The 138,227-nt window shown below is 58.6% G+C and overlaps 1 protein-coding gene across 2 annotated transcripts; it reads left to right on the forward strand.

Annotated features, from left to right (window-relative positions):
- Positions 1–23,715: 23,715 nt before the first annotated feature.
- Positions 23,716–100,302, forward strand: MID2 (midline 2). Of its 2 annotated transcripts, none has more exons than XM_082004011.1 (9): positions 23,716–24,573; positions 70,480–70,575; positions 79,073–79,180; positions 83,056–83,204; positions 83,706–83,833; positions 84,851–84,994; positions 89,545–89,706; positions 99,067–99,274; positions 99,865–100,302. In XM_082004011.1, exons 1-9 carry the CDS (start codon positions 23,908–23,910, stop codon positions 100,265–100,267), a joined length of 2,064 nt encoding a protein of 687 aa, XP_081860137.1. In that variant the 5' UTR covers positions 23,716–23,907; the 3' UTR covers positions 100,268–100,302. The 2 variants fall into 2 exon arrangements, with proteins under 2 accessions (XP_081860137.1, XP_081860138.1); XM_082004012.1 differs by having other exon boundaries at positions 23,716–24,459.
- Positions 100,303–138,227: the final 37,925 nt, after the last annotated feature.

Below are 138,227 nucleotides of genomic sequence, written 5' to 3' on the forward strand. Positions count from 1 at the left end.
GGGGGGGCGGGCGGCGGGACCCCGCGGCCTCACCTGCGGCGGGGGGGGGCGGGGAAAGGCGGGGAGGGCGGGCGGGAGCGAGCGCGCGCGGCACCGCCCCCCCCCGCCCCGCGCGCCACCGCCGCCGCCGCCGCCGCCGCCGCGTCTCCCCCGCGCCTCCAAGATGACCGGGCAGCGGCGGGGAGGCTGCCGCAGCCCGCTGGTAGGTAGCGGCGCCGGGCACCGGGGGAGGGGGGTGCGGAGCCCGGCGGCGGAGCGCGGGGCCCCGGTGCGGCCCTTCAGCGAGGGGCGGGGGGACACACACACGGGCGCCTGCCCTTCGCGGGGACCGGTGCCCGGCGGCGGTTCCCGCCGCCCCCGCTCGGCTCCTCCGGCTGCCCTCGCGCGCCCGCCCGGCCCCTTCCCGCTGCCCCGCCGGGAGCCGGGGCAACCCGCCTCCCCGCGCCCGCCGCCCTCCCGCGGCCTCGCTGCCGCTGCGCCCGGCGACCGCGCTTCAGTCCCTGCGGCTCCGGGCGCCCGCCGCGGCCGGCCGGGAGCGCCGCGCCGAGCCGCCGCCTTCGGCCGCGCCGGTGGAAACCTTCCCCTCCTGGCCCTCGCCGCCGGAAAGTTTGGTGAAATGGAAGTTGAAGGGTAGCGGGCTGTCCCGAGGCTGGCGGGCTCCGGCGTCACGCAGGCTTCTCCCGGGCAAGGGGCAAGCAACGGGCGCGAACGCGGACCCCTCCGCTGCGCCGAGGGGCTGGGTGGGATTGCTTGGGGTATTCCTGTGGCTTTTTATTGCCTGCGTTCTTAGCGATATTATTGCTGGTCTTGAAGCGAAGCGTGTTTTGCTCGCGCTGAGAATCTGTTGAGCTGTTAGAAAATGTGGCTGAGTGACACGCGAGAGCTGAATTTCCTCGTCCTCACGCTTTATTTATGTGTCTTGCCTCCAAAAACATATCAACCGCATATTTTATTGCTCTAGCGTGCGCAGCTAAAGATGGCTGTAACGTAGCTCGCGCGGCAAAGGGCCGTTCTGCCGAACGGGTTGTGGAGTTTCTGGAGAGGGCGAACGGCTCTTGTTGCTCCATAATTTCCTCAAGTCTTGACATGCCGGGGTGCTAATGGCTCCGGCTCTGCCTGCCCTGCCTGGCTCTCGCCCAGGCCTCCTCGCGCTCTCGAGCGAGCCCTGAAACCTCGACTGAGCCTTTGTTGTTGGAAGGCAGCTTCAAGGAGACCGGCTCTGCTTGAGGCTTGAGGAGCTGCTGCAGCCAGACTGAGGCCGGCAGCCGGTGTCCGCTGGAGCGCCGCGTGTCACGCCACAGCACTGCTGGCTCCCGGGTAGCGTCGGCTCAGTGGCCGGGTCACTGCCGGCCAGCATCCGGCAAAGCTCGGAAGTGCTGCCAGCCCATCACCCTGTGTGCGTGGGGTCGAGTGGGTGCTCGAGCTGCTCGTTGACCCTTACTGTAAGATCAGCGGTGCCCTTCCTTCCTTATCCGCTCCGGCGAGGCGGTGGTGCGCAGCGGCACTCGCGCTGGAGGGGGCCGTGGCGGAGCTGCCGGCGGAGGGCTGGGTGGCAGGCTGCGGGCAGAGCCCTCCGGCCTCTGCAGGTGCGGCGGGCTCCGTGCTGTGGTTGTCGCTGCTGTGTTTTGCCTGCTAGGAGCACACGTGAAATTCCTCGCTTGGCCCTCTTGGCCCTGGTGGAGGGGTACTAAAACTGGCCGCGGAACGGAAGGAAGGGAGGCTGCTTGTGGCGGTCTCCCTGCCCCGGGCAGCGGTGTTGGGGTAGGTATTCCAACCGATTCCATACCCCAAGGGGGTATTCCCCGAGGATGCTCCTGGGGAAAGACAGCGAGTGGGATAGAAATAGGAGGAGGAAGAACAGACGTCAGCGACAGAAGCGGTTGCATCGATTCAGGCAGGTGGTGTTACTGCTACAGAGCCCCGGCTGTGCCGGCGGCTTCGCAAGCGATTAGAGACCGGTCCGTGCCCCGCGGAGCCTTTTGCGGCATCGGGCGAGAGCAGCGCGTGCGTACAGCCAGGGTCCCGGGGCTTGCGCTGCCTGTTTTTGTAAACGTTGCTTTAGAAAAAGAAATAAGCTGCAGCGGGTGATAAATTCCCTCCCTGGAAGAGGCTGCTTGCAGGCGGGCTGCGCTCCAGTGGCCTCCTTGGCACAGGCACAGCTTGGGGGGGTGATGGGCTAACAGTTTGTATGGTGGTGCATACATATCCGTGTTTGTAAGCAGGCTGGGATCATCCTTGAGACCACGTGGGATTGATAAATGACTTAGTTTTAAAATCAGGATGGTCTTGTCTCGTGATCGTCTCCTCTAGGGGATGGGGAGACATGTTTCCAAACCTGCACCCCGGTCTTTCATCCGGCACCCCTGGATTGTGGCTCTGAGCGGGTCTCTCTGCAGGCGGGGATCGGGGCCGCCGTGCTGCCTCAAGCGTGGGGGGGTTGAGCCTCTCCGGGCAGCTCCTGGCTTCTGGGAGTCGTCGCGTCTTGGAGGCTGGTCGCTGGCGAGACGGTGGCTCTCGGCTGACCTGTCGGAGACGCTGGAACCAGAACTTTCTCTGCAGGCTGCACAGCCGGTTCTTTAAACAAAGCTAATAAGCAGTGTGATTATTTTGTTCCTCTGGAGGGAGTTACTGCTTCTGATAACACGCTCACCTTCGCTCGCTTGAAATCTCTCTTTGGCTGGTGCTCCCCTCTTCGGGGCGAGCTAGCAGAGTATTTTAGGAGGGTTTGTGGCTGCGGAGGATGCTCCCCTGAGCATCCTCTTCGGGAGGGACAAGCAGCCTCGGGGAGATTTGGGGTCAGGGTCTGGTCTCCTTGCCAGGTCTTGAACCCCTGCTGCTTCTTTTGCTTGTTCTTAATGTTCTTCCCCTGGAAAACGAGTGCGTGTTGCAGCTTAATGAGTGCCTGGCTTTACCGTCAGCTTTTGCGAATGAGCAACTCCGTCAGCCTCTGCGATTAACGAGAGGATGCGGTGGGGAAGCCGATGACTGGCCTCCCTCGGCTGCCTCTTCCAGCGTGATCACTCGCCGGTGCAGAGCCCGGCGTCCCGAAAATGCCAGGGCAGGGGGGTCACGGCGGGGAGAATGGGGCATCTGTGCGCCTCTGAAAGCTGCCTTGTGCCGTGGGAGGCCGGCGGGCTCTGGCAGCCCGAGTGGCGCTGGGGAGGGAGCGTCTTGCCCGCGGATCCTGTGCCACCTTCCTGTTTTCTCACGCGCGGCCGCTAGAAAACATCGCGTTTGCTCTTTTTGCCAGCGGCCCAGGACCTGCCTCTCGTCTGCGGGGTGCAGAGCGGGGACGGTGCTGAGCCCCCGGCCCGCGGCTTGCGACACGGGGCCGAGCCAGGGCTGCGGGGTGCAGGCGGTGGCGCCCGGCCAGCGTCAGCGAGATGCGCGGCGCTCGGCGGCTTCGGCATCTGCCCTCCCCCCTGCTCCTCGCCCCGGCCCCGAGCGGGCTGGGGAGCGCGGCCGGCGGCAGAATGGCTCCTTTTGTGCCTCTGGACACGCTGGCCTTTCTCAGGAAATAGCTTATTGTACTTGCTGGCAGCGCCGGGCTCCCTCACCGCCTCCGCTCTGTCCCTGCGCGTGGGCTGCCGCAGCCCTGCCGCCGCGGGCAGCGCCAGGCCCTGGGTCCAAGGGGGTCCTGTGGCCGGGACACAGTGGGTAGGACGGGGACATCCCTGCTCTTGCTCAGGGCTCCCGACTCGCTGCTGGGGGGAGGAGGGCAGCTCCCCACCCACCCCGGCAGCGCCCACTGGAGGAGCGGGGTGCTGCCCCTCGGGACCACCCTGCCGCGGGGACGGGGCTCGGTGGTGAAAAGCTTGGCGTGCCCAGCTGCCCCTCGCCCGCTGGCGTGAAGCTCGTCGCCCCGCGCAGCCTGGCCGCGCTGCACCCCGTTGCTCCGTGGTAGCAGCCTGCCCCGCGGGGCTGGGTTGCCCCCGGACGTGGTGGGGGGTCAGGCACGCCTGCGTGCGAGTTTGGGGCCTCATTTTGCCTTCTCTTGGTGCTCTCTTTCAGCTCCGTGGTGCCGGTCTGCCGCCGCGCAGCTGGCCTGTCCCCACGCCACCGGCTGGGCTTGGCTTCCTCCCCGGCCAGCGAGGCTGAGGTGCCCCCGGCGCCGGCAGGGCAGGGGAGACCCCTCTGCCGCCCTTTTCCCCTGCTGCTCGCCGCCAGGCTCCAGCTGCCGTCCCTCTTGTGTCCCCCTTTCCCTCCCCCCGTGATGTCCCCTTCTTCAGCCAGGCTGTTCGGAGGGGCCGTGGGCTGCCCCCGTGTCCCCCAGTGTCCCACCGGCGGCCGCTGCCAGAGCCCAGGCCCAGGGAGGGGACGCTGCGCCGTCGCGGGGGCCATCGCTTCCCCCATCGCCCCGGGACGCTCCGGCCCCGTTTTGGGCTGTGCTGAACCGGGGGAGCCTTTTACACTGAAGTGGAAATGGCGTGCGCGACTCAGAGGGTGTTTCCCCATGAAAACAGTGTTTATTATTTAAAACTGCGCCGCTGGGACGCGTCCAAGCGGAGGAGTGTGCTCGGTAGCCTGCCGCGAGCGACCTGGCCTGATACGCGGACACCCGCTCTTCCCCGGCCGGGTACTGGCAGCTGCTTTTGTTTCCTTTTGGGCATTTCCCGCGGGATTTCCGCACTTGGGAAGGAAGAGGGTGCGGGTGGGATGTGGGTCGAATGCAGCGTTCGGCCGGAGTGCCCTGTGCGTGAGCGGGGACGCTTGCTCTCGCCCGTGCGGGTTAACGATTTTTAAAAGGTGCCGGATTTTTTGCTCTCAAAATTTAAGAGCGGAGAGTCTAAACAGAAAGGGGGGTTGCTGTGCGGGGTTTTTCGTTGTTTGGGCTTTTTTGGATCCAAGAGGTGCTGTTTGCAGGCCGTGCAGGAAAACGTGGAGCAGGTCTGTGTGCCAGCCCCGCACGTGAGCAGCTTGGCGTACATCGGGGTCCGAGGCTTTGCCTGCTTTCCGTGACGTGGCTTGAGATCCTGACATGAAAGGGGCTCTGCAGAATATTATTACTATTGTTTATAACTGGAATTCATGTCTAAAAGGGAAATGAATTGCTAGGCCTGTTTGTTTATTCCTCATTTTGCAGACAGGAGCTAGACCACAGCGGGTAATGGCCTAGAAATTAAATTTCATTTTAATATGCAAACCCAATTTTGAGTTGGTTGACCGAAGGGGAAAAAAATTAACTTCAGACAGCAGGCAGAGGCCTTCCTGAAGTAGGATTCGAGCACAGCGTAATAAATATAAACTGGCTGAAGATCCGTATGGGAGTAAAGAGAAGACGCGTACGCACACACCCCTCTGAAATGCAGCCGTGCGGCATCCTTCAGCAGCAAGTCAGAGATGACGTGGAAGAAATTAGCTTTTGCTTTTTCGAAGAGGCACAGAGCAAGGTAAACGTGTTTCCTGGACAGTTGTCAGAAGAACCCCACTAAATCCGGCTGTGTAACCGGGCTGATTAAAATTAGTCAGGGTAAGGCCACCTAATTGCGCTCAAGTACGTGGAGCAGGGGGTGGGCCGGGGCGCCGGCGTTTGGGCGCGCTGGCGTGAGGCTGCGGGCAGCCGCCCCGGTTTGCTGCCCTGGCTGGGTGTCCTGGGAGGGAGGGAGGAATTTGGAGGGGCTTCTCTGAGCTGCAGAGCGACCTGGCTTAACGCTCGGTTAAGTCGCAGGCTGGGCTTTTTGCTGGATGCCGCGCTGGCTCAGGCTGCCGCCCGTGGAGCCGGCTGCCGGGTGCCGGTGCTGAGCACCCCCGCGAAGCCCCGCCACGACGCTGTGCCGGTGGCTGCTGCGCTGGCGGTCGTGCTGCCCCGGGTGCTGTGCCCCTCCCTGCCCCTGAGGCTTGGCTTTACCCCGCCGGGGTGCCTGGGCGCCGGCGTGCGTCTGGGACCTGCTGTCCGCCCGTCCTGCTCAGCAGCCTCTCTCCAGCGGTGGCTGTAGGCGGGTGCTTTGGGAGGGAGGGGATGGGGCAAGCGAGGGTGGCAGGGGTCTGCAGGCCCCGTGCCGGGAGGGGGACGACAGGCACGGGAGCTTCCCATCCTTCCTGTAAGTGCTCCAAAGGCCTGGGGCTGGACCTGCTGCCCGTCCAAGGAAGCGGACGCGGATCCAGGCTTCAAGGAGTCCTGCGCAAGGGGATTTATCCCGGTCGGACCTGTCCTCGAGCCAGTGCCTGCTGGGCGATCGCTGCCCTGCTACCGTGGCTTCGGATGAAGTGTCTGCACCTCCTCTTACTTCTTGCATTCAGCTGAAATCTCATGCAAGAAGATGCTTTTTTTGTTTGTTTGTTTGTTTTAACTGTGAGATTGCTCCAGTGCTGGCACAGGCTGCCCAGAGAGGCCGTGGAGCCTCCATCCGTGGAGGCAGACAAAACCGAGCGCGCCGTGGTCGTGGGCAGCCACGTGAGCAGGGGTTACTCCCCACCCCAGGGGTCCCTGCGGACCTCAGCGTTACTGTGACGTGCCGGGTTCCCCACCCCGGGAGCATGGTGGGCCCGGTGGCGCAGCGCGGCGCCTCGTGGTCCCCAGGGAGGCGGGACGCAGGGGGTCGGCGCGCGCCTTGCGACACGGAAGCCTGGGATTGCTGATGGCCGTGCGCCGTCGTCACGTTGGATTTGGTGGCAAGAGACCTACATCAGCCTGTTAGTCTGCGTGGTTATTACTAGAGGTGATGTCTCTCCCTGGAGTGGTTTGCTTGGACCGAGCGACGCCAAGGGAAGGACCTACAGCCAAGCTGGTACAAGGGAATTTAATATTGGGGGCCGCAGTCTGGGGGGGATGTGCGTCGGAGGGGGAGCGAGGCGCTGGCGGCTGTGCCCCCCGTGAAGGAGGGACGGTCGATTGCCCTCCATTTTAGAGACAGCATTGCCGGGAGCCCAGTCCTCCGGGGTGAGGAAGGCGAGGACGAGCTGTCCCCGCGAGCCCAGCACATGCGAGACTCGGAAGAACGACCGTTGAAATACGGAGAGGAAAGGCGAGATGGTGCCCCAGCTCCACAGGTCACCCAAACAGCCAGCTTTATGGCTAGGGAGGGAGAAGATGGAAGAAACTAAAAAAACACTTTGGGGCTGGGATGTTGCTGAGAGAAAGGGCCCTGGGGGGTGTGGGGCCCTGCGGGTGACGCGCTGGGTGTCAGCGCTGGGCGGACGTCGGACGTTCCTGCTTCGCAGCCTGCTGCTGCCAGCGGGGGGAAAACTCTTCCGGGCAGTTACAGGTGACCTGAGCAAGGAAAGCATCCTGCGTTTAGGACTTACTTTAATCTTTTAGCCCGGTGCCCGTACGGGCAGTGGTGGTGTCTAGAGGAGTCACCCTGCATGGGCTGCCTAGCTCAGCTCCCCCGGAGTTGCTGGGCAATTCGGGTGAGAAGCGAGGCATGGATTTTCAGTGGTGTGCATGAGAAATTGCTGGAAAAAGGGAGGTGGTGATGTTCCAGAAACGTGCTCTGCTGGGATCCAGAGGCGTCTGGGCAGTGGGGGAAGTGCCAAGGCAAACCTGAGCTGGGGCAAAAAGCGGTGGCCTCTGTTATGTGTGATCAGGGCGTCTGAGGGGCCTTTTGGCCTTGAAACTACTGGTCTCAGGGTCACCCAAGGGTTTCTGCCAGCTGGGCTCAAGCCTTCTTCTGCTGGCCGTGATGATGTGGCATCCCCCCGCGCGCTCCCGGGGAGGCCCCGGCTCAGCACCGCAGGGGCGGCGGGGCGGGTGTCCCCGGGGCGCGGGACCTGCCGGCATCGGGGCGCGGGACCTGCCGGCATCGGGGCGCGGTCCTGTTGGCCGTGCTCTGCCGCCGGCCGTGGAGCTGCGGCTTGTGCAGCACCCAGCACGGCTGCCCTGCCCTGCCCTGCCGAGGGTGCCCGTGCGTTACGCCCGCGGCCAGGCAGAAGGGCTGCGCCGCCGTTCCCCAGGTCCTCCTGTCTGTGTCGGGTGGTGGGATGAGCCGGACGCTGAAGAAATCCAGAAACTCTGAACTGCTGCAGAAATATATTGGCTCAGGCCACGCAAAGGCATTTTGTTTATCCTAAAGCATCTGGTGTGCTCTTCAAGCTGGCGCTCGGGGGCCGCTGGGCTCCTCCGGCGGCGCGTCCTGGGAGCAGCCCGCGCGCAGGCCGGCGGTCTCCTGGCCTCCGGAGAACGCTCTGAACGCGGCAGCTCGCTTAGGCAGCGCTCGTCTTGCCGAGGGCTCCTTGGTTGACGGCTCTGCTTCGGCGCTCGTGTTGTCTCGCTGCTGCGAGCAGCTCCCCCGGAGCCCAGCGGTTTGTACGGGGCCTGGAGCACGGAGCAAGGATCCCGACTGGCTCTGAAACTCTGCTTGCAAGATCCTGAGCTGCAGCAGAGTGCTGGAGAATAAGCCAAACACGGTTGCATTTGTTTAGCAAATTCGCCCTGATTTCTTCTGGCTCGCGCTTTGCATCACGGTATATTTGCAGCATGCTGGGACCCGGCCTCGGCTCTCCCTGCCGATGCCTCTGTCTGCCTGCGTTGCTTTTTTCCCCCTCACAGAAATGTGCTGGTTGTTTTTTTTTTTTTTTTTTTCTTTTCTTGGAGGTTTTCTCTGGCTGCAGGTGGCTCCGTGCCTGTAGGAAGGAGGAACGGGCTGGGATTTGTCTTGCAGGAGGGTGGTAGGTGCCGAGCTGCACGACTCGAGGCCTTTTCTATGGCCAGCATCGTCATGCTTGGTGCGTTCCTTCTCCTCCGTGGCTTGTGGGTGGGAGATGTCCCCTGGGATCTCCGCTAGCCCCATGACCACGCCTGAGGTTCTCCTGAGCCCCTGCTGTCCTGTGCTTCACCTCTCGCGCTTCCTTTCCTCCCGGGAAATCTCCCGTTTCCTCACCGATGAGGGCTGGCCTCTCCCAGGGACAAGCTCCTCTTCTTTATCCTCTCTGGGATTTTTCTTCTCAGCCCCCAAACCCCGATTTGATGCTTCCTGGCTTCCCTGTTCTCCCTCGAAGCCGTGGTCCTTCCCTCCGATCCCTGAAGCATCTGCCTCACTGCCCCAGTTCCGAACCGCCCCGTCCCGACTCCCTGCCCTGCGCTGCTCTCCCTCCCTCCCTGGCAGCCACAGCCGCCTCGGATAGACGCTCCGCAGCCATTTCCTGGCTGACCAGCCTCCTGGTCCTGCTAGAGATGCTCTCTCCTGTTCCTTGCTTGCACTACAGGCTTATTTCAGCTCTTCTTGTGTCTTTTCCCTGCCCTCCCGCCGCCTCCGCTCCCATTTCCCCACCACCATATCCTGGCTCTCCCTTATCTCTTTTCAAGGCCGTTGCAGTTGCTCTCCCGGTCGAGGCTCCCAGGCTGGGTTTCCCCATCCCCTCCTGACACGGAGGGCCTCGCGGTTGCTCCTGCCGCGCCAGGGCCGCATCCTGCGCCGTGCCCTATGGACACTTCCCGCTCCGCTGTCCCCCCGCTCCCGTCCCCAGCCTGGGTGTGACTCCCGAGCTCTGCTGCGCTCGCCGCTCGCCCCGACCCGCTGCGCGCTGCAGCGAGCGCCCGGGAGGCTGCGCGCATGGGCAGCGCTCGCTGGGCGCTGGGGCTGCAGGGAGGCAGCAAGTCCCTGCGTGTTCCGGCGGGGAGCAGGGGATCCAGAGCCGGGGTGCCAAGCTCTGCTGCTAAGGAGGAGGTTGCTAAATCTTCTCGCACGTCCTTGCGAGCGTACCGCTGAGCACTGATGCCTCCCGAGCAAAGCGCAGGGATGCTGCGGCTTCTGCTTTTGGTATCCCAGGCACCTGCCCGGACTCACGGTGTTTGGGCTGCCGGTGTGCCAGCCACGAGAATCCGCGTATAGCGCGAAACTTAATTTCTGAGAAGAGTATTGAACTGGTCTTTGACTTCGCTGAGCTTTGGAAGGAGGGAGCCCAGTTCTGGTTGTCATCAGAGGGTGCTTTTTTGGTTGCTGTTGCCTTCCTGGCCCCCTCTCTCCATGTGTGACATGTTTGCGTTTTTCCCGGCGTGAAATATTTCAGCCTTTTTTCATCCCTTTTATCTGATTCCTGAAGTCCTTTAGCAGGACTTCCATCTCATGAATAACCACCAAGCTGTGTTGTCGCCCTGCCTGTCGGGAGGTGATTCGGGCCGCTCTGCGCAGGTCGTTAGTGGCAGGGTGACGTGCGTCACCCATCGAGCTGCCGCGGGGCTGGCGTCTCCCCGAAGCGCGGGGTGGAGATGCCCTCTGCCGCGCCGTGGCTGCCGTGGGAGAGGGTCCAGCTCCTGCGCTGGCCCCCGTGTCCTCGCCGCATGTGGGGAGGGCAGCGGGCAGGAGAGGGGGCTCGGGCTCCTCCCCACTGCCTGGAAAGCTGCTTAGCGCTCCAGCCCTTGGCTGCGAAAGATCGTGCTCCGGGCGTGCCAGACTGAATTGATTTGTAAAATACTTTTTTTAAGTATTATCTTTCACTCCTGCCAATACTTTCTTAAGCCTCCGGCCACTGGTGCGGTCCCTGTGTGACCTGGAAAGTGCTGGAAAGTCACACAGGTCCCTGCGTGACCTGGAAAATCCCTTTAGCATCCTCGGATTTGCGTGCGTTTATTATTCTTCACCAGCCATGAGCTTTGCCGTCCATCTGCAGAGACGCAGCAGGCTTCCCACGGAGAATGAAGGCAGCCGGATGCTCTCGGAGGCAAAGGCGCCTCTGCATGTAAAACCGCGTCTCCAGCGAGCCTCTTGCAGGGTCTGTGATTATTACAAATGCAAAATACAGAGCGTTTCTTCTTCTTTCAGATCATTAAAAGAGCACTTCAGTGTTATATAGCAGATATTGTCTGTGGTGCACCTCTTCTGCTAAAAGCCATGCTCTGCCTCCCTCCGGCAGCCCGCGGGCAGGGAGGGAGCAGGGGTGGCAGGAGGAAATTACCTTTGTAGCTTCCTGCGTCGTCTCATGAGCGCATCTCAGGAGCGCTGGAAGGGCAGGCAGGGAGACCCGGCGCCCCTGCACGCCGGCAAAATTATCTCGGCTGCCCCTTGGAGGAGGGAGGAGCGCTCCGGGGAGCGTGGCAGAGCCGCGCTGGGGGCCGGGGGTGATGGAGGCAACCAGCGCGGTCGTAGTCCTCCCAGAAATAGGGTGGGATTGTGTAATTATTCGGCGCGCTCCGGGACACGACCTGCGCTGGGCTTCGGAGCGGCGGGTTCGAGGGTTGTGCCTTGGTCTGTCGCCGCAATCTGACGTAGGATGGCTTGGTGGGCTGCTTGTTTCTAACGCGGCTGCGTGCGCTCAGGACCTGCCCTGCTTGCTTGCTGTTGATCCCCATCCCGGCACGAGCCGTGGGCCGCGGCGGATGGTGTCCTGCAGCTGCGTGGCCTCACTGGTGTCCTGCTGACAGCCGGGCTTTGATCAGAAAACTTCTTGGCGGCAGGGAGTGAGCCCGGGGCTGCTCCCGGAGCATGCGGAGTGTTGCGTTGCTGGAGGAGCATCCTGCGACGTGCCGCACAAAGTGTGGGGGCCACCGCTGTGGGTGTTGGGTGGCATCCAGAGCGGAGGGTGGGGCGTGGGGGCGGGTGGTGGCTCTGCCATACCGGTCCCCTCTGCGTGCCGGAGCCTCCTCGCTCTCGCTGCAGAGCCCTGTCGCAGGGTGCGGGGCTCCCGGGGCGCCTTGCTGTGAGGCCTGCGGGTGGTGCAAATACAATTGCAAAATAACCTCAGTGTTAGGTGGCGTGCAGCTGGGGGAGAGCTGAGCCAGCTGAATTGGTGCTTTTTTTTGGTTTTTGAGATGAAGGGTAGAAGTACTTCCGTGCAGAAGTGATTGAGGGCTGGAGAGCCCTCTGCAAAGGGATGCTAATGGTTGTGAGTCGCCTCGGAGTGCAGGAGCATTTTGCCTTGAAAGGCTTCAGATGACCTGTTTAAGGCGCTGGCAAAACCTCCGGGGAGCGGCGAGGTCCCGCTGCCATTCTGCAGCGCCGGGAGGAGGACTGGGAAATCTGGCTCACGTGCAGAGCACTCCCAAGGGGCCGGTGTAGGAAAACGGTCTAAAAAATTGCCACGATTTGAAAACCAGCCTTGTCTTGTCCCTCTCCGAAGCGAAGAGGTGGTGACTGCGGCAGCAGAGGATCTCCGACATCCTCTGGCCCGGCTGCGGAGCGCCGCAGCAGCACGGGAGCTTTCCTCTCCGTTTGTGGCTGGTCTGGTATGGCGTCGCTGGCTGTGCCGTGCTGGAAGCGAAGCAGGGCCGGGCGCCCAAACCTCCTGTGCTGGGACCCTCGGCGCGTGGGCTCCCACAGCCCCCAGCGTGAGCCCGCCTGGCGCCCGGAGCTGCTTACGCTGGGAGAAAACGTGTCTCCAAAACACGCGCCTCGTGCGCCAGCCTCCTCTTGCGAGGGGAGGCCTGAAGCGGCGAAGCCGCGGGCCGGTCCCTCGGCGCCGGAGCTCTGTTGCTGCCCTCCTTTTAAATAGTTTGTGTCTTTCAGCCGAGGCCCGTGGGCCAAGTCACACCAGTCAGGGTGCCTCTTCCTGAACGTGGCGGGGGGGAGGGTGCGAAAGTCCAAAATATCTGCTACCTGCATTGTTTCCGCGTTGGGGATTAACGCTAATTATTCCCCCATTGTCTTCAGTTCCTGCAGGAAGCCTTGTTTATCTTACCCACTTCACCAGGAACGCAACCCCGAGGAGCCTGTGCAGATATATTTAAACTCGCACAGAGCACTACAATAGCCTTTGAATTTCCCGACTCCGTGGCATCCGTCGCAAGCGTGGCCTTCGCCGTCAGCGGCTCCGGGGTTTGGAGGCTGGGGCGGGCGCTTGGCCGGGGCGGCGCGGCTCTGCGGCAGCAGCTGGCCCTGGGCTGGCTTGCGCAGCCTCCAGCTTGCAGCGCGCGCGATTGGGATCTCTGCGGGGAGGTTGGAACGGCCTTTTTCCTGCCGGCAGCGCCGAGCGCCGAAATGGGACTGGAGCGACATCGTCTGCAGCTTGCTTTTTCGTGGGCTTGCGGGGCTGCCGCCGCGCCGCAGCACACGTGCTCTTCGGAGCACCGCCTGAGCCGCCGTCCGCGGACGCGCCGTAGCCCGTAGCAGGCTGAGAGGTTGATGGAATCCTCGGTTCAGCCTGCAGCTCCTGGGCCTTTTGGAGCTGTGCCTTGCTTGCGTGGCCCCGTCCCAGTTTTCTCCCTTCCCCTGCGGCGCTGCCCGGTGCTGCTCGGCACTGTGGGTCAGGGAGCGCGGCGGGGGGGTGCCAAGCGCCGGGCTGGCACGCTCGGGCTCTGCGCCTTCGCTGGCATGGGGCTGTACTGCGCAGGAGGAACCCCTCCTTTGGTTGAGGATCTGTCTTCATTCTGTCTCCCAGTAAACGCCCCTTCGGTAGCAGCCTCGACGTTTGCACAGCACGAGGCTCCCTGGGGAGCAGCAGCGGCGGGCCGGCTCCTCGCCGCGCCACGCTCGCGTTGCAGCAGCTCCGGCACTTCGCAGGTTTGGGTCTGTGTCTTCTCCCAGCTCTTTCCTGCAGTGGGCTTTGCCGTGAGCCCAGCCTCGCCTTCGTTACGGTCGTTTCTCAGCACCTCTTTAAACCCCGCTCCCCGCGGCTGAGCAGCGCTGGTGTCCTGCGTTGAGGCTTGGCGGCCCAGCAGGAAACGCTGGAGCGGGGGTAACCCCGGCGCCGCTCGCGGGGCGCAGTCCCCGAAAGATCCTCATCCCCCTGGTCCGGCGCCGCGGCTGCGAATGCTGGAGCGGGCTACTGCTTCTCCAGCCTCCGCAGAGACCGAGGGGTTCACCCTCGAAACACGCTTCTCCTCGGCCGCCCCGCCGCTCCGAGGTCAGCGGGGGGCTTACGCGCAGCCGCCCGCGCTGCCTCGCCTTGCCTCTGGTTTAGTGAAGGAGCTGGGCTTTGGCAGCGGGCGCAGGTAGCGAGTGAGGTGCTGGGGCGGGGGGGGGGCTCGCTGGCTCTGTAGCTTCGGCTGCGGGCGCTGGCGGCGCCTGCTGCGGTGCTGCCTCGGTCAGGCCTGCGCCCGCAGCAGCTCTTTGCCGGGCTGGATGCCTCCCTGTGCGATGTCCGTCCGGGGGATAAAAGCCACAACTTGCTCTTGAGCCCAAAAGGTGGTTACAAAGCACCAGATGCCGCTGCGCCGCGCTTGCAGCCGTGCCCTCCCCTCGTCCTTGCAGGGCCAGGGGCCTCTGGCTGCTTGCAGGGACGTCGCTGGGCTGGAGCTGCATTGCAGGCAGTGGCTGAGGAAGAGGGGAAGGACGCAGAGCTGCGGGCTGCGCTGGGAGGAAGGCTTGGATCTAAAAGCTGCTGCGATATGTGGTCTGGCAGGAGCCAGCCAGGCGCAGGTCTTTTTTTGGGAGCTGCCGGCGCTGACGCGAGTGCTGTGTTTCGCTCCCCGGCCGTACCGCAGCAGCTGACCGCGCTGGGCGGCGGAGAAGCTGTTAGCCCAGGGTGGCAGGAGAGCAAATAACTGCAGGAGAGGTGAGGGAGGGAGGGAGGTGGCGAGACCCCGAGCAGAGGAGGGGTTTGGCGGGCGGGGGCAGGAGGATTTGCAGGGGGGTGGCAGGCTGCTGGTGCCCCGGCCGTGGGAGCGGTGGACGCGCCAGTCTGGTGCTGTGCCAAGCCCCTGGCTGCTTTTGTCAATGGCCGGGCTGGAAGTGGCTCACTCGCATCCGCGCCGGTCTTGGGAAGGTGGGGCTGCTCCCGCCGCCGCTGCAGCCCTCGGAGCCGGGCACCTGCAGCTGTCCCTGGCTGCGGCACTGTGGCTGGGGCTGCCCCGCGTCGCCGTGACCCCCGGCTGCGGGGCTTCGGCCCCCACGCTCCGGTGGCAGCTGCTGGCGGAGGGGCGGGGGCTGCTGGGTTTTGGCAGCACCAGGCAGAAACGTGCGGCTGGGGAGGCTGGGACGGACGGATGGACACGGCCCGGCGCGTGGAGAGGAGGTCTGCGATGGACCGTTGCCTGCAGGAGGGGGAGCCTGGCTGCTGTGTCCCTGCTTTTACTAACTGCCGGAGCGCAGAGGGCCCTGGGGAGCTGCGGCGTTTGGTAGGAATCAAAAGCGACTGCGCTGCGCTCCAGGGACCCGCCGAATCAGCGGGGAGCGGAGAGATGCCCCGCGCCGTTTTGCGTCCTCTCAACCCCCAGGAGGGGGCAGGGGAAGGTTTCCACGCCACGTCTGTGGGAATTGCCCCGTAAGGCTCCTGGAGGGTGATGCGCAGCGTTGCTGCGTGGGGTTTCGTTGAACAGCTCCAGCTGCTGAGAAATCCGTACGGCACGATTCTGGCGTGCACGGCTGCAAGAGCCGGTGAGCAAACTGCAGGAAGCCTCTCCCCGATCTGCCTTGCACACCATGAACTCCAGACGCCGGATCCCCCAGGAGCCTTTGGTGGGCAGGTGCTGTGCCGAGGTCCCGCAGGAGCTGTCGCCTCGCTGAGCGGGGCAGGGCGCCGTGCCTCGCGCCGCTGCTGAGCCGGGCACCGTTTGTAGGAGAGAGGTACAATCTTCCTTTCGATCACGACGTAACCGGAGAAAAAACAGATGAGCTTTGTTTGGTGCTTGCCTCTCTGATGTCTTGGAGGTGAATGAAGTCTCTCCCTGGTCGGGACCTCAGGGGCTTTGGGAGAGCATTCTTGCCCCGTGTGGGTACCCTAAGAGAGGCTCCTTGGAGCTGCTTCTGCTCCCCGGTGAGCTCATCCGAGATGATGCTGGGCTCACACCAAAGGCTTTGCCTCTATGGCTGAAGCATTCGCCTCCGTCTGCGGAGGGCTGCCGTGGATGCTGGTGGGTTTGGGGTGCTTTCAAGCTCTCGGTGAAATCCAAGCAATGTGCGGCAAGGCTGGTACCTGGTAGCCGGTGGATGCGGAGCACGGCTTGGTGATGGCTTGTGCTCTTGAGCAGTCGTGACCAACCTGGGACAACAACGCAACCCTCGTGCTTCATCCTACGCTGCAATCCTATCCGGCCAGACAAATACGACATTAGCAGCTGATGGTTTAACATTAGGGCCCGTTGTCACGAGCCCTTCGCGCATCGTACGGTCCGGCCCGCAGGAGCGCAGCTCTTCATTTCCCACCGGGCGAATCGGAGGTGGCTGCAGGTGGGCACGGCAGGTTGATGGCATCGCCAGAGCAAACGGCGTGATCAGTTGATTTCCGCGCAGCTATAAAAGATTATTGTTATCATTATTAGCCATTTAACGCTATGGGAAGCGTTACGCTCCGCACTGGCGGGAGGGGAAGGATGGTGGGGCGTGCTGGGTGTGGAAGGTGCTGAGCTGGGGCAGCGTATTGGGGGAAGCACTGGGGAGAGCCTGCCAGGGTGAAGGCTTCTGCGTATACGGAAACTGCAGAAATCCCGGGGCGGTGACGAGTGGTGGCGGCTCGTGGAGCCATATGACAAACGGAGAGGAGTTATCGGGAAGAGGAGAGGGAGAAGGGGGCTGGAAAACGCAGCACCCCAAAACAGAGCAGCTTGAGGGGCAGCGCGGGAGCTGCAGCAGCAGGGATGGGAGCGGGGGGCGGTGGGACGTGCGGGACCGGTGCTGCTGGCGGGGGCTGGCGCGCCCCGGCTTGGGGCAGCGCTTGCGCGTTGGTTACTAAGGCTCAGGCAGAGTTACACATTGGGAATAATCCCCTTTTTAGGATGGGGCACGGGGGGAAACCCAACCAAAGACGGCTGTGCAAGCTGCAAGGGCAGAGGTGCCCAAGGGACACCCCACCAGCCATGCGGGGCACAGAGCGGGTCGCGGGAGCCCTCCCCAGCCCCGGGAGCTCCGCTCCGTCGCCGGGGCCTGGTGGGAGAAGTTCGGGAGAAAGAGGATGTGGTGGTGAAGCGAAACGGTTTCATCCCATCAGTCAAGACAATGTAGGCAGCGATGAAGACGAAATTCCCCAGGGGAATAAGGTATTGTGCAAACGGGGAAATTAAAGAGCAACAAATCACCAGCGGCCGGTGGGCTCCAGCCAGCTCTTCTGGGGAGATTTAACAATGAAGCGGCTGAACTGCCAGCAAAAAGTAATCTCTCATTAAAAGCAACTGCTGCATGGGAGCACAGCCTCTTCTGCTCTGTCCTTAATTTAGAGGTATGAGAAGAACTGTGGGAATTACAGAGCAGCCAGCTTTATTTTAACACCAGGCAAATTGGCTGAGAAAATAATTAAAGCTCGTGTGGAAATGCCAGCGCTTCAGTGTGATAGATTAAGGACAACAGCGCGTGGCTTTTATACAGGAAATCCAGTTCAATCGTAGTGTTTGTTTTTTTTTTTCTTCTTTTCTCAGTATTGCGATAAGGTGATTGGGGAGAGCAGTTGGGAGATGAATTATTTGGATTTTCCGAAAGCCTCAGACAAATTCACAGAGTTATTACGGAAGCTGTGAAGGCAGGAGCTGTGGGAGGAAAGGCCGAATTCTGTTCGATGTTTTCAGATTTATGGGGAGGAAGGAGCAGGCGAAGAGGCGCGTGCTGCAGCGGCGGCCTGGCCGAAGGATGCTCTTCACCGTCTGGGGCTCTGAGCTTGAAATTTAGTGTTGACTATGCATAGCAGCTCCGCGCGCACCGGCTTCTCAAGGTTGCAAGTCAAGCACAGAAAAATTAGGTAACGCGAGGTCTAAATTGGCTGGATGAGCCCGATTGCCTCCCCTCCCTCCCTCCCCTGCGTGTCTCGGCTGTTGCTGACTGCGTGGCCGGGGGCTGCTGTCCCTCGTAGACCCCTCCCAGGACTCTCCTGGGACGGGCCTGTCCCAAGGGCAGAGGTAGGGCGGCTCGTCGGAAAGGAGCCCCGTGTCGGCGGCGGGGCTGGGGGGAGCGGCGGGGGAGCCCCTCTCCCCTGTCAAATCGGGGAGTGGGTCCCCGCCGCGGCGGGAGGGTCCCGCTGACGGAGCGGGGGCTGCGCTGAGCTCCTCGGGAATGTGGCTGCTGGATGGGGTGTTTTATTTTTCCCTGAACAGCGATCCGGTTTTCCCGAGGACAACAAAAAGCACACAGACAACTGCTGCCCAGATTTTATATTGTCGTGGAGCCAATTAAGGAAAGGGTTGCCATAGTTCGTTTTCTTTTTTTTAACATATGGGTGGAGTAACATAGCTTTTTTTTTTAAGCCTCATTCTTGGAAGTGGCTGAGCAATTTGGGCTGAAGTTTTTCTGGGGGAAAAAACAAACCAAGGCGGGGGGGTGCAGAAGAAGAAAAAAAAAAAAATCGCACTTGGTGTGGAAAATACCAACCTGAAGAATTTGCTTTTGCGTGAGCAGGCCCAGAGAGGGGAGGTGGTTTGCAATGTGGGGCTCCGAAAGGCTGGCAAAGCCTGGCACGCTTTTGGTGCCAGGGGAGACCAGGAGGAATTTCAGGTGGACTTAGCAAATGTTGGTGAAAGTGAGGGCAGGCGGGGGTCAGGAGGGTGGGCTGGGGGGAAGGTGTGACCTGCAGACCTGCGTTGTCGGGTTTTAAGTTCTCTGTGATGGTTGAGGAAAGCGGTGCTGCTGTGTCCAGCCTGGCAAAGGCCGATGCTCGCCGTGCACCGGGCGCATTGCCCTGCTGCCGCCGAATGGTAGCGAAGCAAAGCGGTGGGTGGGATTGGGTTTTTCAGCCTGATAAACCCTCCGCAGTTATACAATAACGATACGCCGATGCCTGGAGAGCACGGAGAATTGCATCCTAAATAAATCAAACCCGTAAGCTGGAAGCGCTGCCGCGCTCCTCGCGCCGTGTGTCTGGCCATGGGCAGGGGTTGGAGGACCAGCTTCAAGATGTAGCTGTGGCCAAGCCCAAGAAATGAAAAGAAGTTGCAACTGTTAAACACAGATTCAATGCATGATAGTGATTTTTTTGGTATGCGAACTCCACCAGGAGCTTGCGTGGTGTGGGTGGGTGAGCAAGAGCTTTCTTGCGCGAGGGGCCAAGGGGAAACCACAAGCAGAAGGGGTAAGGGGGAATTTTGGGCTGCCTGACCATGGTCAGAGGGATCAAGTGGAATTCTGGGCTCGCCAACCGTGGCCTTAGGTGATGTACACCAGGATGTGCCCTCCCGGGTACACACGGGTGCTTGCTGCCTTCCTCCTTCCCTTCCAGCTCTGCCCTTCTTTCTTTGGCAGTCATTGATTTTCTTTTTTTCCCCCCCCTCTCTTTCCCTCGGGTTTTGAACAGAGCTCCAGTTAACGCAGCCGATGCTGTTCCTCAGCATCAGCAACAGCTTCTCATCGGGGTCGCTTTTATCCGGTGAGCGGGAGGCGCTCGGTCTCGACTGACGCGCCGGTGCGCACGCGTGCCGGGCAGAGCCGGTGGTGTCGGCGGATCGCAGAGGCTGGAGGTGTTAGCCCGAGCGCTGCTGCGGAGGTTCGTCCCTTTGGGAGGACGAGGGCTGGCGTGCGGTTGCCATTCCCTTCCGCTGGGCTGGCGAGGGGCTCCGGGTGGCACCCAGCGGGCTCCCACCGCCCCGAGCGGGCACAGCGGCCGGGACGCGGGTCCGCGGCCGTGCGCGCCTCTCCTGCGTTCGCCCTCCTCGCGAGCTGTGCCTGTCGCCCTGCCCGCCAGCCGGGCGGCGGGGCCGTGACACCCCGGGTCTGCGCGCACCCGCGGCGCCGGGGGCGGGTCGCGGCGGTGCCGGTGGGCGCTTTGCCCGCGTCTCGCCTGCTGCAGACCGACCTGCGGCAGCACGGGTGCCCGCCCGCCGACTGGCCCCCGCCTAAAGCCGCTCCCCGCCGCCGTCGGGCCGAGCAAAGGCACCCCGCACGTGCGCCGGAGGGACGCCGCGCGCCCTGTCCGTTACGCAACGCGAGAAATCCCACCCCGGTGTTTCCACAGCAAAAATGTTTGTTTTTATGTTACCGCGTTGTTAAACCGCCGCTGCTTGTAGTCGCAGCCCTGCCCAGCCGCTGGCGGCCAGGAGTTTCCCCGGGGGCCGGCGTGAGCGTCGCCGGGGCCGGCGGGCCCTCGGGCACAAGTGACATGGGGCTGTTTGTAAACAGCGTTAACGTTTCATAACTTTTATATTTAGGGAGTTAATGACTCCAAACAAAGCAGATTTTAATCTAATCAGCTATTCCTCGTGCCGCGTCGATCCTGGACATCAAAGCCGACATCAAAGCGAGAGGCATGAAAGGCTTCGCAGGCAGCGCCAGCTGCTTTGCCCAGGTGCATCCCGGAGCGAGCCGCCTCGGCCCTGCTCCTGCCCCGGCCTGCTTTCTGAGGCTCCTCTCGCTTATCTCGCACCTAAAGGATGGTGTCCCAGCGAGGAAAACAAGATTAACATAAGAACAGCCCTCAGGAACAAAGCAAAAGGCTGTTTAAACTCTTTGCGTCTCTTCGCCTTAGATGGCAGCCCAGCCGGGCGCTTCGGAGGCGGGCGGGAGCTCGCCGTAGCGCGCGGCGTCCGCTCCGTGGGCGGTGGGCCCCGGCGACGGGCGGCTCCCCCGCTGCCCTGCGGGGGCTGTTTGGGGGCTTCTTGCACCAGTCCTTCTTTTTAAATTCTTTTCCCGACGTCGGTCAGGCTCTGAAACAAATCCCGTTCTTGGCCTTCGCGTTTTTTGCTTTGTGTGCTGCCGGCCGGGGGCCGCGGACGGCTGGGGAGGTGGGGGGTGCTCTGCTCCCCGTGCTGGGGCTGCACCCGCGCCCGGAGCGTCGGGCTCTCACGGCGAGGCGGCCGCTCTCCCTGGCGCGTCGCAGCAACGCGAGGGAGCGGCCCCGCCTCAAAGTCAGCTTGTAAGGTTTTAAAGCCTCGAGCGCCCGGAAGGAAGCGCCGGGGAGCTGCTGGTAGCTGCGGTGGTGGTGGTGGAGGGTGTTTTGGGAGCTGCCTCGTCCCACCAGGCGTGGAGCGCGGCGGGAGCCCGCGGGTCTGGCCCGTGGCGGGGGACGGCTGCTGCGCGGTGTGCGAGAGCTCCCGGGCGGGCGGCCAGGAGCGTTTCCTCCCCGCCGCTTTCCCATGGCCCAGGCGGGCTCCGAGGCTGCAGAGCAGCACCAGGGGCCGCAGAGAGGAAGCTGTTGGGAGCCTTTGCGCTCCTCAGCTTTTGGGGATGCAGCTGCTCTTCCACTGTCTCTCTTGGCTGGGGGGGAAGGGGGTGTGTCCGTGTGTCTGTGTGTGTGTGTTGATCAGGTTGCTGCAGCATTAACGCACCTAAATATCCGAGTGCTTCATTTAATAAGCCCCTTGAGCTGGCGCAGGGAAGAGCTCCTGGTCCGCTCCGGGCACTTGCGGCCCCTGTTTCAGGCAGTTGGGAAGAGACGTGTGACCGGGCCCGGGGCAGGCAGGGCCCGGCAGGGCACCTGCGTGGTTCGCCGTCCGCCGGCGCGGGCAGGCGGAGCCCCCGCCGTGGTGCGGGACGGCTGCCAGCACCGCTTACCGCTGGCACTGGGGCCGGCCCTGGAGCCGCGGGCGCTGGCGTGGCTGCGGGCTCTGAAGCTGCTTGGAGGGAGGAGGCAGGTTGGAAACTACCTGCGAAATGCGGGACTTGTCCTGCCCCGCTGGCTGCCGGCTGCTGAGCCGCGGGCGCTGGCTGAGCCGCGGGCGCTGGCTGGCCCTGCAGCCCCTCCCCTGCCCACCCGGGGGGGCTTCCTGGGGCTTTCGGCAGCGCCAGGGCGGGCGCCGCTCGCAGCCCGACTCGCTGAGGCCGAAGGGGTCCCGGCTGCGCGGTGCGCGCTGCGTCTCGGGAGCGATCCGGAGCGCGGCGGAGGAAAGGGGGTCTGAATCTGTCTCCCGATGCTCTTACTGGTGCGCGCTGAAAAGACAGGGTTAGGGGCAGAGGCTCCGCTGCCCCGGCCGTGGCTTTGGGTGGCTTGTTAGCGTCTGCAGAGAGGAGAGCACTGCGTAGCTCTCAAACCTGGCCCCACGTCCATCGTGCAAAGCCTGAACGCATCGGTTCGTGGGAGTGGGATGCCGTAACACCCAGCACAGCACTTCTTGCAAGCCAGCAAGGTGGGAAACTCCCTGTACGTTGGCAGGGTGTTGCTGGGACTGTAGCTTGAATTTGGGGTGCCCGAGGTGTTACCAATGACGGCTGCTGGTCAGGGTGGCGCAGAGGTGGTGACATGCAACAGCCGAAGAAACCAGAGCAGTTGGGTCTGGGGGATGACAGCGTGCGGTTTCCTCTGGGCGATTGCCGCTGCTGTTTGTCTCTTCCTGACTTTGATTGAATTAGAAGGCAACGCCTCGTTCCCGGTGAAGGCTGCCGAGATGTGGGCTGGAGAGAAGAATGTACTTTGGGTCTTTGGGCTTGAAAAAAAGAACGTGATGGCTTAGGGCCAGTCATCCTTGCTCCAGGAGGGTGACTCGCAGGTGGTAACACCCAGCTCTGCCTCTCCCACCTCTGGGGTACCAGCACCAGCGTCCCAAGCCGTTTGCCTTGTAAGCGTCCCCCTCGCCAGAGCCCATCTTGCCACCGATTGGGAAAGAAATCCCCAGGCTGCCCCTTCTGCGCTTCCTCGGCTGGGAGCTCCTCCCGCCCGGCCCACGCTGTCCTCTCCAGCGCGGAGCATCCCCGGGAGGGCTCAGCTCCTGCCGGCACCTCCTGGCTCCGAGCACCGTGCGGCCAGACCCTGCCCTGTTCCCCCTTCTAGGTAATGAGACACTCCCTCCCCTGTGGAAGGTGTTCCCAGGCGGTGCCAGCCCGGAGCAGTGGCACGCTGATTTGGAGCAGAGAGCAGCTCTTCAAGCGCTTCCCTCCGCCGGGTCCCTGCGGGGAAGCAGCGGGGCTGATTAATTGGTTGCTGGTTTGCCTCCGACGCAGAGCAGAGCCGGAGGCAGTGGGGCTGCTGCGAAGCCCATCCCGTCCCCCTCCTTGCTAATTAGTCCCCATCACCACGCATGGCTGTGGTGAAGCTGGGCTGGGGGGAGTGGGAAGCGTGTGGTTTCTCTGCTTAGCACCTGCCAGGCCCTTACTCTCCTCCCCTTGCGTTTCGGAGACCTGCCAGAAGCCGGCACGCGGTCTGGAGGTGGGTTCGCAGCCTGTGCCCGCCGCGGGTTTGGCAGGGCTTTTATGAGGACGGGGCTGTCCGTGTGCTGCCAGCGCCGGCTGCGTGATGTCCCGTGGCCCGGAGGGAGAGGGAGTGCGGCGGCTGCCGGGCGCGTGGAGGGGACGGCGTTTGGGAGCGTGCTGGGACGCCGGCAGGGGCAGGCCAGCGCTCGTGGTGCGACTCGGTGCTCCGCAAAACCGGAGCTTGGAAGCGGTGCGACAGCAGCTCTGGTGGCTTGCAGAGAGCCTGTTTCCGGGCTCGTGCAGGAGAGGCAATCTAAAAATACGAGCTCGTTTGCCTCCAGCTGGAGTTGATTTGGGCACCCCGGGCTGTTGCTGGAGGGCACTGGAGGACAGCTGAGAGATGGAAATTTGCAGGCTGTAATTTTGCTGCTCTTCTTTCCCTGCCCCGCTCCTGAAAGGCGACGGTTGGGAGGAACGCAGAGCAGAGCAGGGTATGTTAGCGCTCCTGACCCACTTTGCTCAGAGTTTCTGGGACATGATTCACCTTTTCCCCTTCACCAAAAGGAGACAGGACTGTGTAGCTGCTGGAGGGGATTTATCTTTGCTGTGCAGCAGAGCCTTTGCGCATGGGAAACCAGCATGGCCCTCCACTCCTGTCTTGGGCAGCGCGCGCTCAAAGAGGCATGAAATCATGTGGTTTCTCCTGTTTTTTGTATTCAGACTTGCTGTCCAAGTCCTCGTCCGTGGCTGGGCTGGAAGGTGATGGAGAGGAGCTCGCTGCTGCCCCTTCTCCCTTCCCCTCCAAGGGGCTCTTCTGTCCCACAGCACCTCTGGGCACTGGTGCGAGCCGGTGGCTCGGCTCAGATGGACAGTATGGTGAGATGCTTCAGCCACGCCGACGTGCTTACGTGATCCTGGCTGGGCTGTAGTAACAGTGTCGGGGTGCAGAGAGTGGTGGGGTGTTGCAGAGGCGACGTGTGCGACTCTTCTGGGTGCCTGTTTCTGGTGGGGAGGAGCTGCCCGGGAGACCTGCTGTCTCATGTCTCTGCTTTCCTCTCTCCCAGGTACCAGACCACCTTCTCTGGTTTTTGATGCTGAATCAGGATCGTTTTAACTAAAGATGGAAACACTGGAGTCAGAATTGACCTGCCCAATCTGCCTGGAGTTATTCGAAGACCCTCTCTTGCTGCCGTGCGCCCACAGCCTCTGCTTCAGCTGTGCCCACCGCGTCCTGGTGTCCAGCTGCTCCTCCAGTGAGTCCATCGAGCCCATCACTGCCTTCCAGTGCCCCACGTGCCGCTATGTCATCTCCCTCAACCACCGGGGCCTGGAGGGCCTCAAGAGGAATGTGACCCTGCAGAACATCATTGACCGCTTCCAGAAGGCATCCCTGAGCGGCCCCAACTCCCCCAGCGAGAGCCGCCGCGAGAGGACGTACCGCAACAGCCCTACCATGTCCGTGGCCGGCGAGAGGATCGCCTGTCAGTTCTGCGAGCAGGATCCCCCGCGGGACGCGGTGAAGACGTGCATCACCTGCGAGGTGTCCTACTGCGACCGCTGCCTGCGGGCCACCCACCCCAACAAGAAGCCCTTCACCAGCCACCGTCTGGTGGAGCCCGTGCCCGACGCACACTTCCGAGGACTCACGTGCCTGGAGCACGAGAACGAGAAGGTGAACATGTACTGTGTTGCTGATGACCAGCTCATCTGTGCCTTATGTAAACTGGTGGGCCGCCACCGGGACCACCAAGTGGCATCCCTCAGCGATCGCTTTGAAAAGCTGAAGGTAAGCACCCAGCGCGGCCGCAGCGAGCCCGCGGGCAGGGGCGTCTGTAGGGGCTGGAGTTCGCTGAGGGACGGTGGTCGGAGCAGAAGCTGGTTCCAGGTGCCCCAAGCGGCACCTCTTATTTAAGCCAAACAACTCCTGAAAGATATGTGGGCTGCAGGACAGAGCTTGTGGGCTCCTCCAGGACCCTGGTACTGGGAGGCTGAGCTGGGTCTCGCTTGTGCAATTAGAGCAAAATCTTTGCTGTTTTATTTTTCTCCTGCTGTGTGTGTGCCAGGCCCAGGCATCGGACCTTCTCCCCACATGGCTGGACAGTGAAACCTCATCGGGCACCGAGGTGCCCTGTGGCTGTTGCCCCAGGAGTGTGGCTTCTGCCAGGGGTTGGCCTGTCCTGTGAGAGAGCTGGGGTGGCAAAGCGCGGCCTGGGGCACCTGTGAGCATCGTGCCCCAAGGCCGTTGCGGTCGGGCCGTGCCTGTTCTGCCCTCTTGAAGGATGGGAGCAGGCCGGGTCGGGCTGTGGGCATTTCCTTTTGGAAAGCTGCAGAGCAGCTTTCCAGCCCGCAGGCTGCAGTGCGTGGGAACCCTCCTGCTGTCCACAAAACCTCCCCTGCAGGCTTTACCCATGCCTGAGGACTGCTGTGCCCTGAGAAGTGCTCCAGGGTGTGCTTTCAGGTCCTCCTCAAGCCAGCTTGCTCAAAGCCTCTCCACTGTGAGAAGGCCAGGCGCTGGGAAGTGATGGATGATGAACGGGTTGTGCGCAGCTCCCTGGACAAGGACTCGGGGATGCTGGTGGGTGAAAAACAGGACATCAGCTGGCAACGTGCGCTTGCAGCCCAGAAAGCCGACCATGTCCAGGGCTGCATCAGCAGCAGTGTGGCCAGCAGGTGGAGGGAGGGGATTCTGCCCCTCTCCTCCGCCCTGGTGAGACCCCCCTGGAGCACTGCATCCAGCTCTGGGGTCTCCAGCACAGGAGAGACATGGACCTGTTGGAGCAGTTCCAGAGGAGGCCACAGAAACGGTCTGAGGGCTGGAACCCCTCTGCTAGGAAGAAAGGCTGAGAGAGTTGGGGTTGTTCAGCCTGGAGCAGAGAAGGCTCTGGGGAGACCTTATCGTGGCCTTTCAATATCTAAAGACAGAGAGAGACTTTTTACCAGGGTCTGTAGTGACAGGACAAGGGGCAACGGTTTTAAACTGAACAAGGGTAGGTTTAGGCTGGACATAAGGAAGAAATGATTTACGATGAGGGTGGTGAGACACCGGAGCAGGTTGCCCAGAGAAGCTGTGGACGCCCCGTCCCTGGAAGCGTTCAGGGTCATGTTGAACAGGGCTTTGAGCAACCTCATCTAGTGAAAGATGTCCCTGCCCATGGCAGGGGGGTTGGACTAGATGGTCTCTGAAGATCGCTCCCAACCCAAACCCTTCTGTGATTCTGTGAAGCAGCGATGGAGCTCCCCTCTGCTTCCCGAGCGCCCCAAGCCCCGCTGTCCTTTGCCCTCCCATGAAGGCTCCCACGATGGCTCTTTGCAGGTGCCATACCCGGGGGGGCTGGCCTGGGCACTCCTCTGTGTTCTCAGAGGGCCCATGGCAAGGGAGGCAGCCGTCTTGTGGAGAAGGTGGCTGGAGGCTGACCAGGCTCTGGAGGCTTCTGAAGGCCTCCTCCATGGCCCTGTTGCCTGGGGTCTCCCTTCCACCTCCTTCCTGCCAAGACCAGGGTTTCCAGCCGCGGGGAGCTCCCGTGGTGGGGAGCCTCTTCTCTATGACAGCCCGTGTTTTCCGTCCTCGTTTCCCCCAGGCTGGAGCGGCAGAAACGGGCAATCGCTCTCCAGCCCCCTTCACTTGTAGCAGGTATGGATCCGAGCTGAGTTACTGTTCTGCTGCTTTTCAGGTAGGAGAGAGCAAACTTCCCAGGGATCCCTCCGGAGTACTTTGAAGCTTAATTTCTACGCGGTGGCTGTGGTTGTACTGAATGTTATGTGAACCCGTATGGATGATGTTTGACCTATATAAAGTTAGCAATCCCTCCCTGTCCCCTGTGCATTCCGCATGAGTCTGCAAAACGGTTTTAATTCCTTTTTTCATATTTAAAAAAAAAAAAAAAAAAAGACATAGCTGGTCCCATGAGAGGTCATGCTGGTGAGGCTGTAACTGTGGCAGCAGTCATATTCCCATTATAACCATTCTCATGTGTTTCCAGCTGTTTTTTCCTTGGTCCTTTCTCCCTTAATGTTCTGGGCTTGTTTTGACCCAAAACTGCTTTTCTTGGCTCTTTATCTTGTTAGTATTTTGAACAAAATTGATTTGTCCTCTCTTGTGTGTTTTGAGGGCGGAAGAAATACTTCTATCACTCTAGCAAGCATGCAGAAGATACAGAAGACTTTTTTTTATATGCAGGCCAGACTCTTTTTTTCCTCCCCCCCCCCCCCCCTTTTTTTTTTTTTTAATTTTTAAACAAACTGATGCCTGGGAAGAACTCTTTCTATATCTCCAGTTTCCTGGGCTGGTTTCCCACCTGCCCTTCTCCAAAAGTCTCCCAAACCCGATGTGGCTTGCCCAGTGATGTGACTTAGACATCTGCGGTGGCAGGAAGAACATACTGTAGGATGTCCTGTACTTTATTTCGGTCCCCCACCGTGTTCCAGCCATGTTGTCTGTCTTTTGGTAGGTGCTGCCGGATGGTATCGGTGCCAGAGCGTGCCCGTGAAGCGTCTGGGGTCCGTGGTGGCTAATAGTTGCCTTCAGACCTCGATGTGCCTGTCTTGTCTTCGCATCACGCCTCACCTAAGCTTCCCCTGGTGTGCAGAGCAGTGCCAGCAGCCTGGTCCGTAGCCCAGGACATTCTTTTTCCATGAGGAAATGTCTCAATTAGCAAATTGGAAACCTTAGAAAGAAATGACTGTGCATGTTTGCGCGCAATAAAAGCCGGGGATAGAAATTAAAACCCTTTTCATATTTTTTCCCCAAATCTGGCCTGTGTCAGCTAGCCAGGCAAATTCATCTGAAGACAGAAACCCTTGACAACCTAAATGGCTGCTTCAACCAGCTGTATTTTGCAGGTTGCCAGAACACTCTCGGTTTGTTTTGTTATGGGTTTTTTTTTTTTTTCCTTTTAAATAATAGTCTTCAGTGATTTTGGACGAGGAGGGAAGCTCTCCTCTTCTCGAAATGTGCTTGCTGTGCTGTTCATCCTGCCCAGCTCCCCGTTAACTGCAGGAGCTGCGGCGGAATCGGGGCGCGGGGGAGAGGGCGGCCGCCGGTGGCAGATGTGGCTTTCCTCCTCGCACCCGTTGGGTGCCTCTGGCTGCGCGTCGCTCGGGCTGCTTTTGGGGGGTGCTTTCCCCGGTGCTCTACCTCCGCCGCAGGAGTTGCCCGGGATCGGCGCCGAACCGCACCAGCAGAGTCAACGTTTGCGTTCGTTAGTATTTCGTGTCGTCTTCCTTGTGCGGACTCAGTCTATAGTTGCGACCACGACGCGCTCTCTGGCAATACTTGAGATCCTCGCAAGTACCTGAAATACCCGAAATCGTGAAAAACGCGCTGGGACGGGAGCGCTGGCGGGGTGCTGCCGCCTGGGCACCTGCGGCCGGTGGAGCTGGCTGCTCCCCGCAGCCGCCTGCGCCCAGGCCGGCCCGAAGCCCGCCGGTGCCCCGCGGCGGGGCTCTGCCCTCCTTCCCGCGCGCGGGCGTTGGCCGAGGAGTTGCGCTGCCGCCGGCCCGCTCCCGCGGCTCCGCGGCACGCTTGGGCGCCGAGCAGCGAGCAGTTGCTTTGGATCTCCGGCTTTGATCCTGCAGCTAGAGTGAGCTGGAAACGCCTTTCAAGTTGTTTTTTTTTGATGGACGATTGGGTTTTGAACTGAGTAATTTCATTTTGTCGAAAGGGCTGTGCTTTCTACAGAAATCTTTGGTGGGGGATTTTTTTTTCTCCTCTTTAGAAGAGCTGAACGCCTGAAAACCATGCTGTTGTGTCTAAACCCCAAACTATCCCCCAGTGCTCCCCTTCCCCTCTGAGCTTGTTTTACATCAGAGAACTCTGGCACGGGCCTCAGCGTGGCGTCGCCGTGGAGGCTCCGCAGCGATCCGTCCAGACCGTACTGTACACCTCAAGGTGTTTTAGGAACCACCTTTAATCCCTTTAACATGTATTATGGCTTTTTATTCTGTGCATCTTCCAACTCCACTTGTTTATATTATAAAGAATCTGGTAAGTGCGAACAGTTTTCCTGAACTGTGATAAATGCAAGTCGCGAGCGTCGCCGGGCTGGGTTTTGGACCTGCTCCTTTTTGGTTGCTCCCGTAACGCCCATTGCTTTGGGATAAAGGAGTCCTTGCTCTGATTATGCTGCTGTTTGCCAGCGCATAATTCCGCACCTGGTCCTTCCAAGCCCGTGAGCTGGCTCGGCCGTAGGAGCGGCTCTGACGGCCGTGCACTGCACCTCGGACGTGGTCCATCGTCTGCCAGCTCAAATGGCCGCTGGCGAAGTGTTGCAAACACCGGCGATGCTGACGGTGCAGGATAAGCCGCAGTTATTTTCAACCCTGGCCGCCCGACGCCACTAGACTTTCTGCACGAAAGCATCCACCTGTTTTTAAGATGGAGAGAGGGTTTTCCCAGCTCCCCTCCCCTCTGCTGGGACTCGCAGCCCAGCCCTTGCTGCGAGGTGGGAGCCCGGGTCAGGGAGCGGCTGAATTTGAGGGGACTGTGCGGGACAGGGCGGAGGTCGAAGCGCTGGCGTCAGCTGTGTGGGGCGGGAGCGTGTCCGGGAGCTTTCCGAAGCTGGGGTGCCCGGGCGGGACGCAGCGGCACCCTGTGTCCCGGAGGAGGCTCCATGTCAAGGGCCATCAGCTGCAGAGACCCCGAGGGACGGGAAACGCAGCTCCTTGGGTGGGAAAGCGCTTTGTGGTCGCGTGGCTGCTTCCCAGCGCCGCGTGAGCGCTCGGCGAGCTGCGGCGGTGGAGTGTGGAGCGGTAGCACCTTGCCAGGCGAGCGGTGCGGCTGAGAGCGGGCGGGCGAGAGGCGCGATGCTCTCAAGGGGTTGGACTTCTGCCTGTGTTTTCTGCTTGCTTCAAGGTTTCGGCGTTTGCTAGTAGCGACCTATTTGAGAGGGCGTGACCCGCGGTGCCGAGACCCGTGCCGAAATATTTATGCGTAATCCCACGCCGACGGACGCTTCTCTTCAACCAGAAGTAGTGCTTACCTTGTGCTGCCGCCTTTTATTCGTTTACTGCTGCGATGGGTAGAGAAAGAAGCGCTCCTTCCCTTCTCCCTCGCCAGGTGAGGTGGCATTCACACCAATACTTGCTCTGGTAAGAGAGCGCGGGCACGTGTGCCAGCTTCAAGCTGGCCTGCTCGGTGCCTTGGGCAGGGGCACGAGCCGGGCTCCGCAGGCAGAGCGAGCCTTGGCGTGCTCCTGGCTGAGGATTCGTCCGGCGACACAGCCACGGCCGTGCAGAGCAGGCAGCTCCAGCAGCCGCTCGGCTCTGAGGCGGCACCCGTTCGGCCGGGGGAAGAATCGGTGCCTTCAGAAAGTGGACCCAAGTTAACGTCGCGTGTTTGAAGGCATCTCCATATCTCTTGTCCCCTTGTGGCTGGCTGCCCAAACCCCTGCCAGTACGAGCTCTCGGGGGTCCTGGGGTGCCACCCGCGTGTGTCTTTTGGCGTCTCCTCGCTTAGTCTCGGACTACCGGTCCCGCCGCGCTGTGCGGGGCGAAGCATCCGCCGGCAGCACAGGCCGGGCTGGCTCGTTGGCAGCGTTGGCCTCCGCTTCCCCACGCCGATGGGCAGCACGGGCGCTCCTGATGCCTGAGCTTGGCTGCACGTAGTCAAAGTGCATCAGGAGGTCGGTGCTCGTTTCCCCCCTCTGCGTGTTCAGGAAGGGTCGTGCGGTTGGACACCATCAGTGGCGGGGTGCGTCAGCTTGGCTTGCTGGCTGAAAATCGGCGTTGAAGATCAAATTAAAAACGGATGTAGATGAAGAGCAAAACTAATGGCTTGACCTAGATGGAGCGGGCGCCTAGGACAGCAGCGCATTATCTGCCGAGTAAGATCTCGGCCAATTATAAATTCAGATTGCTTGAAAGTTGTAATTACGAACCTCTCTGCGGAGCGCTGCCCTGCCCCGGGTGCTGCCCGCGCCGCCGGCGGCTGCCGCTGTGCCGGGGCCAGGCACAGGGTCACGCTGCGCGGCGACTCCCTGCGAGAGGTTACGGCAGTAAAGGCGTTGACTGAAGAGCTCTGGCCGGCTCCTCCCGTCCGTCATCTGCGGTAGAAGGAGGATTCAGAGGAGAGATTTTGCCTGAATTATTTGCTGCTGTCCTTTGCTTCTCCGTCTGCTCTGTTCCCTTTGCAGGAACTGGGTAAGGGCCAGCTCAGAGGAGGCTTTTCCTCCGCTGTTGCTGAGGCTTCTGTTGACTGACAGGCTGGAAATGAAAAAAAGAAAGGGGAGGGGGGGTTTGTAGCACTTTTATGTCTGCTCTTTGCTAAAGGAAGAGCAATAAGCCAGGTGGAAAGCGCCCGTCTCCTGTTACGCTTCAGAGAGGTGTGCTGCCTCCAGTGGGTTTATGTGAGTGGGACTCAAGATTAAAAAAAAAAAAAAAGTCCCTGTGCTAGACAAATTGTATGCAGAAAGCTGATCGTTATTCCAAGGCTCTTAAGAGAGCGGTGGGGTAGAAAAATGAGGAAAAAAACCTTCCTTCATGCCGCAATATAGGGCTTCTTTGCCTTGGGACTTGCGAACGTGTTCTCACTTGCGCTGTGTGAGTCACAGCTGCTTAATTTATAATTTACTGTACTGCCATGGGGCTAAACTGAATTTTTATGTGTAGATATATATTTCCTCCACACAAAGAAGAGTTAGCTGAGAACGAGGGTTACTGCTGTGACTCCTACGTGGAACACGGGGGGCTGCTACCAGCGAAAGTAGCGGCAGCTCTGGTGGTGGTGTCGCCATCGGCTCCTCCTCCTCGCCAGCAGCGGGTACGCTTTCGCTGCTTCTCGTCGAGACCCACTCGGAGAAGGCGGTGCGGAGCCAGCTGAGGCTTGCTTCGGGCCAGGTTTGCGGTGGCGGGAGCCGCAGCCACCCTGCTGCGCTGGGGACCCCAGGAGCGTGACGGTGGTCTCCGGCGCATGCTGCAGCCCCCCGCCCCGTGCTGGCAGAGGCGGTTTGAGCCCCCTTTGGCCGCAGCCCTGGCTTAGCCACGGTACCGGTGCAGGCAAGTCCGTCTCTCGCGGCTGTGCCCGGGGAGCCAGCAGCCTGCGCCGCGACCTGCCGCAGCTTCGGGACCGCGAGCTGGGACTGCAGCTGCTGGGGTTATCGACGGGCGTTCCGGGGCGAGCAGAGCCCCTGCCTTCCCCTGCCAGCCTGCTCCTCAGCCTTGCCGGCCGTGCCTCTTGCTTTCCGTGCAGCAGTGCGGCATCTCCACCCTCAGCAAGCTCCTGAGGCGTTGTGGCATCAGCGGCTTTCCCCTAAGGCAGGTAGACAGTGTCTTCTTATTGTTATCTCGGGTTGAGTTTCTAATCTAGTGACTGGTTATGAGATCCCTCTGAGCAGGCGAGACCTGTGGTCCAAAAAAAGGTCCCCAGCGCAGGGTTATCGTTCCCGTCGCTGTGTTCGCAGCGTCAACCGAACGCCTTGCAAAGCAGCGGGCGCTTCACCGGCGGTGAACGCCCGCAAGAGCACCGCGCCTTGTCCCTGGTGCAGGTAAAGGCCTTTCGTCCTCTGCCAGGTTCCCGTGTCGAGCGCTTGCCCTGGCCTCCCTTGCGCGGTTCAGCGCGCCCTTTGGATGCCAGCACTGCAACCGGCTGAGGACGCCGTAACGGGAGACTGGGAAGGGTCCTGGGAGACGCGCTCCCTCCGGCGCGAGCCAAGGGCGCCCGCAGCCGCGCGTGGCCCCGGGGAGGGGACGGTCCCCAGGGCCTGGCGTGCTGTCCCTGCGGAGGGGGAGGCTGCTCGGACGCAGGGAAGCTCCGTGCGCTGGGACCTGTAGCCGTAGATATAAGGCTGAAAATAAAGCTTGGCGCCGTGGCCCTGCTTTTTTTGGCGTGCCAGCGGGAAGCACCGGCAATGCCGGGTGGTGGAGGCGTCTGTCTGTCTGCGTGTCGGTCTGTCGGCTTTTGAGCCGCTGCCCTGGTGTCGCAGAAGCCCCAAGAGGCAGGAGGAGGCTCGCGAGCACATCTGGGGCCGGCGTCATCTCCCGCCGCAGCCGGGGCTGCCCTCACCGTTTCGCTCAGATTCCGTTGGAAACGCCCGCGTGATGCACGCGGCGGGAGCGCGTCTCCCAGTCAGCTGCGGCGGGGAAGCGCGTGCGGGTAATGCGCGCCGGGGCGGGTGCGGCACGGCGCTGCTTCAGCTGTAGCATTTACCTGCAGGGCACGAGTCACACGGAAATACAACATTTTCCTGGCTGCTGTGCCCCGTGTTAGGAGAGGGACCTAATTGTGCCCTGGTGTCTGATGTAGCTCCCAACTCAAGTTTTCCATCGTCATGGAGGACGCAAGTGTTGATAACTGTTTAAATACTGACCGTTTGTAGGTCACGGGGAACAGAAACCAGCAGTCAGTGCTGAGATCCTTGATTATTATTTTTTTTCCCCCAGAAATCTGCTTTTCGGGGAGGATTTGGATTTTATTTTTTAAACTAAGCTAGTATGAGTCTTGAGATAGCAGACCTGAGAAACTGCATTGGTTTGATCAATCTCTTGCTTTTTCCGAAACTACATTCACGTCCAAGCTGATTTGAATGTTACTATCTCAAGAGCCGCTTGAGCTGAAAAACAAAGTGCAAGGCTGTGCAAAATCACTCGACGACACCGTGTTTGGTTCAAGGCTCAAGGATTAATCTCCAGCTTTCATCTCCTGCGAGATAGCCGGCAAGAACTGAAGTCTATGGAAGAAGCAAGATGGTAAGCAGATGAAGTTACTTTTAAATAACGGGTGTCACCTGCTTTTATTGAAGTCCGCCCTGTAAAAATGCCTTAATTTCGGGACGTGCCTGGTGGTGACCCTGTTCGCCTGTTGCACCGGCCTCGAGCAGCGGGAAGCGATGAAGGTGACGGTTAAGGATGTGAATGAACGGGCTTTGCTCCTAATGCTGTTTTGCACAACTCTGTCAGGGGGTGGTTGCTCTGGACCTGAAATGATGTTTCCTGCAGAAAAGGAGGTCGGAAATATCTGCCGAGTCCAGCTGTGGCTTTTGCTGGGCTCATCGGCAGCTGCCGCGGTGTCCGTCCAGCAGGCTTATGCGTGGGGTTAGGGGTTTAGCGGTTGTGTTTTCGGTGCTGTTTCTGGAGAAGGGGAATAATCTCTGAGATCTAATACTTAATACTACTTTCCAGCATAAACAAATCTATGCCAGTCCTTGAGCCGTGGCCCCGTAGTTTTTCAAGCCAATTTATGTTCCCATCAAACCTGATCTTTGTTCTAGTCATCCTTTGCCACGTGACTTAGCGGATTCTTTTTCCCCTCCGTCAACAGACTTGTTAACAATGCAGATACTTTTATATCGGTATATATACAGTTTTCTTTATCGCATCTCTCTGGATGCCTCAAATCTGTGTTATCTTTTGCAGTTTCGAAATTTCCATTTAATCCCAGTTCTTCTCTCTGTATAGTCCCGCTGTTTCTGTGCGATATAAACTCTTTCAGGGAAAACTTAGCCCCTTGCGCACAGTTTCCTTCCCAAAACAGGTGCTTTTGTTTCCTGAAACAACTGCAAGCCGTTATCTTTTCAGGGCTTCTGCATTGTGATGTTTTTTTAAGGGTGTGAGCTGAACTTCAGCTCTTTCGGTTCTGTATGAATAGGCTTTTTTAAAATAAAAAATAAAAAGAGTTAGTGCAACTCCAGATCCCATGGAAAGTCTCCAGCGGTGGAGGATTCCTTGCGTGGGAGGTGATGCTCCACCGGCGTTGCCTTGGGGCCCGTCCCCCGGGGGACTCCTCTTTGGGGCGCTTGGGTACGTTTTCTGCTTCTTGCTCCCTTCCCTTGCGTTCCTGTAAGATGGTTTTGCTCCTCGCAGATCTGGACCTTGCCCAAGGCTGGACGCTATTTAAGACTGTTTATTCTCAGCTATTCTGCAGTGCTCCTGCTTCCAGCAAGCTGATGCTGCCTGTACCTTTTTTTTTTTTTTTCCTTCTTATTTTTTCTGAGCTTTTGCTCTGAATTTTCCTGCTTGTTTTGTGGCTTTGGTAACACAATCCTTTGGAGCCTGCATTCGGTATGTCCTGCGGTCTGTCGTGTTCCCACAGCTTCTCCCGAGCTCCCGGCAGCGTTTGCTGGCAGCCTCGCGCCCCGTGTCCCGGGTTCCTGCACCCCAGCCGTCTCCGAGGCTCCCCAAGTCATTGCCTGCTGCACCCTTGACTCCGCGGCCTCAGGCCTGTCACAGGGGTCTCGGGATGGGGGAAGTTGTTCTTTTCGGACTTGTGGGTGTGTTTCCCTTATGACACCTGTATCTCAAAACGATGCCTGCAGCGTGCCCTCGTTTTCAGCAGGGGCTGGTGACCTGTCGTGCTTTCTCCTCCCCTCGCTGTGGGTTGTTCAGCAGCTCAGTGCTTGGCCTGGCCCCGACCAGAAGTGCCGTCCCTCGCAGGTCACCCTCTGAGAAGGGTGTGAGTCCCGCTACTCTTCCGTCCGGCGGCTGCGCTTCCGGAGAGCTCATGGCTGCTGCATTTTCTGCATTATTAGGATTTTTCCCTCCTTCTGTTCCCGGCGCTGTTGGTGACGAGCCTTGCCTGAAATCAAACTGCGGTGGGCAGACCTCGTGTGGGAAGGGGAGAGGGGTCTCGGGCGCCTCGCGGACATGCTCACTCGAGGGAGAGAAAGTGCATTTTCTCTGTGAAAAAAACAAAGCGCTTGGCCAGCGCTTTTGGGTAGCGTAGCCCCGCTTTTATCCCCCGCGGCGAGGCTGGATGGCACCGCTGCCCCACGAGCGGCGCTGCTGGGGGTCGCGGCGGGACGCGCTGCCGCCTCGCCCGCTGCGCGCCCGCTTGCGCGGCACGGAGCTGCGCGCTCCCCGCCCCGGCGCGAGCTCGCGGCTCCCGCGGAGCCGGGCTGCTGCTGAGGAGCCACCAGCGCGGCTCGCCGAGCGCGCGTCCTTCTAGGAGAAGCGCTGGCCCTCTCCTTCCCGCCTGGCACCTGGAGCCCTCCGCTCGCCGAAAATACCGGCTGCTTTGCCAAAAGATTAATATTCCTGCCCCGAGTAGCTGTTGTTTGATATTCAGGGTATATTGCATTACGGGTGTAATGAATATTCAAGAGTGTGAATTAGCATAGCTCCGTTAATTATGCTCCCTGTGCAGTCGGGAAGGCGCTGGCTCTCGTTAGGCCTGTGCTCAGCTATTCGCGGCGTGTACTCTCGCTTGGAAAATGCGTCCCAGCGACGTTCAGTATCTTTTAAGTAGTTTGGAGAATTGGTTGCGTGCGCTGGGGCGAGCGTCACATGAATTTCTTAGCAGGCTCGAAGTCATGCTCTGAGATGCTGAATATTGCTATTATTGTCACGTTAGACCCTTAAATAGGCTTACAGGTGTTATTAAGCGATTTTACCATGACGGCTGACATGCTTTTTTAAAAAACCTAATTTGAATATCCTATCAGCGTATGTTTGATGTGCCCTTTTACAGAAATTAATGTACAATAGCAGCTCATCTGCTGATAAATATCCTCCTGTTTCGGGAGTGGAAACAGATCTTGCGACCTGGGGGTGAGGGACGTGTGGGGTTACCTGCTCTGTCCTTCCAGCCGGCTGCTCCCTGGGGCCTCCCGGCTCCTGCTTCGGGCTTTCTCCTTCTCAGCAGGGTGGTCCTCGGGAGCAGGCGCACGTCCCGCAGAGCTGGCGGGCTTGGGCTTGCGATGGGTGCTGTGACCATGTGCTTGACCTTGGGAATGGCTGGTAGACCAGCCCGCCGTGTTTTGATCTGTGTCTATAATAAACAGGCACGCCTGTGATGCAGGAAGCAGAGGCGTGCCCCCAAAATCTCCTGAGCTGGCTTCCAGACGAATAAGTGCTTGCACCTCTACGTTTTTTTCAGAGCTCCTGGCTGGGTGGTCCATAGGAGGCCACGTCTGTAGCAGCTGGAGAGCCACGTCCTTGCAGAATGTCCTCACTCTATAATGCTGTATGATGTGCGGCGTAAGCATATAGCTTCCATGCTACCGGTGCGTGATGTATAGCATCTGTGTCAGAAGTCGGAAGTGCCGCTGTGGGCCGTGCAGCCAGGCTGGATGGCAGTGCTGGGCTAGCCTCGAGAGTGAATTCTTGCTTACTAATTAAACTAATGAGGTGGTCAGTCCTCCTGGCCTGCCTTTCTCTTGTGACGGGGCTCCGGCTGCACGCAGCAGGATTAGGGCTGCCTTCCGATGCCGGACGTGTCTGTGTGAGCAGTGTGCCTCTGGGAGCTGGGGAGATGATGCGCTGGTTTTGGGGTGTAGACCGACGTCCTTGTCCTTGCTGCTTGGAGCAAAAGGACCCTTAAATGCAAAGAGCAGAGATCTTCCTGGTCAGCGCGCTAAGGCGCAGATTAGGCGTCTTCTGCTCCTGCCTGTTGCCTTCCTTTTATTCAGTTGCTTTGGGAGTGTATCTTGCTTTGATGGGAACCTGCCCAGAGGGGGTTCTCAGGAGGGATATCTAGCACCGGCACTGGCGTGCTGCTCCACGCAGCTCCGACCGCTGGGTCGCGGCGCCCGATCCCGTCAGCCTGGCGCAGGCAGCGCTTCGCGAGTCGTGCCCTGGGGACAGACCGCGGGCTCCCGCGGCGGGGGCAGGACGTGCTCCTGCGCGGCGCCGGAGCTGCGGGTGGCGGGGTGCTCCTACCCTGAACTGCCTTTTTCGCCCGTGGAAGCCGTTGGGTTCACCAGCTGCATCCCGCCCTCTCCTCCGCGCGCAGCTGGCGGAGCCGGAGCCGGAGGAAGGAACCTTGCGCGGAGCAGCTTTGGCAGGCTCGGCTCGCCGGGGGGAGACTCCGGAGCCTCGCCCGTGCTGCCATCTGAAAAGCCACCGGTCCGGCTTCCCGTGCATCCTCCACATGCCGATACCCCTCCCTTCGGGGACGGAAAACGCGTGGCTCGGAGGAAGCACGCTGCTTCTGACGCAGCTTGCTTGCGTCCTCGGCCAGCTGGCTGTAGGACAAGGAGGGAGGTTTCGCGGGTCCGTCGGCTGAGCACCCGGTGCCGCCGCTTTCAAGGCACATCTGGTTGCGAGGGGCCGGGATTTGGGTGTTTTAGTTTTCAAAATCGGCATGATACGCAGCCGAATCCTTGTGAGCCTGCGGAACCCCTTTCCGCTCTTATGGGCGTCTCTGATTTACAGGATAAGCTCAGAAAATAATGTGCAAAAAGGCGTGTGTTGTGCAGGATGTGCCAAAGCAATAAATCCAGATTCCTCCCTTGTTTCTCTAAAGAGCTTTTGGGAACCAAACATCCGGCATCCAAGAGAAAACGTGCACGGGTTGTCTTTCAGCACGTGCCGTTTGGCTTTATTTATTTATTTTTGTGACGACGATGATTGGAAAATAAAGGTCACGAGACGAAAGAGCCTGATGGATACGCCCACCGCAGCTCCGCGTCCTGGCAGTCGTCTGACGCTTGTGGCGGAGCAATCCATAAAAATCCAGGCTATAATGTAAAACATAAAAAAAAAAAAAAAAAAAGCCCCTTCTTTGGCCTCCCAAGGAAGGAATTATGTCCTGCCTGAAGCTCTCCCAGCACTGGGAAGGAGACATGTCCAAGAGCAGTGGTTCAAGGGTAATGGGGTCTGCAGTGTGGCGTCTAACAAAATTGAAAAGCTCTTTCTGAAGTGTATTTGTAAAGGTTTATCTCAAAATAACTTACCCTGAGTACTTCCACACTGATTAAAATGGTATTCTTCCTGGATAACTGGTGTGGGGAACCATTTTTTATTAGCGCTGGATGGAGGTTTGTGGGTTTATTGGGTGCAAAAGTTTAAAGCTGGGTATTCTCTGATGGTATCTGCAGGAGAGGGTCTCGGGGAAGCTGTCAGCCCCGTAGTGATGTTGGGGGACCGCTGACGTTTTAGGGGACTAATCACTAGGTTAAAGCCCTGTGAGTTTAAGACCAAATTTCTTTTCAGCCACGCCTGCCCTCTGACAGCACGGCTTTTCTTCCCAGAAACTCCTGACACTGGGATCCTCGGCAGGAAGCCAAGCAGGCTGGAAAACTGCGAGACGCTTGGAGACGGTGTCGCGGGGAAAGGAGCTTGGGCCGAGGGGCGCCTGTTCTGGCGATGCTGTTTGCGGCATGGACAATACTGACTTTGTTTTGAACGTGCAAGGAGGGGACAGAGGCGGGAGGTTGTTCATGCGTCTGAGGCGTAGAGATGGGCGGTAGGGAGTGCGTGACGGCTTTCACAGCGGTCTCCTCCCGGATGCTCCCAGGCGCTGGCACGGAGACCGTAGCGGGCGTTGTCCTCCAGAGTTGCGGCCGTTGAAGGAGACGCAGCTGTGGTTGCTGGTGATTGTGGGGCCGTGGGCTGAGACCTGCACCCGCTCTGTTTGCAGAGAAGTGGTTTATCTTTCCTGACTCCGTAAGCGCCGCTGGCTTGGCTGCTAGAACTTGCACCTTGGGCAACGGCCTCCTCCCGTGCTTTGCTAATGCTGCTGGCACGTCCGTCAGTGAGATCCAGACCTGCTGCAAAAGTTGCAAGGAATGATATCTTTCCTGGGACACCCGTCTCTGTCAGCTCTGGAGGCCGTTAGATCATCCCAGCACAATCCGTCCCTTTCCATATGAAGCTCGTAAGTCCCAGCTGAAGCTCCATCATGGAAAAAATCATAAACACCCCATGTCCGATTTGCCAAGCCTATGACTTGTGTTGGCAGAGGACTTGCAAAGAGGCAGCGCTGGGTTTGCAGGCGTGCATTGGAGCTGCCTGGGCGAGGGGGAATCGCTTCTGGCCCGGACCTGTCCATCTCTGCAGTCCACCTGGAAAGCAGCCGTGCAAGGACGTCAGCGAGAGCCATTCAAGCAGCTTGAATGGGTTCTCACAAAGCAGCAGCTGGCTTGGCTTTTCGCTCTTGCTGCACTTCGATCTGACAAGCGTTCTCTAAGAAAATTAGCCATAAGGTCTTTGCTCTTGTGAAACCCAGGCGGTTCGGAGCGTGAAGCGTAAGCTGCAAGGACCTGCTCTTCCCCAGGCCTGCTGCGAAGGGGACGCGGCGCTGCGCTGCGTCCCGGCGTGGCTTCGCGCGCTTGGCCTGGTTTGCTTCTCGCCCGGGACTTTGACTCCCCCCTTAGCGAGCAGGGACGGGTGCTGGGGACTGGGCTCTTGGAGATGACCGTCTTCTGGGACGGCATCCTGGAGAAGTTCTCTGTTCCCCTGAAGCCTCCTGCTGCCTTGAAGAACCTTTTGAGTTGGAGGAAGAGCTTAATCTTTGCCAAGACTGATTAAATTAATTTCTTAAGATTGGAGGCGCAGATGCTGTCCTAGTCCCTCGTCCCCGGCGTCGGCCTGCTCTCGCGGCCGCGCGGTCCTTCTCACGCTAGCTGGACAGGCCGTCCTCCGCCCGCTGTACTTGGGGCTGCAGCCCCCCCAGAACAGCTTGTGGTAATTCAGCCGCTGCCTCCTTGCCGTGGCAGGCTCGTAATTGCTCTGCCTCGGTTCCCCATCCTTAAAACAGTGCTACGTGAGGTTTGCGTTTGAAAGACAGAAGATGGCTGGGAGGAGTCCTACGGAAGGGCAAGGCCATCTCCTGAGCTCAGAGCTCAGCTGGTGAAGAGAAGAGCTATTGATTTTTCTTTACCTTGTTTTCGAATGGAGTTGTCAGTTTTCTGACTAAACATTATATGTCGTTAATGATTTGCTGTCTCAACTTTCGTTTCAAAGTCGTGCTCTTCGCCTTTCTAGAGGTGAAGCGCCTACGCGTGGGCGCCCAGGAAGCGTGCTGGAGAGCGAGATACTTTCCACCTCGCTGGGTCGTTTGTTGTCAGCTCAGGAAAAAAGAGCAGTATTGTGCAGGAAGGCAAAGAGGGGCTTCGTTTGCTCGTTGGGGCGGAGGCCGCTGGGGTTGCTTTCTGTCTCGTCGTCTCTGGAGAGCAGCAGCGGTACTGGAGGTGCTCCACGTGCACCAAAGCACGCGCGTGGCTGTGTCCCCACGCTTGGCGATGCTCCATCTGCTCTTCCTGGCTCGAGAAAAGTTCGGTTAATTCCCCCCGCATTAAAGGGGGAGAGTCTTGCCTCCTCCTTCTCTTGGTGCACCTTTTGCTCTGTCTCCTGTGGTTCAAGCCCAGCCTCTAAGTCGAGGCTGAATCGGACCCGTCTGGGAGCAGCGAGCGGCCGTGTGGGCCCGACGGGGCAGCGCGGCCGCGCCTGGCCGCATCCCGGCAGCGTGGCCTGGGAGGGCCTCCGCTCTTCCCCCGGCTGCTCCGTCCAGCCCTTAGCGTCGCCTCCGGAGAGCCAGCGGGGAGGCACTCGGCGAAACCCAGCTCTCGCCTGGCAGGCCTCCCACGCGCCTCTGCGGTCCGTCTGTGGCGATTTGCACGCCTGAGGAAGTGACGGCTTTTCCCTGCTGTCTCCGGAGGAGCTGATGCTTCTGCCCGAAGGAGAGCGCGTGTCCCCTCCCGCGTGGGTGAGGATGCTGCCGGCGCCGGCTTGAGCTTTGCTTCTGCTGGCACTCGTCCTCCCGCACGGCCAGGCTCTGTCCCCAGCCCCTGCGTTCGCGCTGTGGCTCGGGAAGCATCGATCTGCCGATGGAAAGCCAGAGTCTCGCAATGTCTGCTGTCCTCAGCCGCCCCCTCCGCGTTTGGAGGCTCTGGAAGCCGTGGGACGCAGGCGAGCCGGGAAGCCCCGGGACTCGGCCGCCTCTCAGGGGCCACCGAGCAGCGTGTCCGCTTCCTCCGACCCGAGATGCCCGCGTCTGCTCGCAAGGCGAGGCTGGGCTCCGCCAGCTCCTGCCGCCGAGCACGTGTTCCTCCGCAGCGGCTGCTCCTGCGCGGGCTTCACGCCGGTGCGACGCTTGGCAAATCACCGCTTTGACGCGGTCTCAGTGACAGATTACTCCTCGGATGCTTGCAGGCTTCCCGTGCCGTCTAAATGTCAGCTCTTTACAGCGCATCAGGAGTAAGGAAGATTCGTATCTGTTACGGTTATCTTTGCGATGCCACTAGGTTTGAGTGGGCTGGTGCTATTCCTTCAGTGCCGGAGCTCCGGAAGGGTGGTGGGTTTTTTGCTTTAATCTTAAAAGTCGTAAGAAGAAAGGGTGGATTTTGGGGTTGTGACAGCAGAGCCCGGCTGCAGGTGATGTGTGCGAGGCTGGAGGGACCGGGTGCGCGCAAGTTTTCTCAACCCCAGCCCCAGGCGTGAGCTGCCATGCGCCGGCTTGTCCACCAAAGGGGCCGGAGCTTTTCCTGTAGGAGACGGCCTCATCCTTCCCATCAGGGCACGCACGTGGGCGTTGCTGGGGACCCGCGTGGGAGCCGTGCTGACGCAAACGAGCGTCAGTTGCTTGGGTCAGAGCGGCGCTCGGGGAGAAATCGCGTTGTCTGTCCATGGGCCTGATGTTTCCGTTGGAGACAAAGGGCTGCTTGTTTAATTCTTGGTCTTCACCTCTTGTTTTGGCTTTTCTTAGACACGTCTCCCGCGCTGTGCACGGGGTATCTGCTCCCGTCGGGGGGAGCCCAGCCCCATGGGGCAGCTCTTCCCCAGCCGCACGCGTCCACGCGGCTCCGCCGGGCTGCACTGGCTGTTTTGCGGGAGGCAAGTGCCCCCGGGACCCGCAGTCTGGGCGTCCTGGTTCCTCTTTCACCACCTCGTCACCAGCTCTCTGAGCCCGGAGACCTAACTCGGTTGTAGCGTAGCTGTTACCTCCTAGGAGAAGAGAAACAAATTATTCTCACGAGCTCGTTTGTGTGTTCTTCCCAAAGAAACATGAGGCAAACGCATGGAGTTTTCCTTGCTGCTCGCCCGCAGTGCTGTAGTTGCTCGTGCACGCAAAGAGGAGCAAACCGGGGTCTTGATTTTTGCGTTGCTTCCAAGGTCAGCCAAGACGCCGTCGTGTTCAGCGGCAGGGATGGGCTCCGCGCGGCGGGGAGCGCCTGCGCCGCTGGTTGCGCCTTCCCGCAGCTGCGGGTTGGCGCAGCGGTGCCGCCTTGACGCCGTGTGCTCCGCGAGCCGGCGTGGCAGGGACGTGGCCCGGCACCAGCCCGTTGCTGTCCCCGCGGTGCTGCTCCGACGGCAGTCGGGCAGGATGCGGTCCCTGTGGCGCTGGGGTAATCGTGTCCGAAAGGGTTGCAGGGGATGCACAGGGCTTGCGTGGCCGCTTGGAAAAAAACTCGTATTGAAGCGTAGGATTGGGAGGAGGAAGGTGAAGGAGGGTGGCACAGCCCTGGGGCAGGTCCCCGTGCTCGGCAGGGATCCCCTCCGCGCCACTGCCGCAGTGCCCCTGCGCTGGGGAGCCCCTGCCTGGCCAGGGCAGGATTTGCTCAAGCCCTTCTGCGTCGTCCTTTGCTTAAAAACTGGCCTTTCCGCTTAATGCCACTTGATTCTTAAAGCTGTGATTTTTAATTTGACAGTGTTCCTTGTCGGTCCCAGCAGGAAATATGTTTGGGACCAGTTGGGAAACAGAGGGGAAAAAAAATTGCCAGAAGGTTTTTTCACTTCTTTGATCTGTCTTTTTTATTTTTATTTTAACAGAAAGCACAGCGAGAGAACGAGTAGTCTCCTGCAATCTGTTTGCTGCTCTCTGGGTATTAGAGGATGACACCAGCTGGGCTAGTAAAAAGATCTTGAAAAAGAATAATCCCAAACCCACGTTAGCAATTAAACACGTCACTCGCCGAACTCTGGAGTTTAATCAGTTTTCCCCCTTTTTCCCTTTCTTTCTTGGTTTTTGTTTCTCTTTCATTTTGCTTCTGAATTCTGGTCTGAGGCCACGCTAGCCGGGGGTTGTGCGTCAGGCAGATGCTGAGGTATTTTATATTCCGCTCAGGCTTAATTAACACAACACGTAACGTGTCGGTGCTGCGGTGGCCGCGGCAGCGTGCTGCAACAGGAGGGCCGAAAGGAAGGGAGGAGGCCAAAGCCGCCGATCAGCCCCGCTGCTCGGGCAGCGGGGGGGCGCGGCTCCTGAAGCCCAGGGCAGCGCTGGTGGGCATCATCACCCGGCTCGCGCCGCGCGCGGCCGGCCGGAGGGCAGGGACGTGCCGCTGCACGCAGCTCCCGAGGGACTCGCGCTCCTGGTGCTGAGCTGCCTGCCGGGACGGGCTCCGCGGCGCGCTGCCCTGCACCGGGGGGTTCGCTGGCTCCCCGCGGCTCCCAGGGCTGCAGACCCTCCCTCCGGGTGCGAGCGTCTCCGGCGACGTGCCTCTACCCTTCAGCGGCAGCCCACCCCCCTTAAACTCCGTCTGCCTGCGGGCGACGCCTCCAGCATCTCTGGGAGCTGTCGGGGGACCTCCCAGCCGTGAAGCCCCTGCCCCGAGAGCGGCCGCTCGGGGCTGAGCCGCGCTGGGTGTTGTAGGCGTACCTGCTCCCTCGTGAGCTGGGCCGCGTGGCCACGGGGGGACGACGCCAACCCGCGACGGCCCTGGTAATTTGATGGCGTGTTGGCATCGCCTCTCCCCGTGCCGCGCTGACCTGACGTGCTGCGGTTCAGCGTCTCTTTGGAGCTGCTGCTTGCAAAGAGGGCGAAGCGGGGCCGGGGGCAGAAAAGCGGTGCTGTGCCAAAAAGGAACGGGCCAGGTGTTTCGGGAGGCCGCGAGAGCTCGCGTCGGTGCACGGCGGCTGCCGCCGCCCGGGAAGGCCTTGCGGAGGGCAGGGAAGGGCGAGCAGCCCCGTTTGGCTCTGCAGCCCAGGTGCCCTCCTGCGCGCGCGTGCCACGCCGAAGGTCCTCGTCCCCCTTCCCAGGGCCACAGGAGTGAAAGCTCAGAGCGTTTCTTCGCAGCTTTTCGTTCTAAGTGCGTGCTTTGCTCTCTTGTGTGGCTCCCAGGCGTGCCGGGGGGAATGAGGCTGTCCTCCCTCTCTCCTCCTTGTTCCTGGTCTGGGGCGGCTGTTCCCCAAGCTGTTGTCTGCGATCTCTCGGATCTAAATGAAGATCCGCTGTGCTGCTGTTGCGAGCCGGATGCCTCTGGAGAGAGCGTCTTCACCAGCATGGAGTGCTTTGAACATCCCCCAAAATGGTCTCCGAGGAAGTCAGGGCGGCTTCGTTTTCCGCGTGGAGGGGCGAGTGGGTGAAAAGGCAAAGCAGTGTGTCTGCGGGGCGGCTCTCGCCGCCGGCCAGGTCGCTGTTTGCGCTGCCTGGGAGGTGGCTTCAGGGTGGATTTTCATTTGGGTTACTGCTGGGCGCCCGGCTCTGCCGCTCCTTCGCTGCGGCACGTGCCAGACTGCCTCAGAGCCGCTCTGCGTGCGTTGCCGGTTGAGTCATAGCCGGAAGCCGGGAGGTGCACGTGCATTGCTGAGTGGTTAAAATAACCCAGGCTCTCCCTCTGGGCTTTTCTTGGGTTTCAGAGGAGCATCCTTAAGCAGAAGGTATCCCTTGACAGGTGGAGATAAAAATGGTGCTTTCTGCGCACAGCTGGATCAGCTCTCGCTTGGGCCACGACTTCTGGGGTGATGGCAAACATTGGCTTGATGCCGCCGCTGTGATGGAGCACAAGGTGGACGATGCCTTTGGGTCAAAACTGTGAGCACGGGCTTTTGATATGCTGAATTTGTACCACTTGCTAAGAGAGTTTCAGTTAGAACATCTCTGTGCATCCCAGGAGGGATTTGCTGGAGGACACACATGCTTGGGGGTTGGTGGGCTCCTCACATGGGAACCCAGACCTTGCCCCTGAAAGTCGACGTGGGCCAGTCTTTCCATTAAGCTGTTGAAATATCGCATTTTGGCAGGTTGAAGCGTGCCTGCCCTGCCTGCCTCTCATCTCCCTGCTGCTTTGCAGCCCTTATTTCCATGTTTTATCCTTTGCTGCAGGGTTTGAACGAGTCCTCTGTCAGCCTGCTGGTAACGGGCAGCCCCCAGTGAGGTGTTGTGCTCAAGCGCATCACTGAAATAAATTGTCTCGCAAATTATCAATGAAAGCAGCTCCTCTGCTCTCGCGTTGCTCGGTGGTGCCCCGGCGCAGGCAGCCATGCCGTTTTAACCCAGCAGCATGGACAAAGCCCCTTTTGTATTGGACCAGAGCCTTGGGAAAGGAAGATGGAAAGCTGATGTGGGAACCACCCCCTTTCCCACCCATCTTTCCCCCCATCCTGTTTGGAAGGGGCTTGGCAGCATGAAGGTAGGAGTGAGCTTTCTCCAGCCTCGCCTGAGCCCAGCTCGGATGGCGTGGGCCAGGCTGGGGGGTTTATTCCCCCCAGAACTCAGGTTTGAGCGGAGCGCGTTCACTGCGGGGCGGCTGGGGCTTGGCCAGCCTGAGCAGCAGGGCAACGTGGGGTTTTCCCATGAATATGCAGTTACTTTTTGGAAACATAGCAAAATATCCCACCCAAAGCAGTGCAGTTCTCCAGGTCTAGAACCACATGGGTTTTTCTTTTTTCTTTTTTTTTTTTTTTTTCCTCTCCCCTTTTTTACCAAAAGGGAGCAGCATGTGCTCTTGCTGGGAGCAGCTGAACATCTCTCTTGGGTGGAGGACATGTCTAGTGGAGAATGGCTGCTTGGACGGGCAACAGTTTCTGGGCATTTCTGAGTGAATCGACGGTGTTAGGCTGAGTTCGTTTGCATTTGCCATGGACCCTCGAAAAGCAGCGTAGGCGTCCTTTCCCTGTCTGAGCCTGCCCCCATAACGAGGTGGTGCCGAGTCTTCCCTTCGCGTGTAATGAGGGGACGAAGGCGTTTCTGGGAGCGGCGAGGATGGCGGGGCGCAGGGCGCGGTCTGGGGTGCTGTGATGAGTTTAATTGCATATTGCCAGTGAGGAGAAGGGAAGATGTATGGGGGTATAGGTGTTTCTCCTGCCCCAGGGATACTGTGGCTCTCTGGCGTTGTTTCTTTTCTGCATAGAAGAACCTGGCTGCTTGGGTGTCAAAGCCAGCAGATCAAACCCGCCGCTCAGCAGCAGCACGCAGGCACGATTTGGCATTGGGGGATCTGTAGCCTGAGCTTTCACTGCAGCGAGAGACCGAGCTCTCCCTGCCCAGGGGAGGGAGCTTTCCTGTGGGAGCCAGGCTTGGACCTCTTTTGAAGCTTTCTCTACTGAAGCGCAGAAAACCTCTCCCTCCTTTCCTTTCCGCTCCCGGCTGGAGCGTGCGGGCGGGGCGAGCGCACAGGCAGCACGCGGCAGCGTGCCAGCAACCCCTCTCACCATAGCGTCACAATGGAACAGGGGACGGATGAACCCAAATCTTCGAGGCTGGCGCCTGCCCGCACAAGTCTGCGGTGTGCGGGGCTCCGTGTGCGCGCGCAGCCCGTCTCGCCCAGCTCCGGCAAGGGACTTCGCCCGGCAGCGTCTAACCGCTGCAAGCGGTTCTTGCAGGCTCCGCGGGGGTTTGCTGGTGAGGAAGGTGAAGCAAAGAGAATTAAAAATTTGTTTGCGACAAGATCTGGGCACAACTTGGTGCTTGAATCTGTTTGTGCTGCGCCGGAGCCTGCGGGAATGTCCCCTGCGCCTGCTGGCTGCTCTCTGAGAGCAGAGTGGGGAAGGCAGAAGCTAAAGCCAGGCACCCCCCGACCCGTGTGTGCTTCCATTAAATCCTTATTATGCCAAAAAACCCACCCTGGAACCTGTGCAATTTTTTAATTTCATTTTTTTTAAAATGGGGTGATCTTCTCAAAGTGCAATGCCTCTGTGCACGGAACGTTGGTAGTGGAGCTGCAAGGAGAAGCCAGCACTGGCTGCGCCGCTGGGGCTGCTCAGCGCGGCGCCGGAGCTGGAGGCTACCACAGCAAAGCTGCGGGGGCCCGTTTGCTCCTGGCTGTATGGAGCTGGTGGGAAATTCACTGGAGATGGGTGCTGCCGTACCCTCAGGTATGGCTTGCTGCAGGGGCAGGCAGCAGCTCCCGGATGCTGGCCAGCGGGAAGAGCTCTTCCACAGCTCCACCTGGGTTCCATGTGCGGAGCCAAAACCCGATAAACCAAGAGGAGAGCCCCAAGGTCTCCCTCTCGCTGGGCACTTGGGTCACGGCGGCTTCCCTGGCAGGTCTTTCAAAATTCCCCGTCCTGCTGGGAAGAGCCTCCCGTGGCCGGCGCCGGGCTGCCGGAGCGGCAGCCCCGCTCCGCAGAGCTCCTGGCGTGGGAAAGACTTCGCTGGTTGTAGCATGCTTGAAGGCGGCTCTGTCGCCCATCGCTGCGGTACTGGCACATCCCCTGCTGGGGTTGTGTGGGGAGGCTGTTACGCCTAAAGTCGCGGTAGTTACTGCCCGTAGGTCTTATGGATTACGTCTGGGGTGATGTGGCGGTGGCGGCTGGGTTTGCACACCTCCGGGTCTTTCCCTAACGATGGGCGTTTGCTGACGGTCCTGCCGGAGCTCTCGGCCTTGGCGCGGGCTTCCTTTGCTGCTGGGCTGAGGCACGAGGAAAGCGGGGAAAAGTGAGGAGAACAGAGAGTAATAAAAGTGACAGCTTTGAGAGAATCTAAATCCCCGTCATGCCCGACCAGGGAGTTTGTCTTGCAAGTTACCCGCAGATGAGCTTTGTTTAACCTTGGATAATTCTTCTCGGGTAAGCAAAAAGATCCCTTAAACCTATAATAATATCTGTTCGTGAGAGTTATTTAGTGCTCAATAACTGCTTTTTAAACCACTGTAAAACATTGCAGTCGAAAAATAAAAATAAAAAGCTAATTGGTCTGGTTTCAAAGCCTGTGACAAGGCCTCTTACAGAAGATGTATGCTCGCAGACATGCTTGCCAACACGTATATTAGCAGTGTCAGAGGGAACAAAAAGTTCCCGTTAGCAAAGATTAGCTTTTAAAGAAAGATGAGGGGACTGGGGAAAAAAAATAAAGGGAAGAAAAGAAAACTAGATAAAGGTTTTCTGAGTAATCCTCTTTGTGGAGGGCTCTGCCAGGAAGATCAATGTGATGGCTTTATTTTTGTTCCTTGACACTGCTAAATTTTGAAAGAGTCTTTTGACCCCTTGGTGAATGTGCAGGAAAGAAGCTGCTGGAGAGGGAGGGGGCTGTGGGAGCGGGCAGGGAGCGGGTTTACTGTGCCAGCGTTTCGTTAGGAAAACGCGCGGATCTGCTACAGAACGTGTCTCGGGTGCCTCGGCTGATGGCAGAGGGGCCCCTGTCACCGCGGCGAAGGGTGCGGACGGAGGCCAGCCTGCGATTCTGCGGGGGGTAGGAAGGCTCCTTATCCCTTCCGCGTGCAGAGTCCTCCCAGGTCAGTGCTCTGCTGCTGACCTTCCTCCGGGAGCTGCTGCAGGAGCTTTCGGGCTTGCCTGGTCCCCCTCTCCTGCCCGTCGTGGTTTGGGAGCAAGCCCGAGCGCTGGGGTGTTCGGCAGCAGCTCCCTGCATCGCTCCCTGTGCCCTTAACGCCCCGCTGCTTCCCACTGAAGCCGGGCAAAGCTCCAGCCTTCCCGGTCCCCGGTGGGACCGTACCTGAGGCAAACGGTGCCACCGGTGCAAGTGCTTATCCCGGTTACCTGGGGGGCTTTGGGAAGCCCACCCCCGGGAGGAGAGGGGTGTGAGAGCCTCAGCTTTCGTGTCAAGTAATGCACTGCAGGGCTGGTTTGTGTGTTTTTCTGAGGCTTCGGAGAGAAGCTCAAAGGCTGACCCAAATCCACTCCAAAGGCCGGCAGAAAGAACGAGGAGGCAAATAAAGAGTACCCACGAGGTATGTGTTTATTTTCTGAAACTCCTGGGATTTTCCAGCCGGTCTCGTGACTCGCTCGGGCTCTGACTCACCGACACCGAAGCCAGGGCTTGGCAGCCTGTGGCTTTCTGGGGCAGGGCGCTGCCCGCGGGGCTGCCGCGCACCCCACCGAAGGCTTTCGTCTCGCGGCCAGACCCAAGCGATGCCCGCTGCATCCTGGCCCCCGGGGCGTTTGAGCTTTAGCTCTCAGAAGGGGAAAAGCTGGCTGCCCGAGGCTCGACGCACCGCTCGGTCCAGGCGGAAAACCCTCGTGCGCGGGGAGAGGGCGATACCGGCGCCGCGCCTCGGCAGCCCCGCCGCGGGTCAGCGGGTGGCCCCGGGGCCCTGCCCCCCGTGCTTCGGGCTCCCCGTGACCAGCTGGGCCAGAAAGCAGGTCCGTTTCTGCTTCAACGTATCTCTGAGAAATCATCGGCTCGACTTTGGGCTTGAAAGTGCAAAGGGGAAGGATAAGCTTCCTGACCGCAGCGCGGCGGCGGCTCCGGCGCGGGCAGCCCAGCAGAAGGCAGCTGCCTGCGCGGGGGCTCCGGTATAACGCCCGCCCCAGGGTGTGCAAGGAAACGCCTTTCTCCCGGCCGCGCTCTGCGGTTTGCTAGAGCACTCAGAAGACCACTTTAAAAAAAAAAAATCCCTTTGGCAAGGTAAGCCCGGGCCACAGGGGAACTTCCCTTCGGGAGCGAGTGCTGGAGGGCACGGCCTCTCGGAGGTGAGGCAACGTGAGGCTGGCGGCGAGGGGTGACGGCCTTACTGGACCCGAGAGGAACAGCAGGGCTGTGGGCCGTGCAGGCCTTGCCTGGCGGCCGTTCCCGTCGGTTGAAAGGCACCGGGGCTGCTCCGTGCGGGGACGCTCCCCCCGGGCGCGGCAGAGCCCCGTCCCGGGGGCTGCGACCGCCGCTCCAGGACCCGGTGGGAGATGCCGGCAGCCTGGCTCTGCGGTACCTGGGGGCAGGGCCTGCGGCTGGGCCCTGGGCACCAGAAACTAAAAGCCAAAAACAATGAACCCTTTTTTCTGCTCACGGGGGCTGTCCGCCCGTCCCTGCGCCGCGCGCCGATGCCGTGAGCGCTCCTTATCCCCCGTCGCTCACCGCGCCCGTTTGGCAGCACCAGCTTTCCGCCGGGCTGCTGACAGCGGCCGCCGGACACCCCGGTATAAACAGCACGGGGAGAGAAGGGCACGCTCTCCCTCCACCGCTCCGCCGCGCAGCGACGTGTCGGGGCAGCAGAGCCAGGGGAAGGTGCTGTTGCTTTCTTGCCCTTTGTGTTCGTTTCACCGAGGCCCGTTTTTCTTTTAAACGATAGGAGCCAGCCTGCGCTGGAAAAACGTCGTTCTCGAAGCCACCGACTCGGGCAGCAAAAACGGTATATTGTGGAGTGGCCGCGTCCTGCCGAACGAGCGTGATTCGCTTACCGGCCGCGCTCCTTGCGGCGGAGGAGCGTTGCGGCTGGCTGGGCAGCCGGCGCGGCGGGCGGCTGCCGCTGTTGGCTCCGGGGTGAGAGGGGCCTGCCATGGCTTTGCCTGGGGTGGAAGCCCTCGTGCGGGTCTCTGCTGCCCGGGAGCTGGACCTGGGCAGATATGGGGTGCGACCTGCTGCATGCCCTCGGGGCTCCCTGGGTGCTGTGGGGGAGGTTGTGCCGCCGCTCCCCAGAGTGGGTCTGCGGTGGCCGTCCCGGCTCAGATGCGCTTTCTGGTGTGCGCATGGCCCGTAGGGCCCGGGGACGGGGTTGCGAGGCAGCGCGGGAGCCAGCTGTGACCCCCAAACCAGCACAGTTGGGAATCACCTGGTGGTGGTGATGGGGGGCTCTCACCCCAGGCGGGATGTCTGCTGGATCGCGCTCCCCTCCCCACGTCTCTGGGCGTCTATGCTGTTCTTAAGCCTGCAGCGCGGGGAGTCCCAGCTGAGAGAAGCTCAGCTCGCTTTTTAAACGCAGTTTTGTGACCCTTAGAGACTCAAAAGACAGGAAGCGGGTAAGAACGCCAGTTTCTGTAAACCTTGTGGTCCGGGGGACGCTTGGCTGATGGTTATCGAGCATACGGGCTGGCGGCAGGAGGGCGGTGAGTAAAAGAGTGCGACGACGCTTAATCCCGTTCCAGCGCAGAGCGCTGCTGCGCCGTACAGCAGAGGCCGCGGGGCGCTGGCGCTCGCGCAGGCGGAGCGCGGCGGGTGGCTCGTGTGGGGCGAATGCTGCTGGCGGGCTTACACCAGCCGCTTACTCCTTCGGAGCCGCCTCAGCCACACGTGAAATTCGGCAGGTTTTTCCCTTCTGAACTTGCTGCGACTTTGCGCTTCCCGAAGCCGGCGCTGCGCGTAGCAGCGAGGTGCTTTCCACGGGGCTTTTATTACGCAGTTGAAGATCTATTTGTTATATTAATGCGTTATGACAGCCCAGCTGCAGGTCCCAGCCCAGGGATTCGGTTTGTGCTTGTTCCAGACGCTCACCTACTACTCAGTTAATGCTTCTCTGTGTTGCACAGCTTCAGCAGCGTTATGTGCAGCCTCCGCGTTGCAGCGCTGTAGCTCTGCTCCAGCTGTACATCAGACAGGAGGCATTTGCCTCTCCCACAAAGGCATTTGCCTTTTCAGCACGCATCCAGTCTGCAGCAGTGCGTGCTGCTGGGCGGGTCGGTAGCGCTGCTGCTTTCTCTTACTCGATGGTATTTTCAGTAACTTTGCCAAATCACCACTCTTCAGGATGAAATTTTCCAGCATAAAAGGCTGAAATTGGGTGTGGGCTTTTTGATTTCTGGGGTTTGGGTTCGTTGGTGGGGGTTTTTTTGTTTCTGTGTTTTTCTAAAATGCTTTGGTTGTATCAGAGAACAGGACTGGAGGAAGACAGAGGTTATCTCAGGCAGTTATGACTACAAGTAAAATAAATCCAGATGCCTCGTCTGGATGCCAGATAAAGCCAGATGCCCCCGGCTTTGCAAAGACCTGTTTCACTTGGTCCTGTGTCTCGTGGGCCTTTCTGCTGTCATCCTGCTCCATCCCCGGGCTTTTGCGGGGTCTGAAGTGACACACTGCTTGGAGATTGCTATGGTCTCAGCGGCCAAAATCTCCCCTTGGGGCGCTCCGCTCCCTCGCGGCGCCCGGTGCCCGCGGGCGGTCCGTGCCCCGGCATGCTGGGCAGTGCAGGTGGGTGTCTGTGCCCTGCGGGCTGGCCCTCGCGCCCTGCCTGCCGTCCGCTGCCTGGTTTGAGCAGAGATGGGCAGGAGCTGAGCTGGAAGGGAGGAACAGCAGAGCTGGAGTGACTGGGGTGAGGACCGTGGTGGCACTGGGATGGCAAAGCCTGGGCTGCTGGATTTGAGAGATGAGGACTCTGGGGCAGCTCACCAAAAATCCCCGAGGCATGCACCAAAGCCTCACAGAAGCTCATCACTTAAGTACTTTTGTGTTTATTTCCAGAACAGCTAACCCTGTCCCCCAAACTTCAACCTTGACTGAGAGCACTGAGCCTCGGAGTTTTCTAGGGAAATAACTGAAATTTTAGGGCTTTCCTTCCTAGTGTGGAGGAGGAAAGACAAATTTCCCTTTTCTTATTATCAGAAATGGACCTTTTTTTTCTTCAGGAGCGAACAAGGACTAATGGGAGCTTTATGTTTCCCTGGATGAAGTTTTAGCCAAGTTTAAAGCAGCTGAAACAGGTTTTGGCATGAGCGGTTACCCTTGCGCTTGGCTTGAAGGCTCCAGCGGTCCCTCCCCTGCACATTTTCCAGATGTTGTAACTTTTTGAAAAGTCTGTCTTTGGTTGGTTTTTGGCCTTTCTCCTCAAGGTGGCCTTCCGAGGGGCTTTAGCATAGAGTCCGTTCAGCAGCGTGGAGCGGAGCGGGGAGCTCCTGGGGTGCTCGGTGCGGCCCGGGCGTGCCGCTGGCGTGGAGTCTTGATTTTGGAGAGATCAGCAGGGCCCCGCGGGCTGGCCGAAGCCAGGGCCGGGCACACGGTCAGTTTGTCCGGACCGCCCAAACACGCTCTCTTCAGGCGTTTTGGGGCACCCGCCAGTGCCGCGCCGTGTCCCCAGCCCTCGAGCAGCGGGCAGGGCTGCTTTCTCCAGGACGAAAAACCTGTTCAGACGTTTTCTCTCGTGCCCGTCGCTGTAGGATGTCGGAGCTTGTGTAATCCGCGGGGCTGGTGCCCGAGATCTGCCAGATACGCTGGGAAAAACAGGCGTTCTGTGGCCCGGGCTGGCGCTCGCGTTCGGCCGGGACAGCGCAGGGAAGCGTGCGGGGACGCGCAGGAGGAGGCCGCAGGCTCGGCCGCGCTGTGCCGGCTGGCGCCGGGCTGGCCCGTCGGGGTCATCCCCGCAGTGCCCCGGCTGCGCTGGAGGCAGCGTGCGGGCTTTGCTCGCCCCTGCTGCGCTGCTGGTGAGCTTGCTTGCCCGGTATTTCCGCAGGAGCCGCGGTGCTGGCTGGCCTGACGGGACCCTTGGATGCCCCGGGTTTGTGGGTGCGGTGACCCGAGGCACCCCTGACAGAGTCCGCTGCGGCACCCCACGCGTGGCGGTGGAAGAGGGGGTCCCCACGCCGCAGAAGAGACTCCAAAAGTGCTGTCTGTCCCATTGCTTAGCCATGTTTTTGGTGGCTTTTTGGTGGGCTTAGGCATTTTGTTTGCTTTCCAGCAGCAAAAGAGCAGCGAAGGGAGAGAGTAGGCAGAAGGAATGGGACTCTCTAGTGCTCACATCTGCGCAAGGAGTTAAAGTCTTCTCGCAGCGTAACCCTGCTGAAGTCAGTGCGTTTACCCTGAGGCCGAGTCTGTACTGGTGCGTCTATCTCAACATCTCCAACTCTGGTTTTAACAGTCTCACCGCGGCTTAACGCAAGCAACAAATCAGCCAAAATAAGCCCCATCCCGGGCAGTTTGGCGCGTTGTATGTGCTTCCAGGAGAAGACTGAGGGTTTGCGTCCTTCTTCACGCTTTGGCAACGCTCGTGCCGTGCCTTGCCAGCAAACGCTCGGCTGGGCGGGCTGACGTGGGCGGGAGCGGGGGAGCAAGCCCCGCACCAGCGCTCAGCTTTCCCGTGGCCCTGGCTCCTGCCCCCGCAGCCAGGTGCTGGGCTGGGGGAGCCCGGGGCACCCTCCAGGCTGGCACCGCTGAACGGCTCCTCTGCCCGCGGCGCGGCTTGGGGCGAGACGGGGAGAAAATTCAGGGCAAGTTCCCCGTGCGATGGGGAACGGCCTGACTAAACACAGCTGCCTTGAACGTGTCTCCGGAGGCTTTCACCTGCCTCCGGGGTGACAGAAAGGTGGAAAAGTTTGTTGAGCACGGGCAAGCCCTGCACAAAGCAAGAATTTGGGAGGAAGTTATTTAGAAAGCAGCCTGCATGGGCTTCACATTTGTTCCCCTTCTGCCCAGCTCGTCCTAGTTTTTTGGTCCAAATTTGTTCTTCCGCACAGAGAGGTGAGGAGGAGAGACCTCACGCTGCCGCGGCCGCTCTCCAGCCCATCCTTTGCCGGGAGCGGTGCTGCGCTCCCTGCCAGCCCTTCCACTTAAGGAAGCAGCCTGATGGCAGGAGACAACTGCGGATGAGAGGTTAAGTCTCCCAAAGGGCGCGTTGTGCTTAATCGTTCCCGTTTGTCACCGTCCTACCTTTGCAGAGCGCTGGGATCTGGGTTTCTAAATCAGCCGCGGGGTCTCTTTCTGCTCCCGTGACCAGGGACGTGGCGAATGCCCGATGCAAAAACGTTTCCCTGCACTGGTTTACAACGCCTCTCTTCACTTGTCTTCAGGTTTTTAGAAGGGAAAGTAGCTGGGTTTTTTTCCTTCAGAGAAGCCGTTCGGTAGAGCGATGTAAATCTAAAGCAAACAAGACTGCAGGGGCTGAGCGGGGACAGAGGCTCCAAGAACATCCCGGCCATCCTCGGGGTGTTCACGCACGTTCTGGATCGGGGGGCACTTCGCATTGCCCAGCACTGGGCTTTGCCCTCCCGCCACCGTTGCCCGCTCCGCGCCGGCTCCTTCCGCCCGTCGGCGCGCGGGGCCGGAGGGGATGGGACAGCGGCTCGGCCGGTGGCCTGTCCACGAGCGGCCCCAGCCCCCCCCCCATGGCGCCTGTGCCGGGGGTGCCACGGGGAGCCTCGGCGAGGGACAGAGCAAGCTCTCCGGCATGTTTTGCGGCTGTCTCCTGCGGCCCCGGTGCCCGGTGCTGACAAACAGTGGCAAGGTTTGGGGATGACTTTCAAAGCTGATGTTTTGTGACAATTAATCTTGCTATTTATATCAGGATAATTCGCTATGTTATTAATACTATCAAGGCGCCACAGTGCTAATTATATGTCTGCTTAACATGTGCTATCAGTGCTGTTTAAAATCCAACGTAATTCCGCTTGACATTATCCCTACCATTAGCGTTATTTGTTGTGTGCTGCGGAAGATAATTTGATGCTTCTAAGCGCTGCGATACCCATTAGGCAAACTGTCCCCACTTGCCCACGCTTTTGAGAATGATGCCACCAAGTGGTGCAGCTTTCCTAGGGCCGTTTCCCTGTGAAATCTTCCCCATTTTCGGGGTCTCCTCTCCGTCAGGCTCTCCCTCGGAGGAGGGGAATCCTTGGAAAATCGTGCCCCCAAAAAGTGAAGTGAGTAGATCTTTGCTCTGGGCTCTGTTGGAGATTCTCTGGTCTTTTGCCGCCCCTTCTGCCCCTGCCATGAGCTTAAATATTTCAAATCTGAGGAGAAATATGTGTGGGGAACTTGACTTTAAGGAAACTTTTCCACCTTTTATCCTACAGCGCTGGCTGGAAGAGTAAATACTTAAACAGCTTCGGCCACGTCTCTCCCGCCCGGTGCTGGGGCGGGCTCCCTCTGAGCGGGTGCCCGGAGGGTGCTCCCTTGGGCAGGCGTTTTGGTGCTTCTGCGAGGCGCTGAGCCGGGGTGCCCGCCGGTGGGCTGCGCCCCGGGGCGGGGTGGGCGCCGCGGCCCCAGAGCAGGCAGCCCCCGCCCCGCCGCAGCGGCGTGACGGCCCTTCTCTGGGACCGGGCTTGTCCTGGGCCGCGGTGGGGCTAGACCCAGCCTCCGGGCTCCCAGCTGAGGGAGCTGCGTGCGTGGCACTGCAGCCTGGGGCTTGAGAGACCAGGGAGACGCACGAGGTGGGGCTGACAGGCCAGCCGGAGGACGAGCCGTCTGCAGGTATAATTTATGCATTTTATTGCCGATTAATATTGTAGATTAAAATCGTGTTCTGCAGTGTTTTGGCTTAGTAAAACTAAACTCTGGGTCGTGGTCGTAACGCAAGTCAAGCTCCCCTTGAATTGATTTCTCCCCCGTCATTTGTCATCGACCTCTGATGCTGCATCTTTCTGATCTCTGCAGAATTCAATACATTTTCTGCAGTAATTTGAAATGCAGGAGCTTTAGCTTCACTTCTAAGCTAATTTTGTATTTGTAATTCAAAACGTATCTTCCCGGTGTTTAGGTGTGAATTCTAGTTCTAACTCATTTTATGCATTTCATATTCAGTTTTGGAACAGCTGAATCTAAATATTGATATGCAGACCAGGCAGGAGTGTGTATAACAGGTACCTTCCTTGCAATTTTTCATTACTTTTTGCTTGAATTTTGCTAATTTGGTTTGGGAGGTGTGATGGAAATTGAATGAAGTAATTAGTGAATCTTTGATAAAACCGTTATCTATCTGGTGAAAAACACAAAGCGTCTTTTTTATTGTCGAATGGAAAGCAAGTGTTCCTCAGAAATGTGTGAATCTTCCATGAATTTCTCTCTAGCACTTTCCTAAACTTTCTGTTGAGTACTCGTTGAATTTCATCTCTTCATATCTGCCACTGAAGCTTGATTGTTTATTAAGTGCAAATATGACTTTGCGTATTTGATGTGCCAAATTCCAAATTTCCTTTCTGCAACCTCAGGTTGGGCGTTTAAGCTCTTCAGATGGTGTTACTAATTTGGAAAGGCCACCAGACCTTTCAAAACTCAAGCCGTGCAGCGAGCCTTGTGTTGCACGTGGCCCACTGGGTGATTTCATAGCTCCTTAGGGTGCATCACGTAGTCACTTCCGCGGTCAGACCGTGTTTAAGATGCTGACGAGAGCTGATGTAGTCCGCTGTGATTATATACACCTGCTTACTGCAACTTTTACTGAGGAAGGAATCGCAGGCGCTGTGCTGTTGTTATTCAGCCATGAAAATGAAATAGGAATAGTAATAACGCTTCTTCCCATATAGCTCTATTCTCCAGTTTCGAGAGAGTAAATGCAAGCGAGCCTTTGACTACATGAAGCTTTCTTGGTTGCGAATCACACTGAGAGCTTCAGAAGGTGAGGGGCGAAGGGTGTCTTCAACCAGAGCAACTCAGGAAATGACTAACAAAGGCTTTGAGCCTTTTGATAGAACCCAGGGGGTTTACCGACACCGAAACGCTCCTGGTGGAGCTTCCGGCAGGAGCGCTGAGCCCAGGGTGGGACAGCGAAGGAGGAGGGAAGACCTCACAAGAGTGAGTAGCCCCAGAGATGGAGCTGGTTCTCTGTCTGATTTGGAGCTTCAATTGTCCAAGTGTTTTAAAAAGTTCTTAATTTGTTACAATATTCCTGCTCTCACAACCCATACCGCTTCTTCCTTTTTTTTCTTTTTTTTTATTTTTTTAAAGTCAAGGGCATATTTTTCCTATTGCTCATAATTCATGTTAGTACTTCCTACATCTTCGTCCGTTAAAACTTCCATGTCTCCCCTGATAATTATGCCTTTCATTATGGTTGTGTTGTCCGTCTGGTCTGTAACAAGTTTGAATGTTGTAGGAACAGGCTCCTGAGGGATGCTCAGCCCAGGCCTTTCACGCTGTCCTGCCCACAGCTCTGGCCCACTGAAGCCACTGGGATCCCACTTCACTGCCTGCGTTTGTCCCTTTGTAGGCTTCCTACAGTTCCTCCTTAAATCTTCTCCATGTGTTGTTCTTCCTCATAGTCTAAATTAATTTTAGTGTTTCATGTTCAAGCATGATTATGGTCTTTATTTTTTGCCTTACGAAATCTTAATGGCAAAAATGTTTGTTCGTGCTCTTTTTCTTAGCTTGTCCTCTTCTGTCTTTAACAATTGATCCCAAACATTATCAGTGACACTTGGTCTCCTGCTATTCTGACGCTCCCTGTGTGACTCAGACCAGTATTTGTCAGGCTGCTTTTTCCTGGAAACCCCATCTGCGCATGAGATTCTCACATACCCTGGGGAATGTTCTTAAGGGCGCTTCGCAGCCATACCATTATCTGCAGCAGGAGTAGTTAACATAATTGCGCTATCGTTAGCGAACCCGTGAAGACTCACGCTTGCTGGGCTTGGTCTCCACCCACCTTCCCTTCCCTTCCTTTTCAGGGCAGCTTCTAAGGGCAACTTTTATGTTGTTCTTTGTCTTTGCCTACCATGTATTCATATAAATCCTTCAAAGGATGCATCTTCCGTTCCACCAGTCGATTATTCCGCGAGGTTATACATATTTATGGGAATGAGGCTGTGTTGTCTATCTTCTATACGCTGAAAGGAGTTTTGTTCACTTTTTGGCTTCAAAGCCAGTGGTAGCAGGGTACGGCTAGCTGCAATCCCACCCCTATTTCATGTCTGACAGTCCTTCCTCAGCTGTAAAACAGAGAGGCAGTTTTCTCATGGGCTGATCTATTGTGGAGCTGCACTGTGGTTAGCTTTGTCCTCTGGTTACTCCTTTGCATTCAGAAGGGCTCCTCCAGACGCTCGGTGTATTCTGGTTTCTAATCCTTGCTCCATGTCTGAGGTTGTTAATCTGCGTTACAGGCTGTGATTTGTTGCAAGCCCTTTGAAGCTTCTGCTTTCCAAGGGCTGTGTGTGTAACTGCTGCCTAACCTTGACCCGGGCGTGGGGTGGGTTTCTCCCCCGTCCGGCTCATGACCTGCTGGCGGTGCCGCTCTGGGGGTGCGGGGCCGTGTAAGCCTTCCACCCCGCGGGGGTCTCGCAGACTCTAGGAGATCTAGAACGCCTTGCACAGCAGGATTTGGTCACCTTAGGTGTCTTTTAAAACACTGAGCATCTCAGGAAAGAACCTGCATTGCTGCCGGCACACAAATCCTCCGTCTCCGGTGCGGGGACCCGCAGCAGTATCTCCAGGAGGTGAAAGGAGCGCGTTCCCGTGCTACCTCCAGAGAGTTATCAAGAAAAATCATCAGGCTGTTGCTTTTCTGGTTAAATGAAGCCAGTTTTCTAGCCAGCTGTCAGATTTGTCATCTCACCACCTGCGTGAGCAGGCAGGGAAGGGAACAGGCTTGCGGGGGTGCCATGGCCGCATGCTGCCGTGCCCGGAGGTCAGGGAGAGCTGGAACGGAGAAGGCGCATGGTAAATCGCTTGATTTTGAAGGCTCCCACCTTTTTCCTAGCGAAGCATTTTGCAGGGGTATTTTCCTAACTGTGACTTTTTTAAGGAGGAGGAAGAACTTTGAAGTGACCTTAAATTTTCCTCACTTTGAATAGTTTTGGATGGGTTTGCTCATCCCAGCCTGCAGTCGCGCGTGCTGGAGGTGCTTGCATCCAAGGCAATCCATTGGATGCCTGTTCTCATCAGTGGAGAGAGAGGTGCTTCTGAAGCATAGTTCACTCAACTCCTCTTTGGTGCCTCACATTGGGGGATGGGTCTTTTAGTAATGATTTCTGCTTCTTCTCACCATTAAAAATTTGGGAAGCCCAAACACTTTGTGCAGCTGTAGAGGTTACAACTGCCCAAGGCCATTTAGTTCATTCCCACCCTTCCTCCCTGTTAGAATGAGTCAAAATCGAAATAAGATTTTAATTTCAGTCTATGGAAAACATTTGGTTTGGCCGAACCTTCCGTCTTACTCTCGTCTCAAGCATGCTGTCCCTGTGCACCGTCGCAGGGAGGGCTTTCGGCATCGTTGCCGAGGCAGCTTGCGCTTTCTACCGCGATGACCCGAAAGCATGATAAACGTGGCTAACCCAAAAACCCACTTAGGAAACAAAGAGCTGCAGGAAGCTTCAGAAAGCTTTCAAAGTCCTTTGTGCTCACCCAGGTCTGATAACACCTCCCTGAGCTGCAAACGGGTGCTTGGCCGGAGCTCGGGGGAAGATGTGCGCGGGGGACGAGGTGGCCGGCGGGACCAGCCCCGCAGCCGCGTCCGTACCGTGTCCTGGCGGGATGCTCCGGTCCCGAGTCACTTCTGCAGCATGGGAGAGACAGAAACCCGAAAGGGCTGAAGGCTCTGAAGAATTAGGGCTGAAGGAGCAGGTGGTCGTCTTTCTTTTTTGGCCCTCTCTCCTACATTTTCCTGGTTTCATAACTGTGCCAGAATAAAACAGAAGAGTTATTAATGGCTTGTTTTAACCAGAGATGGGATTTCTCAGCGAAGCAGGGATGCAGGCGATGCTCGGTTCCCGTGGGGACAGCAGAGCCGCTTCCAGAGTTTCTCTTGAGGTGACTCCTGGGGATTTCTGGGGCTGACGTGGGCGGACCGCGGCTGAGGAGGGACTGCCGGTGCTGCTGCCGGCTTCGGCTCCTTCGACACGCCGTAACCCATCCCCGGGGAGGGGCTCGGGTGGGGGAGGTGGGGAGGTCTGTTCCCCAGCAGCCCTTCCACCCCTTGGCACATGTAGCTGCCGGTGGTACCCACAGCAGAGCATCACGACACGACCTCTCTAGAGCTCCTGGTACTGGTTCAGAAGAAAGTGGAAATAACTCACTAGAGGAAAATTCCTGGAAAAAGGCGTTGCTTGGAGCAGTGGAAGTCTTCTCCTTTGGCTCTGCCTTTTTAAAGGAATAAATAAAAGTAGTGGAAGATAAACAGATAAGCTCAGGACACACCAGAGCTTGGGAATTTTTACATCAAACGTAGCAAATTTAATAAGATGTCTGAAAATCACATTCTTTTAAGTGGAAAAGGACGCAGCCTGAACTGGGGACTAAAGTCTTGGAATATTTAAATAGGACAGCTCAAACAAGCAGATAATGGTTAGATGGCTTCAGGAACAAAAACTGGCTTGTCACAGTCAGGACGAATTTAATAAAATATTTAAACAATTTTCAACACTGCTGCGATGATACAGAAAACCGTGATAATATCCAATAGTAGAATAATTGCTTTGAAAAGATTAAAGGACATAAACACTGAAGGACCTAAATAAGCCGCATGCGTTTCTGCAGTGTTTTTGCAGAAGAGCCCGGTGAGCGAGCTCGGTAGTGCCTCGTCAGGTCCTTTTTGTAGCTGGATGGTTTTAGGCTGGAAGGTGAGCGAAGCAGCCGGCACTGGGTCAAGGGATATGGTCCAGCCTTGAATGTAAGCTGTCCTCTCGGAGCTTGCTGGGCGCAGGGGTAAAGCCCTGGGGGACGCCTCGTCCTCCAGACTCATCTCTGCGGTCAGGATCTGCCCAAAAGTGGCTCAAAAAGGCAGCGGTGGGTGCTGGGACCAGTCTGGCTGCTCTAGGGCCAAAGGTATCGATGTTCCTCTGGCTGCACGGGTGGGTTTTTCAGCTTGGTGTCATCTGCACACTTGCTGAGGGAGCACTCAATCCCGCTGTCTGTGTCATTGATGAAGATATTAAAGAGTACTGGTCCCAGTACGGACCCCTGAGGGACACCGCTTGTCACTGATCTCCATCTGGACATTGAGCCGTTGACCACTACCCTCTGGATGCGGCCATCCAACCAATTCCTCATCATTTTGGTATCACCGATAACTCTTGTTCTTCTGATTTCTTGATTTATGTATAACTTGTTACTGTTTTGGAGGTCTGTCACACTGCCAAGCTGGGGTGGCCAGGAGGGAGCCCCATCTCAGCTGAGGTCAGCCCTCTGCCATGGCAGCATCATGTCGGGACCACGTGATACCCGGATTGAGGAGCAGATGCTGCAGGGTGGCTGCACTGCTTTGTTCCAGCTGTAAACCTCAGGGACAAACACCACTTCTCCCGGGCGTTACTTCTGGTGAGCGTAGCGGGAACTGGGTGACCAGCACAGACGCAAACAACAACCTTTCGGTAGATGAATGCTGCTGTGAACCCTCTCCCATCCTACCCGTCGAGGCAGCACGTAGCGGAGGGCTGACTGTGGAAGCATGTTACCGTGAAAATGTGCTCCTCGGGCTACCTGCTCTCACGCAAGGGCTGCTGTCACTCTGGTAGTTAACCCACGCGTGGCGTCAGCCGTGGGCAGCTACCGCGTCCGTCGGGCAGCCATGTACCTCGGTGCGTGCCCTGCGGCAGCCGGAGGATTTGGGGTCTTGGAGGTGAGCTGCCAGATGTCCCTGCCCCTCTGGAGCCGGGAAGCGGATGTCATCACAAGGTCTGTCCCAAGATGTCTCCGTCAGCGATGAAGGATGCAGAAGAGGGACCACCCAAAAAGCTGCTGTGCTGTGCCCTGCACGGGCTTGTCGCTGGGATGAAGGGAACCAGCCTCTGCGGGAAGTTTATTTGGTGGGAGCGCGAAAGCTGAGCGCTCTTTCAGGCAGCTCCTGGTGTTCTCCTCTGGCTGCCAGGACAAGGCAGACGTGAGCCTGGGCGCTGCAGGCTGCCCACGGCTTCCTGCTCCGTGCACTGCCGTCACGTGGACTTAGAGCCCTCACACCTTGTGATGACGTAGGAGATGGTCTAGTCACTCCGTAACGGGGAGCATTGTCAGCTGACTTGTTCTCATCCCTCCTCTCGCTTTACCCAGGAAAACGGACCGACGCGGCTGGCCAGGGAACAGCTCGTTCCTTGGGCGATGCGCTCGTGTGGACGAGCTCCAGCAGCAAGAGGTTGTCCGTCACCAGTGAGCCGTTCCTCCTCTTCAATGGAGCGGCGCTCGGGATCGGTCCCAGGCCCGGTGGCAGTACGACCAAGCAGAGGCCGGGCCGTTTGCCCCATCCAGAGGGCCGAGCTCCAGGAGGAGCGTGGTGGGCTCCAGAAAGACGTGTAGGTGCAGTTGCGCAGCCGGACGTTTGTGGGAGGTGCTGCCCTCCTTGGTAGACAAGGACCGTGGCGGGCAGGGGGAGGAGAGGGGCCCTGGCAGAGCTGCCGCGCCCTGCGGGGAAGGTCCAGGAGGTGCTCCGGAGCCCGCGGACCTTTGTAGTGCAGTATCCTGGGCCACGTCAGCCTTACGGTCTCTTTTCCAGGAGCTTCCAGCCCCGAGAGCTGTGAAAGGTGGCTGAGATCCTGCCAGCGCCTGCGTCCCAGCCGCCGGCCGGCGGGGAGGGCGTACAGTCAGCGCCTCGCCGGCGCGGGGGCCCTGGGCGAGGGAGAGAGGAGGTTGGCGGAGCCGGGCGAAGGCGGCTTGCTCCTGTGTTTGCACGTCTGGCCCGTGTCCCAGGCACGTCTCCTCTGCACCTCCCTAGGGTGTCTGGGGGCCAGGTCCTGAGGTGAAGAGCCAGGAGCCAGGGTTGTGCTCACTGCCTTACCCCCGCAGGGGTCCACAGCCCTGGGTCGCCTCGCTGGTGTGGTCAGCATGGATGCTGTAGCCCTGCCTCGGTTTAACAACAGGCAAGGAGAACGCTCCTTTAATTCGTGAAAGGTCCTTCACCATGAGCGCGCACCCCTTGGCAGCAGCGGGCGGCATCCGGGGCAAGCCCTGGCTGTTGCTGGCATCCCCCCAAAAACCAAAGGTGCCTTTCCTAGCGCCGGCCCCGCGGCTGGCCGTGGACCTCTCTCTAGCACAGCGTGGGTTTGCCAGGAGGATGAGATGCGCTTGCAGAAGCGGGTGTTGTGTTAAATCCTGGAAGAGGTGAGGTTTCCCGGCGGCTTCACAGGGCAGCGGCTGCAGGATGTGGCTTTTCCTGCGAGGTGTAAAGCTGTTCTGGCACCAGGGCTCCTTCAGCGGCACCGACAAGCATCCTCATGCAAAGCTGACAGTGCTGTGAACCTGGGTGAGTGAAAATATGACATGTCCTTTCATTTTAAGCACCTCTTCACTCCAACTGCGGGATTTTCCAGCTGCCTCAGTGGTCACGAACCATGTCTGTGTAAATCGGACAGGCTTGCTGTAACTCTCCTTGCGAGCAATGCCAATACAGTTTCCATCCTCCCTCTTGTCCTGCCAAAAACCAGAGCTCATCTGAAGCCGCGGGAGGAGAGGAATTTCCTGAGAAGGATAAACAAGCCATTCTCGTTACCACTTCTTTGCTGCTGCAAAGAAGGCTTACCCACTCCCCCGCTTAGGAGCCCCTGACGACTGCTGTGTCATTAGTGGCCGTGGGCTAGTGACAGGGCAGCAGGAGCACCCAGGCAGAGCGTGGGGAGAAGCCCTGGCCGCTCCTCTTGCTTTCCCCCAATCCCTTGGCAGATCCAAGAGGAGGAGCGGCTCCCGTCTTCGTTGTTAACTCCCTCGCTCTTTGGCATCAAACCTTTCACCCTGACGAAGCACTTCGCTGCTGGTGCTTGGCAGGCACCGTAACTCGGGCAGCTGTGCGCACGCTGCTGGACCCCTGGTTTCACGTCCAGTCGGTGGCTGGTATCGGCGAGACTGCTGCAGGGGTGTCGGTGACTTGCGGTGGAGATGCACGGTGGGATGCGGGGGCACGTGGGCCACCCAGCGTCTGCCCTTGGCTCCTGCCCCGCTGCAAGGCAGGGGCTGGGGCGACGGCAGGCTGGAATCGTCGGCAGCTATTGCAGCCGCGGTGCTCTGGGGTCACTGGCCTGAGGTTTCTGCTGCCTTGCACCCACTGCAGGGGGGCTGCGGGTCTCCAAATCAGCCGCCCTTCTGATGTTGCTGCTCTTAAGCTCTGTCAGGCATGTGGTCGCATGCCTGCGCCCATGCGTTGGGCAAGGAGTGCTTCCCTTCCTACCAGCAGGGTAAGGGAATTTGGGCGCTAATGGAGACTTTTACCTTGATGTGTAGCCAGGCCCTGGGGGAGCTGCTGAGAAAACCACCTGCAGCACCGGCGTCCAGAGCGGTAACAACCACAGTAATTATGTGAAGGGTAAAAAAACCTTATTGTCTCCTTAGGTGATGGGTTTGGAGAAGTCTGGCTGCCTCCCCTTGGAGAAAACACACTTCTTATTTAGAGGGAGCCTGGCGAGGGGAGCCCCTGGCAGCCTTCCTTAAGGAAATGGGGGCTTGAGGTGGGCGCAGGAGCATCCCGGGGAGGTCCCTGCCAGCGCAGGCTCCTGCCCCGCGTGCCCCAGGCCACCCCCCGGCACGGCCGGGGCAGCCCCTGTGTGAGCAGGCGGAGGGTCGCCCCTTGGGTTGCGCTCTCGGACGGGGTGCGTTCAGCTCACACCTAACTGCGGTGTATCCCGTTTCGGAGACGTCAGGACATTCGGTTGCCCGCAGGGCGCTTTCTCCAGCAAGCATCTGAGTGGCAGTTCCCCATCCCTCCTGCAGCGATGGACTCGCATCCTCTGTGGCGAGAAGCCCGAGATGTTACAAGCCAGAGGCCAAAGCAGTGCTTGTTAGATTAGATAGAATCTAATTAGATAAAAAGAAACCGATGCACGATACAGCTGCCCGCGAGAGCCAGGCGCTGCCTTCCTGCCCGCCGTGCTGCGGGAGGAGAGCTGCGCCCCGTCCGGCTGCGCTCGTCGGTGCCTGGCCAGGAAAGCTGGTGGGGAAACACGTCAAGCTCAAGCCCTCAGGGCCTCCGGGGTCGGCGTGTCGTTTCCTCATCCGTCGCAGCGGTGCAGGGGTCGGGTGCCCGCGGGTGTGCCCGAGGGCGAGGGGAGCAGCCGTGCATGAGCCCTTTGGCAGAGCTGCCATGGGAAGGAGGAGTAAGTAACGTCTTGCTGCTTTGGTGGTTGAGCAGACTTCTGCACAGGTTCGTCTGCTCTCATTAGGCTGGTTTTGGGACCATCCAGTAATTAAGCGCTAGAGCTGCTGGGAACCTGCCGCGCCTGTAACGGTGTCCCACGGGGGGCGGCCTTGGGGGTACGTGCAAAGCCGGCCGGCGCAGGGAGGGATTGCGTTACAAACCCAGCGTGTTTTCTTATCTCTCGGGAGGCGAGGCAGAAGGGGGGTTTGCTCCCCATAATTGGACAAGTTCAAGCAGTGCTGGTTAGCCCAGTCCAAAAGAAGCTGCTCAAGAAGAGCCAATAAGATGCAAATCCAGTATGTGCTAATTAGGCGGTGGCACAACAAGCAGCTGCAAATGTTGCATTCATTTAGCCCTGTTACCTGGGTTCTCTCCTAAATTTAAGTGCCCAAGGAGACGCGAGGTGCGGTACGCTTGTGGAGGAGCACTTACCGCTGGTCCTGCCTGCCCCCCCTCTGTACTGGTGTCCCTGCGCAGCCCAGCAAAGCTTCCCCGCTTTTCCTCTCTTTTACCTCGTTGCAAATTAGGAGCTGGAACGGTGGCTTTGCCCCACCGAGAGCAGGATCCAGCCCCGGGCTTGCTGGGCTGAGATCCCAGCCCCAGGCTCTCCTCAGCACCCTTAGAAACGCCATCAGAACATGGCCGTAACAAATCGCTTGGTTTTCTGGGTCAGCTCTGCCGGTCAGGGCGATACCGGGCACTGAAAGCTGGCAGTTTATTTCAGCTTTTACTGAGTAAGTTTTGCTCCCAGCTTTTACTGAGTAAGTTTTGCTCCCAGCTTTTACTGAGTAAGTTTTGCTCCAAAGCGACTTAAAATGCATTAGTGTCACAAGGCGGGAGCTGCGCAGGAGCTGCTCGGCAGCTCAGTCCTGTCTTTCTGTCACTTGTCCCGTTGCCTGGGGGAGTTCTCGTAGCAAAGGCAGGCAGCCGGCGTGCTCGTCGTGTTTTCCCCCGGTTTCTTTTTTTTTTTTTTTTTTGCTGGGGGCTGGGAGTTGATTCTGACATCGTCTCAGAGGGACGAGTCACTGCCAGGGTTGACGGTGGTAAATAGCCGGTGGGCCCCGTCCTCAGTCCTCTCACTGCCTGGCGGGGCCGGGAGACGGGAGCGGGAGCGTCCGCCGGCACAGGAGCGGTGCCGGGGCTCTGGACCCGCCGTGCCCACGGAGGGGAGCCTGCTCTGTGCTGTGCTCGGCAATGCCCGGCTCTTCTCTTCGGCAGCGCGGCAGCGGCCGTCGGCGGCGGAGCTGGGAGGGTGCTGCACAACCACTGCCTCACCCTCCCTCCCCGAAATGCACCTGGGAGGGAGGCAAACGGGGTCGGGACGGCCCTGCTGGGGCCCGGCTGCAGCTGTCCCAGCTCGGCTGCTGCTCCCCAGGGGAAGCCACGCCGGCGTTCCCAAGACGAGCCGCGTCGGCTCCCCTCGTCCCCAAGGAGCCGGCGGCTACCTGGGGCAGAAGCTCCGCGCAAAGCAGCGTTTTGGCTGGGAGCGGGGACACGGGCGTGGGTTTTCCATGGCTCCAGCAGCGTTGCAGCGGCAGGATGCCATCAAGAACTTTGACTTGGGTTTTAAAACGCGACCAGCTCCCTCAGGAGCGAGCGTGGCGGACTACGGATATCCCGGGCAAGGTACTGGTAGCATCTGGCTTTCCTGTGCTGCTCCAAATCGGGCAGAGGACACCCAGCAGCGATCCTTCCCCGTGCCAGGAGACCCGACAACACATCCTCGGCCCGGCAGGAATCCCACCCAGCTGCCGCAGGTGCCCTTCCCCGGCATCCTGGGGAAGGTATGGCATGGGTGCCAGGTATATTTATTTTGGATCCGGTGACCTGCTGGGAAGTGGGGTGCAGCCGCCGAGCTGCTTTGTCCGAGCTGCAGGAGAGGGGTCAGTCCCGGCAGGGTATTTTGCGAGCCGTACGGCCGCGGGCCAGCTCAGGCTGGGAAGGGCTCGGCTGCTTTCCCGTGGTGACCGCGGCTGTGCGCTCCTCCTCCTCCTCCTCCTCCTCTCTGGCCCTGCATCCCCGGGTGAGCGGGTTTCCATCACCCGGCGGCCCAGGCCCTTCGTCTCCCTGAGCGCCAGTGGCTTTTGCTCAAGGACGTGGGGGGGGGTGTCCCTTTTATCTCTTTTTCTCACTTCCCAATTGTAGAGAAATCAAATCGTCTGTATTTCAGGCCAGAAGGTGAATGTTCAGGGAAATTATGAACGTGTTATAACGCAATTAAAAAACAGCCCGTATAATTGCTGTGATTTATATATACCTGCAAAATAGCCAGCTGGTGTAATCAAAGCTTCTAGTATATTTTATTTGTTTCAGCAAATCAAACAGGAGGAAATGGTTCCATCTGCATTTTCTCGTGCTGCCGAGGAAGCCCTGCCAAACCAGGGAGCAGCAAGAGAGGGTGCTTGCTGCTTGCGCAGTCGTTAACGGGAGTGAAACGCTGCCGACCGCTTCAGCATCGCTGTGGCGTCAGCACACGCGTAACGAACGGGTGCGTGCTCGGCGGCAGGTTTCGTGCGTCTCTGTGCATGGGGGAGGAGCCATGCTGTCCCCTGGAAAACTCGGGGTGCTGCAAATGTGTTTGGGACCTGTGTGCTTCAAAGGGTGTACCTCGAGTTCATCTCCCTCCCCGCCCCTCCCTGCCCTCCGCCGGCAGCCCTGGAACATTAAAGCAGATCGGCTGCAGTTTCAAAGCTGCGACTTCAGTGCAGCCGCGCTGGTGAGGAGGAAGATAATTAGCAAGTTAAATGTTCAATGCTTTAGTTAAATTATCTCTAATAATATTGAGCTATAAGGAAAGAGGGCGGCAGGAACTGTTAGCAGCTGGCTTTTTCATTACCGATACAGCATTGTTGTGCAAAGCACTTTCCACTTGATGAAGGCACCCTGGGTTTTATTTCATTTTTCAAGCCTGTTTCTGTGTTCTGCTTCGCCCGCCGTTGGCTAGCAATTTGCAGGATTGCAAACGAGCTCGGAGTATTTTAGGAGCCAGCGGTTTTTCAGGAATGAATGCTTTGCCTGTGCTTCATGACTATGATTCAAGTTCTCTTGGCTAACTAGTCCCCAAATTATCTGTGCGTGCGGAGAAAGGCTGTGTTTATGGGTCTGCTGGAGTCTTGATGAAAGCCTCGGACTGCAGGTTCTAGCCGAGGATGAATAAAACACCACGGGGATCCTCTTCCAGCCCTGAAGTTTAAAATATTAATAAGATATCATTCTCCCGACAAGCGCTGCAACAGGTAGCGAGCACTTTGTTATGAACCATTTCCTCTTAGTGGAGCTGCATATTTTAATGGAAATGCGGTGCCACCTAAATTATTGATATCCAGAAAAATACGAGTCCACTGTGTGTCCGCAGATATCGGAATCTTTTCGAAGGGGCTGTTTTTCCACGCTCCGCTGGATCCCGTTCTGCCCTATGAATACTGCAGGAAGAGACCGCGCTGCCCGGCATCCCCGCGCCGCTCGGGCTGCGACCCGCCGGCGGCGACCCGCTCCCGCGAGCGAGAGGCAGCGTGGCGGGCAGCTGGGAAGGGGAACGCAGGCAGCTTGCGGTGGGGCCCACGGCCTTCTCCCAGGGGCCTTTTATCTCCAGTACCAAGAGGATGAGGAGGGGAGAGCAGGGACAGAAAAGAGCAGCGGTGCGTTCGGGGTGGGCAGGCTCCCTGGCTGGCCGACGCAGCGGGTAGCTCTCGTACTCCAACAGAAAGGTGGGACGCGGTGGGAGGGCACGGCTGGACGCGGCCAGCTTTCGGCAGGGGCTGGCGGAGGCTGCCGACGGCTGGCTGCCCGCGCCGGGGAGCTGTGCCCGTGGGTCCCTCGGAGCTGCCGCGTTGCTCTCCCTGCCTGTGCCTGCGTTGCTCCAGCGCAGATGGATTGCAGAGGAGGGAAATCCCCCTCTGATAGTTCAGCAGGCTCTTGTTTGGCTTTCTTACCACGTGCAAAACAAAAGTGGTGACAAAAGTAGCCGTGCTGGCTTCTTTCCTGCTAGAAACACAGGGAGCAGCTCGTTCAGCCTCTCTGACCTTGTCGGAGGGTTCAGCAGCAGCAAGTGGTTTGGGAACGTTTTTGAGAAACTTGGGTTCTCCAACGTTATCCCGGCTGCCTGTAAAGTTTTCCAGGGAACGCAGGAGAAGCTTTGCTGCAGTAACACAACCCACCCCGCTTCCCAAGCCGTCTCCAGAGGAGCAGCGAAGGGCAGACGCCCACGCCGTCACCTCCGGCTGGTGACCCTCTCAGGGCCGCCCCGGTGCTGAGCCGCGTCGTGGGCCGAGCACTCGCACAACCCGCCGGCCTGGGCGGGAGCTGCGAGGAGCCCAAGAGCCTTTGCCCAAAGTCAGTCAAGCTGTCGGTCCCTCAGGCAGCGTGTTGGGTGGCGAATGGTCTCGGTCGCGAACGGGGAATGGGGACAGTCCTCTGGCTTTGCTGACCTTTTTCTTTTTTCTCTTTCTCCTTTCCCATTTCTGGACTCGCAGCAAACCCTGGAGACGAATCTCACCAACCTGGTTAAACGCAACAGTGAACTAGAAAACCAGATGGCCAAGCTGATACAGATCTGCCAGCAAGTGGAGGTTGGTGAGAGCAGTCGGGGGGCTGAGGGGGTGATGAGGAAGGTGCCCTGGGAAGCTCCGGGCTGGAGTGACGGGATGCACGGGATGCTTTGGATGCTCAGTGTGCTGTAGCCTGCGCCATGCCTTCAAAGGCCGGCGCATTTCCAGCTGCGCTCCCAGAAACAACAAATCATTTTGACCGTGGTGCCTCCGCGCTTCAAATTCCCTGTCAAACTCTGGGCTCGTTACACCCCCTCTTTCTTGTCTAGGGGTGCTGTTAAAGTAAATTAGTTAATATTTGCAAAGCACTTGGGTATCAAAGTGACGAGCGCTCCGGGAAAGCTGGGAAGGCAATTGCTGGTTGTGCCTGCAGAGCGCGTCGGAGCAGCACGCAGCGGCCGCGGCCACCTTGCGTGGCCGCGCCGTCCTCGTGGCTGGCCCGAGAGGGGCTCGTGGTCACGTAACCGCCGCTTGCATCAAAACCGCCTCCGCCCAGGCAGGCGCGGGAGCTGTCGCAGGGGCCCTTCTCAGCTCCAGGGCGCTTCTGTTAATTATGTTTTAACTTGTTTCCCCTTGGGAAGGGGAGGGTGGGACCCCGCCATGCTGGGGTGGGTTCAGCAAAAGTCCTCTCCACCGTCTGACGGAGAGGAGGAGGGAAGCGATGGGTGTCCGCAGGTGCCAGCAAGGAAGCAGTATAAAATCCCCACAGCTGCTTGCACGCATTTATCGGGTGGGGTGTGCCCGCGCCTGGGAGGTGTTTTGGCCGTAGCAGGTCCCCATCCCAGGAGGGAAGCCGAGGAGCTCGAGTCAGCCGGGAGGTCAGAGCGGGACGGAGGCACAGGCAGCGATTCTGGGAATGTCTGGCAAGGCCGTGGGCGAGGGGTCCTCCCTGCGCAGGGTTGGGGCGGGTGCTCGCCGGCGCGGCCCTCCCTTCTGCGGCGTCGTTCCCGGCGTCGACGCTCCCCAGGGCTGCTGCGTCCGCTGTCGGTGAGCTGGGGCTGCGCCGCGCTCGCCGGCAAGTCCTTCGTGCCGGACAAGGATGTGCCTACGTCCTCTGCAGGGCTTGGGTGAACCGGGGCTGGAAGGGAGCGCAGCCCTTCCCGAGGGAGGAGAGGGGGGGCGGGTGTGACGTGGGGAAGCCCTTTGGTGTAAGGTACTTTGTGCGGTGAGGCACCCAAAGCAGCGCTGGTGGGGCTGAGCCTGCTGGTGAAATCAAGGCTCATTTAAATGAGTCTCTCTTTCCTCCTAAGCACTTTGGCCTTACTTTTCCTATTAGCACGAGAGTGTTTTTCTGACCTTTGCTGTCAAAGGACTCCCAGGCGCTGCCCCCAGCTGCTGTATCCCCATTTTGCTGTGTAATTTGCTGCTAGCTGGGCAGAAAGCCCGGGAGAGCCCCTCTCATCCCGCTCTTCCCTGAGCTGCTCAAACGCTCAGTGACGTGAACGTGGAAGCGGAGGGTCCCAGACAAGGAGGGCTGGAAGGGATTGTCCCCATGGGCGCCTGTCCCGAGGCGCATCGTGACGACCCACCCTGTCATGAACGTGCGACAGAGACGCTGCCTGTTCCCATGGTGGCATCTGGTGCCTCGTGCTCCTCTGTGCCAGGAAGCTTTTACCAAGTCCCACTTGAAACTTTCCTGCTGCAGTTTAAGCCTTTAACTCTGCCCCATCGCATCCACTGTGGACAAGGGGAAAATTATTTTGCTCATCCCTCCAGCAGCCCGTAACATACTTGTGGACAGCCCATCCTCCCTTCTATTTTTTGGGCTGAGGTGGTTTCATTATTAGGCTTTGTTTTTTTTTTCAAGTTTCTTCACAGCACTGCTCCCAGTTTCTCTGCAATCCAGACTGTCCCCTCTTTGTCCACACTTTCTTGGGCATGCCGTGCTCTGAACTGGTGCGGTTCCCCAGCCAGAGCAATGCTCTGCTCTTCTTCCAGGGCTCTGAGGAGAGAGGAGTTATTTTGGCTGTCTCTGGGCTATCATCCCATTTCTGTAACCCGGGGTGGTGGCTGCAGTTTTCACCCCTGTGTCTCCCATGTAGTTGTTGAGCCATCCCACCTCAGACCCTCTCCTCAGGCTGCTGCCTGTTCCTCAGTGCCCTGTGCTGGTCCTCGTTCATCCTCCCCCCGCTCGTTAAAGCTCTCTTCCTCAGCTCTCTGATCCGTCCTGGCTTCGGGGCCGGCCTCACCCTGTGCCAGCGTAGGCAGAGTGCCTTGTCCCCAGCCCTCGGTGCAGGCGGGGACGCACTCTCCGTCCTTGCCGTGACAGCAGCATCCCCTTGCAGGGCTGGTCCCTGTCCCCGCTGTCCTTCCTGCCGTCACAGCCGCCGACGGCCATCTCTTCTGCCCGCGCCCCGAATTCTGTAGCGAACAGCAACGTTCAGGCTGAAGGCAGCAGCCAGCGGGACAGGCTTTGTGCAGGGATTACAGAAAGCGTCGGAGGGAGGGGGTCACCTCTAATCCCGCTGAAGAAAGGGATTCTGCTGACCGTGCTGCTTTGACCGCTTGATCTGTAAAACTCTTTGTGTTCCCGGTGTGCGATCAGGCACCTTTTGTTTGCATCGCCGAGGGAAGCGCTCGTGCGAGCTGCGCGGCAGAGCCTGCGCCAGCAGAGTGACGCTGCCTCTTGGCTGCGGCGCCGGAGTCAGGAGTTCATCAGCGATGCACTCCCGTGGAAAACATTCGAGGGGAAGGCGGCGTTTAATACCTTACTGTTGTTTCAAAGTGCACATACCAATTAATAGCAAATTAATTTGCAGCTTTGTTTACTGAAGCGATACATGGAGAGAGGCTGTCGCAATTAGTTTCTTCTTAATGGGCTATTGATTTTTTTTTTTTAATTGCTAAATTAAGCAACGGTTCCTTGAACCAACACCTTTCCCGAGAATAAAAACAGCAGGCTACTGCAGGGATCGCTGATGCGGCTTCGGGAGCGGTTTGCCAGTGCCTGAGCAAACCTGACGGCTCTTCGCATCACCCCAGCCCTTGCCGGGGGCAACGCGAGCCCCGCGGCTTCCCACGCACTTCCCCAAGCTGCCTGGTGGTCCAAGCAGCCGGCGGGGCTGTGGGGATGCTGCGTGTGCTGACCGGGGTCGTTTCCCCGTAGCGAAGCGCACGGGGACGCGTTTGCACGGGGAGCTGCAGCTTGTTCCTCACCGTCCGCAGCTGGGAGAGCGACCGGGGCTCTCGGGCCGGGAAGGTGCTGCCTAACCCCCGCGGTTCCTGCAGGCAGCATCAGCGTTTCGTTCTTTGCTCAGTCAATAAGGACCTTGTTGCTGTCCTGATGATCTGGAGAGGGGAACAGTGTGCCCGCGGTGCCGTGTCTGCCAGCAGCAGCTGCGATCCACAGTCGGGCGCAGCTCGGTGCGCGAGGAGGAAGGAGCGGAGATGCGCTCCGAGTTTCCACACCGAAATACGGAGCAGAAAAATCACACCTGGGTTTTGCAGCGCTGCTGGCCTTCCCGAGCGTGGCTGTGCCGTTGTTCACGTCGTCCTGCTTCTCTCTGCCGGTGCATCGTGCTGGGGAGAGGGATTTTTGGGTCCGCAGTAGGAATGGCTTTTCTCAGAGGTGTCAGTCCTGGGCTGCACCTTCCCCCAGGCAACCAGGGCAAGCGGGTTTGGAGTGACTGAGCTAAAATAGATAGCAAATGGATGTCTTGCAGGCGGAGAAGGAGCCAGAATGTCCTCACAGAGCCGTTGTGCCAGTCATCAGCACTCACTGCTCTTACAGGGCACGCTTTGACTCCAGGACCCCAGCAGGGATGGAGCAGGGGTGCATTGGGATGTGCCAGGATGATGGGGTGTCTTTCCAAACCTCTTCCTCCTCCAAATCCAGCTCCAGCACCTTGACAAACTAATCTTTGAAGAACTAAAAGCTATTTGGTATTTCTTTCTGATTCTGGAAGTTTCAGACCTCTAGGCTTTTCCTACATAGTTGAGAGTTTTCAGCTTAGTCAGTCGTTCTGCTTAAAATAACAGCTGAAATACATTTCTCAGCCGTACTAAAGATGCAGTCCTGCCCTTCGGAGGCACCTTTTCAGAGAGCACCTTGAAGTGGGAATTCGAAAATGCCTCTTGCCCCTCTTCGCTTCCCCGTGAGCCTGAATGCGGGGCACTTGGCTGTCGAGCTGGTTGCGCACGTTGCGTATAGGCAGACACGTGTGGCCCCGACGTACTCTGCCCATCGAGTCATCTTCAGCGTAAGCCCCGCGTCGGCGCCCAGGGAGCGGTGCTGCCAGCGCCCTGGGGCGCGGGGGAGGCACTGCGGAGAGGAGCGGCGCAGGTGTCCCCAAGCCGCCGCCGCCGCTCCTCGGCACCGCGCTCCCTCCCGTGCGGTGCGCGGGAGGCTGCCACCGAGGGAGGGCGAAGGGACCACATCCTGCGACAGCGATCGAAACGCGGACCGCAGAGAGCAGGTAGCGGCCCTGTGAAGAAGCCGAGTTCGTAGGACCCCAGGGTGGGCAGCAGAGATGTCCCCACCCCAGCGTCCCCACCAGGGAGGGCAGCGGGAGGTGCCGCCCTGGCACGGGGGGACGGTGGTGTGGGGGGACGGTGGCCCTCTGTGCCGTGGCAGCCGCGGGGCTGCCCTTGGCGCAAGCTGGTGCGTGTGCCCTGGGGCACGGCTGCCCTGCTACGCAGTCGACACCCTGTACGCTGTTGACCGTTTTGGGGGCGACAGCGCTGTGGGGGTGGCGCGGGGTCCTCCGCTCCGTCTCGGAGCTGGGTTCCCGCTGCCTGGGTGTGGGAGAGGAGGTTTGGCTGGGCGTGAATCACGCCGCGGGCAGAGATGGTGTTCCTCACCCCTCCGTGAGCCGCAATGCGAGCTCTTTCCAGGTTTGAGATTTACCATTTCCCCACGTGCAGAAGGGTGACGTGTATTTCCCCCCCTTATATCTAAAAGCTCTGCCCCACACCCGGCTTCCCTACAGTCGTAGCAGCCGCTGAGCCTTCGCCCCAAATGCAGCGTTTGCCTGGGAGCTGGTTCATCCTGACAGAAAGCGGTTGGGCCGGTATCGAGCTGCGCCTGAGCCAGGGCTTTTGCCAGCAGAGCTGTGCTGGTGCGAGATCCCAGCCCTGTGCTCTGCTGGCGCTTTGGCGGTGCGACCCGGGCCTGGAAACGCTCCTTTTTGCCCAGCAGGCAGCTGGGAGAGGGGCTTGGTGGCCTCTGCGGCTTCTCTGCCCTCCGTCTCCCGGAGCGTGAGCACTGGCTGAGCTGCAGGTTTCTTGCCCCGGGTAGGTTTTCAGATTTAAGGTTAATTTAACCAGGAGCCCAGGATTTCTGCTTGGCATGCCGGGCTGCAGGGAGAGCCGGGCCCTTGCTGAAGGACCCCCCCCTTCTCCTGCTGCTGTTTTTGCAGTCCTGGCACCCAGGGCTCCCTCCTGCTGGCAATAGCAAGCACCGGGGCTGCAAACACTTGCAAACAGCCCTGGTTTTGTGCTGGGAAACTCGAGTGATGGCCATGTCTGTCTGTGCTCGCGCCTCGAGGGGCGTGTGGGCTGCCAGCATCCTCTGCGACAGCCCGTGCCGCAGGGCAGCGCTGGCGCAGCGCGGGTCGCTGCAGGCTCCAGACCCCGGGCTGATGTCCCCCCTCTGCTGCCTTGCAGTGGATTTCGAAGATTAGCCGCTGTTTCTTCTCAGTGGAGTTCTCTTCGCAGACCATCAGCTGTCTCCCACTTCAGTGTTGCATAATCTGCTGGCCAGGTTTAAAAAAAGATCTTGTATGAAATGTGGTTAGCTCTGGCTTGCCTTCAGACTTCTCCGCTGTTTCACGTAGCTCTGAGAGTACAAAATGAAGAAAACCTATTTATGTCCTGTAGCACACTGTTTAAGTGATAGGGCTCAATTCCCCTTCTCCTGTTCATGCCCCCGAGGGTGCTGGTCTTCCCTGCAGACTGAGGACCGAAACCTCTGCCTGTGCTTTCTCCGCACTCTTTGCGTGCCTTCCTTTCAGCTTTAAAATAAAAGAAAAAAATGTGTATTTGAAGCCTGAACAGGGGGTCCAGCAGGGATTAATTAGCCTAAATTAAGCAGCACACAGGCAGCTTTTTTTGTAGAAACAAGCCACTGTTCCCTTCTGCCTCCTGGGGTGGGCACCGTGCTCTCCTCTGCTCGTTCGAGGGGCAGGGTGGGAGCCCCTCGAGCTGCCCCCGGCCTTGTCCCAGCCAGGGAGCAGGGCTCCGTAGCCCGGGGCGCTGAGGGTTTACGGGTCCCTTCTCCGCGGGTCAGGAGGCCGTCTTGGGCAGCATCTTCCAGAGCACAGCTCCAGAAGCGGTCGCCAGGAGCGCGACCCGAGCGGCGCAGCCCCGCGCGCTTGGCTTCCCCTGCTCGCGGCATCCCGCGAGCCGGGGCGTCTCCGGCTGCGGTGCCCAAAGGCCCGCCGGGCGGCAGGCAGCCTGCCGGGGGGGCCGAGCGTACGCCATCTCCCCGCCGTCGTGCGTCGGTAGGTGCCAAGCGGCGAAACTGCCGTCGTTGCCGGCCACCCGGAAGGCGGAGGCCGCGAGGGGACCGGGCCTGGGCTGAAAGAGGCCGGATCGTGCCCGAGGCGGTTTGCAGCAGCCGGTCAGACCTGAAGGTGAGTTTTGGGAAGCTCTGGCCTGTCTGGTTGTGTCGCCTTCAGCTCCCTGCTGGGAGCGACTTGGGTGCCCAGGTCTACACAAGGTCTCCTCGTCGCCTGGCTCAAGTCCCTCCTCCGGCGCAGCGATCCTGGAGCGCGGGCCGGGAGGAAGAGCCGCGCGGGCCGGGTTGCGTTGCTTTGCCACTGAATCGCAAATACCGGGAATGAGGTTAGGGAGGGAGGAACCGCGGCAGCAGCCTGGAAGATGGCCGTGATCATGAAGGTGCTGTTTGATGTTACGCTGCCGGGGGCCGGTCCGGCCGAAGCTGCGCCTCTTGCATTGGGAACCGCGGTTCGGAGGGGATGGTGCAGGGAGGAGATCGTGGGTTGGAGCATCACCAGGCTCCCCTCAACTTGAGCCCAGAGCAAAATCCATTAGGGGACGATGCCCCAGTTTAGGAATCGAACTGCAGGCGCAGTAAGAAATTTGCCTTGAGCTGGAGAAAGCTTAAAAGATTTATTATGGTCTGGGCACGCATCCTGCCAACCCTTTGCACTGTGAAGAGACGGGGCTCTTTGGAGCAGCAGCATCTGGTACTTTGTTATTTCGGGCTGGGGGAAGATGGCTATTTGCAAAAGGCTTTGCTCAGAGAGAAGCTCCCGAGGAGCGCTCTGTGACCGCCGGGCACTGTAAGAACTGTGCTGCGGCTGAAAATAAGGGTAGTGGAGGTGTCCTGGCACGGCGTGCCCAGCGGCTGCCCAGCTTCCCTGCCCTGCGGGCTGAAGGCTGCCTGCGAAGAGGTGCTGGAGCCCGGCCGAGGGCATCCTGCAGCCGCGGGAGGGGGAGGATTTTTCCTCCCTGGGGCCCTGCACCGCGCTGCGGAGCTCAGGACTGCAGCCCAGCACAGCAAGCGGCCGGAGTGGAGGCGGGGTGGCTACGCCAGCCCGACTTGCCCAAACTTGTTGCTGCCTTGAGGTGATTCAGCCCTTTCATTAACCCCACCAGGCACTTCCCGCTGTGCCCTTTGCAGCCGTGCAGCCCCCCGCGGGCCCTGCCTGCGCTCCCTCCCGCACGGGGCGGTTGCTTTCGGTCTCGCTGTTGCAGATGAGTTGAAGTCACGGCCACCCTTGCTCTTCCAGGCAGGGTGCTCGTTCACTTTTAAACCTCTTCTTGCTTGGTGTAGGTGCATGAGGGAGCTGTGAGTTTTGCTCAGGAGGAGAGGGCAGCGAAGCTCATTTCTTCTGCAGAGAGCCTGTGCTGCTCAAGTCGAAGCAGGTCGGCGAGGGCAGGGTAACCGCCAGCTGCCCCATAGCCGAGCGCAGGGTGGGGGTCACTTGTCAGTGCCGAGAGCAGCCCAAGCCGCGCAGCCGTGTCTGCACAGAGCACCCCAAAACGTACAGCCTGCCCCAGGAAGGGAGGTGGAGGGATCCCCGAGCGTTCCTGCGTGGGCTGGCGCTGGCTCAGTGCTCTCCGGTGGTACCCAAGCTTTGCTGGGAAGCGACGCAGCCGCGGCTGTGGGGTGCGGCACCCCGGCAGGGATGAACCAGGCTGCGCAGCAGTGGCAGCGGGGGCTCGCCGCTCCCGGGCTGCGACCTGCCCACAGCCCGTGCCCCGGGTCCTGGTGAGGGGGCAGGACCTGCGCAGGAGCACGTGCCCCACGAGCCGCCCAGCACGGCCCCGTCACCCAGCACCGACCTTGGACGGGCAGCAAGGAAGGCTTCGCACGCTTCTCCGGCCTTTTTCCTTCCTCCAGCGGGGGCAGCAGGGGATGCAGGCGAGCCAGCCCGCTTCTGTCGTGTTGCAGGGCTGTTATCTGCTGCCTTGCAGCCCCGGCAGCCAGCAGAGCCGGGGCCCGGCATGGAGGATACATGCTGCATCCCTCCTGGTCTATGCCGCGGGGCTGCCGGGCTCAGGGACGAGTGCGTCCCTCCTAACAGCGCGTGCTTTTGCTGTTCCTGGCCAGGTGAACACAGCCATGCATGAGGCCAAGCTGATGGAAGAGTGTGATGAGCTCATGGAGATCATCCGCCAGCGCAAGCAGGTCATCGCTGTGAAGATCAAGGAGACGAAGGTAAGGAGGGGCAGCTCGTGCGTCCGCGGTTCAAGGGTCCCCGCCTGCGCCCATGGCGTGGCTGCTGCAGGGTCTGCCCTTCCGCTCTGGGGATGTCCCAGCCACGCGCAGAGGGGCTGCTAGTGGTGTGCGCTGCCTTGCCCATGAAGGAGCTGCTTTGGGCAGCCGTCGGTGCACACAGCTTCGTCTCCCTGCCACCCCAAACGGTGTGCGAGTCCGGCTGCCCCTCGCTGTTGCTGTCCCCAGGGATCTTCCATTGAGGACAAGGCGCGTGCCTGACACGGCCAGAGGAGGGAAGGCGCGTTGATTAGCATGACAAATTGGTGCAGTTGCTTGGATCAGTCCAGACAGCTTCCTTGGGGTTTTTCTAACGCTGCGGCGCTAATATAATAATGTAGAATTAATATGGAAGGGCCATCCGAGCCCTGCACTGCAGATAAAGGAGAGGCTACATGCTCTGCATTGCAGCATAGCCGTAGTGAGCTGGTTTCTCACCCTTTTTTCTGAGGAGGTGTTTGAACCCTTCCTCCAGCGGCTCCAGGTGTTCTGGCTTTTCCCGGTGCTGTCCATGAGACAAGGAGAGGCTGGAGGGATCAGCCGTGGCTCTGAGCGGCGCTCATGGGAGTTTACAGTGTGCGTGCACAAGCCCTTTGCCTTTCTTACTGAGCTCGAATGCGTGTTAGGGTCCAGCTCTGCATCCGTCACCGGGCCGATCGCTAAGCTGGGGAGCACCATCTCCCCAGGTACAGATTTGGGGTTTTTTTGCAGGCAAAGGTTTGGGAGTGGGTTGTACCATGTGCGTGCGCAAGAGAACGTACCGGCATGACTCTTGGACACCCTCAGCAGGAGTGGAAGCTTTAAAATGCGTGCTTTTATCCCACCCACTTCAGGGAACATATTTTATGTAACGGTGCCTTCTGCTGGTCCATCTGTCTGTCTGCCTCTCATTTCCCACCCTCTCCCCCTAACGTCTTTTGATCATGTTGTCCAGTTTCAGTCGTACTTGGCAGGGAGCTGGGAGGCTCAAAGGTGTTATTTTCCTACAAGTTGGCAGCTGGGTAGAGGAGAGGGGTCCTGGTTAATGCCCAAAACCATCGGCAGAAGCAACACTCAGCTATTTATAAATTGCCAGGGTAGGAGCAGAAAAGCTTGTGCCCATGTAGCTGCAAACCCAGCACTGCACCAGTGGGAGATGGATGTGGGGTCGGTGGTACTGGCAGTACCAGGAAGGGGACTGGGTTTGGTTTCCAAAGTTGCCTGGAACCTGGAATAGACCTCTTCACCGGTCAAGTCAGGCTGGAGATGGAAACGTGCGGGTTTGCGGCACTGGAATGCCCCTCTGTAGCCCCCAGTGCTGCCGGCGCTGGCTGTGGGGAGACTGGGCAGGTTTCCTCTGTTGCTTTCAACACCTCTGAGCAACGATTTCCAAGTGTGAACGGGAAGCAGCCTTTCCGAGAAGCCCCAGCCGCAAACATTAGAGAGTTTAAACAGCTCCAAACGCCAAGGAAAGGAGGATGCGCCGGAGGCTGCAGCTGGTTTATAGCGCTCTGGCTGCAGCGTGAGCAATACTGCTTTCCTGCCGAATTGCCATTTGGTTTTCCATTTGCTCTGGGCTGACTTTCCTGACAAATGGCCTGACAGATGCACAGAGCAGCCTGATCATGGTGGCACAAAGCGTTGGAAAGAGTGGCAGCCCCAGGCCTGAGAAGGAAAGTCTATGGAGGCAAAAATGCCGAGGCAGCGGTTTGTCTCTAGCTGCAGTGTGGTCCTGGGAGGAACTGGCCGCTCCATCCCAAGGCTCCTTTGGTAGCTGTGAGATGAAGCTCCTCTGCCTCCGCAAGGCAGCGGGGGAGATGTGAGGACCAGAGCAGAGCAGCAGCCTGAAGTTTGCGCTTGGTCCCGGCTGGGAGCGAGGGATGCCAGGCGCGGGTGCCCGGAGCATGGCGCCGGCCACGCTCCCAGGCAATGCGCCTTTGACGGAAGGAAGCCATACCCAGCGTTGAGGTATCTTTTATTCCAGTAATCCAAAAGAAGAGCTCTTCCTGGAGGCATCAGACGTGTCTTTGGAAACCCACCAGAGATTAGATGCTGAGGAGCCCACGTGCAGCTCCAGGCTGGGCTCGCACCTTGCAGGGCTCAGGTTGTGCTCTGCCGGGGCTCGGATACCTGCCCATATGAGGCTGTGCAGCACCCCGTGGCGAGCGCGGCACCGAGGTGGCGGGGATACGTGGGAAGGACCCAGGAGGTAGCGAAAACCGTCAGGGAGGGTGCGGGAGGAGGCGCAGGAGGGAAGCTGGCAGCTGGGCTGCCCTGAAGAGCACTCTGCCACGGCGCGGATCCGGCCGGCGGCTGCCAGCACCCACATCGCCTGCTCGGGGCACTGCAGGTGCTGGTGTCACAGCCCAGCCCGGGAGGCCTCGGGCCAGGGCATCTGCTCCTCCTCCCCCCTTAGCCACAGCAGGGGCTTTGCCTGGGGTTAATGCGCAGGCTGCGGTCGCTGGGGGATGTGGCCGAGGCGAGCAGGGTCCGGGCACCCCGGCAGCTCCTGGGAGCGATCGTGGCAAGGGCAGGGGCTCTCCTGCCTCTCCCTGCCTGAGGCTGGCAGCCCCAGAGCTCGCCGAGTCCTCCCTCGAAACAAAAGTCGTCTTATTTTTCTTCCTTATTCTCCTTTTGGTAATTTTTTTCCTGACAAGTCTGGTCATAAAATGAACCATCCATCAGCCCATTAAGCCCCAGCAGGAGAATCGCTTCCTTGTGCAAATAGCCATTTTAAGCAGTGCCTGCCCGCTGTTCATGAAGATGAGCCCGTGCTCCTCCCCGCTACGTGCCGCCGGGGCACAGCCTGCTGCGGCGTGCGCTCCCCGCCACCCCCGGGGCGCGCGCCGGGCTGCCAGCCCTCCCCGTCCCCTGCCGTGCTGCGGGGGCGTTGGGCGTTGCAGAGCTCCTGACCAGCCCGAGAGGATCCCCCCCGGCCCCGGGGCTCTGGATGGACGTGTCCCTCGTTGCCGCTTGTCTGACCCCCTTGTTGGGATGTCATTCATCCAAGCCGACGTTTTCCTGGTCACTGCTAATCTTGCTGGTGCGCCGGGAAGCGAGGAGGGCACGAGAAGCAAAGGGCGGTGACCGGAGCGATCCACGCCATCGTTCAGGTGCTGATCGCTGGCTTCATTCATCCCTGTCTCATCCCGTAGGCGGCCAGCTCCCCTGCTCTTCACACGGCTTCCTCCAGCCCTCCCCAGGCACCGGCGCTGGGCTGAGGCCCGGCCCCGAGCACGGGCTGCGAGGGATCGCGGGACGCTGGCGTGGATGGAGCAGAGCCCGTTCAAGCCACGTGCCCTCTTTTTGGGTGCAGGCTGGTGCATGGGCTGGTTTTTCAGCTCCTGCTTCCCTGTGTTGTGGGTAACTCTCCCGTCCTGTCTTACGGCAGCACCTCACCTTTAATTGCAGAACGATTTGCGGCTGCAGATGTGACGTTTCCCAGCAGCTCTGCTGGGGCTGAGCCAGCGTGAGGTTTCCCTGCCCTGTGCTGAATGGCTTTGCAGGAGCGCTCCTCTCCTGGCCAAACCTACGGAGGGCCGGCACGGGGCGATGACATTGAGTTTGTGCGGGGGGAGCGGAGAGACGATGCTCCGCTCTCTTGCGTCGATCACGCGTGGGCTTAGAGCAGCGCGGCGGCTTTTCCCTGGGGCTTTCCCACCTGTGAGCAAAATTTAAGGTGGGAAGCGCACTGCTGCCTCCAGAAAGGCATTTCCATGCTGTGTCACCGCCCCTTGCTTCCCCTGCGCAGCCCCTGGCTTAGGATGGGGTTTCCTCTGCGCTTCCCAAGCTACGCGCTGGCTTCTGGGCACCTTTGCTCCCCTCTGCTCCCCTCGCAGGTGATGAAGCTGCGGAAGCTGGCCCAGCAGGTCGCGAACTGCCGGCAGTGTCTCGAGCGCTCCACGGTCCTCATCAACCAGGCGGAGCACATCCTGAAGGAGAGCGACCACGCGCGGTTCCTGCAGACAGCCAGGAACGTGGCCGAGAGGTGGGCTGGCACGCTCGGCTCGGGGCAGCGAAGGGGTGTTGCCGGGGTTGTCCCCTGGTCGCGGGCCGCCCCGTCTCCCCCCCCCCGCAGCCTTCCAGCGTGCTGCCCTCGCGTAAACGCCGGGGTCAGGGGTGTCGCCGCTTCCCGTCCCGCGCAGGACAGGAGTTGCGTGGCGGGTCCTAACCAAGCTGGACGTCTACTGTGGGAGCAAACGTTGTTCCCTGGCGGGGGAAAGTGGCAGAAATGCCAACCCGAAGGGAGCTCTGGGGGCAGTCGGGGCTGGCACCCCCCAAGGGTGGAGCCCCCCCACCTCCCTGGAGACCTGTCCCAGGCCGGGCCACCCTCCTGCGGCAGGAGCAGTGGTCAGCGGGTGCAAGCCGGCTTCCCGATGGCGCATAGCGTCACCGCGAGGCTGCTCGCGCCCTTTCGGTCCCCCACCCCGCCGCTGCTGGGCATCGCGTGCACCCTGGTGCGTGCTGATGGTCTCTTCTCTTCTTTCAGGGTCGCCATGGCAACTGCATCGTCTCAAGTTCTGATACCAGATATCAATTTTAATGACGCCTTTGAAAACTTTGCTTTGGATTTTTCCAGAGAGAAGAAGCTGCTGGAGGGGCTGGATTATCTAACCGGTGAGTGCGCAGGCACGCTCCCCGCTGCCTGTGCCCCGCCTCGCGCCCTGCCGAGCGCTGGCAGGCGTCTTTTAAAGCAAATTACGTTGCCGCTCATTCGCACTGGTAAAAAGTGCCTGGTCAGCTGTGGCAGAGCAGAGACTGTGCTGTCACCAGGATGGTGGCGTGTCGCCATCCTCCCGTGGCACTCTGCCTCTCCCGGAGGACAGGCGGAACAGAAGGCAGGTCAAAAACGACAGTCTTACAACGCGGGGAGGAGGCTGGTGCCCGTAAGGGTCCGAGAGGGCAGATTACGGGGAGGGAACAGTGAATTAACCAATTATTGTACTTCTCATGCACTGCGTGCTTTAGCATTTCCCTTTCGCTGCCCTTTTTGCAGGTCTCTTGGTGCTAAATTACGAACTGCTGTGGGCAGAGACCTTCCTGGGCCTCTCGGTGCTGCCTTGATGCCCGTAGCACAGGCTAAGCGCTGCTCTCGCCCTCGGCCGGCGCAACGCGGGGCGTCGGGAGCAGCCGTGCCGCAGCCGACTGCTGCTGGGCTGTGCCGTGTGCTGGAAGGGCAGGGGAAGGGGCGAAAGCTGCGGCGAAGTGAGGGCGTCGTCACTCGCCCGCATCCGATTTTCTTCATCATGAAGCAGATCAGCTTGCAATGAAAGATTAACAATAAACACGAGTCCGGAACAGTTACGGGACAAAATGCTTATTCCACAACTAGCGCCGAGAAATAGGTGGATTTTGAGGCGGCTTCTCAGCTTGTTTCGGGGTGGGGTGTCGGACCTGACAGGCAGCAGCAAAAACCCCTCGTTCTGGCGCTGGCCCCTGGATATTTTGTTATCGCGCTAGGGTTTAGTTAGGTGGGAAACACAATGGCAGATGAAATGAGACGGTTGTTTGTGCCGAGAGACTCTGCTCCCCACACGAGCCCGTCCCGATCCTTAAGGGAGCGAAAAAGCCCTAGGTATACTGAGAGAAGAAAGCACAAACTTACCGAAACACATTACCTGTGATCTCCCGCAGCGCCGAACCCGCCGTCGGTCCGAGAGGAGCTTTGCACGGCCTCCCACGACACGATCACCGTCCACTGGATCTCGGAGGACGAGTTCAGCGTCAGCTCCTACGAGCTGCAGTACACCATCTTCACCGGCCAAGCCAACTTCATCAGTAAGTCGCTGCGCACCGGCTCGGTTTGGGGGGACCGCGGTCCGGTTCGCCAAGAAAAAGGTTCTCGGGGAGAATCAGCGGGTTTAAAGGCTGGGAATTAGGGGAGGAAGCCAGAGCGGGATCCTCCGAGGACACCGCTCAGGGCTGTAATCAAAGCGGTGGAGGACCCCTCCCCGGGCTGGGGATCTGTAGCTGAATTGTTTTGCCTGGCACGTGGTGTCTGCAACCTCCGGCTCGGACTCCGAGCGCGATTTATATCCCCTCCGTAACAATACTGAGGTGCATCTCCAGGTAATTTTTCCTGAAAATAACTGTCGTACCTAATTACTTTTCCACCTCCACAAATCTGCTTGGCAGGAATGGGGTGCGAGGACCGAGGAGGGCCCTCGCTGGTGGGTCTGTAGTGGTACCTAATCACATAGGAAGCGCTGTGGTCCGACAGCAAGGAGCCTGCAGCTGGGGTCGCAGCATCCGCTCCTCTGGGGGAGCCTGGGCCTTACGGACTGTGTGGTGTTCAGCTTATTTTCCATGGCCTGATATCTTCTAGTGCAACAGGACAGCTTTAAAAGAGTTTTATAGGGCTGAAGCTGCCCGCAGGCTTGCCACGAGGTCAGGACAGCAACCTCTTAGATGCAAAGCTCTCCCCTGGATAGCTGGTATTTGATGGAGACTATGGTAGTTATGGGGTTTTTAATATTACAAATACTTTAGCAGCGCATTTAATAGCTGGCTCCACCGTTTGGGGAGGGAGGTAACGGGATCCCGAGACAGCCGCACAAGGGGTGGCTGGTGGTTTGCAAGGCACCCTTGGAGGCGTGGTGTGTGTTCAACCAGAGCGAGCAGGGGAAAGCGAGCGTGTGATCACGGTGACTTTGAGGGGACACACTCTGCCCCTGGGCCCGCTGCCTGCGTGCGATGGAAAACAGAAGCAGTGAAGGCAATGGAGGAAGCAGGAGCAACGAAGGGAGGAGGGGGTGGTGGGAGAGCCGTGCTGCAAATTGGGGTGAGGTGCAGCACCTCTGGCGAAGCATCATTTTGTCCCTGCCGCTCGTCCAAAGATCGGGACCTTAAAAAACAGTGTTGTCCTCCAAGGGCATCCCAGCCATGTGCGGGGGCTCCGCTGTTGCCCTGCTCATCAGCATCGTCGTTAGCTGAGGGCTGTGTGCCCGGGAGGATTCCTGCCAGCCCCTCGCAGCGCTGTGCCGGGGGCCATTCCATCTTCCTGCTTGTTTGTTGGTCAGGAAGGTTTAGTTGATAAAAAGAAAAAGCTGGCTTGCTTGTCCTCGCCATAAAGCCGAAGATGATTTGCCAGACTCAGCAGCAGTGGTTTATTCCTTTGGGTGCCCGGTGAGTCCTCGGGGTGTCAGAAATATGTACCTGTTCTGATTTCTTGTAACACTGCCTTTCGCCTAAAATTGGAGGGGGCTTGCATTCTGGAGGAAAGTTAATTTGCGGGCTGGGTTATAGGAGAGAGTCCAGGGAAACTGCTTGTTTCATACAAGAGAAAAATACGGATGTTGTAATGGGAGAACAAAAATAGAGCTTCCAGTTTGTCCGTCCTGAAGTAGTGCTTTGGAACAGCACAGCATCCCCACAGCATGGCTTTTGCAAGGAAGTTTTATTCCTGGTTTTCCTTAGTAGCACTTATCATTGTAGGAAGTGCTGACAAAATGCTTCAGAGCGGAGTTTTTGGGCCGTTGCTAGTTTATCTCACTGGTCAGGAGGACGTCAGTGCTGGAAGCGCGGTGCTTCGGCACAGGAAGGCTGTTAAGTGCACTTTAAAATATGCAGGAAGCTGCCAGAGAAAGTTACTGCTTGCAACTTTCAAAGCTGGATGACACTTGCATCCCCAGCCGTGGCCAGCAGCCTTTGCCCTCGTTTTGGAAAACAAGATGATTTATTTTCTCTTGTCAGAGGTTAGTTATGGGTGCCCGGTGCTACAGCAGCTAGATTTCCCCTGCTCAGCTCTCGTCTCCTCTCCCAGCCACAGACTGTTGTCTGCAGCATTTTGTTCTTCTCCAAAAGCCTGGGAGAGCTCAGCAACCTCTTTGGCTCCATTCTTAGGTGGCCACCAGCCTCCACCTGCCCTGCACCTGAAGAAGCCTGGACCATGCTGGTATCACCAAGTCCTTTAGGTGGGGAGGGAGCCCTGGAGGTCTCTGCACCGCCTCTGCGTGAGCCGGCCTGACTTACAGCTCGGTCAGGTTGCTCAGGGCTTCTTGAGCACTGAGCATCTCCAAGGATGTAGAGTCCCCAGCTCTCAGGGCCCTTCCTCACCCTCAGCTAGAAGAACTTTTTCTTTATCAGGATTCCCCGCTCCCCGCCACAGCTTGTGCCCTGAGGCTGTGCCGGTGCCCCTCGGGGCAGGATCTGGCTCCCACCTCTCCCCATACGCCGCTTTGGGCACGTGACTTGGACTCCAGGCCGTCGAGGGTCTTGGGTCACCTACCCACCTTTGGTGGCTGCGTGGGTTTGGCACAGGCGTTAGGAAGGTGGAGGCTGTGGAAACCGCAGGGGTGATGAACAGGAGCGACAGGCTCTGGAAGAAAGCCCAGAGGCGGACACACATCAGGAGTGTCTTCCTTGGCTGTCTTGGGTAGCTCTTCATAGAAGGAGTGAAGAAAACACCAGTTAACGTCTCAAAGGAGAAAATGAATAATATATTGCAATAACACAGTCAGGCCTGGGTGATGAGAGCGTTTGAGTCCTGGCTGAACTCGTGCACGAAGAGGCACTGGAAATAGTGCGCAGGGGCTCACCTAGCAGGAGCACGAGGAGGCTTCCCATGAAAGGAAATACCTTTCCAAAGAGCGCACAGTTGGCCAGTGGAAACCATCCCCTTCACGCTCTCTTTAAAGCCAAGAGCTCAGCAGGAGTCGGACATTTTTATGGATGACGAAAGCTGCAATAAAAATGATTTTTTTAAGCTTTGGCAAGGATAGAAGCCCTCAGTCTTCCCGGCCAACCCCTTCTTGGTTGTTTTGGGAAAGAAACCTGCTTGGGAGGCTAAATCATTCCCAGACTGTCGTCTTTCAGCCACCTTGTCCTTTCCGCTGAAGGATCCAAAGCCGGCCCTTGTCTGCAGGGAGGTGACACCTGCCAGTGCTTGGCTGAAAGCTGTGTGCTCCGATGAAAGCAGCTCTGCGTGTAGGATGCAACCGGTACCACATCTGTTTTATTTTCTACTTCAAATAACATTGCTCTGCTCCCCGAGGCCACTTCCGTGTATATTTTAAACCAAATGCAGGCTGATGATGACTGCAGCCTGCCCTTGTCCGCCAGCTGAGCGTGCCACCCGAGTTAAATAAACGCCCCAATGTAAGCCTTAAAAGAGGAGGTGCGGAGCATTTTCCAGGCTCCTGCCTTCCAGCTGTGCACATGCATGCTGGCGATAGGAGGCTAAAAACCCTCCTCCAGTCACCCTTACTTCGCAACCCGCCCCTCACAGATCGACTTGCTTTCACCTCCAGACCTGCTGGATCCGAGAAGCCTCCAACTACTGCTTCTGAGCTTCCTCCTTACTCTTCTTTCGGTTTAGAGCGGCGGTCCCGTGTTGTGATAGCTGCCCCAAAGCCAGTTCCAAGAGCCTGGAGCTGCTGTGTGCAGCACAGGGGTGCTGGGCGCTGGCTGCCAGCACTGGAGGTTGCTGCTGAAACCGCAGCGTGCTTCTCCCCCAGCGCTGGCTGCGCAGGCTGTTCCGACCCCAGCAGTGCCAGTGGCCCTAACGGCATCTGCGGCACCACGCAGGGCGTGTCTCCTTTCCCGGAGCGCTGTCTCATCCCACCTCAGCTACACCACTACATTCTCAGTACCTGCCGGACCCTGCAGCTCTGGCAGCGCAGACTGCTGCAGCATTAGGGCTTAGTGCCCCCAGGGTCTTGGGCTTTTAATTCTTTTCCGTTTCTAGGAAGAATTTACACTCCTGAATGTTTTTCAAGCATCCAGATCCCACTCGGGTCCCTGGGAGCTGTAATTTTCTTTGAACCACTTTGCAGACCAGTCTACACAGGGAGCCGAAGCACCAGCATCCCTTGGACGTGGATTATTGCTTCCCACGCCGGAGTACTGAGCGCCATGCAGGAGGAGGATTAGGGTGCCAGCACGTCCCTTCCTGCTGCCGGCTTTGCATGTTGCGGCCCCAGAGCAGCAGGGAGGTCGTCCTGCGGGAGTGAAGAAACGTGGGAGGATGATGGCAGGCATGACCTTCTCCCGGGCACCGGCAGCTGCCTGTGGCGTCCGCCCTGGCTGGGTTGAATTCCTCTTTCTCTGCACCCTTTTCCCGTCACTTCCCACGTCGGCGTCTTGCGATGCCAGCCCCTGGCCCCTGGCTTTGCCTTACCGACATCACCTTCATGTGATCGTAAAAAAGGCTCTCTAAGTTACTGGGGTTTATCATCGATGGAAATTTTCCTGCAGGTGCTCTGAACTCTCAGGCAGGCGGTACGTCAGTGTGAGGGACGTGTGGTCGGTGAGCTCTGCGTTAGCAGCACGTGCTCTGTGTGTTCTCCTTTCCTGTGAATAAATCTTGCCCCCGCTTTCCTGTACCGCAGGTCTCTACAACTCCATGGACAGCTGGATGATCGTCCCCAACATCAAGCAGAACCACTACACCGTCCACGGGCTCCAGAGCGGCACGCGCTACATCTTCCTCGTCAAGGCCATAAACCAGGCGGGCAGCCGAAACAGTGAACCCGCCAGGCTCAAGACAAACAGTACGTGCCCGGGCGCTCGCCTTGCCTTGCTGGGTGGGGGGGAAGAGCTTCCCCGGCGCTCGAGTCCAAAGGGCTACGGCTGAGCCGCTCCCTGCGAGCCCACAGTGGCTGGCAGCCTGGCGGAGACACCCAGGTTATTTCAATTATTGAACACACCCGTCTCACTCGCCATCTCGGCTCCTTCCCTGCTCAAGGGACGGTCTCCTGCTACCCCACGCAGTTCCTGGGGCCCCCATCGGCTCTCTGCTCCTGTCAGCGCCCATCCCACGGGTCCCTGGGGCAGCTGAGATTTTAAGGGATCACTAAGGCCCATCTTTCTGGTCGCTTTATGTAACTTGGCTTTTTGGGGCCCATGTGTGGAGTCGCAGGGCAATCGCGTGCTTATGCGTGGCTCTGCTCACAGAGGGTTGCAATTTTGGGGAGCCATAAGGAGACCGAGAAGTGTCCGTGTGGTAGTGGATGGGGCTTTGCAGCTGCGAGCAAAGCAGGAAAGAGGTTGCGCTTCACATCGCCCCGGGGACGGCCAGGGAGGGTTAAAGATGTTTAGGGGGAAAGTCAGAGTGAGATCCGATCAGAAATCGGAGGGCAGCAGAGCCGGACCTGCCCGGCAGGGAGGGAGCTTCTGGGTTTGCAGTGGGAGGAGGGAAGCCTTTTCCCACTGAAGGGCAGCAAACACTGCGGGCTGTGAGCGCCCGCTGCGGGGGCACATCACAGGAGAGACAGAGTGAGACATCGAGGCAGAAAATACGTCGGCTCTCCAGGCTTGTGCCCACAGCTGCCCGCTCCATGGCCGCGTCCCTCCGACGCTCGCTGAGCCGCCTCTACGCGGCCCAGCCACGCGCAGCCCTCCCTAATCCCTCCTTTCCCGACACGGCAATCGCTCCTACCTTGGCTGGGCTCTCCAGATAATTTATCGCCTCCGCCTCCTTATTTTCTTTGCGCGACTTCAAACCAAATGAAGTTAAGTAAAGGCGGTGTGTGGTGGGGCTGGAGGAAGCTGCCGAGACTCAAACTCCAATCCAATTCTGTCTTGTTTACTAAAAATATATCGCTCCTGCGGTTGCTGTTTTTAAGTAAGTTCACAGACAGCACCAAGCTGGGTGGGAGTGTTGATCTGCTGGAGGGCAGGAGGGCTCTGCAGAGGGATCTGGACAGGCTGGATCGATGGGCTGAAGTCAACTTCATGTATGAGGCTCAACAAGGCCAAGTGCAGGGTCCTGCACTTCGGCCATGACAACCCCACACAACACTACAGGCTTGGGGAGGAGCGGCTAGAGAGCAGCTAGTTACTAGAGAGTAACTAGTGGTAGGACGAGAGGAAATGGCCTCAAGTTGCGCCAGGGGAGGTTTAGATTGGGGATAGGAAAAATTTCTTCACTGAAAGGATTGTCAAGCACTGGAACAGACTGCCCAGGGAAGTGATGGATAAATACCCTGGAGGTATTTAAAAGGCGTGTGGATGTGGTGCTTAGGGACATGGCTTAGTGGTGGACTTGGCAGTGCTGGGTTAACAGTTGGACTCGATGAGCTTAAAGGTCTTTTCCGGCCTAAATGGTTCTATAATTCTGTGATTCTAAGTGCTCTGGAAGGCGCTCGCTCTGGAAAGAAGAAATGGGTGGCTTGGCAAGCCGAGAGCAATGCTGTGACAGAGCAGCGCGGAGGGGAGCGAGGGCGGGTTGCTTCAGGAGCAGCTCCCGGGGGACGGGGCTTGCTCTTTTGGTTTTTTAACTGAATGTCTGTCATCAGAGATGCCGGCACGCTGCTGAGGGCTCCTCTTCGGAGATGAGCTCAATTTAGTAAATAAGAGCCCAGTCAGGTTTTGAACTCCCCTTATTGCAGGGATGTGTCTGCAGCAGCTTCTTGCATGTTTAAAATCTCAGGCAAGCCTCACCTGAAGCGCTGCACGAATTATTATTTATGACTGTAGTTTTGCATGTACCAGGAGCTCCTTCCACTTGACTGAATGACCAAGGAGCTGATCCCGGTGCCTCCTGCTCGGGCGACGGGAGGGAGAGGCGCACGGCATTAATGGGCGTGCATCCCTCTCCGCTGCTGGTCTGGCGTTTGTCTGCAGCCCGTGAGAAGTGTTTAGATAAACTTCTGAATTTCTGAATGTTTGGTTGAGCAATATATACGTATATAATATATATCTATGTATTTTCTCTCTGTGGCCAGCCTTGGTGTACAAGGGCTCCACTGGGGTGTTCGCTGCTCATCGTCGGAGTGGCGCGGGCTGAGGGTGCCACCGCTTTGGGCTGCATCCCAGCAGGTCCTGGCTGGCCATTTCTCCTGCCTGTATTTGTCGTTATGTGGCAACAGGGTCTTGACCTTTTCAAGTGTGCGATTAGAAGATAGCACAGGCTTTTCCACTGCTGTAACCTCGGCGGCGATGTCGGCAGCTCGACGAGGAGATGGGCCAATTAGCATATTTCACAGCCCTCTTTCTGCTCCTGTAGTGGTGTTTGGAGAGACTCCTTCATCGCCAGAAGGTCAGTGTCAGGACACGTACCGATTTCCACAGCATCAGTGCTGTCAGCGCTGGCACTAAATCTGTGTTCCCAAACTGCCCCAACAGAAGAGCTTGGGAGAACAGTTTTGGTTCAGTGACAGAGAGAAATCTTCCTTTGCAGAGTCTGGGCCTGAGTAGATCTTGTTTATTAGCAGGTGTCCAAAAGTGGGTGAAAGTGCCAGAATACAGGGACGGTAAAGTGCAGGGAAGCTGGTTTTTATGGTCGTTGCCTTGACTGTGGCAGACTGGTCTTATTCTCAGTCACATTTCTGTCTCTTCCTGATTTCTGCCTCTCTTGGTGAGACCTCCTGTGTTGCACGGGGTGGCTCTCACCCGCACCCCATCTGAGACGGCGGTCTGCTCTCACCCCGAGGGGGGGTTTGCTGCCTGCGCCGCCGTCTCCGCCGTCCCTGTTAACGACAGGATCGCGTCAGTGCAGACGCTTTCCGAGGAGCCGGATGGTCCCTAAGCGAGCTGCCCAGCAGGGAGTCTGTTGGCAGATTCATGTGTTTGGATGGATTTAGTGCTTTCCTGCGACTTGACAGCTCAGCATTGCGGTCCTGCAGCTGCGCTTCCTCGAGGTGACGTCTGACGGGAGGACAGAAATCGTGCGGTCCCACTCGCTCTGCAAGGCGTCCTGTGGCCCACGGCCTCCTTCAGCCTCTGAGCGCGGGGCAGCCGGCTGAGGGCTTACGGACCAGGCTGACAGTCCAGCTGCAGGGTCACCGGTCCACCAGGCTTTGTGCATGGGTGCTTCTGCATACGAGGCGCGGGTGGCATCGTAGGTGGGACGTTGCTGCTGCGGGCGAGAGGAAGAAGAGAGAAGCAGGAAGGGCTGGCAGCGCGTTACTGTGCTCGGTTTGCTCTTCTGCTGGGCGGACCGTGGTGGACGCCTGCACGTAGGACAGAGATCGCTCCTTGAGCGCGGGAGTGCGTACCCGCCCCTGCCCTTCTCTCCGCAGCGTGCTTTCAGCCGAACGCGCCGTCTGCCCGCTCTGCGCTGCCCCGTCCCCCCGCCCTGGCAGCGGGAGGAGCGGGGCGCGCGGGAGCTGCCGTACCGCGGGGCACGGGCCGGGCCGGCGCTGCGCCGACCCCCCCGACGGAGCGGCCTTGCTGCTCCTCACCCGTTCAGCCGGATGGCGGAGGTCATCTTCCTTCTGGGGGATCTCAGTCCGGTTGTTTCTGTAGCTCTTACGTAAACCAACACTCAGCCCTGTCTTGGCTGTCCGTCTGGGTGGCTTTTTTGACACGCTGGAGCTGGCACGGTTAGCAGGACCTGCTGAGCTTCGCCATAATTGATTCCTTCCACGAAGCATCAAGAAAAGAATATCTGACAGTGTAGGCGCCCCAGTAAGAGCCCTTGTCTTGCGGACAAATTACTGCTGAGGCAGATAGAAAAATAAATATTCTTATCTGCACCCAGACGAATGAGCTTCATGTGCTCCTGCCTCTGCACCTCCTCCAGGGAGCAAGGGGCACCCAGGACACCCAGCGCCGGGGCCTCCGCTCCTGTGGGTGGGCGGCGGGAGCCCTCCAAGGGCGCAGGGCGCTGGGCAGGCGCTGGGATCCCACAGGCAGAGAGTCAGGCTGCCAGCAGCCAGCACCTCCCCTGCGCCCGCGTCATTCCCGGCGCACCTCTGCCCTGCTTAATTAACCTTGAACATTTCCCGAGCGGCAGCGCTGGCCACCCTCTCCTCCCTCTTTGCTCCCGCACACCCAGGGCCAGCCAGGATTTCCTCCTCCCTGCTCAGATGCTGCACCACTCGAGACTTCGCAGGGAAGGGAAGTGTAATTAAGCTGATAAACGCCCCGAGGGCTGCAGCTCGCTGTGTCCAGCCCGGGAGCTGGCGGTTTCCCACGGCTCTCGAGCCCCATGCAGGCGGCGCGGATGGATGAACCGGCGAAAGGCTATAGGGAATATTGCAGCAAGCTGAATTTGTGAGATAAACGTTACCTGAGTGACCAGCCCAGGAAATAGATGTTAATGAAAACTGGACAGGAGGAACCCCCGTAACTCCCAGCGCTCTGCCAGGCAGGGCTGGGGGGCTGCAGCGGTGCAGTAACCTGGGAGCAAAGGGGAGGATGATGGAGGCTTTGGGCAGGGAGCGGGTATGTGAAGGCTGCTCTGCCTGTGCTCCGTCTCGGGCAGTCGAAGCCCCCCCAGCCAAAGACATTGCAGAGCGGTGTCTGGCTTGTGGGGGGAGCCTGGCTGACACCCCGGCAGCACCAAGCAATTCTTTTCTCTTGCTTTGTCTTCCCTTGGCTGTTAAAAACGTAATGCTCTCCTCTCCCTTCACATCTGGTTTGTGGTGCCGGCAGGACAGAGGTGGAGCTGGGGCGCTGGCAGCACCCTGCAGCTGTGGGGCAGCCCCCTCGCCTGGCTGGGCTCTCCCATGGCGGCTGAGCCCCACTGCCACTACCTGCCCCGTGGCAGGGGACCTCTGCTTCGGCCAGCCATGCTGTCCTCGAGCCACGAACCCTCCAGCATCTTGCCATACCACCCTTGTCCAGCACAGCATCGTTCGGGGCGCAGGCCGCCGCAAAGGCAGAGGCTGCTGCCAGGCTCCCGCGCCGGGGATTGGAGGCAGCTGAGGTTGGGACCATTGAGCGTCTGTGAAGTCCGTGCTGCTTCCCAGTGCCAGGGTGTTATTTTGGGAAGGGGGTCAGATGGGAGCAGGCACCCAGCTGCGTCCTCTGAAACACGCTCTGTCCCAAGAAAGACCCTGCAGCCCAGCCTGTGCTTTTTAACTCCCATCTCGCCCATCACAGCACACTGTCTGCGGGGTATTACTCGAGCCCTTGGGCCAGGATGTGCCAGCACAAACCAGCGACAAGGGTTGGACTCCAGTTGTTCACACTGACCTTAGAAAGGGGTCATCTTCGTGAAAAGGGCTGTGACTGTCTCTCTCCTGACGGAGCCAAGTATTTTTATACCTCGCTTCCTCAGAGCTTGTCTCTCTGCATTACTGCCGGAAAAAGATAGCTACAGAAATATTAAAATAGCTAGAGGAAAGGAGGGGGCAGGTCACTCCCAATTTGCAGCTTTACTTTCAGGCCTCTCAACTCAATTATCTAGCAAATTGGGCTCCAAGGAAAATCAACACGAGCTACCATCAGGTATCGGAGCAGTGCGGACGGGTCCCATTATGCGGTCGCACTTGAGAGCGCTCCAGCCTTGCCGTAGCTAATGCTGCCGGCTGTTTGCAGCGGTTCCTGGCTTGGAAACCCGCTCCCCGCAGAGCGTTGGCGGGGGTTTCATCTTGCCAAGACTCGGTGGCCACAGCCAAAAATGGGAGCCTGCAGGAGGGCACAGCTCGTGCCCCCCAGCACCTTCCCCCAAGCCAGGCCAGGTACCAAAGCCTGGTTTTTAAGTTGTTTGCGGTTTTTTAAGGTGTTTTCTGCAGCTGCCATATTCGGTTCGCATTGTGCTAAAGTAGCAGAATCCCTATAGGAATCCTGTCGGGTATCTATATGCTCTTTACTGCCCTCGCATGAAAACTCACAGCGACGCAAAACACTGGAACTCAGTTTGCTTCTTAACAACATCTTGGGGTCTTGTTTGCAAAACCAGGGATAGTCTGAGGGCTTCGAGAGGGAAATTACCGAAAAATAAGGAGGTCAGATGAAGTCTGTGCTTTGGAAGCAGGTTTCGGGGGGGTGCTGGGGACACCACCCAGGTTTGGTCGAGCTTCTGCGTAACTAGTGTCCCAGTGCCAGCCCAGAGAGGAGCACGGGCAGGGCTGTCCTCCCAGCCCCGGGCCGGGGCGTGCACGGGCGCCGTGAGGAATGCTGTGAGCCCGGCCCCGAGAACGGGCCCCGCCGCAGGAGCACGTCGTGGCAGCAGATCCGTAACCGGAGCTGTGCCCAGGGCCCCGATGCGACGTCCCAGCTGCTCCGCCCTGCAGAAGGCACGCGGCCGACGCGCGCACCGCGCCGCGTTACCCGCAGAGCCAGAGCTGAACGCGGCCCCAGCGTTTTACACGTCTCTTCCCGGAGCGATGTGGGCTGGGGCAGAGCGTGGAGGATTCTTTTCTGTCCCGTGGAAAGGAGATGACTGTCGCTGCTACTCCGCAGCTGCTTGGCTCATCTGTGCTGTTGACGTGGGTTCACATGCAGCTGGTAACGTGTAGGGACTCCACTTTGCAGTTCCCTTTAAGGGAATTACAGATGGAAAAACCTCAGGGGGAAAAAAAGAACAAAACACAAATCGCCATTAAATTTGCAAAGCCGAGAGCACCAGAATTAAGTTGGATGTGCAATTTAATTTTATGCCTGCTGTTCCTGCGTTACGCAGTGCGCTCTAACGTGCGGTCCCACACCCCGTCGGGCTCCGCCCTGGTGCCCGTGGCGGGGGCTGCGGCGGAGCAGAGCGCCCGCTCGCCGGTGTGCCCGGTTGCGCTCGGTGGCGTGGAAGAGCTGGCTCCTGCCACAGCCATCCGGAGCCTTCATCAGTCACGCCATCATCAGCGCTAGTAAGGCGGACTATCGCAGAAATGTTTGGTGCCGCGTTTCCACCCCTGCTGCTGCTCTCTGTAGGAAAACCCCCTGCCCCACGCTCAGCCCCTTCCCGACAGCGCGGTCCCCGTGGGCTTGGCGGGGCTCCCTGCTGCCGCTCCCCTGGGGATGGGTGCCGTGCTCCCCGCAGCCGGGCGCGGGGATGGGGCAGCAGTTTCCCGGAGTAGCTTTCCTTTTGCAGCAGCAGCCAGAAGGGGTGGGTCACCGGCGCTCGGCACCCCCGGGGCGGCTCCCGTGCTGTACAGAGGGGTAAACCGAGGTGCAGCCGGTGCCCAAAGCCTGTGACCCTGTGGGGATGCACCAGAAGGTCCTCAGGGCTGGGCAAACTCATTTAGCCGTGCCGAAAATGTGGTGCTGTATAGAGAACAAGCCCAAAGTCTGTCCTGGACTGAGAGCAAAGAGAGTGATGGGAAAATGCTGGAGCAGGGAGGAGAGAGGCTCCCCAAACACACTGCCTTTCTCCCCTCGCCGCCCCCAAATGGAGGGCTTTGTTTCGGGTTTCCCAAAACGCAACCTTCTGGTGGCTTCTTTCCACACCTGGTCTTAAAATGACCCTAACGTTATTAAAGGAGAAAAGAAAAGCATTGAAACAAAAGGGATTACAAATCCCCCACCCCAAAAAAGGCTAAACCTGGCTGCGAAGAGCCGCTCTGGCAGGGCAGTGTGGGGTGCGGGGACTGCACGTCAGCCTGAGCATTGCTGGCCGGGCTGCCCACGAGCAGCCCAGGCAGAAGATGCACCAAATCCCCTGACCCTCCATAGCAAATAAGTCTCTGTTTGCAAGTATTTTTCTGACCCCATCCCCACTTGGGGCCCTGCACGCACGAGACCTAGACTCGGGAGCCGACGAGGGTTAGTTTTGCAGCAAGGCTGCGTGGCACCAAGAATTGGAGCCTTCCAGAGAAATCCTTAGCGCTCGCCATTGAATGTTTTGTGGAGCTGGTGGCAAAAGAGATGGTGTTTTATTGACGTGAGGGAGGGCAGATGTTCCCTGGCCTTGAAAACCTTCAGGAGGGTTTTCCAAAGCAAGCAGGACAGCCAGCATGTGTCAACTAGGAAACAGTTTGGCTTTCTGTGTGCTGGTAACATTACAAAGGAATTGCAGCTGGGTTTCAAGCCAGCATTAAGATCTGCAAAATCCATCAGACTCAATTCTGTTAATCGCGGAGGAAGCCCCGGGGCGTGCACTCGCTGGCTGGCCCTGTGCTTGTGCCTCCCTTCCAGTCGCCGCTAACCGCGGGCTGGACCCCTTTGATTTGCTTCCACCGCCGTGTCTGCAGCCCAGACTATCTTCTCCACACGGTGGGACCTCGTTTGGCAGCAGAGAAGCGCTGAAAAACCTCGGGTGTGCTTCTTGTAACACGAAATAGCAGCCTGTGCACTACGGGGAGCGGTCTGCGGCGGCCGCCGATGGATTCGGGGACGTGCTCGATGCTGCAGTGCTGCTTCTGAGATTCAGTGTTGTCATACTGGCACTTACGGGTCTGTTCTCCCTTCCTGGTGCTCACGTAACTCTCTGGACTGCTAAGAGAGTACGGATCCGTGCCGGAACTTGGGCTGCGCGCCCTGCCCAGGTTTGGTTCGCAGTGCGTCTTGATGGCACACCTGGAGACATCGCCCTGTTCCTGCCACGTTGCACATCAGTAACGGAGGGCAGAAGGGGGTTGCTCTGACGGGGGCATCTGAGGGGGGTAATGCGCCATAAGGAGAGCCCGGACGTTCCCCAGCCCCTCACTTAAGGGTCCCTGCCAGGATGACGCAGCCCTGCCCGCTGTGCTGCCCAGCCTGGCCGCCCTCGGGTCTGGATCCTCCCTCGGGGGCAGAGCACTCGCTCTCTTCAGCTCGTTTCTCTCTGCGTTTTTGAGTTTCACCTCCTTTCCAGGAGGTGGCCTGGTGGCCTCTGGCCTTTCCAGGCAGAGGCCTGGGCCAGGGGCGTGAGTGACGCCCAGGCTGGGGAATAAGCCCAGGGTGCTCGTCCCTGCTGCCCTCCGCCTCGCTGGCGGTGCCTGGGTGCTGGGGTGCCTGCAGGCGTCGGCAGCAGTGACTTGCGTTCTCCTTCCAGCAGGGCTGGGCAAGCCGCTGCAGGCACCGGGGACACGGGAGCAGTATGGGGACCAATGGTTTACGGATCAGCCCCTGACAATAGGTGCACAAGGCATGTGGATGTTCCTCGGCGTCCTGCTGGGCATCTGTGATCCGGTGGCCTTGGCTGGTAGTGGTACCTTTGGCTCACGGAGAATGTCCAGAGAGCCTGGGGCAGACGTTTCCTGCCACGTTCCACCTGCACGATGATGGTAACAAACATAAATCCTAATCCATGTGTCTCCTTCTAACAGGTCAGCCTTTTAAGCTGGACCCCAAGATGGCTCACAAGAAGTTGAAGATCTCCAATGATGGACTGCAGATGGAGAAGGACGAGAGCTCCTTGAAGAAGAGCCACACGCCCGAGAGGTTCAGTGGGACGGGGTGCTACGGCGCAGCAGGCAACGTCTTCATTGACAGCGGCTGCCACTACTGGGAGGTGGTGGTGGGATCCTCGACCTGGTGGGCAGCACTGTTGTCTTCCCTCCCTCTCCTAGAGGCCCTCAGAGTTCCCCAGAGGTGTTGCGGGACACACTAGGGTTAAAGGCCAGGGTTTTGGCAGAGCAGCTCATAGGCAGGGGGAGGGGGTCATGACCTTAAATCTGGGTGGCTGTGGCTTTCAAGAGGTTTATGAGTTTCTCCAGTTTTAGGAGAATTAAGCATTTAAAACCTCTTAGTATTTTTGTTGCGAAGTTGTTCTAATGTAAACAATTAAATCCCCAAGTGAAGGGAAGCAGACTGGGATACTCCTGCGTTGTTAAAGCTGCTTGTGCAGCACAATGGGGCTAAAATGGACGGTTCCTGCTGAACGGGCCCAGCTGTGTCGCCTCTGCCTCTGGCCCCTCCTGGCAGCAGGAGGTTGCACGGGAGGGAGCGATGCTCTTCCCCCGCCGAGCCTCTGCAAGCGGCTTTTCAGTCACGCAAAGCTGTTGCCGTGCTGCGTCCACAGTCAGGCGGACTTTGAAAGCACGGGGTGCCGGCAGCCATTGGGGCTGGACTCCGTCCCGCGCCGAGGCTGGAGGTTGCTAAGCACAGCTGCTCCTCCCTTGCAGGTATGCCATCGGCGTGGCTTACAAGTCGGCCCCCAAGAACGAGTGGATCGGGAAGAACTCCTCGTCTTGGGTCTTCTCCCGCTGCAACAACAACTTCGTGGTGAGGCACAACAACAAGGAGATGCTGGTGGAGGTCCACCCGCAGATGAAGCGCCTCGGCATCCTCCTGGATTACGACAACAACGCGCTCTCCTTCTATGACCCGGCCAACTCCCTCCACCTCCACACGTTCGAAGTCTCCTTCATCCTACCGGTGTGTCCGACCTTCACCATCTGGAACAAATCCTTGATGATCCTCTCCGGTCTGCCCGCCCCAGACTTCATAGATTACCCGGAACAGCAGGAGTGTAACTGCAGGCCCCAGGAGTCCCCGTACGTATCAGGGATGAAAGCCTGTCACTAGGCTGCCCGTGCCCTGCCTGTGCCCGCGGTGGCACCAGCGATGCTGGCGGGTGCTGGCGGTCGGAGTCGGCCGCCGGGAGCCTGCTGGCAGCCGTGCCAGAGAGCCACCGTGCAGCCATAACGCTCCCGCAAGCGAGCGCCTTCCCACACGCAGCTCAATTATTTTTTAAGGGGAAAGAGGAAGAACCTCTAACCGCGGCTGAAAATAAACTCCTGTTGGCGAGCTCCGCCTGTGTGCGAGTGCGGCTTGTGCAACTCCTTGGTGATGTGCTCCGATCTCTCCCGAAGCGGATTGTCACCTGGATGGTTTTGTCTTCCCTTGGGGGCTGGAAAGGCCGGGCTGGGTTTTCGGGTGACCTTCTGAGGCGCTGCTGTGGTCAGGGGGACGTCTCATGCGTCCCTGCGAGGCGCGGGTTGGAGCAGGAGGGATTGGCTTTCTGGAGCCTATTGGTAGCTTGTCTCGAGAGCCAGGTGGGACCTGAGCATCGCTGTCTGGGGAGGACTTTCTGTTTGGCTGAAGTCTGGCAGATTCTCTGGTGTGGTAGACCATTGCACGGACCCCTCGCACTTGCTGAGCTCTGGTGTCGGTTACGTGGTGGATGGTGGTTGTGTGGCGGATGGGCCGCGAGAGCACAGGCAGCGCTGAGGACGGTCCCACTGCCTCTCTCGGGCGCGTGCGTGCTGCTGCGGGCTGTGTCGCCTGTGCTCGGCTGGGTTTGCAGTCCCTCAGTGGAGGGCAGCCGGCCACGGACCCCCACCCCACCATGTCTCCTCCTTCGGGAGCTCACCAGGATTCCCCCCATTAAGCCGAGGAGCGGCTCGGTCCCAGCACAGAGGTTTGGCAGATGCTCCTTCCTGACACAGGGTCCGGCTGGCTGTGCCCCGCCACATGCGGCTCCACATAGACCTCCAGTAGTTTCATGTCTGGTGTCCCTGCGGAAAAAACGCATCTCCCCGTCCTGAGGAGATGGTCAAGTCCTGCCCAAAGACCGTCTCTGTGCTTTATGAGCCGAAATCTCAATTTATGACCCCAAACCTTGGCTCTTGGTTTGTTCACCATGGTGGTGTGAGCATGGAGCCGTCCTGTTTGCTCTGCGGCAAAGGACCGAATCCGTCCCAGGGGCTCCAGCCCCTGGTTACTGGGAGCTCTTCAGCTGCCACCAGTGCTCCCAGTAACCACAAGCACCAAGTCCCCTGGCCAAGCTTCAGTTTCTACATTTGCTTAAAAGCCAGGAGGAGCTGGGCCTGGCGCGCCGGTCCCTGTGTTGCAGGGAGCAAAGACCCAGTGCGGGCACCTGCAGCCAGGGTCCGTGGCACGATTCGGGGCGCTTGGGCGCACGGATTTCCACGTTGCACCCACACAGGTGGCACGGCGTGGCGGGGATGCCGGGGGAAGCGAGGGCAGCACAGTGGCCCAAGACAGGCTGGAGCTTGAGCTTGGGTCCATGGTGTTGGAAAACCCGTCTTTGTCCTCTGGATGTGGTGCTGTCACGTGCCTCGGTGGCACTGCACGGGGACCATCAGGCTGAGACCTCCCAGCTCTGCCAGGCTTTTCCTTTCTTTCTTTGGACCTTGCTGACAGGGAACTACCTCAAAGCCCAGCCTCAGAGGGGTAGGTGGCCGGTTCAGACAGGGTGACAGCACTTCCCGGCTTGTCCCACAGGGGCTGCGGGAGAGGCTGGTGGAACCAGTCCAACAGTGGGTGCTCCCCGCTGCGGCACACTTGTCGTTAAGTCTGGCGACGGCTTTGTCCGGGGAGAGCCCGTTTCCCAGCACAGCATCCCTCCGCTCGGCCCGGCTGCCTGACGCTGCGGGAAGGGAGGCGTGTGTCACCCGCGGGGAAGGGACCTGCCTCCCGCACCGCCAGGCGCAGGGTGCTATTGCCTCCGACCCGGGCCGCTCTCGGGGGGTGCTCGGCAGGGCCTTGCGGCAGGCGGTACCCTCCCGAGCGGACGGGGCTTGTATCTGCTGCTTCCGGCCCCAGCGAGCGAGAGCGCGCGATGGGGACGTGGCAGGGTTGCGTCCGCCACTCCCCACAGTCCGCCACTCCCCAAAGCACACAAGCTTTATTAGTTTTAAGAGGGTAAGTTGTCACTTTCAGCCGGAGGTTTTCTCAGCGCCGCGCGGGGCTGTCCTGGAAGCCAGTCCGCGGCGGCTGGTAGCGCGGCGGCCTCGGACGCACGCCCGAGCACCCGGGCTGGAGCTGGCGTTTGCGGTCCTGGTGCCGAGCTTCCCACCGGCACCGGCACCGGCACCGGCACGGCCTCGCTGGCTTACCTGCGGGCTCCGCGCCGCGAGCCGGGATGTGACGTTTGCACCTGACGAAATTGCACTAACCGCGGCGGGAGGGGGAAGCGGGCGCCGCGCGGGGCCGCGCTGGGGGTGGGAGCCCCTTCCCAGCCAACCGCGTTTTCCTTTCTCCGGAAGAGCAAAGCCCACCCGCGCGTGGGCACGGGCGGCCCCACGCGGGCCCTGCTGCGGGCGGCGCCGCCCCGCGGCCGTGCGGCCCTTGCCCCGCCCGTGAGCGGACCGTCCCATTGGTCAGAGCCGCCCGGTGTGCGATGACACCGCGGTGGCTGCAGCCAATCCGAGCCCCCGCGGGCTCTGCAGCCCCGCGGTATGAATGAACACGTTTCCCACGGCCCCCGCGGGTGGAGGGGTCGCGGGTGGGCGCCGGGCTGCTGCCGGCTGCTCTGCGCTGCTCCTGGCGCCCCCGCCGTGAGGTCGGGGCTACCGTGCGGCCCGTCAGACTCGTCCGTGTGTAACGTTCTGGTCTCGGTTTTGTTCTGGGGGAGGGTTGTTCTTCCCGTTACGTTTCTTCCCTTTTTTCTGTTGGGGTTTTTTTCTGCTACTTCTTTGTTAATGTGTATATATATATATATATATAAAAAATATAATATAATATATATATACGTTACCGGATACGTCTGTGTGTGGCAGAGATTGCGCGGTCCCCTGTTCCTGGGACTCTCCCTTTGGCAACCACAGTTGGTGTTCTCCAAGCCTCTGCCAAAAGGCAGACCCTGAACCTCGGGTTTGCTGAGTCACGGGCGCAGCAATAAATCAGCAACACCAAAGAAAAGGCCTTTGCTTAATATAACCCAGGGTGGGAATGAGAAGCCAGCCCAGCTGAGTGCCGGCTGGCAGAGCCGCTGGGAGCTCAGCAGGCTCCACGGGGCAGCTCAGCAGGGGCCAGTGGGAGGGTTTGCTCTCCCCGGGGATGACGCCACATGTCACATTCGCACAAAACAAAAGGCTGTGCATCCACAGGAGCGGGGGGATACGTGGTACCGTCCAGCGGCAGCATTTCTAGCCCTGGACTGCAACCCAGACTTAAGAGCCTGTGGGGGTGGCAGGTCACATTCAAAAAAAGTCCATACACATAAATATTCTGCACCCTGCTGTCAGTCCCCAGAGGATGTCATGTGAAGGCACACTGCCCAGGTCCTCAGGACAGCAAGTGCTCCAGCCTTCCCTTTCCTGAGCCTCTGATGGCCACAGGGACTGCTGGAACTCTCTGAGCACCGGCCAGAGACTGCTGGAGCCTTTGTTTCTGCTGCCCCTGGGCCCCGGTCCCACCCGCACGCCTCCAGTGCCTCAAGGGCCGTGGGAGGGCGGGGAGGGAGGCTGACCCCATCCTTCACTGTGGTGCTGGACCGAGCTCGTGGTGAGGCCGAGCACCGGCCATGACATCTCCCCGCTCCGCAGAGGAGCCCCTGCCCCAGCACGGTCTGGCGGACAGCCAGCTCATCCCCCTCATCGCCTGTTGGTTTCCCTTTCTGCTGTCTGTGCCGGCGCTCCCGGTGTCCCCTCACGCCGCCAGCACGAGCCCCAGAGCTCGGCCCTGGCTGTGAGCCCATCCTCCCCGTCACCGGAGGTGAGGCTCTGCCAGCGCATGGGGCCGGGTTTGGGTAAAACAAGCCACGGCTGTGGGCCGATCCCACCGCACCTTCCCCAGATCACTGCTCCAAGAGGCAGGAGTCCAGCCGGCCCCAGCGAGGAGAAACACGAGCAGGGCCCCTTGCCCACCCCCAGCACTGGGCTCCCGACTTCACCAGCCCCCAACAGCGCTGAGTCCCGGCCCACACCCGCTTTGGCTCGGGTCCCTGGGAGAAGGGCAAGGGTTGTGGCCAGCCAGGACCTCGGGGTCTCCCCTGGACCCCACCAAACAGCACTGGCCCCTGGGTGGGCTGGGACCCCTGTGTTGCCCCATCCTCTCCCAGCTGAGACAAAGCTGGACCTTGTGCAGGGGCTCTGCAGGCTGAGATGGGGCCACTGGGCAGAAATCTCCCCCCGGTCGCCTGGAGAAGAGGCATCGGCAGAGGGTGGGGAGCCCAGGACCTGCCTCGCTAAGGGAAGCGAAGACACACAACCCACAGAAGGCCGAGCCCATCTTTGTTGAGCGTAAGTGCCTAAAATATTTATTAAGTGGAAAACATACGGTGCAAAACAACACTGTAGAATTAAATATTTCTTACTTTGCTCTAGGCTTTTTCCCATTAAACATTAACCACTAACACATGGAACCTGGCCTCAAGATTGAGTAGCTGCTTTCATTACAGGACAAATCTGGGGCATTTGCATTACCTCAGACCTCTGCTCTCACTGCGTGGTGGTGCTGACAAACACAACTGTAATGGGCCACTCGTTGGGGCCTGATGATGGCTCCCGCTTCTGCCATGCAGCACCATCAGCAATGAAGACCCCACTAACGCAGAGCCCCACAACAAGCTCTTGCTGCAGCCCCGAGGAGTCACAGCCTGTGCTTCCAGACCTGGCATTCCCTGACCCAGAGCCTGGCAGGGCAAGATGGCCCCACACGACCTGCAGCCTGCCGGGTGGTTGTCCCAACCCCTTCGCCATCCTCTTGTCGCTCTGCTCCAGCCAGCCCGTTTCGCTGCGTGTCCTGCAACAGAAGGTGTGGGGGGTCTCAGTAAGGGTCTACAGGTGCTCCTGAGCTCCAGCCACTTGTCAAAGCGAGGACACACACTGAAAATAACTCTTGGCCCTTGGTGGCCACCTTGGTACTCAGACTTGAATTCATGTACGTCCATCTAGTGCCTTCCTGGAGGCCTGCACAGGGGTCTGAGGGCTGCCGAGTCCCGACTTAGTCACTAAGGGCAAAGCAGTTCTGCAGCAATGGCTCAGCCCTTGCCGTCAGCTCGGGCCCTGCGCTGGGAGACGGGCGCTATCGCTGGCCACGGGCTGGAGGGGATGGCGAGGCTTGCCATGGCGTTCCTGGGTCCCGTTCAGTGGGGTCCCAGGGCTGCTGGGGCTCACCCTGGGTGGTATTAGCAGCTCCAACCCCATTGCTGGTGCGGTGAGGGTGCCCAGCCAGCCGGGGGAGGACCCCAGCGCTGGGGGGGGGACACAAGGGCTGGGGGCTCACAGCATCCAGGGAAGGGAAGCGCACAGGAGCTGCTCATTTGTCTGAGGCAGGTCTGGAGACTAGGGAGCAGACGGTGCCGGCTGGACCCACAGCTTTGATCACCTGGCTAAAACTCTGCCCTCGCAACAGCAAAGGGAGAGGAGATGCCCTCGGGCTTGAGGGTGAGACCACAAAGAAGCAAGAGAGCGACTCGATACGCGTGGTCGCTGCCCCAGCCCACGCTTTGCAGACTCGGACGGTCTGCTCAGGTCCTGTGCTCACAGACCTGCAGCCTCCCCGCGAAGGGTGAAGATGCTGCTCTGCTGCCAGGGATGCTGCGAAGCGGGGACAGTTGGAGAGGCGGTACCAAAGGCACGAGGCGGGAAGGTCTCGGATCGCCTCCTGTGCTCCTCTCGCCGTGTGCTGCCACCAGCACCGCAGCTGCCCTAGGTAGGCTTTCCAACCACAAAACACAGCCTAAACAGGCAATGAGCCTAATGCTGCTTTCACTAACGTCACCGGGAGCGGTGCTGCTGACATCAGCAAGACTGGAAATAAGCCTCAGCTTTTGAAAAAATATCCCTTTCTTCACATTCAATGTTCCCTCGGTCTTTTAAGTTCAAGCAATTGCTTCTCAACAATCTGGGAGGTTTCGGTGCATCTTCAATCTTCCTTCTCATCTGTGTGATTCAAATGAACTGCGGACGCGGGTGAGCAAAGCCGGGGCCAGGGGCTGGGGTAGGAGGAGGCAATGACCAGAGCCCCAGCAGACACCGCTCCAGGCTTGGGGATGCGCAACTCAGCTTCTCTGACGGCTGGAAGACCCGCATCAAAGCGGGAGGAGGAGGAAGACTGGGAGTCAGCCCCTGGAGCCCGACAGAACTCCAACCTGGAAACTTGATCCCACTGAAAATGTTGGGCTTTTGGAGCTCTCAGGTACACACCAAGAATTCAGACAAGCCACATTCATCAAACCCTTTCAGCAATCCCCCTGCCAAAAACATATTTAAAAGGCAAGCCCAACACATCAGGAAAAAATGCGAGTGGATTCTCCTTTAATCTCAAAATTTCCCAAATTTTCTTCCAACGCTACCAAATCGGAGAGGAGGCCATTTTCCCACTTGACTCTAACAGAGAGCCTAACACATGTGCAAAAAGCTGGCAGTGACGCTCGCACGGGCGAGCGGACCCGGTGGTAGGAGAGACGCCGAGCCCGGGTGAGCACCCAAGGAGCAGCGAGGACACGAGAAGAGCAAGGTCTAATTATTCCCGAAGTCTGCACAAGAGGACACCACCGCTCCCGCCCACAGGTCAAGGACAACTCGCACACGGTCACCAGGAACACCGGTCTGCACTCAGCTGCCTCCGAAAGCTGCGCCGGAGACTCTGCGCCCTGGGCGCGAGCCACGCTCACTTTCCTTTATTCCCTTCCAATTTTCCAGAGCTCTGTCTCTACCGACTGCTGTGGAGAGGAGGGAGAGAGGAGACAGTGCTTTGAAATAACGGTAGCATTGCAAAATCAAAATGAAGGCCTGCCCAAGAGCCTGGATGTGCCCTCCTACGCATAAGCCGGTGGTACCCAGACTACGTGGTCCCTGGCTCTTCAGCAGAGGATGCTCTTCCTTGGGAGAGAAGCTGCTCGCTGAAACGAGGCAGCAGTTAAACCCTCTACCCTCAGCGCTCCCACGCGGTGCAGAAAGTGGAATTTGTCCTTTCCACATGAGCTTTTCTGGGGTGTTAGGCACCGCGATAGCGGAGCGGTTCACAGATACTCATTTATTTCCAGGGCCCCCACGAGATGCAGCAGTATTACCTCCGCTCTGCAGAGGGCTGGCACCTAATACGCCCCTTGTCAGGAGTCGGCGGTGCAGGGTGCTGCGTTTCTCAGCGCCGTTAACGCTTTCAGAGGACGGTGTTTCATGCTCACCCCGGTGACTGCTGGGATTGACTGAGTGTGGGGACCTTTTTTTTTTTTAAATTGAAAAATAAAGCCTTGCACAGCAGAATTTTTACCCGAATGGCCACAAATCAGCAATCAAACGTCAGAAAGCAGAGCCTTAGCGTGGGAAATACCAGGCACCGCTCTCAGCTCTGCCTGTTATCCCACCCAGTGAAAACTCCAAAACCGTGGTGAAAATAGGCTCCGTACAGCCCCTCTGCAGCCCGCTGAGCCCCGAGGCCCTCCGGAAGGTTAATCTCCTGGGGCTCGCACCCAGCTCTCACAACAACGCGGCAGCAGGGGCCGTCCGCCCATTGCAACCAGCGCGTGACCTCGTGCTCCCACACCAGCAGCGGGGACAGGGCGAGGACGAGCCGCCGCTGGCTCCAGGCAACCTGTCGGTCTCTGCTCTTTCCGAGAGCTCTAGAGGCCTCGTCACACCGGCTTCGGCCGTGAGCCCAGCAGAAAGCAGCTCCCCAGATGGACAACTCAGCCGGTGTGCACACCATCTTCCACACACACCTGGAAGACACCGGGACGCCCACAGCCCCCGCGGGGGGTAGCTGCGTCCCCCTCGGCCGTCACGATGCCTCCTGCTCCCAGCTCTGCACGCTCCAGAGGGTCTGGGGGGAGCGGGCTGCGGCGGCGGGCTGTGCTGCGGTCCTCGCTGCCGCCGTGTACACGTGCGCCGCCAGCACACAGGCCTCCCAAGGGGTGCGGGTTGCTTGTAGCCAGCCAGCTCCCATTTCTTCTCACCATCTGGCAGTTTTCTTCACGGGGCAGAGCCTCACTAGTCACTGGGAGCTCACCAGACCCAGCAGCACCAAGCCAGACACCCTCCTTGATGCACGGAACAAGGCGGAGGCACCAGCCAGCCCTTATCTGCGGGTCCTCGTTACAGGTGAGCACAACGAGCCACTGACACTGGCTGATGAACCACGCACTAACGAGCCACTGATGCTCACCTGACATTAAATGAGCAGCCAGGTGCACGGAGATGTCACAGCCTCACAGAGTTTCAGCAGAGCCGGTGAAATCCACCTTCGCCTGTGACAACCACGTTCGGCTCCCGTCGAGCTGTCACAGGCATCCTGCATCCCCTCCTGTTCTGGGGAGGGGATCAGCGTGCCCTCCCCGGGGCGAGGCTCTCTGAGGCCGTGTGGATAGAAGGACTCACGGGCCCGTCCTCCTCTGCACAGAGGAGGAAGGAGAGAGCTGGGAAGCGCAGCCCGTGCTCGGCAAGCGGCCGAACCGCACCGTGTCTGCCGGCAGCTGCTGCCCGCCACCCTGCCGAAGCCTGCCAGGAAAGAGGAGCCGCCGTCTGCCCACAGCTCCAGCAAGCGCAACAGCCTTCTCCAGGACGGCTTCTGCAGCAGCGCCTTGGGATCCCTTCACACGTACCGAGCGTGTCCTCCCGGGCTCCGGCAGCCGGCCTCGCTCAGGCATTTTTGAGCTGGAAGCCACGTTTGCCTTGCTTTAGGCTAACGCTGCATGGCGATTTCCACCCACAAAACGTTGGAAAGGAGGAGTTGTTCTTCCAGCCGTGACCGATTTGTGGATGTCAGCGCACGAGGCGGCGCACGAGGCAACACAGAGGCCCAGAGGTTGCAGCGGGAGCCCGCGGTGGGGGAGAGCCGGGCGTCCTCCTGCGCACGCCTGTGGTCCGCGGCGCGCCGCTCCTGCCGTGCCGCCGAGCGGGCTGAGCGCTGACGGGGACCGCGGCCTTGGTGCATCAGGTGGGGTCCGGGCGCTGCTGTGAATGAACGGGGCTCTGGCCCGTTGGCTGAATGAGCCTCAGGACTGCAAAGCATGAACGTTAGCCCAGATGTCTAAGGCGCTGGCGGGGCTGGGAGCTGCTTCAGAAAGCGAGGGTCTCGGGGGTGCGGTGAATCACACCCTCCCCATCCTTCCCCTGCACGCGAACGAAGGGAAACGCCACCCCACCGCTCCGGAGACGGCTTTATTGTCCGTGTAATGACTGTGTTAGTCGGGGAAATGAGACGTGTCTGCGAGGCCGGGGGGAGCGTTACCCGCTGGGGCTTTTCGTAGCTGAGCTTCATTAGCCCGGCCCTGAACCCGCTCCTCCAGAGTACACCGCGAGGCCAGCGCGTGGTCCCGGCGGGACGAGGAGCACCGGCACAGCCGAGCAGGAGGCTCGTTCTTGCGGCGGCCGCACCGTGTGGCTCGGCACGCGGTCCGCGCGGTGCCAGGCAGGGGCAACAGGCAGGGCCGGGCTACGGGGCAAAGGGAGAGCAGCTTATAAGGGCTCAGCCCGTATTGACAGGAAACCCGGCAGCGTCTCCTCTCTGGCTGTGCCCAGAGCCTCTGGAGAGCAATCGCCATCGTGGGACCCTCCTTTCTCCCGCTTCCCCCTTCAGCAGCGTCTCCGGGCAGCCCCGGGACGAGGGCAGCCCGCCCCGGCGCGGGGATGCTCCTCTCAGCCCCTCGGCAAGCGCGGTGTGGTCCAGGGCTCCCACGCCACGTTTCCTGGAAGCCCACAGAAGCTTCACCCTGAAAAAAGGCTGTACTTGCTGGTTGTCTTCATTTTTACAAAGCAGCTGGTGCTAGCCAGAGAGCAGGAAGGAGCTTTTTCCTCCTTCTTCTTGCTTTATTTGGTGCCTTTCTCCGCTAACCTCTGGTTTCTAGGAAACGGTATCTCTTGTTGATGGGCACCGGTGGGAGTCAATTTGAAACCACTACTGACGTGCGGGTTGCTTCATAGAAAGAAAAAGCCTTCGCTGAGAAGATGAAATGAGCTTTGCCACCGCTTTCCAGGAATGCGCTTTTAAACACACGAGGCTTCAATGTCACGAGCGCCACAAATCAAACTAGAAATTACTTGCTCCAGTCAGCCAGGAGGGGAAAAAATCATCCTGCAAGCTGTTGGCGTCAGGTGGTGGTGGCCACGGCCGTGTCTTTGCGGGATGCTGCCCAGAGAGCTGCTCCTGCTGCAGGGACGGGGCAGGAGGCGAGAGCCCCAGGTCGCTCTCACGGCGCGCATGCTCGGGCTCTCATCTTGAGACCCCAAGCTCTGAGACGTGGGGGCTGCAGGAGAAGGATGGTTTCTAAGCTGTTGCGTGGGTTTGGGAGGGCTAGCAGCACATTTTGGGATGGGCTGTGGGGGGAAGGTTGATGTTGGCTTTTTTTTTTTTTTTTAATTTCTTCTGGAGTTCACGAAACGGGAAATCCAAAAAAAGTCCCTTGCCAAAGCTCAAAAATCCCACTGACTTCTTGGGAGCCCTGGGGCTTCACCCCTTCTCTGGGAAGCTGCAAAGCAAAGAGACAGGACAAATTAGTATTTTTATATAGCAAGTGACATCAAGAGACCGCCTCATCTGTTCCTGTCTACTAACAACAATGGCTTGCCCTGACATGTGAGAATCCTAGCCAGGAATACAAAGCTGCAGTCCCTCCATCCATGAACGAACATTCCTTTAACTGGTGAATTCACTCCGGGTTGAAAAAAAACCCAACAGTACTAAATGGACAGAACAGAAAATTACACCCCTGAGCCGTTGGTAGACTGCATGGGGTAAATGATTTATAGCCTCTGTGCTACACCGTCTGAACTGGCCCCAAATTAGTCCTCCTTAATAGAACTCTAATTGAGATTTTTAAATACTCATCTGAAATATCAGCCCCTAAAACTGACTGTTTCTTGATCATCAGACACGTCAAAGCATCGCTTAACCATGTTGCAGAAATACCCTCTTGGTCTGGCTACGGCATGATGGACGATGAGACCAGAAAAGCTTTTCTGAAGCATTTCTGATCTTTAAAGGGTGCGTTGAAGCCGGGACTTACGGAGATCGTCACCTAAAGGCTATTGGCATTCGGGCCCAAGGGAAGCAGGGGGTGGCCAGGGCGTGAGGGTGCCCCGCGCGGCGCGGGGTGCGCCGCGCTCTGCCGCGGGCCGCTGGGGCGGCCGGCGATGCCCCAGCGCGGCCCAGCGCGGCGTGCTGCGGCGAGGCCGTCGCCGGCCCCCCGCGCCCCAGACCGAAAACGGCAGGGAGCTGCCGGGGGGGGCAGGCGGGGGAGTGCTTGGGCCGGGGCATCCCTGTTTCTGCAGACCGGCGTGTACCTCAGCCACCGCCGGCGGGTACCGGTGCCCGCAGCTGAGGGGGCGCGGGGCCGGGGGCGATGCCTCCGTGCAGACAGCGCTACGGGACCTGGCCTGGGGAGAAGGCGACGGGCCACGGCCGAGCGCTGAGCCGCGCGCCGGCTGATCCGGCGTAAGGAGCCGCCGGGGGTTATTTTCCTCTTGGGGAGCGCAGGCAGAGCGGCAAGTATCGCCCAGAAGCACCGGCCCGAGCGCCAGCAGACGTCGGCTGTGCGGGTTCAGCGGTAACCGCGCCGCAGGACGCGCCGGTGGCAGGAGCCGTTTCAGGAGCGCGCGCCGGCCGCGGTTACGGACGTGACAGACGATAGCTGCAGAGCCGCGTGCTGACCCACCCGGAGGAAGGCAGCCAGCATCTGTCTTCCAGCCATCCCACCCAGTGTTTGCGAGGCCAGCCCGGCCCCCTCCCCTGGCAGTGCCGCGGCGAGGCTCCGGTCCGCGCGGCCGAGGCAGGGGCGGCACGAAGACTGTTAAATGGAAACCGGTCCGGTTCTCCATGGCAACGAGCGAGAACTGGGGCGGCTGCGGGTGGAGGAGGCGAGCGCTCCCGGGCGCTTCAGGAGCAGGCGCCAGCCAGAAAGGCACACGGAGCCATGGGGACCGGGTGGGGAACGAGGGGACGCTGAACCCTGGGTACCCAGGACCCCCAGAGCCGAACGACGGCTGCCACCGAGCGCGATACGGTGCAGCGGGGTCCCGGGGGGCCGGCGGCGCCCCGGGGCAGAGGGAGAGGAGTCGCGGCAGAGCCGGGAGGCACTTCAGGGCCAGCTCCTGTGGGCGCTTCTGCCTGCGACAGCCCACCCCTGGCTGCCCTGAGCGGAGGCTCCACGTGGCCCCCGAGGCACAGCCGTGGGCGCAGGCATCCCCGCCGTGGCCACCGTCTTCTGCCTGATCTCTCAGCCACCGTGCCCCAGGAACGCATCCTTCCCTCTGTTTCTCAGCCACGCTGAGCCAACTGCCGTCTCTTCGCACGGCCCCTCCTTTCCCGTCTCTCCTGGCTGGAATTTGGCCCTTTCTCATTCACAAGGGTAAGCAGGCTGCCATCCGTGGCCAGGGATTGTCTCTGCAGGGGCTGCCCACGTGAAAATCCTCGCTACGGCTCGCTGGCTGGCGGGGACTGTGCCGCCTCAGCTCGCTGCCTTGGAGCGGCTGGGCGCAGCGGTGCCGAGCCTGGATCCAAGCGACGCGGCTCCTGCCTTTGCCCGCACCCTGAGGGAGCCTCGTGCCGGAGGCTTCGTCGGTACCCTGCTTCTGACACTCGGGTGCCTTTGCCGCGGCGATCCTTCGTTAGTTACCTGCAACCACCGGGCCAGTGCTGAGCTCTCAGGGCAGAAGTGATCGGTGACGTGCTCTGAAGGCAAAAAGCCCGTGGGCGGTGGGACCGGCAGAGCGGAGCATCAGGTTGCCCCGTGCTGCCCACGGCCACGCTGCGGGCTGGAGCACCGGCTGTGCTCCTGCAGCTGACGCCAGCGTGCCGTGCGGCTTTGGTACACTTTTAGCATGTACGCCGCCAAATTAAACGCCAGCTGCAAGTTTTGAGAACAGACTTTCTACAAGGCCCATCAGAGCTGTGAATTCGGCTGCTGTGTTTACCAGCGGTTACGAGGAAGCACCACCACTTTCGGCTGAGTCAATGTTTTAGATGACACTTTTATGTGCCGAAAAATGTAGCAGTCATCCATCAGACCTTTGCCCTTCACTTGTCATTAAAAGCCCTCCGTTCTTTTCCCAGCTGTCTCAGTATGTGACCTTGATGTGAATAACTTCTCTCGAGTAGCGTCTTCATTTGTGAAATGGGCTTCTTAATCCTGCTCTACCCGATAACGAATTAAACACACTCTTAACATCTGCACAGCACCTCGAGAACGGAGGGGAAGTGCTGTTGACGGCAAAATTACAGCGTAATTTCAGCTCGGCAGAGCACGGCGACTGCACGGATACACCGCAGCATCCTCCGAGACAACCGAGACACCCTTGCGCCTTCACCCCCGCGCCACGGCGGAGCCTGAGCCCCCTCCCCTCCGCACCCGCACCGAAAACACAACTGCCCTCGCAGCGACAAATCCCCGGAGGAAAGTCTGGCTCTACAAGTCTGCTCCTCTCCAGACGTCGCTGTATTTTATAACCCTAATCAGCTCTAATCAGCTCTGCCCCCCGGCTCTGCCCCTCCAGCTGTGCTCTGCGGCGCTGGCCCCGGCTCTTCACCCCCAGCCAGGCTGGCCCGGCGGCCCCACGGCACGACTGAGCCCCGGCATCGCTGCTCACGGCCACGTGCGCCTCCCAATCACGTCACCACCACCAAGGTCCAAGACAGCAGGCGCGGAAATGGCCACAGGCCCTGCCTGGCCTGGGGAGGCGGGCAGGGCTGGGATGCTGCCTGCCCTTGTCCTGCATCCCTGCGCCTGCCCGGGAGAGGCAGCGCCGGCGCAATTTGGGGTTGGTTAATGGGATGGGAGCCTTTCTGCCAGGTATCCCTACCGATGGGGGCACGTCAGATGCCTCTCGTACCACCGCGGGAAACGCCTAATACCCTCAAGGGCTCCGTAGCCGGGCGGGACTCTCCCCGGGGCTGTGGTTTGGTGAAGACAAGGTAAGCGAATCCTCCCACGCCTGGAGTTCATGGGAGCTGGGGTCTGCTCCCCCACATGCCCTCTGCTCAGCCCTCCCGGCACGTCTGCGGCCGCCCAAAAGAGCCCCCAACTCACCCGGCACAGGCTGCAGCGTGTGCTTAACCTGGGCTTTGCCTTAATCCCCTTAAAACGGGAGCCCCTTGAGTCCACGCTGCCCTCGCTTTCTCTTTCGTGACCGCTCGCTGCCAACTACATGGGAGCTGCGGCTTCAAGACAGGCTTCAAGGAACAAAAGATACTTGTGTTTTTCTGAAGACAACGCCAAGGTACCCCCGGGGCAGGGTCAGCTTTTCAAGTTTAATAGCTGTAGCCCCAGGGCTGGGCACAACTCGGAGCGGAGCCGGGGGGAGGTCTTTGCAGCGGAGGCTTCGCCTCCCCCTGCGGCCCCGTGCACGGGGCCGTCGCATCGCGGCGGAGAGACGGATGGAGAGCGTTCCGCAGCACGGTGCGCTGGCTCGGGAGCCTTGTGACTTCCAAACAGCACCTCGGCTCAGCCGGGGGTTTGGCTGGGAAGAAAAAGACTGACCTGTGGCTATGCCAGCAGGGTTTGCACTTCCGATGAAAGCCCCGGAGAGCCGAGGGCATTCAGGAGCTAAAAATGGGGTCGTAGGAAAAAAGCCATGTTTGATCAGCAGGCGTGAATCCCTGGGGGCTGGCAAGAGGGAGGGCTTGGCTGGCCCTCGTCTGGGACCTGAGCCCGCCGTGAGGGACTCGTGAGTCCGAGGGCCAGGTTTCAGCACCGCACAGAAGAGACCAGGTAACTCTTTGAAAGGGAGAAGCAGCGACAGGAGCCTTCAGGGAAACCGAAAGCTTTTAGAGCCAGACCCCCCGCCTGCTTGTGATGCGCCTGCCGGCGAGTCTTCCGCTGCTTCTCCGAACGGCCTCCAGTGTGACGTTCCTCGGCACCACGTTGTCTCCCGGGGGGAACCGGCATCGTTTCGGGTGGCGGGGGGGTTCCCCTGTGCTCCGGCCTGTCCTCGCCTTGCTCGCTGCCACACCAGCTGGCACCTCCTCCAGAAGTGGTTCCCATGGTTTTTTCGAGCTCAGCCCTTTGAGAAACATTATTGTGACATGTCTCTGCCCCTCTGGACAGGCTCTTGCCTGGCTCGGTAGCAGCCCGGCGGGAGGGAACGGCTTCTTGGACCTCCTTTGCTGAAAGCCCTCTTCTGAACCTGGGCTTCTCCATCCACAGCTCTAGACCCATGACGTCAGTTAGCATTGCGATTGAACCCAAGGGCTGCCCAGTCAAGCCATGGACTTGAGCGATCAGAAACAAAGGTAGTGAAGGAATTTGTAATTAAATTGCCATTAGATGGGTAACAGATTGTCTGGCAGCTGACAGTGAGTGAAAACGCTCTATTCTGTCATGTTTTATCAGCATGAAAACCATTTGCAAGTGCTCTAATTACATTCCTAATTGCCAATGTGATTAGGGACCTGCAGCTGTTCATTAAATGTGTGTCACCCTCAGCCAGCAATCTGTAGAAGAGAATGTTTAATTAATTGAATAGAGCACTGGATGAGAAGAGGAGATGGACAAACCCGGAAGCCGAGTGAGGAGCGGCGGAGCCTTGTTCCGAAAGGAGCTAGTGGCTGGCAGTCATCTTCTTCCAGCTCTGGGCACTGTGTCATACAACCTCTTTTGGAGACTTAATAAGCACCATCATAAAAAAAAAATAAGGTTCCTTGTCCATATTACTCCCACAGGAGCTCTCCTGCCCTGATGGGCAAGAGCTAACTCCTAATTTCCAGCCAAATTTTTATCTTCTAGCAGGACAGAGCGCTCCGTCTTGCTTCTGTTTCCCAGACAGCCTTTGCTCCCTCCTGGCTCTTCCCCAGAGCACTGAGAGACAGCGGCCAGAGCTCGCCCAGCTCGCACTTGGAGAAGGATGGAGGCTTCAAGGTGCTCTGCGCAGCTCCTTTCCCGTGACACCGCAGCCCTCTTGGCAACTCTTCCACCTTCTCTTCCTCTTTCTCAAACATGGTGGCAGCTCGGATGGGGTCCGAGCTCCGCCGAGGTGGGCGGAGGGGCTGGTGGCCCTTCAAGCCCTCCTGCGCTGTGCTTCCACACGGCTAGCGCCGGGTAAGGCTCCGCTCCGCAGTCTCAGACTGACCCGACCTCAAGGGAAACCACAGGGCAGACGAATTCAGACGATGGGTTCAGTGCTGAGCCTCAGACCCGTTGGGGGGTCTGGCGTGGGAGGTGGCCAGGCTGATGACAGCTCGTGCAGTCGAGATCCTCCAGGACACGGGGGCAAGAGAAGGCTGTGATTACGGGCGAACCAGCTTCGCGCAAGCTGCAAAGCCAGCGGCCCCTTGCACGGGCTGCGGGAGCTCAGAGTCTCCGGGCTGGAGGCAGGAGCCCGTGCAAGCGCCGGCAGCGAGAGCAGGCAGCCCTCACGCGTTTGCCGGGGCGGCACCGCGCCGCTGCTGGCCGGTCGGCAGCGCGTTGCCGGTGGGGAGCAGGGTGTCAGCACGTGGGATGTGTCGGCTCATCCGGGCCAGCTGTGCTGGCATGACACAGAAACAACTAGCTGGAGGATCGTGATCGTAAAGACGACTTCCAGACGAGTTTGCCAGGAAGTTGCTTTCCAAGGAGGCAGAGGCAGAGGTGAAAGGAAGAACCACATCCCGTCACGGAGCTGCCTGGCCCTGCCTGGCCCGGCGGCTGCGACCACACGACAAACGCCAGCGGCGGGGAATCCTTCAGGCCGCGGCAGGCATCCGCAGGCACGGCGGTGGGGCTCCGCGCCCCGACAGCCCCCACCCCATGCTGTAGCCACGTGGCTCCCTGAGCCGGTCGCTGTCACGCCGCCCGCTATTTGCCCACGCCAACGGGCGCGGGACGCTAGCACCTTTAGCCAGCTGCCGAAATAAGCACAGCAGCGGAGCTTCTGCCGGGGAGGCATGCCCCGGGGAAGCAGAAGGCAGCACTACGGGTCCGAAATGGAGGTTTTGCTTCCAGTTTACCTTCTGCTTTTGGGCACCTGTGTCTCGCTGCATGGATGCCTTTCTGCCTTTCTGCCTCGGCATCGCAGGGACAAGGGGCTTGGCAGCTCCGTCTCCACCCCCCACCCCGGCTCCGTGGTGAGCACCCCTCGCTGGTTTCCCAGAGGGTGGGCAGGGAGCGCGGGCTCCCGACTGCGGGCAGGAGCACCGGGGAACCACGGCAGGAAACGGCCTCTCTCGTTTTCTCTAGGCTTTCCTGTACAAGGCGTTTCTGTTTCCCTCCCGTTTCAGGCGGTGCTTGCAAATTGTGAGGAGGCACAAAATTTAAGAGCATGTCTGTATAGCAGCCCAGCACTGCCAGCCCCCTCCGCTTGCCCAAGCAGCAAGACAGAGAGAGGGAAAAACATAAGGTGTCAGCTCATTTCTTCAAATTTAACATAGTCTTGTGCCTTAAAATATTCTTGGTCACAACAGGGAGAGACTTAGGAGGCTTCACTGTAATCCCTGTTTAATTTCCACTTAAGAAAATGTCACTGTGGATGTTTAATAAGAATTAATTCTGTGTTTTGTACAGTGACTTTCAATTAAATAGTCCCAGTGTTTCCTGACTCTTCAAACAGACACTAAAGCACATTGAATCCTGCTTCCCATTCATCAGCTCCAGCCTCCGCTTAGTGTCAGAGCTTGCGTTTCTGCAGCCGAGATTCATCGGCGCTGCGCAGTCACTGCCCGGGTGACGGATGAGGAGGAGTGGTGGCTCCTGTCTGGGCTCTGCTGTGCCCGTTGTTTATTTGGGCTGACACCAGGCTCCATCTCAGCCTGGAGATAATTTTAGCCACAACATCCAAGCTGGGTATGCAGGGCGTGAGGCGCCTGTAGTCATCCATGAAGATGATAGGTCTGCCTGTGAAATTATTCCTGTGCCGTTAGCTGTTGGCTCACAGGGATGCAATCCGGGATGCGTCTAGTTCTCCTTATTGGGGAAAGAGGAAAAATGTCCACCCTCTCTACACTCAAAGGCCAGAATCAACTCCTTTTGTTTTCCAGTTTCGCTTCCAACGCTGCTGAGTCAGCCCTCAAGACAGAGGTCCAAGAAGCGGCAGGTGGAATGAAAACGTGGGGTGCTGGAACAACAGCTCAGAATGTCTCGATACCATCCTCCAAGGACGGGGAGCCCAGACCTGGTGGGCTAGGGAGACCTGCAAAGCCAAAGCCTTTGCTGTGTCAAGCCTCCCTTGCCTGGCGGTGAGGGTCACGCTGTCCTCCAGCTGTAAAGACAGCTCCCAGAAAAGGTCCCGCCAGCGCCTGCTCCCAAAGAAGGGTCCACGGCACCTGCCGAGCATCCCGCCCCGGTGCAGAGGGAGAACACGCACTGCAGGAGGCTGGACAGGCTGGGAGGAGGGGGCACAGAGGGGATGCCCCAGCCCCTCCGCAGCCCCCCTGCCCTGCCGCGGGTTCCCCACCTGTGTTCAGACCTGCCTCTGGCACTGCTGCCCCAGTCCTGGAAAGCTGGTTTAATAAAAAATAAATAAATAAATAGGGAACCGGAGGGGTGCAGCTTCTACAGAAGCGGTGATGAACTGGTGAGGGCTTGTTTCCGTATGTCCTACCAGCACACTGTGACGAGACCGTCGGTCCCTGGCTGTTCCCGGGCGCGGTGTGCCAGAGCCCTCGCGGGAGACAGCTCTGGCCACCGCTGGCACCCAGAGCCCTCTGCCCCCAGGCAGCCAGACCCAGCCCGTGGCAGAAGAGAGATTTCCCCCTGCCACTGCTGGTCGCAGCATCCCCTGATGAGAAAGACGCCGGTTACTCTTGTCCGGCTCCCATTGACCAAAAGGAACTAATTCATCACTGTCCCAGCAATCGCTGACGGGTAGAATTTTCTTACTGTGAGTCTCCCCATCTGCTTTCCCAGACTGAGCCAGCTTTGCTCCCTCAGCCTTCCTGCAAGCCTCCCGGCTCCCGCTGTTTCTCCGGGGCTCACCCCGCTTGTTCTTGGGCACCAGCAGTGCAAGGGAGTGTAGCCTTGCCCAGACTGCCTTTCCCAGCTGGACACCACGGCCACCAGTGTCTCATTAACGAGGAGCTGTTGCCACGCAGGACTGCTCAGTCCGTGATAAGAAAGCCTCGGGTGAAGCTTGCGGCTCCCAGACATCCTCTAAGGGCGGTCAGGTCCTCCCTGGCTAGCCCTGTGGTTCTACTGCAGAGCCAATTACCCTTCCTTTCATCTTGTTGCACTGGGTTTTTTTCCCCCCGCCTAAGTGCAGTGCTTTGCACTTGTTATTATTGAATTTTCTATCAACGATTTTGGACTGTTTTTTCAGCACGTGGAGGTTATTCTGAATGCCAAACCTGCTGCTCCCACCGCAAGTCTGCAGCACATCCCCAGGCAGTGTCCTCTCCACTCCACCGGCAAAGGACCACTTGGCCAAACCCCGTTTCACTCTAAGCCACTTTCTGGGGTGAAAGCGCTGAAGGCGATTGCTGGTCCCTGCCCAAACGATTCCCTTTAGCAGCTGCAGCCCCAAATCCCACCAAATCGCCCGTCATGCATCAGCCCACATCCATCTCTACCAAAGGTACCCGTGGAAACTTGGGTCCCCCAAGAAACCACTTCTCCAGGCTACTGCCCTGAGCAGAAGGCAGAAGCGGAGACTTCCAGAAGTCCCTCCCCGCCTGGATTATCCGGTGACCCCACGATCCTATCAGCATTTGCAGCCTTCGCCCCCCCGGACGCAGCTCCTGGCCGTGCCTCTGAGCACGGGCAGTCCTCCACGGGCCTGCGTGGCATTGGCATCTCAGAGGGCTGGTGGGGCCATACGACCACGGGAGATGAGAAGGCTGCAAGAGCTGTTCCTAGGCTAATAAGCAGCGGGGTGGTTAGCAGGGTGAGTGGCAGCAGTAGCATGTGTCAGTGGCAGGAGAGGAAGACAAGACAGCAGCCTGATCATGATGAAATGCATTTTTATAACCAGTGGTGAAAATTGCTTCAATAAGTATCTATCTATCTCCCCCACTTCAACTGACAAAGTCATTTCCCATAACAAAGACCTCCTTCGTCTCCCCGCTGCCCGGGTGCTGAATATGCTCTCCATTAATGAATCACCAGCCTGCCAGATGAGTTCGACTGTTCTGATTTCCCAAAGTGATGGATGTGGCAGGGCTTTGCACGCTCAGCACCCTTCCCGTCCATTCCCCTGTGCCGGGGGGAAGTGTGTTCCCCACGTCAGATTTTAGTGGGAGCCCTTCACAGGTGCTCCCCACGCCCGTAGAGGTGCTATTCTCGCGCCAGGGCGAGGGAAAGCACCCAGGTCCAGGGCACGGGGAGACATGGGGTCAGGGAAATAGTTAACCATAGCACAGCCCAGAGTGGGCTGCAGCCAGAGGTGGAGGGAGCACACGCTAAAAACTGCCTGGAGACGCCTTTTCCAGTCCCGGTCCCTGGACGTTTGGAATAAGAGAGGCAAGGAGAGGACCCCCTCTCCTGGAGGTCCCCACCGGCAAAGAGCAGGGCAATGCCGTGCTGCCGCCGGACTGCAGGGCATGGCGGCGGTTGGGAAGCACTCTCCAGTGGGGCAGCAGCGTCTTTGGGAGGGTGCTGTGTGTTCCCCCAGTGACCGAGATCCTCTTGGACTCCTATCAAGGCCCTCCAGAGCCTGTCTGGTAGGCAGGAGCCTTCCCAGAGGTTTTTGGCTCAGCCTCTCCTCCCTTCGGCACTTGGCAGACCGCAGCCTCCCAGCATGGGACAAGAGGCACCAGAATCACAGAAGAAAAACATAAGCGGGGAGGGAGACGGGAACGTACGGTGTGGGGTTTGTCTGCCTCATCTTGGATGTCTTCTTTGGGAGAAGCTTAACTGGACTTGGACACTGACCGTTCGCTCCTCCCTTATTGCTGAGCTCGGCGGCGAGCGCGGGTGCCTTGCTTGGACAGTCACCGTCAGGGTGCAGGGCAAGGAGAGGCAAAGGGTGCTTTAGGCGTTCAGACCTTCCTGGTCTTGTTGCTGTACGGGATCCACTCCTCTCCATCGCCTCTCACGTCCTCACTCCGCTCCCTGCTCCTTGTTCCCCTCCCTCCTCCGTGCAGCTCGGGCGTCCTTTTCCCACGTGCCTCCCTCCGCCGAATCTCTCTTGAAGTACTCCTTCCCCCCGCAGTTTCTGCACTAAGCCGTGCAGACCTTTCTCATGCTCCAGACGAAGGGTGAAGCATAGAAGTAAGTTAGTTGTGTGTCATTTACGCTCCGCTTTTAAGGGTTTTTAAAATCAGTTTTAGATTTAGATTTCTCTGTCGGTGACATTTACAACTTGACGTCGCTAAACACTCGAGTACAGCTCATTTGCAGACATTAACAAACACATCAGAGGAGCCTGAAGCCTTAACAGAGTGTTGCTAATCTCCTATTATTTATAGAACTTGGTCTCTGGCTATCACCAAGCCAAGAGCTGTTAGCCTGCAGATGGAGCACACATCTTCCTCACACAGAGCAGCAGATCCGCAGCCAGCCCCGTTTGCTGCGCACATGTTGTGGGAAGCGGCATTCATCCCTCGTCTCGCCGGGCACCCACAGTAAAGGGTGGCAATCCTCTCGGTGAGCAGGACGTTTTCACGCTTCTTCGGCAGCAAGGTGCTTGTGACGGCATCTGGGAGGCTTTCAGGGGCGCAGGAGTTAAAAGCAGACTGTGCGAGACCCTGTAGAAAGTGAGACTTGCGCCCAGACCAGACTGTGGCTCCTCAGAGGGTGGTCTCCTCTGTACTTTGGTGAAAGCAGGGTGGGAGCCCCCCGCACCAGGGGCTCAGTGCTGCCACTAAACCTACGCAAGAGCCGGGGGAGGAGAAGGCCAGCCACAACCCAGCTTTCATCAACGTGGATTGCATCACCCCCCAGCCCGGGGGTGTCCTGAGGCTCGGTGGAGCGAGATGATGAATTCGTCCCAACCGGATGGACATGCAAAGCAGCCTGAAAGCCTCCGCTCCTGTTCAGTCCCGTCTCCTCCAGGGCTGGGACCCGATTAGAGCCAAGAGCCGTGGGCATCTGTCCACCAGCAACCACACCAAGTGACACACCAGAGCGACTGAAGAGACATGGCGCGGCAATTACTTCTTCTAATTAATGGCCAGATTTAAACAGGGCTAGATTTTACCCAGTAATTAAAAAATGAGAGACTCCATAACCACCTCCAATACATGAGACAGTCATTCCCCCATAAAGAGCGTTAAATGAAGATCTTTGAGCTACTAGTTACACGGGAGGCAATGAATTACTTGCTGTGTTTAAGACAGACACATTATTTATTGAACTCGGAGAATCAAGCCTTTCTAGTCTGTCGGAGATGAACCCAGGCAGACATGATTTAGAAGCCAGGCATCACCGGCGGCTCTCAGCGCGGCACGCAGCAAGCTGGCGGCTGTGCCACTGCCTGGGTAACCTGCGGCTCTTTGTCGCCAGAGCGTAACACATTATTAATCAGTCGTATTTCAGGAGATCCAAATTTATATTGTCTTTAATTAGACTGATTTCTTTTTAAACTCCAAGCGTGCACAGGACTAATGGCAAACGGGAACGTAAGGCCGAGGGGTGTGTTCCGGAACAGCAAGACCTCCTCCTCCCTCAGGGCCATCTGAAGGCTTGCAGGTCGCCATTAAATTCAGATCCATGATGACACTGCCGTGCACCACCCCTCGTACCTCCCAGGTCGTCGGCGAGATCTCTTTGGAACAGTTTGGAGAAGGTAAAACCGAGGCTACCGGAGAAAAGACCTTGAACCGAACAGGTCGGAGGCAGAAACGGCGTTTGGTACGCAGCACAGGCGCCGCAACGCGAATGTTCCTGTGCGAGAAGATGAGTACTGAAGGGGAACGAGGCTGAGAATTTAAATGAAATTACGCGGGAGAAAACAGGCGATGGTAAAACGGTGGAGAGGAGCCGCGGCGAGGGCGGGCGCGAGCAGCCGCCCCTTCCCGTACGCAGAATTCCCAGCTTCGCGCCTCTGGTCCTTGGTCTGCGACGGCCGCAAGGAAGCTGCCTGCTGCTTCAGGAGGTGCTTGCCGAGAGCCGACGTCTTGAAAATCAAGCAGAAACGGCTATCCGGCCAGAACTTAACTCCCCGCCCCAGCCCCCAAAACGCAGTCTTCGTCCATGATTTTCTGCCCCGCGAGGCTGAGCCGAACAGCACCAGCCGGGACCGGCGATGCTCGCCGCGGACGGCAGGAAGAGCCCGAGCTGAGCCCCGGGAACAGAAGCTGTTCAGCGAGTAACAACAGAGCTAAACCAGAGCTGGCCCATGACTGATTTATTATCCTGCCTTACACGGGAGGTCAGATCAGGCGATGACAAAAATCTGTTAAGATTAATGACTTGAAGAATTATCCGGGAAGGAAATAGCATCGTAGCTAAAATTCCTCAGCCCTGTGCTGTAAAACACCTCCCTGAGAGTGGTAATTGCACAGCATCAGCCACACACGCACCCCGCTGTTGGGTAACGCTTTATTTTGGATACGCTCATGTTGCGCAAAGGTTTTCTTTTCTTCTGTAAAACATAAATATTAGCACAGGTGCTTTTTATTGTTGCCAGCTTCAGGGCACTTCAAGATTTTGTGCCAAACTCCTTCCCCGCTCCCCAGGCTGCTGAAAAGTGGAGAAAGCTGTACACTGATCCCAGAAGCATCTTAAAAAAAGAAAAAAAAAAAAAGCCTTATTACAAAACCAAATGAAAAGCTGAAGTAAAATTAATGTACCTAAGGCAAAAAGAAAAAAAGTCAGATCAGTATTCTCTTTCTCCCTTTTTTCCCTCTCTATGTGTGTATACATATATTTAGAGAACTTCAAACAATTTTGCTTCGGTTTCAGCTGATCTTTTAACTCATTTTCAAGCACGTTTTAAAATGAAAAGACATTGGAACTCCTCCTCCTGACAATGCCAAGACCCAGTTTCTGTACCAACCATTTCAAACCGTTTATCCACTCAGCAGCTTTTCGGACGGAGGATTCACTGAAGCTGCACGTGCATTTTTGAGTGAAAAGAAGGGGGGAAGCTTAACCCGGGGCCCCGCAGGGCGCTGCCTGTGGCAGCCCGGCCGAGACGCCGTTCAGCTCAACGAGCATTTGTATTAACAGACGGCTGGTTATTAGCCGGGCGTTTATTTCGTCCTTACCAACAAAAGGAGGAAAAAAAGCAAAATGCCGGGGTTGGTTTATTGCAGGAGGGGCAGAGCTGGAGCAGCTGGAACACCACGGACAAAACCGGCACCGGCAGAGGAAGGAAATCGGGAGCTATCACTGGGCAACCTCATCGCACTGGCAAGCACGACTTGGATGTATTTGAACCGCTCCGGCTTCTTCCGATGACGTCGCACCGGGGCATCACGCGTAAACCGAAGCGGCACGGATCAGGAAGCGCCGCTTCTGCCCAGAAACAATTAGGAGACATTTTTTCCGTATGAGCCATAGCCGTAACCTTCCTCGTTAAAACACGCAGATATTCGCAGAGTTCAGCTAACGCTTTCGTCTCTTAGGGCAAGGGTCCACGTTTCAGAAAAATGTTCTTTCTTTTGTTCCTGGGCTTGCGGCAGGCACGGCACAGACACATCCGTGGATTTGCAAACCTGACCAGCACGGGCAATGCGTCCCGAGCCCCCTTTGTCTGCCGCAGCCGGCGTTAAATAAGGTCCCGCGTCCATCCGTGTTTTGCCCGGGAAGCGGGGTCCTTCCTCTCCCTAAGGAGGGGCACTTCAAATCCCCCCCTGCAGCCCCCGGCCGCAGCTTGCGCGTGCGAAAGCTCAGCGCGTTCACCCGCCGCGCACGTCTCTGCTCATCCCACCGCCACCCAGGCCCGCAACCCCCCGGGAAGCCCCTTCCTCAAAGGCTGCCTTGCCAGGGCGGAGGAGGAGCGTTGCAATAACCTGCCGAGGAGACGGAGATCTCGGAGGCAGAGAGACCGGCCTGGCGGCGTGGCCGTTAGATGGCAGCTGGGTTGAGTAATGGCTCCATTACTGATCTATTATTGAAAATAATGGACTAATAATACACCACGGGAGAAGCAGCTACCGTGACGCTGGAGGGTGGAAAGTAGCTAAAAATTACCTGTTTTAAATACTCCAGAGGCCCTAACAGCTAAAGCCTGAGAGGATATAAGCTGGTGAGAGCCTCCCCGCGCTGTTTCGCAGCAAACGGCGGAATCCTCCAGAAAGCCAAAGCCGTTACCCCCGCCAAGGAGGCAGCCTTGGAAAAATGGTGTGTTTGGCACAGGCGGCCCCTTCCCAGAGGGACTGCCTCTGGGTGAAACGCGGCTCTGAGCAAGGAAACCGTGAAGATAAACGTCCAGCAACATTCTGCCAGGAAGAGTCTGAAAGGACCGATTGTTTCCCTCGGAGGGGAGACAGACGAGAACGGCTCTTTGGCAGAGCTACGAACCCGTGCGTAGAAAGATTAGGACTTTACATTCTCGGCCACAAGGGAAAAAAAGATGCTTGCTGCAAGAAATCCCAGAGTACCAAGGAAGAGTCCCCTCCGGCCAGCGCAGAAGCGCGCGCTGGCAGGGCTGAGCAGGACGGGGCTCGTGTCCCGAGCCCGCGCCTCCGGCTTGCGGGCGGTAGCATAAACGTACCTGCTGGGCACGATTTCAGACACGTGCTTGAGGCTGGGCTGAGGGGGGGGTCCCGCTTTTTACCATGCTGACGGCCACCCCCTGCTGCGGTGACTCTGCCCAGGAACCCCGCGAGAGTCTGCTGGGCGCGACGGAGCGTGCGGTAGGACTTCTCCTGGGGAAGAAGGAGCTCTGCTCAAGTTGGGGCTGGGGTTTTCTTGCTGCTTTAGGCAAGAAGGTTAAGGAGAAGCGGAGAGCAGAGAGGGAGCGGTCTCACCGGGAGGGTTTTCTAGCTGCTGCCTGAGCCCAGTTCTGCTCAGCCTTCCTGGCCAGCCACAGGCAACGCTCCCAGCGAAACCAGTTCAGGCTCAGCCGTCACAAGCTTGGGCTTGGTCCCTGCGACCTTCCCCGCTCACTCATCTGCGTGCGGTCCCACAGCGAGGGGAGAAGCTGGGCTTCGCGTACAAGCACAAGAAGCCCGTCCGAGAGCAGGGGCACACGGCAGCTGCTGCTGCCTTCGAGATGCCCACGGCACGGTCTCACAGGCTGCTCATCCCAGGGCGGTGGCGATTCAGGAGGAAGCCAGCAATAGAGCTCCCTCTTCTCCATGATCCACCCGTGAACTCCTCTTTCGGGGCACTTGCTGGATGCAGACAGGCTTGAGGAACGCGAACGGACCCCGATTTTTCAACAGTGTCGTCTGCTCTGGGTCACAGTGGGGCAGCCCAGGGACCGATGGTCAGTATTGCTGGACCAGCAGCGCATGCCCATGGGGAAGGTGGGAGCACAGGCAACGTGAGAGAAGGGGGCAGCTCCCACGCAGCCTCAGCGGACCTTAAATCTGATGGGACGAGGGCTGGGGAAAGTTCCGCAACGGTCCATCTGGCCAGAGAAGCACCCTGTGAAGCTGCCTCGCTGGGCTCTGCCAGCCCTCCGGAGTAAAGCAGAATGGGACCCCATGTCCCCCCACAATCCTTCGTGTAGTTCATGGAGAGAGGAGCACCGGGGGGGCTGGGGGGGCCATAGAAACATAGCACAAACATACACGGGACATATTAAATATACAAAGGAAGGAAGAGTTGCTGATTACCCACAAATAACAAGCTGCAACCACGTAACTCGATTAGAAAAGAAATTAATCAGAACATGGAAGGCATGCCTTAATTACTGCGAAACACTGCGCTGCGCAATAGCGAGCGGCACCAGAGCTGGTAAGCGCTGGCTGGTGTTCGCCATCTCATTAAGGCCAGTCTCTCGCCGCGCTCCTCCACGCGTGCTCACGCATACCCTGCGCAACTGATAGGTCTGCGTAAAACTGCTGCTGCGCTGCAGGGATTTGCTTGCCCGGGCTTAACGTGCCACAGAGGAACTGAAACGCAATGAGGAACCTCAGGTCTAGGAGAAAAGGGGATTAGCTGCAGCCACGGGCCAGGAAACTTGATGTATAGGCTAAACCCAAGGTTATTAAGTCATCACTGTGCAGTCTCCGACACCACATTCATCTACAAACACATTTTCAAAGCTTATCTGGACAGAGCCTGAACAACCTGCCCTGGCCCTAAGAGGTGCCTTGCTTTGAGCAAGGGATTGGACTTGCGACCCCCGGAGACCTCCTCCCACCCAGAACTTCAGGCAGATTCTCTTCGCTTCACGTGCCCAAGATACAGTTTGTCCTATTCTTCCACGTGCCTGGGACTCACCTTCTTACATTGCCCCCGGCTTCGGCGAGCCCGAGGTCGGCTGCTCCTAGTCATGCCAGACCGTTTTCCTAACCATTGCTCTCCCGGTCACCATTAGCATCTCCCCCATCAGAGCTGTTTTCATGTCCGGGGCCTGGCACCCTCTTACCTTCCAGGGACACGGCGCTGCCACGCGCGTTGCCTGGCTGGGAAGTCTTCAGAGAAACCCCCGGGTGGCTCCTGCTTGCGAGGGGAGGCAGCCCCTGCAAACACACAGAATCACAAGGAATTGGGAAGGACCTCTAAGATCGTCAAGTCCAACCGTCAACCCAACACCCCCACGCCCACTAAACCGTGTCCCGAAGTGCCACGTCTACACGTTTTTTGAACACCTCCAGTGATGGTGACCCCACCACCTCCCTGGGCAGCCTGTGCCAATGCTTGACCACTCTTTCAGTAAAGAAATTTTTCCTGATGTCCAATCTAAACCTCCCCTGGCACAACTGGAGGCCGTTCCCACTTGTCCTATCGCCAGTTACTTGGGAGAAGAGACCAAGCCCCACCCCACCACGACCTCCTTTCAGGGAGTTGTAGAGAGGTGCAAAACTGGGCCACGGCACTGCTTCGGCTGCTCTTTCTCTGTGCCACCTCTGGTAAGAGCTCTCGGTGCGCAGCCAGCCAGCGCTCCGGCTGCGGTGCCGTTCACACCCTCCTCACGTGCCACCGCCACCCCCCAGGTTACAGCCTCCCGGGTTTTGCACTAGCCTCTTCCCACAGGACCTGGGTACAGCGTTGCAACTGGAGTGGCTGGCTCTCGGCGCGGATCCAGCCTTGGTCCCGGGAGCCACATCGGCCAGTACCCCCAGCACCAGGAAGCACCAGCTGCCACTACCGCCTTTGGCGGGAGGACGTTTCTCCTCTCCTCATTTGCCAAAATCCAGCGGGAAACAGAGCAACTCTTAATAAAGCGGGAGGGACATATCACTTCCCCTGCCGGGTTGAGGTTAATTAGATAATTACTCACATGTTGCCAGTTTGTCAGGCACAGACAACACCGTGATTGCCAACTGGGAAAGCTTCAGTTCTCCGATAACTCCATTTCAACCGTGTTGCTGGGAACGTTTCACTGAGGCTTATGCCGGCGTCTCCGGTCTACAAACTCAGGATGCCCTTCGACAGGCCAGAATTGCTGCAGTTTCTGGGGTTTTTTTGGTTGTTTTTTGCGACACGTCAGCTTAGTTGTATGATTCGGGGCCATATCCGTGCCCTTGCAGTGGTGCTTGTTCATTATGGCGTGCAGACAGGACCGTCACTTCGGCGAAAGCTATGAAGCCTTCCTGTGGGCGCAGAGCCACCTCCCTCGCCACTGCAGTAACACCTTGTGTTTCAGAGTGTGTTGTGTGCTGTATTTACCAGCGTTGCCATCATCTTCTAAGTCAATAGCAATGTCTTATCACACATTTTCTAGCACAAATACCACACCTTTTTCAAACCACCAGATCTTGAAGAATTACGCTGCCACCGATGACACTCCACATCCGTAATTTGTAGCAAGGCAGCACCTTATAAAAATCACCCAGAATAATACGTTCAGCAGATTATGCCATGATGGATAGACTAGTAGGGCAAGACATGAAAATGACATTGTTAAGCCAGCGCTTGCGTTGGGATTGCCAAGTGGAAAAACTGCATAGGAAGTCTAAGAGACGGTGCCGGTGCCCAGCACGCTCTCTTTGCGGCTCCACAGCATCGGAGAACGTAAATACTGGAGAATGAAGTACTGTTCTTGCTCCTCCTGGTCCACCATCTCTCCTCCAGTGAGATCCAAGGATTATTGGTCATTTGGCATAGTTGATTCTCTTCTGCTACATCCTTTGCAACCAGTGGTGACGAGCAGAATTAGAAACGTTAAAAATGCCTGCATTATGAAACGCTTTGCTACAGAAACAGCCTCATTCCCAGCAGCAAGCTCAGATCCTGCGAAGACACCCGCAGCCATCCCAGCCCTGGGAAATTTGTCTATCTGTTTACTGTCCACTATTAAAAAAAGTTTAGATGTTTCCTTCTCCGGTGTGTAACCATTGGCAGTGGAAGCCAGGGCTCGCACTGTCCCCTGAAGGTCGGGTCTGTGAAGGATGGAGGCTGCACAACAAGAGTGTGCTCACCGACTGAGACCCTGCCTTCTCCTTATCACACCCAGCCGTATGGATGCCCACCTGTAAGGCAGGGAACGGAGCCTTTTCTGGCCCGCATGCCTTCGGCATGACTGAAGGTCCAGCTCCGCGTGCAAAACAGGAATCCGGTAAAACCACATAGAGATTAAATTAGGGCTTTGGCAAAGGCATCAGCCCAGCCTCATCAGTTTCCCCAACTAGATGCGCACACAGCCAAATTTGCACGAGTGCCTTAATACAGACCCAGGGGAGAACCTGGCGCGTTTCCCAGGTGCCAGGAAAAAGGTCCTGTAGCAGCAGCTACAGGGATTGTCCCCTCACCTGCAAACGCAACAGCTCTGACACCAAAAACGAGTGAGAAAAGGAACGGTGTGGTCCGAAAGGAACGGCAAGGCTGGTGCTCAGCGAGACTGTCGCTGTTATGCTACGCAACAGCCTCATGCGGGGAAACGTTGGCAAGGACCGAAAGTCAAAATACTTTATGCTTTGCCTTCAAATATGCAGAAATCAAACCGTCCAAGCACAGTCAGAGACAGTCAAGTGTCTTCTCCAAAACCCCTCCCCTCCTACAGCATGACCTCGGGCAGCAGGAGGACGTCAGGACCGTGCCTGCACCGTCCATCCCCAAGGCAGAGCAGCGCTACGTGGCATCGTCCCCGTAACTTGTCTCTCAAGTCCTCCCTATGGATTGTAACATAGGGAGGACTTTGCCACATCCTGAGGTCTTAGTTCAGTATTTTTGACCCAGCTAATTGCATTCTGCCTCCATAAATTAACCCTGGAAGTGCTGACCCGCACTAGCTCTTCGCTCCACCAGTGTGGGATGAACACACCCACGCCGGTGCTCCACTACCTGAACCACCTCCCACGAGCTGGTCATGCTGACCCGCTGGCCCCCGGACTAGACAGCCAGCCAGCTTGCAGGATGGACTTTCTTGCAGCTGAACTTCCTACTCAGCTCCCAGCACTCACAAAATCTTCAGGAAACCCGATGAACCCCGTTGGCATTGGTTAAAAAATGACCAGGGCAGGGGACGGATGGTGCTGGCGGAGCACAGCTGGGTAACAGCACGTATTGCTGTCTCTTACGTTTACACAGTAACCTAAAACAGCAGCAATAAGGAACCCAGTGTACACCAAGGAAGTACCGTCCTCGGGGCCGGCAGGCAGCCAGGGTCCAAAAACACCCAAGAGCATTGCTGAAGAACTTCATGACCTATTTCACGAGTGATATTTATCCTGTCATCAGGCTGTCAGACTAACTCCACGGAGTGCTGCACGTACCCGGGGATATCTCGTTCTTTTTTGTTACCGCTGCTTGGATTTCTTCCCTTGCCTCCATCAAAGCTTCCCAGCACAGGCACGGTCTCTTGCGGGGATTGCCGATCACCAGAGACCGCGGTGCACGGCAGAAAAGCGGCATCGTGCCGAGGCCGTGAGCCTGCATGCATGTGGGCGTGCGTGAGACACAGACAAGAGCTTCGTGCAGCGTCCAGGAGCCGGGATTTTACCATGAGCCCCGGGTCTGAGTAGCAAAAGCAGACGACTTTGCACGTTCGTGGCCAGTTACCACATCGTCCATGTGCCTTTGGCTAATGGCAGAGCAGCACACGCAGAGTGGCCCCAGCCACGGGAGCTAGTGGCAAGTGCTGAGAAAGGTGGGTGAGAAAGGAGGGTGCTCCTGTCACCTGGAGCAGGACCTCTTCTCAGCCCAGAGGCGGCTGTTGAAGACCTCGGATGAGGCAAAGCAGCAGCTGGGCTCTACCCTGCCCCACCAGTGCCATGAGCTGCTGGTCCTCTGCAGCCCCTGTGCCACCGGCAGCGGTGTCCAGGAGTGTGCTGGAGCCAAGGCAGGTTTCTCACGGCTCCGGTGCTCACCATGGTGGTGTATATTCCCTGGGGGTTTTGCTGAGAAGGAGCAGCTCAGGGATGAATGACGTTTATGTTTGCTGAGCAAGAATAATGACCTTCATTACAGACTAACCCCAGCTCGCTCACAGCAGCGCCTGCCGGGTGGCTTGCCCGAGAGCCTGTACAGACAGGGCAATCTGCTGCCTCATTCCAGGACCTTATTCCTGTGGAGGCTGGCAGGACAATCTGTGCTAAGACAGCAGACACTACCTGACCTGAAAGCACAACCAGCCCGCAGGGCAGAATATTCATGCTTGAACTGCAAGCCCTTATAAAACAAGGAGCAAATACAGGTATTAAACCTGACTTCACCGAGCAAAGTCTAAGTTGAACCTGAATATGTCTGGCATCTCCAGGATGAAAAAAAACCCAAAGCAACTACAAAATACTGTTCAGCAGCATGTTAGATCCACTCTCAAAACACGTCCGCTTGACACCAAGTTGTGTGGCAAGTCTTAAATGAACCAGCATCCTGAAATAAATGCTGCGGGTGCCCAGAGGCCACCTGACTTCCAAGAAGACACTGGGTGCCAAAATACAGGTGTCCTGTGCCGTTGCAGGAGTCTGAGGATATCCTACCCATTTTCATGGGCTCTATGGCAGACCCAAAGGCACCTGGAAAAGCAGTGGGTGCCAACTGGGACGCTCCAGATCACATCAGACATCATCAACTCTGTATGTTCTGGTACTCAGCGCTCAGCCTGCGTGTCTGCAGAGGACGAAGGGCTCTGGAAGGATCGTCTCCAAGACGCCCGTTTGCAGGCGTCATTGCATGGTCAAGGCAAACCCCAATACGTTGAAAGATGACCGAGCGCCAGCCAGCCACATGGCCTTTTCTCTGACGGTTTGCATGTTCTCCTCCATCACAATTTAAGCTGCGGGTTTTGCTATGTTATTAAAAAAAGGTGTCATCCATGTAGGCATGCAAAAACCACCACACCGCTGCACAGGATGGCTCTCACCGCACACCAGCAACAGCTTTCAAAGCGTCGTGTCTGAGATGCCCATGAGGCTGTGAGCGGGCGCACAAAGATCAGAGGGGAACTGGAAGACCCTCCCCGGAGGCCAGCGAACCAGCTGTACGTTTGGGGTTTTTTTAATTTTAAGAAAGGGGGATAAGCAGGGAGATGCATTGGCTTTCAGATGATTGCGCAAGGAAAATTGTACCCGTTGCCATGCAGATACAGACAATAGCAAACCCAACCGCAAGGCAAGTCAGTGGCTGTCATGCACTGCTCATGTCAGTGTCAAGGCAGGTTTGAGGCGAAACGTGGAAAAGGACGGAAGCAAAGGTCTAAAAAGCAAAGGGAAGCCACAGCACCCTGAGCAAGGCCGACTCCAGAGCCGTGCCACGGCAAACGCCTTTTAACCCAGGGAGCCACCGTAGGCACCCTCCGACATAGCAGAGGTTTCGCCTTCCTGCTGCCCCGTCTCTCCTGCTGGGGCTGTTTTCTGTTGTGCTTTGAAGGTCGGCAGCTTCCCTGTCTCCCGTCTTCCCAGCTTGCTCCATCCGCACAAACATCTCGCCCGGATGCCGCTTCCTCCCAGGTGATTTTCCAGCTTATCGAGCAGCCGGAGCCCGCCCGGGCGAGCCAAACTTTTCTAGGATGTGGCTGTGCAGCCAGGGACGGCCGCTTACGCGCTCTTTCCATCCACCCCGCGTCAGCACAAGCTACTGGCAGACGGACAGACAGACAGCCTCACTGCACACACCTCATTTCGCAAGCTGATCGGGCTAAAAAGGGCCAGAAGAGACTAATTCACGGCCCTCAGCAGACATCCAGACCGCGCACGGCGGGCGCAACGCAGCTTTGCAGAAATAACCACGTTTCAAAAAGATTTGTGTTGTCTTTAAATTAGTTTTTCCTTTCCTCCCTGAACCTTCCAAGTGTTTAAATCAAGATGACTTAAGACAACCAGCTCGTCTCCATGTCTGCAAGAGGCCAAGTGGCTGCAGCCAGTGCGTAGGGGACACTATTATTGATTTTCCAAGGAAAAGCCTGACGGTGCGGCCAGCGCCTACAACAGCCAGAGACAAATAACCGCGCGCCAGTTTCGAGACATCCCTTTTCAGCGTTTTCTCCCTTCGGTACAAGAAGGTCTCACGTACTCTGCAGTAAGCCCCAACTGACCCGCTTTGACAGCGCATACGCCCCACAGCATTGCAAGGTATTTATTTTTCAGTCTGGCATTAAACCAAGAAAATAAACCGATTCTGGGCTTCTCCAAAATAAAAGTGTTACAATTTTCTTATTGAACTAAAAACCTTTATTTCGTTTGGAGGGGGTTTGTTTCATTTTCATCTGGGGAAAAAAAACCCACACCGCATTTCAGAACATTAACTTGAAAAGAAAAACGAAATTATTTTCTTTAAACGTCTCAAAATTCAACATTTCAGCTTCCCCCTAAACAGTTACACTTTTCAGTTTACCTTGGATATTTGGATAACTTTACTCAAACTCCATCTCTCAAGCAATAAGGCATTTTCTAGCAGCATGCCTCCCTGCTCTTCTTAGGAGCAGGAGAATTCAGTATTTGCCAGGCCCTGCTCCAACAGTTCCTGCCCTTACGAAATTACAGTCAAAATCAATTACAATTGCAACCAGTCCCGTCTTTCCCTTAGCTTTATTTTCTGTCTGACGGGGTAAAATCCTATTCATGCAGTATTTTGCAATAGTTTTCTCTCCAAAAACAATTTCCCCCGACACAGAGTTACCCGATTTCCAGATCCATTTTCCTCCCACCAGCTTTTCTCCTTGCATTTCTTTCTTTCTTCTTTTTTTTTTTCTCCTTCTGTTGCCATGTAATTTTTACTGCTGGAGGGGGGGGGAAGAGTCTCTGCCTGCCTTCCTTTTTTCCAAGCATTGTCGGATTTACAAGCATTGTTGACAGCAGCCTTTCCCCTCCGCTCGCTGCTCTCGTTGCCGACGCAGGGCTGCAGCCCGAGCCCCGCGCCGTGGAGAGGCGGCAGCAGAGCGAACGCGGAGTGGGTTTATTTACCACGAGGGGACAGACCACCGCCCCACGAAGGGGGCTCCTGCAGCCCCCCCGGGGGGACCCTGGCTGGGCGCAGCCTTTATGTTGGGACCCCGCACCGGAGCGCGCGGCGGCCCCATCCCCTCCCGCAGGCTGGCTCCCCCCGGTCCGAGAGCCGCCACGGCTCTGTCGAGCCATTTAAGCTGGGCTCAGCCGGGCACGGCTCAACTCGCAGCCTGCGCAGTATTCGTGCGCACCACAACGAGCGAGTCTGGTCCCCTCATTTGCTCCATAAAGAGTTCCCACCTGCGCTTGAGGCTACGACCCTTTCTGTAAAAACCTGCCCACTGTTTCTCCAGCCCGCTCGGCCCCCCATGGCGCGGCGCTGCGAGAGAGAAGCGTTTCCCAGCAGCCAGTCCCCATCCTTCGGGCGCTTGGGTCTGCTCGGGAAACTGGCTTGCTGGGGCAGGCTGGAGGCAGGCTCTTGCTCTCCCGGCAAGAGGGAAAAGCCAGGGAGGCTGTGCCCAGGAACGGCGTTCCCTGCGCTCCACTCCTTGCCCGCAGCGAGGCAATCGCTCTGCTAGGACTGGGGGGGCTGCGCCCCGCTGCCGCACAAGCCCTCTCCTCCTGCCGGCCCCCGCAGCTTTGGGAGGAAGCAACGGGGCAACCCAGCACAGAGGCGTTCACCGAGGAGATCCCCCCAGAAGAGAGACCGACCCCTCTCCCCGCCACGCGCGTCTTCCTCCCGCCGCTCCCCGAGTCCTACGCGTGGTTCTCTCCCTGCGGAGACAAGCTTTTAAACCTCATCAGCAGTTCTGCACCAAACCCAGCCTTAAAATGTAGCAGGAGCCTTAACAAAAGCACCCGCCGGCTGCCCTGTGCTCTCCATCCCACGGGATGTGCGCAGCGTTTCCCCCGGCGGTCAGGCAGCCAGCACCTCGCCCTGCTGCGGGTCAAGCCCTTGAGCCTGAAGCTCCCGGATTTCCCTGCACTTTCTGTCTGGGTGACCCTTGCTCCCAAGAAACTCGTGCCAAAAAAGTGCACTGGCCTCATGGCACCACACTGGGAAGGGCAGGGCTTTGAGGGACGTCTGTCCTTTCCTTCAAAAGGGCCCCTGAAAAGGTCAAAGAGAACTGCAAACTCAGAAGCAGGTTTTTTCAAAGAGCTCCTCAGACCAGAAACTCTTTCGAGACGAGACTCAAAGCAATTCTGGAAGCAGACTAGAAAAAAAAAAAAGAGGATTTGTAGCCGCTCCTAGTGCTGCTCACAGCACCCTTACAGACAAGTGGTGTAAGCCTGGCTTCTGCAGCAATAGCGATATGGCAAGGAGCACGCCCCGGTCCCGCGCTGGGCGCAGCCCTCGCTGCCCGGCAAGCAGGGCATTCGGGAGCCCAGCAGTCCTTCCAGCTGCGCCTCAGGGCTGCAGCATCCCGCCGCGCTTTTCGCGGCAGCGGCTCGACGTCCTCCCAGCCGCACGTGGGCAGCGGGGGCTGGCTCTTCGCTCCTCAAGATGCTCCAGGCACCAACGTTAGATGGACCCGAAATTGCGGGCTTGTGAGGCCGAGCCAGGATGCCCCACATCTCAGGGGCAGAGGGCAAAGGGGCTGGCGTGGTATCGCCCCGATGCCTACACCAGCAGGGGGGTCGAGGTGCCCTCCTCCAGCCCGGGGCAGGATGGGGGAAAGTCAGGGCCAGCTGCGATTCTTCCAAGCAGCATAAATGCCGACACGCTTCCAGCACCAGACCCACCCCAGAGGTGCCAGCTCATCTCCGGGACTGACGGGCAGACTCCAGGACACGCTCGCTGCTGCGCCGTGGCTCCTGCCGGCACCTCGCCAATGCTCTGCACCCGGGACCACCGCCACTTGCCGGAGTAGCCTCCCTGGAGCACCCGCTCTCTCAGATTTCGGTTCACCCCCAGTATAACACAGTTTTGCATCACTCACAAGTCCCCCCTCCTCTTCCATCGATAAAGGATGCTGTCCTGCCTCCACACAGCTGCAACCCCTGAAATAATAGTTCTTTACCTTGCCGGGTTTAAACTGTTTTCACAGTTACTAACTGTGGTTTGCCAAACCTCTTTAAGAGAGGTGAAGGAGCAGCCAGCCCATCCACCGTCGGCCCGGGGGGCTGAGGGCTGCTGCCCGCTAGGAAGGTCTCGGGCAGGGCTGCAAGCAGCAGCCCCCCTCCACCTCCTGACACCCCCTCCTCCCCGGGAGGACCTGCAGTCACGGCCGAGAGGGGCCACGGAAAACCGAAATGGAAATAAAAATTGGTAGTCTTGCACAGGTCTGTGAAAGCTGGTCCAGCTGCAGTGGGACAGGTCGTGCCCACCAGACGTGGGGGATGCCCCCCGGTGGGGGTGCCACCCGGGCGAGGCTCTGCAGGCGTCCCCGGGGACTATCCCGCGGCCAGCCGCCCGCGTCGCCGCCGTGCCTCGCCGTCGGGCCCGCTGGCCGAGGCAGGGCCGCCGCTAAACCCTCCGGGGCGAGGAAAACCGTCAGAGCACCCGCTGGACCGGTGGCTGGGACCGGAGCGTCCCCCACAGGCAGAGACGCGCGCTGCTCTCTGTGCCACCAGCGAAGGAACCTTGTCCTGGCATCCCCGGGAGCTGCCCGCATCTAACGCGGCTCGCTGGCACGCTCTGCCTTTCTCGGAGCTGAGCCGCTCTGCAGAGAGAGGCACCGTCTGCCACGGCCGTGCTGCATCGCTGCACCCACCGCAGAAAAGGCTGAACGCAGGGACGGACCGAGCAACCGCGCACAGACCCGCGCCGCTGTGAGGAAGGACCCCGCTGGATGAAGATCCCGGGTGCATCGAGATCCCTTCAGCTACCCGCGACCACTCACCTGAGCACCAGGTTCTCTCCGCGGGAGCACACCGAACCCCTTTTTGGGTCGGTGGTGTTAACGACAGCACTCTTACCGCCAGGTCTTTTTGCTAAGCAGAGGCCCTTTCCCCTCTTCTCTCCGTCATTTTTAAAAGGTAGTAAATGGGTAGCAGAAGCCCTTGCTGGTTTTTGGTGGTGGTTCCGACACACCATCATGTATAATAAACGCAGTTTTGATTAAATTTTTACACATTGCTTAATGCAAACAGGAATACGGTATTCCACTGGCAACACAACACAAACCCCTCCTCAGCGAGACACTCATTTCCCAGACTGTTTCTGAAGCAAGCATCGCTTCCACATTAAGAAAAGACGATTGTGACAGTTTCCTGGGGGATGCTAAGACAACATCTGCTGTAAGGTTTTCAATCAACATGCCTTAATTTTCACAACTCCAGTGCAAATGTTTTTATGGTAAATAACCCATCTCAGATGGAGTGAAAAACAGGTAACCTTTTCAATCTGTGCAAACATACACTTGTTCCTGGCAGAAATTTGGAATCCTATTCATTCTTGGCACCACATAACTAAGTAATACCAACTATCTGTTTAAACCGGCTTTACTCAAAGTCAAGTCTCATTGCAGTACATCTCAGCCTTGGCCGGGAGACTGTGTTTTAGGAACACGGATGTTTTTCCAAAAGGCCACGCATGTTCAGCAGTGCCCCCTGGGGTACTCACGACTTTCCGGGTCAGGAGAGAGGGACCACGGGGCGCTGGGCTGGGCGCCCTGGGCTTGTAGGCACT

The sequence above is a fragment of the Phaethon aethereus genome, assembly GCF_964289735.1.
Source record: "Phaethon aethereus genome assembly, chromosome: 10".
NCBI lineage: Eukaryota > Metazoa > Chordata > Aves > Phaethontiformes > Phaethontidae > Phaethon > Phaethon aethereus.

Coding starts and splice junctions, on each gene's coding strand:
- MID2 (XM_082004011.1), top strand. CDS start 23,908: ATGGAAACACTGGAGTCAGAATTGACCTGCCCAATCTGCCTGGAGTTA. Junction 83,205..83,705: donor GCCAGGAACGTGGCCGAGAG/GTGGGCTGGCAC, acceptor CTCTTCTTTCAG/GGTCGCCATGGCAACTGCAT. Junction 84,995..89,544: donor CGGCCAAGCCAACTTCATCA/GTAAGTCGCTGC, acceptor CCTGTACCGCAG/GTCTCTACAACTCCATGGAC.